Consider the following 144,179-nt stretch of genomic DNA (forward strand, 5'->3'; position numbering starts at 1 on the left):
CATTGGGGGTGCAGGTAGGGTTATTGTGTCGATCGCCCAGTGAAGCTAGGCTGTTTCAACTGGCGTTTTCGTTGGCATTTTTTAGAGCGCTCCGTCTGGGGGAGCTGGTTAGCCCATCGGTCCGGATGCCAGGCGGTTTGTGTGGGGAGGACGTGGAGATGTTTGGGGATAGGGTGGAGTTTAGGATTCACCGCTCAAAAACAGACCAAAGGGGTAGGGGCAAGAGAGTGGTGCTTTTTGCAGTCCAGGGGTCTCGGGTGTGCCCGGTAGCATGTATGAGGGCGTATGGGCTGGGGCCCGGAGGGGAGGGGCCGTTGCTCCGACATGACGACGGCTTCTTATTGTCCCGGTTCCAATTAATAGCGGTATTCAGAAAATGCTTAGGGGTGGCAGGATTAAGTTTGGGGGAGTATTGCGGGCATTCATTCCGGATTGGTGCAGCAACGGAGGCTGCGAGGTGGGGCCTGAGTGAGGAAGTAGTTCGACACATTGGGCGATGGGAATCGGAGCGCTTTCGTTCCTACATCCGTATAGGGCGGCTGGAGGGAACAGGTAGTTAAAGTGGGTGACTGGAAGCGGTGGGAGCTGATTGTTTTTGGTTGAGGGGAGTTGTGCACGTTGATGGTTATTTGTTTGTTTCCTCCTCAGGTCCCGAGCCGTGTTTGGTGTGGATACTAGGACATATCTTTGTCTACTGGGGAGCGTTGTGAGCGGTGCGGCCGGCCGGCAATTGGGCATTTGGCGTGCAGAGGCGGTGGTTCAATGGTTGGGGGAGAGAGGCATGACGTGGAGGAGAGTGCTTCCGGAATTCCATCGATATGTAAGGTTGGATAGGGCGCCAGATGTGCTACTACATCATGTCGGGGGGAATGATTTAGGGGCCTGACTGATCCGGGAGCTGCTGGCCGACTATGGTCCCAGTTTCCGAAACTAGTGACGATCTGGTCGGACATAGTACTGCGCAAGCAGTGGCGGGGGGCGCGCTCTGTGGCGCGGGTTAACAATGCGCGCGTGAAAGTGAACAGGTCCATGGGGAGGTTTATGGTGCGTAATGGGGCGGTGGCTATCCGGCATATGGACTTGGTTGTGGAGGCACCTGATTTGGATCTGTTCACCGATGCAGCAGGGGTCGGGGGTTTCGGGGCGTTTTTTGCAGGGGATTTGGGGTTGGGGTTTGGCCACAGTAATGACTGGAGGCGAGGCTGGTAAGGAACCTGACGTTGCTCAAACTGTTCCCCATAGTGGTAGCGGTTACCATTTGGGGGAACAGGTTCAGTGCGATTTCACTGTGATAACATGAGCGTGGTTTCAGCAATTAACGGGTTGTCGGCATCATCCCCCCCCCCGGTGTTGCGGTTGCTTCAGCATTTGGTATTACAGTGTTTGTCGCTGAATGCTTGGGTGACCGCGGTGCATGTGCCCGGCGTTTCTAACTCCATTGCTGATTCTCTCTCTCGTTCACAGTGGGATCGTTTCCGGTCACTGGTTCCGGACGCGAACGAGAGGGGGATCTGTTTCCGGAGGAGTTGTGGAGGCTGCCCTTCGGTCAGCTGAGTGCCTGATTAGAGGGTAACGCAGAATACATGGAAAGGATACGAGGCAGCTTGGTCACGTTGGGTGGATTGGCAGGATACCTGGGGGAGGGGGAATTGGGGTTTTTGTTGTTGATCGGTAATTGTCGGGAGGAGGGCTGGTCGGTGCCAAGGCTGAATAGGATGGTAGCGGGGGTAGCGTTTGGCAGGTCAGGGAAACTCTGTGATGCTGCCAGCTCCTATGCTAGGACAAGATGTTTTCCACCAGCCATGACTACTTACCCTCTGAGGACTGCCCCGATGCCTACATAGGTATCATTTAAAAAGTGTTTGTTTGTTTTTTTGGTCGTGTTTGAAGTAACACTAATAGCAATTACTTAATTACTTATATGGTTAGGAATAGTGCTACAGGTTATATAGCACTGTATTTAGAGCTGCTGACAAAATGTTATGGTGATTGGTTCCCTTTAAAGTGAAGTGGTGTAAGAAGTTTATGTTTAGATGGCGTTGATGCTTTGTGTTGGGGTTTGTTTGGTGTTCCAGTATTACCATGCATACCTGTCACTTAGAATAACTTCAGCGCAGTTTTTTTTTCGTGTGTATGACAGGGGGAGTAAGTCCTGGCACTTGCAGGCTGCTGTTGCAGTTTTCTGTTTTTGTATGTCATCAAACATGTCAAAAGTTATTGATCACAGTGGGTCTCACTGCTGAGAACCGCTCTGATGAGTACATATAGCCGTGGAGAGATTGAGGCAGCGCAGTCCGCCAATGATTTCAATGTAAGTCTATGAGAAAATATTGATGGAACGAGCAGCCTACTGGAGAGAGGATCATGATGCAGCGATCTCTCCTTAGCTATATCTCCTTATCAGCAGTGAGACCTGCTGTAGTCAATAATTTTTGACATGTCTGATGACATAATAAAAAAAACAAAAATGTCCCACACTTCAACAGCACTATTCACACTGTGCAGGTTGCATGCTGCTGTGGCTAATACACAGAAGGCTTAATTCAAGCCCAAGAGAGGCCATTGTTAGTGTAGGACCATCTCTATTCTGAGGTCACCTTAATGTGGTGAGATGGTGTGTATGACGGGGGAGTATATATACGGTAAGTCCTGGCACTTCTAGGTTGCTGTTGCATTTTTCTTTTTTGTTTATATCTGATGACATGTCTAAAGTTTTTTTTTTTGTGACAGTGCTCATTTAAGGACTATTTTCCATTTACAGTGAAGTCAAAAGTCGATGAGACTGTTCCACCGAATCATTGACCCTTATACTCACTTTATAATCATTGTACTTTATACAAATGTTTGCATTTTTGAAGGTTATTGCACTATTAATGTCTTGTTAAAGGGGACCTGTCACCCCGGCAGTCATTCTCTATGGGCGTCTGACTCATCTCTAGTAAGCACGAGCACAGCTTCCGATTTCTCGTCGGCGGGATGGGGTCTGAGACCGGGACTTCGAGGATGGGGTAAGTATAAGGGGCTCCACCGGGGGGTTGGGCGGGCTTTTCCCCAGCAGCCAGGGTGACAGGCTTCCTTTAAATAATTATCTCTGTAAGAGGTGCTGTTCTACACCTTTTTTTTTTTTAACGTGGATGGGTTATCTTAAAGAAGAGGAATATGTAGTGACAATGATAATGTCTGTACTTAGATGTTACATATATTGTTCATGTTTAATTTAGTTTATACCTTTTTATGCATCTACATACTGTGATTTATGGTATTGAGGAGTGTCGCATCTCTTTCTGAGAAAGTGATAAGCAAAAGTACAGTAGGGCTGATTCCCTTTAATTTTAGAAATTTGTGGGGTCTCAACATCTGGACACCCACCTGTCAAAGCCACTGACATGTCAGATTTTTTTTTTTTTTTTTTTTTTTAAGCAGTACCCTTTACGAGGGATATAAAAAGAAATTCCAAAAGGCACAGGTTACATAGACAATTTCTGACTTCATCACTTATTTATCTACAACTGATCTGAATATTTTGGTGAACAATAGGTATGCTTTAATAGATATTTCATATGCCGAGAATACAACCTACTACAGTATACAGAACTCTCATCTGAAACTTTAGAATTCACATTGGCAGCAGATGGGAATTGTAGTATTCACATGTCAATCCCACATTTTTTAATGGTTCCTGTCTGTGCTGCCAAGTTCCGCTTCATCTGTTATGTCAACACAACAAAGGTTTTCAGCATAAAATAATAGATAGCTCATTGAAAGCTATCAGTGCTAGTCAATCAGTAATTGTTCATTATTATTCTGATTATTTATGTTTAATTCAGTTATATAGCACTACTCTAGTCAGTAGTGCGGTACATTGTAAGTAATTTAAAGGGGTTATGCCAGTATCAAAAGTTACCATCTATCCTGGTGGGTAATAACTAGTTAGATGGTGGGGAGGGAGTCCCTCTGCTGAGACCCCTATCTATTATGAGAACAGAGGTCAATTAGTGTATGGAGCACTTTGGTAACAATTGACCTTTGACCTTGGTTAATATTTCTATATGTATCTATGTATATAAGAACCATCATCTTCTTTGGACTGTTCATTTGGTTGATTAAAAAAAAAGGCAAAAAGCAGTACCACCTTTCGCATTTTGGTATAGGGTGATCAATCCTCCCCAACCCCACAAGCCATACAAAATGCAAATGGACAGGGTCTTTTCTAGCATCGGCATAGGGATGGGCAGGGGGTCGGCATAGGGATGGGTAGGGAGTGTAGTATGTTAAAATTGTTACAAGCTGATCTTGTAATATACACAGAGATCCCCCCCATAGGATTTGCTTGCAGTTAAAAGCTGATAGGAGTATCACTTCTTCCGCTACCATAGAGGTGCGAGCAAGAAAGGAAGGAAGGAATCCGAGTACTGTGCTGGAGACAGGTGAGTATAATGTTTTCTTTTTTGTTTGTTTTTAATCTCAGTGAGGAGGGTCATTATTACTGTTAGGGGCACTATAGTTGGGGAAAGGTGAGGAGAGTGCTGGAAGAATGCGGAGCCTAAGGCCTTAGTCTTGGGCTCCATAATCCACAGAGGTTAAGGAGCATGATGCAGCACAGTGGACTCGCAGCCCTACGCAGTTTCACGCTCCGTAACCTCTGTGGATTACAGAGCATGATAAAAAGGCCTCAGGGTCCATGGCCTGATATGGGGCCGTGGTGATGAGTGGCGATTAGCGAGAAGGCACAATTGATCAAGTGACCGGGCAGCACAAACGATCACTGTATTCGTGCGACTAAATGTTTTGCTATTGGCTACACATCCTCTGTTTACACAGAGAGATGTATGGCAGATAGTCATAAATTTTACCACCTGCACAAAAAATGTGATTAGCTGAGTATCGGGCATTTTCCCACTCCTCACTGATCTCTGATACTTATACATAGGCCGATTATTGGCCTAAGGAGTGCTAATAGCAATGATTCTTGCCGATAAACTGCCCGTGTAAAAAAGGCCTTAGATGTTTGTCTGTCAGGTTCTGCAGAGATGACTTATGGCTGGAAGAAATTGTCCCAGTGGATGTAGAAGAAAAAGGGAAGTGAATTTCACCTATGAGTCCCTGGTTATAACTGCACTGTAATCTTTTATAGGATCTATATGCTCTGTAGTGGTACTGACAGTGGTCATGATGTGGCAGGATTATTTATGCATTATCTACATTATAATTGATAATATCTATTTGTGTGTGCTTATTTAGTAGCAGTATGGAGGTCATACTTCATCGCTTAATCGCTTGTTTAGCGAACAAGTGATGATTTTTTCTTCTTAGAAGATAAATCGCTATGAAAAGTCGTTGATGCATCTGTACTTCGTATATATTCTGTGAATATTCGGAATTGCATTGGTATCTATACACTGTGAACGATTAACGTTGAGAACGTTGAGAACGATTAACAATGATTTTGAGGTCAGCCTAATAGATGAGACCAATGAGATAGTTTGATTGTTGCTTCGTTTACACCAGAAGATGATCGCTTAAATTAGAATAATTCAACAATTTTTCGCACAATAATCAGCCTGTTTAAAAGGTCATTAATACAAGAGACGGTGCCAGACTACGGGGGTACTTTTCACTCAATCCATCAGATGTCTGGGTGCACTGAGTCTACTGTGTGTGCTGATGGTGCCTGAGGTAAAGGAATTACAAGGCTGCAAGGGTGATAGATCTTGGGATGCAACAGAAGTCATATGCTGCTCCCTTCACTAATGCCTAGACCTGCTTCCACCTCCTTCTTCCAGTCTGAGCAAAGCATTGTGTACTCTGCAGTACAGACTGTCCTTTCTATCTAGAACTGTAATTTCTGGCTTCATTCATACAACATGTACCGCCCTCCTTTCCAGAAATTCCTCTCCTGACACTATTTAATAAGATTGTGAGGTCACATAATTTGGTGACATCATAATTATCAGTTGCTGCTTACATAGATAAAGGTGGTAATTTCCAGGCACAAATCATGTAATTCTAAGATCTCAATATTAGCAACAATAGGCTGAACAGTCTGTACAAAAATATACAGAAATATATACAGAAATGATAAAATGGTGAGATAAAAACTGTATCCAGCCATCATACATTGTCATACAGAATCAACCTACACAAAATATAACCAAGGAGTCTGGTGTCCAAGAGTAAAAGGTGATACTATTTCTTCTTGTAGAGATTGCTATCTGACATAGGGAGTTTTTCTGGATACAAAAGTTAAACGTTTTGAACAAAGAGGTTCCGACCCTCGGAATAGGCCGTAAATTTCTGATTGGCAGAGTGCCAACACTTGCCACCTCTGCAAATCATCTGTTCATCACAGCTACAGCTCTGGGATATACACAATGAAGGGGACTGGTAGCAGATGAATATGTTCCATAAGAAGTGGTAGCACAGGATCAGCACAGGGGCAGCACAGTCCACATTGCAGCAAACATCAGACATTATCCAGCGGTACAAAAACATGGCCACTTTCCCCCTACTGTTGTCTCCAGTTTGGGTGGGGTTTTGAAACTCAGTTCCATTGAAGTAAATAGAGCTTAATTGCAAACTGCACCTGAACTGGAGACAACAGTAGGGGGAAAAGTGGCCATGTTTTTGTAGCACTGGATAACCCCTTTAAGTATAGGCCATCAATGAAAAATGCCCAGAAACTGCTCAAGCCTGATTTACACCACAGGGGTATGTGCAAACTATGGAACCAGTGCGAATCACCCGCTGCTGATTCTGCAGCTCACCCCTGCTCACGGCCATATCGGGTTCATTCTTCGGGCGGACAGCGGAATTTGCCTGTGCAGAGAATGGAGTCTATAGCACAGGCGGAGATGCACGCGGCCACAAGCGGAGGTGAGCTGTGTAGGTCCGAACCTGCCGAGGTTCGGGTTCGTATGAACCCGAACGCTTGGCATCAGATTCCCGGCGGAAAGTGCCGATTTGCAAATATTTTATTTGCAAATCGGCCATTTGCGAATAAAATAATGCGCAAATGGCCACTTTCCGCCGAAAATCATCTGTACGCCGGATGATACATGTCCCCCGATGTGTTTGTAAGGTGTTGGCTGGTCAGGGCTACTTTAGTACCCTACTCAATGCAAATACTATTGCTATAACAAAGGTAGTTATTATGTTGGTGTTTTGTGGGAGAGCATATCTGTACTCCAGCGCTACCCTACAGTCCTGGCATTATTGCACATCTCTGCTAACTGATCCATTGCTCAGTGAGCCCCTACAATTTGCAGGGCCTGGCAATGAATACCATGGTGCTATGTTTTACTTCTCCTCTTAGTTTAATGTTATCTACAAAGGGCTTTGTTTTCCCACACAAGTGCAGAACAATCTTGTACTCTGCTCTATTACTGGAGTATTTGTCATGCTGCGGTGTAAATCTCTTAGCTTGTCACACACACTGGCACAGAGTCTACAGTACAGATTTCTTTCCTCTTCAAAGGACTGGAAAATTACCAGACCTTTAAACATGCTTTATTTTAGCTCAATAAAAATGAATTGAACTAGTTAGTTTTACGGCTTTCACTCTCAATTACCTTTAGGTGGACTAAATTCATAAATTAAAGAAATTCACTTAAGGTGTCTCGACACTTGACAGTTACGAACTTTTTTTTTTTTTTACCCAAATATTCACTAAATCGTGGAAGCTCCCATGGAAGTGTGGTATGTGAAAGATGTTGCCTCTAGACCAGGCAATGTGGAAATGATAGAGCTAAGAATTCTGATCCCTGTGAATGAACCACTTAAAAGTTTTTTTTTCACCTAACCCAATGGGACCACCACTGATTTCTGGAACAGGAGACCATAGTCTCCGAATTCCCTGGCTAAAAAACATGAGCCTTTACCCTCTATACATTGGAAAAATAGCTAATGGGGTATGGATAGGTTAATGATGAAACGGTCACATGTCCACAAGTTGTGCCGTGTAGGTAGGTCAAGACCACACAAAGGGGAACATTTATCAAGATGCGCCCCAGGTGTACGCAATGGAAAAGGCACAGATCTTTGCCTTTTCCGTGATGTACCCCTGCTTGTCTGGCGGGCAGACAGGGGGGCGTGGCTCAGAGCAGATGTAGATGTCTGCACCCATTGTGCAGCACGAGCAGGTCCCGCCAGACTGGGAATGTGGATTATGGGGGTGGATGAGGGCAGTATGGATGATGGGAGTGTCATTCACTCCATGCAACCACACTCCCATCATCCACTGCATGCATGCACACTCCCATCATACACTACATGCACCCACACTCCCATCATCCACAGCATAAACAATCTCTCGACAGGGACACACTGAAAAGACGAACACTTACTGATGTCCGTGACCTCGGCGATGAAAACAGCTTGGCCGCAGAGGAGGCAATTAGTGTATTTTGGAGGAATGCGAAAGAGGAGGAAAACGTTATAAACGGCAATCTGCTGCTAAGGTAAGCAGCTTCTAAGGCATATCAGCAGGTTCTCTGGGCAGAACCTGCTGATAGTGCCGCTTTAAAAGGGTTGTCAAGTGGAAAATTGACATGTCAATTCTTTGGGCGGACGACGGAATCTGCCTGACCATATAATGGAGTCTAAGGAGCTGGCAGAGATGGAAGCAGGAGTGCGGGGACAAGCGCCGGATTCCGCACGGAGTATTCCGCCATAATTACTCAATGTGCATATACCCTAAGGGGGAAATTTATCAAACCTATAGCAACCAATCACACTCCAGCTTTTATTTTTCAGAGGCCTTTCAAAAATGAAAGCTGGAATGTGATTGGTCGCTATGAGCAACTGCTTCACTGCTGTTCTCCCCATAAAATCATAAAAGATTTATCAAAACTGCAGAATGAAAGTGGATCTGTGATTGGTCGCTATGGGCAAAACCAGACAGGTTGACTGATAAATCTGAGCCTAGTCATTTTCGGATCATACATTGCCTATAAACATCCTCTGCAAATATATATTATCGGACGGATAACGTCTGTACGCCAGGCTGGGAGAGCTCTGCTCACTGCTGCATTCTTCTGGCACAGATCCCATTTATTCAGCCATTCATTCAAGCTGTTGAACCTGGTCAAGGTCACCTAGCTAAGTGTGTGTATGACTCTGTTATGTCTATTGTATATAAGTAGGTTGTTCTGGATTAGAAAAGGGGGTCTAAATGTGCCAGTCGTGTCATTGAGTCTAGTATTGCTGCTCATTCACTTTAATAATAATAGACAAATGCTAAGAAAGACCATGGTCAGTACTTTTGTGGTTTAAAAAAAAAATAAAACCCTTTTTTTGCTAACGCAACAGACCTTTTTTTGCTCATGCATGTAAATCGGAGGTTATTTATTGAGCTTGTTACAGGGCTCGACTATTATGCCAGAAGGGCCACATGAACAAGTAGCCGAAGAACGAGTGCTTGTTTGTTCTTAGGTTGATCAGTGACCCTACACGGGCGATTTTGTCCTGTTTGACTGATAATCACTTTGTTTAATAAGTCCCTAATTCAATGGTGGTGGTGATGATGCTGCTAAAAATATGTTTTTCCATGTAGAAAAAGAAGCCCCATAGAGAACGAAAAAAGGGTTGGTTGTGTATTAATAATGCCCTCTGTTCATTCAGATGGACGTTAAAAGTCCATGGTCATAATTGTTGTGGATCCCAGTGGTTGGTAGAGCCAGCATATAGCAGATACTCACTTGTCGTCATATTGTGGTCTATAAACATGTCAAAAAATTATCCGCAGTCAGCCACACATCTCTCCGCATAATCAGAGATGCGTGGGTGACAGCTAATTAAATGGAAGGGCTGCACGAACATCGCTAGAGATGTTAATGCAGGTCTGGCTTCAAGATTATCTAGCCGTGTAATAGGCTCTGTAGGCCTGTGCTGATCTAGAAGATTACACGGTGGGTTAGGCCGCCATGCAATACGGTTTCTAGTTTATTAAAACTTCTCTGGCCATAAACCTCCCATTCATTTCAGTTGTCATAAGACACATACCGCACTGCACTGACTATAGAGACAATGAACGAGAAAACATTTAGAAACAAAAGAGACAGAAAATGTAAAAAAGAATTATATATATACAGTATGTGTGTGTGTGTGTGTGTGTGTAATATATCCACCATTAAAACACATTATTATAGAAGACATTATGCTCTAATTCTAGATATATGTTCTGTTCAAGAGGAAAGACCAGAAGCCAGTGCAGTTTTAAGGAATGCTTTATTTTCTACACTCTAAAAATACAAAGCAAATATAGAAACAAACTCACATTAAACATAAGGGCTTTTAGAAACACAAATACCAGTATCTGAAAGGGAGCGAGATAAAACTCCTAACAGTCAACACTTTCAGAAGAAAAATAAGGCATATCAAATTTCCCCATTTCTTGTGTGCATTTTGTTCTTAAGATATAAGCTCACATTTCAAGTTTATGGATAAAAATAAAATTCTCATCAGTAGTGTTTATGAAATGGTTGCAGAGCGAACAAACTACGTCTTTAACCAAATTCAGTAAAGCATCAGAATGACGGAGCTTATGGTGGATAGTATTCTAGCACGTTTAGTCAAGTTCATTATGGAGAATAATGGCAAACCATCTTTTTCCAAGCCCATGACTTTAAAGAGAAGAGCCTGGCATATCCAATAGCAGGCTGCTTACACCAGTGTATATGATGTAATGCAAGGTCAGATTCATCTATAGGCAGAATAAGCCTGTGCCTATAGGCAGGGAGGGGCGCCTTGTAAAGGGTAATTTACATATAAAATGTAAATAATGGGTACTTATGCTTCCTTCTCTCACTCCGACACATATTAAAGCCTTAAATAACTAACTGTGGCCTACTTGATGGACACAGTGTAAGGCACCAACTACTCTTGTCCCCAGTTTGGATTTGGTTTCACAGTTCAGTTCCATTGAATTCAATAGAGCTAAATGGAGTGAATATCACACTCAACCTGGGGAAAGGGTTGGTGCTCTTTTTCCAAAAAATAGTTGTGTGTCTTCTAACCTTGGTTAACCCCTTTAAATGAAAAAAAGGAAAAGAAAAAAAAAACAACAACATCAGTTTGCCCCTCTAATTCTGTATCTTAATAACATGGTTACTGCAGACTGGCTCAACAGTGCACAGGTTCTCCTTAGCTGTAATATCTCATTGAACACATTAGTGGTTATGTCTCAAGTGTCGTTCAAATCAATAGTAAAAACAATGGTATAAACATCATAGAAAATGGACGTTCAGACGCCATATTTACTAACATGATACTTTAACCCCAAATACTGGATTATAACAATGGTATATGCCAACATATGCAGTAGTTTCTTCCTACAGCAGTTTCTTCCTACAGTGTATATTTTCAGGTGTACAGAAAAATAGGATGAAATGTCCTACAACTTTGTCAGCACAGTTATAACTAAAGTGTCAAACACTACTATCGCCCTCATACAACAACATATCTGCATTACCTACTTCCTTACACAGTTTTTGTATTAAAGGACGTACACTGACTTAAAATATTCAAAAAGGTGCAAGAAAGCATACTGCAGCCTGGGTAATGAGTGCTTTGTGTTTTTCCAATAATAATAATAACAGCAATAATATGAAACATTTCACTGAATTTTCTAATGTGTTGGCGATTTTACTGCTCCCATTTTCTCAAATAAAGCAAAGGGAATCCTGTATTAAATATGCTTAAAGGGGTTATCCAGCCTTAGGAAAAAAACATAGTCGCTTTATTTTATAAACAGCACACTGCTTGGATTAAGCGTAGTTTACAGCTCCATTCCATTAAAGAAAATGGAACCGAGTTATAATACCACATACAACTTAAAGACAGGTGTCGTGCTGTTTAGCATGTAAGAAGCCAATTTTTTCTAATCCAAAATAGCCCCTTTAAAGTCCCTGGCCACCCTTAAACACAGTTTTTCACACACTGTTTATATACTGAACTCAATATTACATGGGTTGTCCAGTGGCTGCTGTTTCAGTGTGTGGAGACAAGGAACATTTATATATGGAGGCCCAGTCTGCCCTTTTCCCCATTTTATCCTGCCAAACAACCCATTTTATCAGCACATAGTAAGCTTCTAAGATGCCCCTATTGGTAACAACTGGCAGCCAGACTCTTAGCATTTAATTTTATGTCTATGGAGAAGATTTTAATGTATGTATCAGAAAATAGATCTCTGACTGTGATAAACTTATGTTAAGACATTAATCAGCAGATTTCTGGACCTAGAAAAGACATGGGGGCAGCCATATAATTGCAAAATTGGCTTACATGACTTGTGCCACATTCATTATGTGTTTTACATGCTATTCAGAAGATTTAGGATAAATGTTGCCACATCTAGTCCATATCCATCCTCTCTTTGTAGGAATCGTTGACACTTTTTCTGTATGCAATGTTTGCATCCAACTTGGAAATGTCATGAAGAATCCATTGTTCTATGCTATCTGCAGCGGTCATCAAAATAATGCAGCAATGGTGAATATTACAGTGGCCGCACAGATATCTGGGGTAAAAGGTTTTTTTTTTACAAGTGGTAAAACATGTGACATTTATGGCCGTGTGCTACAGCAGCAAAAACATTCAGGAAAGAGCTAACTTGTGGAAAACAAATAAATAAACATAAAAAAGGATATTTAATAAATTCTGTTTGTAAATTCAAAGCAGCATTATGGCACAATAGGATATGTTAACCTAAACTAAAGAAAATGCTGCATTAACTTAAATATTGTTCTAAAAGCCTTTAAACAGGCTGTAAAAAAAATAAAATAAAACAAAAAAAACACTGCAATAATATATTCACTAACAGAAAAGGACTAAAATGTTTCTAAATAAAAAAAAAATGGCAAAAAACACATCATGCTATCTGAAATACATACTAGCCAGTTTCCAGCTTGACAAACACAGCAACCCTAATGCTCAGCAATGAGGCGCTGATGCCACCCATTATGGTAGGTAAAAAGGTCATATAGTTTATCTAAAAGCCACCAATAGCTCACCCATAGAATGCAAGCGTGTAAATAAGAAACACAATATAAAAAAGGGACTACATAATCCAACCAATCCAGTTTTTAGAGCTCCCAGGACTTAACTGCTTGCAGCGCAGCAGATAAAAGTTGAAATATATAAAATGTTTGCTACACCTAGGATATCATAGTTGGTATGGTGGCCTACAAAGGTCAGCAATTCCTGAGTTGTATGCTTCATAGTAAATGCTAGTAGGTACTATAGACAAGGCACTTATAAGTAGTTCATACACAAAGAATACAGATGGCACAATGCGGTTTCTTCCAAAAATGGGTGCCTGGTGCTCATCATCTGCATTGAGTTACAGGTACTGTGCCAGCAGCTATCAGACCTTACAGGGGCCTCAACAATGGAACAAGCAAATCCTCAAATTAAAAAAAAAAATCCTCAAAAGACCTACAGACCTAATCCAATAAATATCTATTTTACATCTCTTCCAAATACATTCTTGCAAAATGAATCCCCGCCTATTAACATCATGTCCTGATTCATTATTTCATGTTTCTGTATAGAGGGCAGAGCGCTATTTTTTTCAGGATTTTCCTAAATAGCTATAAACTTATAAGGGTTTTCTGTGGCTCTCTTCTTGTCTATCCTGAGGCCATCTGAACTGTGGGGGACCTAGACTTGGCACTGCCAACAATCAACTGTTTGCTGGAGCCCAAACAACCACACCACACAGGAAAGCCTATATCTGCACTCTAAGGCTATGTTCACACAACGTTACTTTTAAAATAATCATGGCCGTTGTTGCAGCATTTGCAACAACGGCTGTGATTAATTCAAAACTTGTGTGCACCGCAGGCTGAGGGAATCCCGATTTATCCCAATTTATGAAAGGGTGTAAATTTACACCTGGTGTAAACTGCAACCAATCACAGCTCAGCTTTCACCTCTGGTAAAATATAAGAGGAGCTGTGATTGGTTGCTGTGGTCGGTTTACACCAGGTGTATATTTACACCGTTTCATAAATCTCCCCCATAGTATACAATCCGTCCGGGAAACCTAGCGGACGCACGAAAAACTGACATGTCAGTTTTGTGTGGTTGCTATTCATTAAATAGCGTCCGCACAAGCCTGACAAGTCACACAATGGAGTGTGCGGCTCCGGCCTCATGCTCCATTGTCTGGTTTGGTGAATTGGAATGCGGGCACACACAGATGCGCCCGTATCCCTATTCAGCACAAATGAGGATCATCCGGCTGGTACTGCAGTACTGGCTGGGATGATCTTCACAGACACCAGCCGTTCTGTGACACAGCCAGGTCACAGAGTGGCCGTTGTCTGAACATAGCCTAACACTGCAACTATAACGTCAAAAACACCCTGTGGATAGGTGCGGTGTTGTTTTTGTAATAATACAATCAGATTTTTCTTATTCTGCACAACCTCATTTGTCTTCCATTCAGCATGCATGTTTTCATAAGGATATAGGGGGAAGATTTATCAAACATGGTGTAAAGTGAAACTGGCTCAGTTGCCCCTAGCAACCAATCAGATTCCACCTTTCATTCCTCACAGACTCTTTGGAAAATGAAAGGTGGAATCTGATTGGTTGCTAGGGGCAACTGAGCCAGTTTCACTTTACACCATGTTTGATAAATCTCCCCCAGTGTTTTGATGGACAGGCCTATATAAGCTGTTACCAAGAGATTTATGCTGCTAGAATGTGGCTGTCTATCATGTGTTGCACCTACTGTGATAAGACTAGTTAAGAGAGTTATTGTTTGCACCTTGCTTGTATATTTCATCTGAATATCATTTGTGGCTGAACATTGTGAGAGTTGTAGTTCTTCTGAAGTGCTTTTAGGGGCACACTACCAGAGGCATCACATGCCTGTTACAGTAGCCCAGCCTGCGTGTCATTTTGCCCTCTGTTGCCATCTGTCCATTTCCCTGCACTTTTAAGGAATGTTTAAATAAGGGGCGTGGGATCCCTCTGGCCATAGGGCCTTGAGGCACAGCCCTAATGCCCGAATGGTGAGTCTATGCTAGATGCTAACATATCCAACCTGTTAATGGAGTCCTTATAACCCTGGTGGCATCAGGTCCATTGGCACTAACATTAGCAATATGACATGGCTGCTGTTCTCATTCCAAAGAGATGAATAGTTTAGGAATTATGGCACCATATGTTCCTAGTTGTTCCCAAGATCTTCCAGTAAATCTTTATAAATTAAAGGGGTTGTCCGGCGAAAAAAATTATTCACAGAATAACACACATTACAAAGTTATACAACTTTGTAATGTATGTTATGTCTGTGAATGGCCCCCTTCCCCGTGTCCCACCACCCCCACCCGTGTACCCGGAAGTGTGGTGCGCTATACATTACCTGTCACGTGCCGACCACGGTCTCCGATCTTCAGTAGTGACGTCTTCTTCGGGAGGCCAGCGGATCTTCCCGAGTGCTGGCCGCCCTCTGCAGCGTCATCCGAAGCTCAGCCGCGATTGGCTGAGCATAACTGTGCTCAGCCAATCGCGGCTGAGCAGCTGATGACGTGGCCGCGTCATCAGCCGCTCAGCCGCGATTGGCTGAGCATCACTGTGCTCAGCCAATCGCGGCTGAGCGGCTGATGACGCGGCCACGTCATCAGCTGCTCAGCCGCGATTGGCTGAGCACAGTTATGCTCAGCCAATCGCGGCTGAGCTTCGGATGACGCTGCAGAGGGCGGCCGGCACTCGGGAAGATCCGCCGAACTTACGAAGAAGACGTCACTGCTGACGATCGGAGACCGTGGACGACACGACATGCGGTGAGTATAATGCACCACACTTCCGGGTCTAGCGTGGGTGGGGGGAAACACGGGGAAGGGGGCCATTCACAGACATAACATACATTACAAAGTTGTATAACTTTTTAATGTGTGTTATTCTGTGAATAATTTTTTTCGCCGGACAACCCCTTTAAGTACCTTCCAAAAATCTATATATTCTCTCTCTATATATATTTCTTAAATATGGAATATTTACTCTCTCTGCTATAGCTGCTCATGTACTTTTACAGACATATACACTTAAGATGCAATATTATTTAATGTACTACATGATACAGATATATTTATATATTTATAGCTCTAGTGCACAATGTACTATAATTATATATATATAAAAAAACAAGAACAAACCTTCATACCAGATATGTTGCCTATGTATATACTGTTAAAAACCTAAGCAACCAAACCACATAATATAAAACTATATGGTTAAAGCATAACAACTCAAAAGAGAAATGTATGAACAAATGTATCTTAAAAACCAACTTTTGCAGAAAAAAAAATTCACATATATAAAATATTCTTCTAAGGATATATTTTTTTCTTCATAAATATTTTAGAGTTCCTTCAGTCCCCTGTCCCCTTCCTTGAGATGACAGTCTTAGTAGGTTTGATAGATGTCATGTAATGGAACCTGGATGGCTGCAGCAGGAAAAGCTTGAGGTATATAACCAGCATATCCTCCATAGACTGCTGCTGCGGCAGCGGCGTTCTTCTGTAGTGTGGCTAATGTGGCTGTGGCAGGAGCTGCAATGGGGACATAGCTTGCACCATAAATGCCTGCGGCAGGAATCCTTTGCATATTTGGAGCCATGGTATACACTGGAGTTATTGGACGACCCTACAAAAAATAATTTGACAAGTTTAACAAAAATATATGTATCCTGGTTCTATATCTTTCCAGTTGTGGGCAATGATATTACAGAAATATGTTTTATTCTGGTCCTAACCTATGGAATTTCATTTGTGTTTTGCCATATAAACATAGAAGATTGTTGGAAGAAAAAGACCACCTGATTCATCTCGGCCACCCTTATATTTTTTTTCTTAATATCTTAGGATAAATATATGTTTATCCCAGGCATGTTTACAAGGCATGATCAATTGAGCTGGGGCAGGGGCAACAACTATGCAGGAGAGCTGGATAGCAAAATGCCAGATCACAAGTAACACAGAAGGTAAGTATGTGCTGCTTGTGATCCGCAAACTAACAGCACGGATATATTCTTTTTTCATGGCTGCACAAACGATACATGGATCGTTCGTGCAGCCTGGCAGTTCGATTAGTTGTGCCATGTAAAGGCACAGCAAATGAGCCAAGCTTTGACTTTTGACCACAGCAACTTCTGTTTGCAGATATTTTGCTGGTCTTTTCTTAATAAAATGTGATAAAGGACACGGTAAACAACACCGTGGGCGGCAGGTACGGGCAACAAAAGTATAAGGTATATGGGGCTCTCCTGACCGTCCACGGACACATGATGTTGGTAAAGAGTCTCTGAGAGATAAGCTGCAGTCAGAGCAGTCTTGGTTGTGCTGAATATTCCTGTGTAGATAGAGTTTTGGCCATCAGTTATTGAAGTTGCATGGCCACCTTACACAGTCCTATGGATATGGCTAACTTCACACTTGACAACTATTTTGCATCTACAGAGGCTTTACACACCGTTGTAATGCTCACCTGGAGACAGCCCTGTCCTACTGCATTCATAATCTTCCAACTTTGCCCTTTGTTCATAATAAATTCCATTAAATCAGTGCCTTATCACTTGACATTGACACGTTTATTGAACTGTGTGTACTGTGTGCTCGTTCCATACCTCACCTTGCACAGATTTAGTAGTAAGATTCAGATTTGAATCCGTTTACATATATTGAAAATGTTAAAACTAGAGATGAGCGAACCGGGTTCGGGTTCGAGTCCATCTGAACCCAAACGTTCAGCATTTGATTAGCGGTGGCTGCTGAACTTGGATAAAGCTCTAAAGTTGTCTGGAAAACATGGATACAGCCAATGACTATATCCATGTTTTTCACATAGCCTTAGGGCTTTATCCAACTTCAGCAGCCACCGCTAATCAAATGCCGAAAGTTCGGGTTCGGATCGATTAGAGCATGCTCCAGGTTCGCTCATCTCTAGTTGAAACTCAAAATCCATGAATATGTTGTGTCTTGATATCTAGCCTGCTATGGCGCTGCTGATAACATTTTATTTAGTAAGACTAGAAATACCATGGCAATGTGTAATATCAATTCATGTTCTAGCAAGCTTCACACTATGCTGTAGGTTTGCGTAAAAGGAAACATAGATTGCAAAACGGCAGCAGTGGTCTGTGACTGACATCATACTGTATGGATCTCTAATATGCCACTAATGTTATCTGAATGGGTTTCTGTTTCCTCTGGGTGACACTGTAAATACTGAAAAATGAGAGAAAAAAGCTCCACATTGCTTCACATGCCGTATTACAGAGGTATTCTCACCCTCAAACATTGCATCTAGAGGACAATCAGGGGCCATATGTGTGGCGATACACATAGAGCACTATGGTCCCTTAAAGGAATTGGCTACTTTATAGTAAAAAAGTTCAGTATACAGTATTAGTAGGTGTACTCACTGTATATACTGACAGCAGCTACCTGTGTACCTCATAGAAAAATCAGGCTACCCTCCTCCAGGCTGTGGTGCCCTGCTATGTGGTGAGTCTGTCTATGTGACCATGTCCCGCCCTCTGTGTCCTACGTGGGCTTATACAGACTCATTGGTGGACACTCGGGGGGTGAGGTGGGATGGCCACAAGCTCCTCCATGTCAGCCATCTTATGGACAGACTCACCACAGAGCAGGGCAGCTCAGCCGGAAGGAGGGAACCTAATTTTAGCTTTATGAGGTACACAGGGAGCTGCTGTCAGTATATACAGTGAGTACACTTACTTATACTGTATACTGAACAATATTATAAGGTGGCCAATCCTCTCAACATAGAAACTGCACTGCACTGCAGCTAGGATAAGTAAATAGGGTCATACTGCAACCCAAAAGTGATAGCAATCCATCTGTCATTGCTTTCTTGTGACATTTGGGCGCAGTCACTGTCATTTGAGGGTAACACCATGACCCCATTTAATAACCTTGGGTGCAATGCAGTGCGACACAGCGATTATAAGTTGCAAAACCCCTATGATGTGTTTCTGTAGCTTTCTTCTAAAGTGTATTTCAAAAGTTTAGAATTTGAAGTTTGTGATACTGCTGCCCTAAATGGGACCCTTTTAGCCGCTTACATATGTTAACATAGAACAGAGACCTACAATATATTACATAACACAAACATTTTCACAACATGTGAAACTTTCCTTTGAAACTACACATCCTTGCTGCTGATATATTTCTATATATTGCATATGTTACCAACCTGAAATGGTGGAGGAGTGGACACTGACGGCAGAACCGCTGCAGCCGCGGCAGCAGCAGCACTGGCGGGATCTGCCTGCACTGTGATTGGATTGATCATGTGCTCTATCCCATGGATTTTACCTTCTTCTATCAGCTTGGCAGCTGATGCAGCCTGAAATACGGAGTACTGGGTGCCGATAGTTGGGATGGCCACTGAAACATATAGCAAGGAGTCAGTAATGCAGTCTTCCTGTTATTGTTACACTTTTAAATAAGGCAGCAATATAAAACTGATTTTAAACATTAAGGGTAGCTTCACACGTACTGTATCGCTGCGTTTTTAACACTGCGTGTTTGGTGCGATTTTTACATGTGAGTTTTGATTTTCACATGAAAAGTGATTTCACGAGTAGTGATTATAAAATAAAAAAGGGGATTGTTTTATCCGTGCTGCTCTCACCCTGTCAGGGTATGTTTACACTGAGAAATCTGCACAGAGAAGTTCTGCTCACATATCCGCCCATGCCATTTTATGCATAGGTGGATTCCGCCGTCCGTCCAAAGAACAAACAGGTTTGTTCTTTGGACAGAAATCCGACCGACCATAGAATGGAGTCTATGGCACAGGCGGAGATGCGTGCGGCCCTTTGCAGGGGTGAGTTGCGGAATCCATGGCGGGTGATCCGCTGGGATTCCGTAGTGTGGCCATACCCTTAAACAGTAGACATTGCCAAAGGCAGCCATGTTGTGTTGGCAGGTGAAATTCAGATCAATCCATGTGGTAAAAGGACATCTTAAAGGGGTTGTCCGGCGAAAAAAATTATTCACAGAATAACACACATTACAAAGTTATACAACTTTGTAATGTATGTTATGTCTGTGAATGGCCCCCTTCCCCGTGTCCCACCACCCCCACCCGTGTACCCGGAAGTGTGGTGCGCTATACATTACCTGTCACGTGCCGACCACGGTCTCCGATCTTCAGTAGTGACGTCTTCTTCGGGAGGCCAGCGGATCTTCCCGAGTGCTGGCCGCCCTCTGCAGCGTCATCCGAAGCTCAGCCGCGATTGGCTGAGCATAACTGTGCTCAGCCAATCGCGGCTGAGCAGCTGATGACGTGGCCGCGTCATCAGCCGCTCAGCCGCGATTGGCTGAGCATAACTGTGCTCAGCCAATCGCGGCTGAGCGGCTGATGACGCGGCCACGTCATCAGCTGCTCAGCCGCGATTGGCTGAGCACAGTTATGCTCAGCCAATCGCGGCTGAGCTTCGGATGACGCTGCAGAGGGCGGCCGGCACTCGGGAAGATCCGCCGAACTTACGAAGAAGACGTCACTGCTGACGATCGGAGACCGTGGACGACACGACATGCGGTGAGTATAATGCACCACACTTCCGGGTCTAGCGTGGGTGGGGGGAAACACGGGGAAGGGGGCCATTCACAGACATAACATACATTACAAAGTTGTATAACTTTTTAATGTGTGTTATTCTGTGAATAATTTTTTTCGCCGGACAACCCCTTTAAGTCCACCTCTACAACATTCATATACTCTAAAGAAGAGGTCAATCTTCATGAGACAAGTCCTTGCAGCGTTCTATTATCAGCTGTAGTCGGTTAGGTTCCTCTATGTATAATAATTACAAGTCACTATCTAGTAGTTAAGAATGATAACGATACATGTTTCTCTTTTTACCATGCAGATAAGGAAGTTTGCATATATGAATAACTTTTCTCTGCCGCACTATAGACAGTGTACATTAAACAAGTATTCTATGGCCTGTAAGAGCTTTTGATCCCATAGTTACAGTATGTTAGTCTAGCAGATAAAGAAGGCATGAATGAGTGATTGGGGGAATATGATCAAGGAAAACAAAATGATTGATCAATCTCAGATACCAGGAACAGATCCTCATAGTGAAGGCTGATTTATGAGCAGGATATTTGTGTTAGGAAGTACGGATTGTGGAGTCATTTGTAACAAACACATCTACTTGTAGCCAGTCCCTTTTATCCCTACAATATATATAAGAGGAATAGGGTTAAAACTATTTAATTGTATGGACCATATTAAAGGTGTTTTATGAGATTAGAAAAACATGGCTTACTTTCTTAAACAGCGCCCCTCCTTGCCATAGCCTGTGTGTGGTATTACACCTCAAGTGCTGTAAATGGGGCTGAGCAGCAATACTGGAAACAACCTACATAACGCAGATTAGTGGCGCCTTTCTTGGACGAAAGCAGCCATGTTTTTCTAATCTCATACAGTACCTTTAAAGGAACACTAAACCTAGAGTATAAAGTATAGAAAACAGTACAGAACAGATAAAGCTATGCAAGACAAAGTAGTGATCATGGGGCTGGGATTTTCCTGGACTTCCGGTTAGTAATCCCTTTTAAAGAACACTACAGCTACTGCACAGGGAATCTAGATAGTTTAGACTTTAGGTTTAGTGTCTCTTTAAGTTCTATATTTGGTTGGTAATTTTAAAGGAGATGTCCAGCATTTAAAAATTGTTAGTCTTCCTACCTATATTAGATTGGTAGGACGTGCTGATCAGCTGTTAAAAGAGACCACAGCGCTTGTGCAAGTGCAGCAATATTGGAAGATATTACGGCAGTGCCCTATTCCGATGAATATGCTAATGCTGAAATCCCTTGCACTAAAGATATAAGAGCATGGCTATAGCAAATACAAGCTTCCTCTTCAATCAGCTGAATAGCAGAGGTATCAGGAGCGGGAGCTCCACCGATCTAGTATGGATGGTCTACCCTAAGGATAGGCTATAAATCCTAAAAGGGAATCTATCACTTCCATATTCTGCTCAGAACTGCAGACAGGGGCAGATAGCTAATAGGGAGATAAAGCAATTCTAATCTGTCTCTTAGCTGATGGCCATTTGCAAAGTTATAAAATTATGTATTGCTTATAAGCTTAAGTGTCATAAAGGTTGGGTTGAGCTGCACATGTATGACCTTATCCCTCCCCCACCCCTCCCTGCTATGAATGATTGATGTGCAGCGTTTGGTTGAGACTTGTACATCAATTATGCAATGCAGGATGGGGTGGAAGAGAGAGAGGAAGCATGCATGCTGCAGCTCAGCCTGGGCTCTACTACTCATGAGCTTAGAAGAAAAATATATTTTTATAACTTCAGCTATATGCTGTATGCGCATTGCTGAGCTCCCTATATAACGTGGACAGATTCACTTTAAAGGCTGGATATCCCCTTTAGCTCCACTTTATAGTTTTTCCAAGCCCTACTTCCATTAACACCATCCTTTTTCCACTACTGAAGCAATAAATTGACTTATTAGGGATCAGTGTAAAATGTTAGATGTTAAGACTAACCTGCACCGGGTTTAAGAGCAACTGGATTGACCGCAGGTAACTCCAGGTTGGGTACAAGTTCAAAGCTTTTTTCTTGCTGTTTACCCTTCCCTTCATGATATCTGCTATAAATGCCACGGCCAGCCGAATATCCCCCCAGGTACGTGCCCCTGGGACCGGGGGCTCTGTTGCCAGCCGCACCTCGCCCTCTGCCTCTTATGCTGCCTGCTTGTAATACCAACATAACACAATCAGAAATCACAGGAGATCACAACTAAAGCCTCCATAAGCATATGCTGAGCAATATATAGATGTTTCTATTTTGGCCAATGACACGCATTGAGGAGCAAATACTATGGTAGATTGTGCACAATCACTCTTTCTAAACTAGCCTGGAAAAAGATTCCCAGCATTCCTTCTTAAGTCAAACCTGCCAATGAGCTTTCCATGTGTATGGAAAACTTTACTTTTTCTTTGTTCTAACTCCTCCCAAGATTGCCCATAGTGAAATGAAGGATCTTGGTGCAATGTCATCTTCAAAATGGAAACACGCGTTAAGCAAAATGCAGTTATGGGAAAGAGACGCTAAAATACAAGTATACTTATAACATTACTGGAGACGTTTGACATATATGCTTACTCTTGACAGAATGCAAAACTTAGTTTGGGTGGATTTTGTTTTAAAGTGAATGGAGCCGAATTGTAATACCAGACTAAACCTGAGGACAGGGATGGTGTTGTTTTTACAAGTAGCTGTGTTTTTCACTAATTGGCGATAACCCCTTTAATACAGAGGCATCTTGCAGGAACATATACTATGTGTTATATGTTCTTTGAAATGGGGGCCCTTGGGTGACTGTTTTGGTGCTGGCCCACATTAAAAATTCCTATGCCAGGATTTAAGCAGGTGTAGCTTTGGTACGCTGTTGGCAGGGTTGGGCACATGGCCTGACAGATTCAGTAAGAGGCGTGCACCTCTTAGTGAACCCGGCCAGGGAAAAAGGGGTGTCTTGATAAATCCCCCCTAAGAATGTAAAAAAAATGATAGATCTGATGCAAGAAAAACTCTAAACACAACCCACTGAGTTTAATGGAGTCCAGCAGGTTTCTGGAATGGTGACTATTATTTTACTGGACAAAAACCACTGCTTGCTATGTTTTTTTATTTCCTGGCATGCGCACAGAGTCAGTGTGGTACTAACTGGTGCTAGTAGCTATAAGCAGGGACATATTTACCATTAGGCACCAGTGGTCCGGTGCCTAGGGCAGCACCTTGCAGGGGGGCAGCACCAGGGAGCAGGGGGACAGAAAAAACAATTTTTTTTTGTTTTTATTTTTTTAGTTTCCCTTCTCTTGTTCAGACTTGCCAGTTAATCTGGTGTCTTTTCCAGGGGGGTGGGGGGTATGGTGGTATTGGTCAGCTCTGGTATTGCCAATAGGTGCGTGAAGATGGGGCGTCTTCAGGTTTAGTGCCTAGGGCAGCAGCAGCTATTAATAATAATTAATACAGCCCTGGCTATAAGGAACTCCTCCTTGTTGTGTGTACTAACGAAGATCTGTGTAGTTGATATATTTTGCATTCTGAAAAGAAAGAACCATCACTACCCGTGTCTGGGTTCATATAGCAAGGTACGTTTGGACATTGGGAAATCTTGTATTTTAGCAAAGAAAGAATTCATGGCTTTAGTATGAAAGGGGCATAAAATATACGGCAGGCATAAGAAAATAAATCATGGTTGCTTCATGACATGTCAGAGGTAGAACTACCAGGAAATCAGGTGACAAACAAGGATTTACTGATAACAGAGACATGAGGTGCACTGTGACCATGGGCAGAGAGAAGTAATGTATACATGTGACCTTGGGAATAATGGTCTCTTATCTGCCCTGCTCACACATTACAAGGGTAGGGTACATTTATATAGGCCTCCTGTCCACATTATGGAGAGCACTATACAGAAAGACTGAAAGTAGAGATATTCATATCTGCCTACCATATGAGTACAAGACCTTCAAAGGCATATAAATGTCACCAGATCTAAGCAAATCAAGTAGGTCACCAGCTTGTGACTTTCACATGTAGGAAATAGAATTTTAAAAGGACATGAAAGCCATAGGCCTATTTATGGCCCCCCTGGATGCAGTGAATGCAGTCACTAGCTTAGAAAACCAATACAACGCATCATAAGTCACACTTTTAAGGGAATAAAACAATAGATGAAAAGAAAAGGTGTATAATTAAGTAAAATAGTTGGTATGTTACGACTATATGGAAAAGCGGTGACACAGAGCCTGAAATACCCTGCTGGTCACTAAAAGTATAATCCATAGCTCCAGTGCCCCAGTGCAAAGTGTGAAGCAAACATGTAGCTCATTGACTGTAATGTAAATCCTGTAATAGTGCCCCCTGTAGACCATGTGGCATTTTTAGTATCAATATCATCTTTGGCCCTAGGACCTAATGTGTCTGGTACCTCTACAACCCATATAGCCACCTGTCATCACTTTTATGTTGCCCATTAGGGTGGTCCCTAGCAACTTCACTATATCTTACCAACGTGAGACAACCACAGACAATAGAAGTACCAATTTCACTATAATAGACAACCAGGGTTGTCCGGCGTTAGACAACTTAACATATTGCTGCTGGTATTTAGAAAACATCTCTATGCTTGCATGGTATTCTCCTATGGGTCTTCCGTGTCCCCTGCCTGCACTTCCGAAACAAGCTCATGTCGGAAGTGACAGTCTGCTCAGCCAATCATTGATGGAGATGGGACAGCGCTGTGGACACTGATTGGCTTAGCAAGTTGTCACTCCTGAAATGAGTTTCTCGGTTGTCTTGGAAGTGGTGGCAACTGCGATCAGCAGGGGCTACCAAATACCCATAGGAGGACACTAGGGGAGTGCAGAGAGGTAAGCATAGTCTGTTTTTTATTTTATATATAACAGCAGTGAAATATTTAAAGTTATCTAACGCTGGACAAGCCCTTTAAAGCCTAAGCCACCATCTGGGATATTCCTAGGAATACTATGATTAACAAGCGTACAACAGAACTTGTAGTGTGCATCATGTAGTAAGTTGGAGTAGTGGTAACAGTGGAGAACATTTAGCTACTTCTACATGGAAACCACCCATTTATAATCCCATGTTTTTGCCTGGAGATGAAGACTGCTATAACTATGGCTATGGCTTTGCTCCTCTGATTCTACTTTTCTTTTCGTAACACGGTTCTAGCCAGACATTAAGTGAAACAACTAAGATTTCCGAGACTGGTTGCATGTACCTAATATTTTATTTATTGAAAGCCCTAAATCCTTCCCAATGCCCTGAGCCAGAAGACCCTGCAATGACCACCAGTAGCTAAAGCTTAGAACGACCTGTTTGTGTAGGTTTTAGGATGTGAGGAACCTAAAGGTTACACACCTTAGACCATAAGGAGTGACAAACCATAAGGCCACTGCACCCATCTTCTATATCCTTTATCACATAAAATTAGAAAAACAGACTGGACAGAATAGGACAGAGGGCCACTGACCCTCATACCAGTTATCTAGTATCCAGAGTAAGCACTAGAATGTGTTTTGCAATTTTATGTAGACATTTACATTTTCAGCATAGTCATCAAATAATGACTGTTTGCTGCTTATTGGCTTTACAGCCGAGTCAGTCCTGTTTGGATTGTCTTAACTTCCACTAGGTCACAGTGCACCACACTACTGAAGTCAGCAATCATGGAGATGGCAGAACAATGAAACATCAGGTCACATAATGAAGTGCTTGCTAATGATATTCAAGACTATACAAACATTTTGGAGAATTTTGCTCTTCATAAAAATTTGAGTTGATCTTTGCAAATTTGCAGGAAGAAAGACAGAAGGATTTGTTAGATAAAGGATACAACAGCCACATCAGGTATTGCCAATAAACAACAGAAATCAATTACTGATACACTTTTCCCGTAGTGCAGATCTACTGGCTAGAGTTGCTTAGTGAGGGAAATTAAAATCTGACAAGTTTAAAAACCCTGATCTTATTCAGTTTAAAAAAAAAATGAATTTCTAAAATAAAATATCACATCCTAATCTTAATCACATCATAATACATTCAGGATATATGTTGACATCCTATTAAAACTAGATGCAGTCATGTACTGTGGCTTACCGTCAACTGGTATGTTATGTTTATGGGGTTTCTGTTATTTCAGAAAGTATTCCCTAATCACAGAAGTCAGACCCCATCTGATCCCATGAATGGAGTACATGTGGCCGGCGTTCCATTTACTCTCTGTGGAGAGAATGAGTAAAGGACTGGCCATGCACGTGCAGTGTGCTCCATTTATTCTGTGGCACAATTTTCTGGTGTTCCCTCAGCCTTCAGACCCCCTCTGACCTGCAAGTTATCCCCTATACTATACATAGGAACTTACTTTTTCTGGAATTAGAATATACCTTTGGGGTATAAACCCACACACCGTATATGCAGCGTATTTACTGCTGTGATACGCAGCAAACTCGCAGCAAACTCGCAGCAGATTAGATCTAAATAACTGAACACAGCATCAAATCTGTACCAACAAATCTGCTGCGTATTTGTTGCATATCTGCTGCATATACGGTGTGTGGGTTTATACCCTTAGGGTACGTTCACACTTACCGGATCCGCAGCCTATTTTCTGCTGTGGATCCGCAGCAGATCCGCAGCAGATTTCATTTAAATAAGTGAACACAGCATCAAATCTGCACCATCAAATCTGCTGCAGATCTGCTGCGGATCCTGTAGGTGTGAACGCACCCTGAGGTAGCTTCAAACGTACCGTATTGCAGCTGATTTTCTGCTGCGGATCCGCAGCAGATTAGACTAAATGAATGCACACAGCCTTAAATCCGCACTGTAAAATCTGCTGCGGATCCGCAGCAGATTTGATGGTGCAGATTTGATGCTGTGTTCATTCATTTAGTCAAATCCACAGCAGAAACTGATCAAAAGACTGATGGATATACTATGTGTGAATATAGCCTTAATGGACTAAACACAGTCAACTAATAACTCTATTGAGGCCATTTCCCACACGCACATGCAGCAGACCACACCCTCGAGGGCTGCTAAATAAATATATACTTGCGGGAAATGGCTGGGACATAGTCAGTAGTTAAATATGCTCAGTCCATTACATTTGAAGTATGCCTCTATACCAGGATACTGACGTATACTCTGAATGTATTAAATTGTGATGTGTGCAGCTTTTTACTTGGCACTAGTTTCCATATGTGGACCTATTGGAGCTATATACTGTACATACATTTGAAAAATTAAACAAAATTGTGAAAGACTAAATGAATCTGTCACAGTTACCAACCTTTCACGAAGTAATCTCTGTTTGGCCCAATCAATGCATTATATGGGTATCCATAGTAGGCTAGTGTGTAGGGGTCGCAGGAGTAAACATAATTTGGCTGGGTAACTTCAGTAGCTGTGGTAACTGTGGCCGGTGCTCCTCCTTTAGCAGCTTTCTGGTAACGTGTGTACTGTTCTTTATCAACTGGTTTGGCTAAAGTCACCTCTATACAAGATCCTTCCAGTTCTGTCCCATTGAGGTTCCTCATAGCCTGGACTGCATCATCTCGGCTGGTAAAATGCACAAATGCATAATCACGAATTTTCTTGACGCGCTCAACACACCCTGGGTTGTACTGGCCAAAAATCTTTTTAATGGCTTCCTCAGATGTTTCAATCATCAGGTTCCTTACATAAAGAATTTTTACAGTCTCCATCACATCTTCATCTACATCAATCTCTGGTTCTGCCCAGTCAACAGCAATCTGATGGCCCCAAAGTTGGATTCTCCCAGGCATCAGTTTTCTTCTTGCCATAGCAGCAGCTCTGTGGCTCTCATATTCGACGAATGCAAAGCCTCGGTTTTTCATCTTATCAGCAGCACTGGCATAGACAATGACATCTAAAACCCCTTCTGTGACTTTAGAAATTTCTTCTAAGATCTCCTCCCTCTTCTTCATCTTTGGAATGCCCCCAATAAAAAGTCGACAATTGTCTACACTACAGCAAACGCCTAAAAGTCTACCGGGCCTTATTTCATAGTTGTTTAGTTCTCTCACGGCCCTCTTGGCCTCATGCTTTTGCGTATACATGACAAAGGCGTAGCCTCTGTTCTTCCCATCAAAGTCCATCATTAGACGCATTTCATAGATTCTACCTACACTTTCAAAAACTGGAACCAGTTCATCTTCATATACATCACGGGGTATCTTTCCCACAAACACTTCACAGCCACGTGGGGGATGGAATCCTTCCCAACCTGGTGGTGGCCCTCCATATTTCCTCTGTCCATTCTCTTGGACCATTGTATAACCTGTACGTTCCATAAGTGCAATGAGTGCAGCTTCATTTGGTGCTCCGGCAACTCCCTCTGTGATCTTTGATGTTGTCATATTAGTGGAATCGTTACTCATTATGGCAATAGAATCCTCTGCTGTCATTATGCCAAAGTCATGCAGTACTTGCTGAAACCTATTGGAGAAAAAACATGAGAACCATTAATATATGTGCCGGTGATATGGAGTAAACAAGATAATAGCATTTAGAATAAATCTTCTCTCTCTTTGTCTAAAACTGCTTCCCAGAGCAAATTAGTCATGAAAAAATACTTGGCGAAAGCAGAACCAAGGGAAAAATATATGAAGAAACAGCAGCTACTCTGGTAGTAAGAGACACTCCTTATCGTGCAGCGACTTGCTCAACACAAGGCAGAAAACCCTTCACCCAAAAGCTATGCAGTTAATATATAGCTCTAATACTAAGGCATGGATGATACATTATATGTTTGCTCTCCTGTTTTTTTTTTAGATCATGACATTAATATGTGTAATTATACCTCATCACAAATTGCCATAGATGCAAATATGTGGCCAAGATCAAATTTTTACTATTACAATTCATACTTACTTGCCAAAATCTTAATGCTCCCCCCCCCCCATTTATTTGTTATGATGGATGCTAATTGTTCTGTGTAAATAGGCAAAACTATTAAATGTCAAACACTAAAGAATTTTTTTTTTTTTTATAAAAGATTTTTTTTCCTTGTAAAAAGTGTCTTTGTAGACCTGATTGATCCAGTATTACATAGACCAGATGTAAAGGATTCTAAAAGTCGAAACATAATGCAACTTTAATTAGGGCCTGCACACACGTCCACTGATCTGCAATTTATCCGGATGGAAACGCCATATTTAGCAAGCAGACTTTGACATCCAATGTCTCACCCATTGCTTTATAAGCCATAAGGATCTATGAACCATGCGGTATAGTTGTGATTTGGCACGGGTTTGGCGCACAGGTAGTACATCTGGACTATACATTTGGCATACATGCTGCTGCATACACACAAAAAATTGTGTACACCGAGTCTTATTGCCAGGGAGATTTAGCATTTTAATCTATTACTAATATAGAAGGTGAAGTGGCTACATATGTACATTACTCCATAAAAGGAAAGAATGTTGAAAAAAAAAAAAAAACAATAAGGGTGAACGCACACACTCACATGCTCCCAAACCATTAGACAGAAGTGGGCTGATGGTAGAGTAACCAGGGAACAATTGACTGTCCGGTTAGTGATCATTTTGCAGGCATGCTTTTAGACATACATACAGTACATATACTAAAGTAAAGGCCCAATTAATTACACCAAGCGATTGTTGCCCGTATTCAGCTGGTAACCGCTTGGTATAATAGCTCGATGATGTCTTTCAACATGTTCAAAGTTTTTAAACAATAACAATGCTCTGCTGGCCATCGCTCTGTGTAATAGGAGTGGCGGCAGCTGCCCCTTCCGCAGCTTCCCACGCCCCCCCCCCGCTCTGACCTGCTCACATGTAATAGCGCTGGCAGAGAGCGGGGAACAAGGAGCAAGCGATTGCTGATCTGACAGGTAGGCGCTTGCTTGCTCCTCACCATCTCCCCATGTAATAGGGGCTTAAGAGGAATCTCCCTCCTGACTCTCCACGAATAACGTCAGTCGAGAGAAGAGCCAAGTGTGTCGGATTTTATCTGCCTGACCCCATTGTTCTGGGAGGGATAGGTGGCTGCCAGAGCAGTCTAGCTGTGGTTTAAGGCCCTACTACACGGGTCGATCTGAAGGAGCAAACGAGTGCCAACCTGTCAGGTCAGCGCTTGCTTGCTCCTTGTTCCCCGCCCGCTGACGACGCTATTACATGCACAAACAGTGAATGGGTCTGCAAGGGGACTGGGGAGAGCTGCGGGAGAGGCTGCCCGGATGATCTTTAGATCGTCCAGGGAGCCCATAGCTATCAGACCATTACTATCGTTCTAGTTTTTTTCAATATGTTGAAAGACAAGGATCAGACGACATTGTGCACGTGGGCTGATCGTTGACTTTTAACAGGAGCTTTTACACCAATCGCTTATTCCTCTCTCCCCATAGAGGACACATCTAAGGGGAGGCCAAGAGAAATAACTATCAGCCAACACTTATTGAAAATATATCGGCCGTTACAATTATTCCACCTGATGACCAATAGTTTTCATTGAAATTGCTCATTTTTATCAAATTTAGAGTAATGTGCCTGGCCTCCTGACGCCACTATAATGATGTCCTATATACTTAATAGATACTGTATGTTCTACATTTGATACATTTTGTAATGATGACTCAAGAGTGTAACTGAGGTAAATAGGGTTGTCACAACAGTAGGGAAAGAATGCGTTTACTCCGTCCTATGTATGTCATATGGCTGTAATAACCCGTCTTTGCCAGCTGTCATCTATACCACTTACCAGCGTTACCAGCAGTCACTCCTTTGTTAGGTTAAATGCAAGGTACAGACAGACTTGAGCATCTGACCAGCAACATTCTCATCGTAAACTGCATGGCTTCCCTATACTCATGTGAACATGACAAATCAGTTTGTAGGAAAACTAGGTCATGGACCTATAATAATAGTAATAATAAAAATAATGCTGCCAAGGCATTCAGAATGATGACCATAGACGTGAGCTGGAAATGATTATAGTGATAATCCAGACAGAGCCACAACACTGAAGAAAACACATGGGATTACAAGGATTAGATAATTGTTCTTCATTCTGAGAAAATACATTGTAATCCTGAACTCTCTGGAATATATACTGGCATATAAGAATCCATGGGTAATGGGGTAATATTGGCCTTATAATGGCCATAAGAACCAGAAATTGTACATTCTGACATCTTATAATTCTGCTTGGAGTTTCTGTTTCTACTGCTATGCTTCTTCCTCCCAGGAATTTGCTCTTCTTGGGGATTCTCTAATCTCCTTGATCTAGATTCCTCCATAAATGCATGTAGATGATGTGGATCACAAGCAGCCGGCTGATATACTGGTTCTACGAGCTTGAGGGCACAATTACACTTAAATTTGTTTATTCGAGTGACGTTGTCATGGTGAATGCCACATCACCTAAGTGCCAGGGAAAAAACTCAATGGAGCTACTAAAGTTTGGACTCTCAATTGCAGCAAATATATGGTCAGGAGACATTATACCAATAACCTAGGACTAACCAATGACACCCTGCCCCAATATAACTGCTTTGTCAGAAGCTATTACGTGTGCCCAGTGTTTGGCTTCAATTACTTAGCAGTATCCATGGAGGGAAGACATTTTTCTGGACTTCCTGTTGCAAGGAATAAGTCGAGAGATTTAAAAAAAAAAAAATCAACTGGTGTCAGAAAGTTATACAGATTTGTAAACTACTTTTATTTAAAAATAAAGTCTTCCAGTGCTTATCAGCTGCTGCATGCCTTGTAGTAAATGGTTAATTATCTCCAGTCTGACACAGTGCTCTCTGCCGCCACTTCTGTCCGTTTCAGGATTCGATGGGGATTTGCTACGGCTCTGGACAGTTCCTGACACAGACAGAGGAGGCAGCAGAGAGCACTGTGTCAGACTGGAAAGAATATACCACTTCCTGCAGGGTATACAATAGCTAAAAAGTACAGATAGAATGAAGAGTTAAACAAGTCATTTACAAGGCTGTATAACTTTCCACCACCAGTTGATTTAAAAACGTTTTTCTTCTCCGGAGTACCCCTTTATTATAATAATCAGCAATATTGATGCACATTAAAATACCGTCCAGTCTACAGGAAGCATAGTATACAGCTAAACTTTCTGCTCTAAAGTGGGCAGTCCTATCAATAATTGATAGCTTTTTTGCACACATACGTTAGGACCGCCCACTTGACTACTTAGCCTAAATATGCAAAGGTTTGCATGAATAAATAGCAAATTATCCTAGAATTTATTCACAAAACTACAAATCGATCTGCTCAGCTCCTGTTCTGTAACACGATGCCTGCAGATTGCTCTGCGTTTTTTAAGTGACAGGTTCCCTTTAAGTTTAGCATTCCTTTTTATTTTATATATTTCATACTCTGTATGAAATATGGCCAATATCGGCTGTTGTGAACAGTTTGGTAAATGACAACAGGAACTGATAAGTACAACTGAGCTTCCTCCTTCCTATGATAAAAGGAATACCCTACAGTATGCTGAACATGTACACATGATAAGGGCTTTTTGCTATCAATATTTCCTGTAAATCTCGAAACCTCAATATAAAAAACAGCAACGCAAAGCAAATCTAATGGGTTCTCTTTTAGACTGGGTAACTAAAGAAGCCACACATGGCCTAAAGTTTCTGCCTGACTCATGGATTGGGCTATGTAGCAGAGAAGGGGGATTTGGGGGATGCTTCTTATCATTCCAAAGAGATATAGAACATGATGTGATTCTCTGGGCAATGTACATATACTTTCATTTTCATACGGTTTAATAAGAAAACTCTACTATTGTTAGTTTTATAGGGAGAACTAAGATACAGTCCAGCGATTAGCAGAATTCTGATTGATATATATATATATATATATATATATATATATATATATATATATATATACTGCTAAACCATACCAAAACTGGGAAAAAGAGTGGTGCTGCAGTCATGTTTTTCTAAGCCTGCATAACCAACAAAATACCCCATAAATTGAACACAGATCAGCTGGACAAAGGGGAATAAGATTTTTTCCCTAGGGAGTACGAAAAGGCCAGGCATTCAAATTAAAGGGGTGCTCCTGCAAAAATATTTTTCATTCAAATTAACTGGTTTCAGAATTTTATATAGATTTGTAATTTACTTCTATTTAAAAATCTCCAGTACTTATCAGCTGCTGTATGTCCTGAAGGAAGTGGTGTATTCTTTCCAGTCTAAAACAAAGCTCTCTGCTGCCACCTCTGTTCATGCCAGGAACTTTCCAGAGCAGTAGAGTTTTTTTTTAATGGGGATTTGCTTTGCTTTGGACAGTCTCAGTCACAGCCAGAGATGTCAGCAGAGAGCACTTTGTCAGAATGGAAAGAAAACATTATTTCCTGCATGACATATAGCAGCTAATAAAAATGGGAAGACTTGAGATTTTTAAATATAAGTAAATTACAAATCTATATAACTTTCTGAAACTCATTTAAAAGAAAAAGATTGTTCCTGAAGTACCCCTTTAAAAATGCAGATCCTTCTTTCCCCTATCATCACCTGTAAGAGGCCCCATACTCAGTAAATAGTGTTTTCTTGTTTTCTGACCTCCCTCTTATGTGTATACTCAAAGTAGGGCTTTTTTTTTAGTGCTGGCTATTATCTAAGTAGGGAATTGTGTTCCTTACATGCATATATACAATACATACAGTATGTTTTTTTGTTTTTTTTTACTATTGCTCTCCAAAGAGGTCACGGTGGACTATAATTGTACCTTGGTTTGTTTTCAACTGGAATTAACTTTGTTGCCAAAAACAGTTGAGTTGCCTATGTACACAGCAGTCTGCATTGTCCATAAGAGTAATGCATTTATGGCTTTTACTCCTGTGTTCTTGCCCATAAAGTGACCTCATTTATTTTAGAACCAGAGGCCCACAATCACGTTCACTATTAAGAGGGAAATTTCTCAACCTCTTCACCCTCAGGCAAAACGTACCAGGTCAGACTGGATTTTCCTAATTTACCCTGATTGAAATCTTGCATTACAGTGCCTTCTCATAGTAATGCACATTTTCTAATTAGGAGGGACCAACTTTAGATTTTTCTATTAGTAAAACCATTGTATTACAACAGCAAATTACACATGAACACAGTGAGCGCCCTTAATCTGGTATCCAGTTATCCAGAAAGTCTAGTGGTCTGGCACTTGTTTCCAGTAAAGAACTGTGATTTAATAATATATACTGAAATATTGGAGATCTACTATTAACATATATCTGTATGGTTTGGCAAACTTCCATCTGCCAAAATTTTATCCACACCTCAACTACCAAGTGCAGTCCAAACTACCAATATTTTTCCAATGAACAAATGTGATATTTAATAATGACCGATCATCTGTGAATTTTATAACTATAATCTTCTTAGTCAATTGCCCGATAATAGTGCAGACAGTGTTTTCTCATTCACTCACTGTGTACGTACAATGACTCAGCACAGCAGCTGGTGCCAAATATGAGCAGCATGGAAAGTGCATGAATAATATGCCGGATGGCTCATAGGTAATAAATATAGTGGGTATTTTTATAGTGCTTTTGCACCAGTATCCACCAACATTGTAATACAGACACTTAAAGCCGCCATATAGGGCCTATGCACGTGGGTGTAGGTTAAGGTAGTGATTCCCCAGCATGCATTAAAAAAAAAACAACTTTAGAAAATATGGCATCAGCCAAGTATTTAACTTAAAGGACAACTCCAGTGATTTTTTTTTTCTTTCAAATCAACTGGTGCCAGAAAGTGAAAGAGATTTGTAATGTACTTCTATTACAAAATCTCAAGTCTTCCAGTACTTATCAACTGCTATTTGTCATAGGCATAGACAAAGATATACAGGACATACAGCAGCTGATAAGTGCTAAAAGACTGGAGATTTTTAATAGATGTAAATTACAAATCTTTGGCACTTTCTGGCAACTACTGATTTGAAGGAAAAAAAATTTGCTGGAGTTGCCCTTTAACATTTTATGCTGTGAAATATATTAAGTTTTGGTGCTGTTTTCTTGGCCTGGCCTTATCCCTCGCTGTAAATGCTCTCGGATCTGACCTTTTCTGCCTATGTGTTGCTTTGCAGAAAGCTCGGCTGCTTTTGAAGTTACTTATTAATCCCAGGTCCCAATGACTGACTTGTACAAATCCAGCGTTTTCCCGGCTGCTGATTTCAGGGTAAGGGGTAGAGGCAGGGCCAATCTTGATATCTGTATTTCTGTCAGATCGGCAGAATAAGGCTGCAAAGTGCAGCAATTTGAAAGTGACCTCTGATCTGAAATGTTTGTATAACCCTTTTATAGGAATTGTGAAATAAAGGTTTACAGTGATTGTTAAGGATTACATGAACCATCACCAACTTCTGCGCAGGGTTAATGTCATAAAAATATTCTAATGTTTAACTAGGGTTTAGGGCGAAGCAAGGAGATCTTTGCACCTCGCATGATTTGGGTGAATTTATAACATGCAATCATATGTACAATAATAGCTAAGGTGACGGCAATAGGATTTGTTGGACACTTCAGCAAAAATAGCTTGAGGTTAAATCGCTTTACTTCCTCCTGTACAATTCTACAAACTGATTTTAGATTGGTGTTATACAGCTGCACCTTAACATCTGTATTATGTCTACAAGACCCCGGCCCAGGCCCTTCTACTAAGTTTAGCTCACCATAGGGTGTTATACCAATCTAACATTGGTTCAGTAGAAGTGTGAGAGGTTCAGGTGTTATGTCTATAAGCGGAAATGGATTCAAATGATACCCTAACATGTATAGACAGCCATCCTGGTAGTAAGACAAGCTTCTCTCTAAGCTTAGGCTAAAGACCCCCTTATTAGACATGGATTGGCCAAACACACTCATTTGGACAACCAGCCATGTAATATGTAGGATCAGGCATGTTGGTGTTTAACTACTCTACCCCTTTGTTCTTAAAGAGATAGACTAATGCCAGAGAAGTCTAGCAGTAGCTTATCCTCCTCTCGCCAAGCTGAGTATCAGGAGAAATAGCTAATGGCCGAATGAGAATGTGTCCACCAGCTATCGTAAGTTTATGACCACCTGTACTTGGCATCTAATAATCCCATACAATGGAAACTACCACAGTTGTAATAAATCATATGGACAGGGGTTGTCTACTTAGACCTTTCACTTTGTTACACACACAATGCACCAAAATATTACCCCTTCCTGTGGCCATTGTGAACCTGCATAGGACTTCACCTATATACCAAAGAGGAGAACACTAAACAAGCTTGGCAGATAACATTTACAACATTGTATCCTATGGATTAAACCTTTTCATCTTAAAGGATAACTATAGTATTAACAAACAATGTTCATGTATTCTCTCCCCCAACCTCATCTGTTGGGTATCAGGAGCCCCCCCCCCCCATACACATTAGACAGTGGGCTAGTTTCACCTGACTAAAAAGTATATGAGGGCCCTTAGATAATGTTAGTAAATATAGGCCACTAATTCTAGTTAAAATGGGTTATTTGCTTTTGGCAACTCATTTTTTATGAAGACCCACCAATTTTAAGCTTATCGTAGGGTGCAAGGACCCCCAGTAATTCATAGGCAAATTCAGCAAAGGGTGTTCAATCCCTTTACAGTACCACCATAGGCGAACTGGAGTTACACAGTGCCCATGTGCTATAAGACGTTCTTTACCGTCCTGGAATATAATATTTTTATGACCATAATGTTTTCATGGTTGTAATGTAGTACTTGCATTGCTTCTGCAGAATCGTAGGTCAGCCATGAACAAGTGCCTGCAACCTGCTGTGAGGCTCAAAGAGAGTGAGACAGACAACAAACAACTACAGTCTGAAATGACAGAGTCAAGGGAGCCATATAATAGGATTAGACCAAGAAAGAATGCATACATTGTCCTGCTTAACCCTTTCAATGAAAAGACAGGTAAGGGAACTCAGTACTGCTGAAACCATTGTTCATCCTTTCAATTCATCCAACTGAAAAGAAAACCCCAAACCTATTTACCACTGAATGGATTTGGCTGAATTAAAGCAGAATTGAAACTAATTACAAGATTAGAAAGTTTACTCCACCTTAGATTAGACTCACCTCCTATCAGCTACATTATCTTATCTGGTGTTAAGTGCTACACCATGTAACAACAACGCCATAGACAAACACGTCTTGTGGATTTCATGTACCAGTCACTCCCCAAGAACGGTTACGTATTCAGCGTCTTCTATCCAACTGCTTTATACTTTCATATCTATCCTGTGTGACTGAAGCAACTGTATTGGATCTATGGCAGAAGTATAGATAGGCATTCCCCATTTATGTAGGCAGCCATGTACAGACCATATCACCACTATTTACTAGACATTTTACTTAGAAAAGTAAATTCATTCAGTTCCCACCCATATGTTCATGACTTACTCATCTGCTACATCTCTAGTTGTCTCTTATATTTGTATTGCTTCTTATAGTATAAGGGTATTAATTGTGAGGCCCAACCACAATTGTTAAGATTTTTTTCTTGAGGAAATAAACTATTAACGTAATCTTTTTCAGTGATTGTTTTGTATTTTTATGTTCTGAAAATTAATTAAAAAAAAAATTAAGGTCTTAAAATATATATATGTTATTGCAGACCAATGTAAAGAACTCATAATCATCATCTGCTAGGGACCAAATTGCTGCACCTATCTCCACCCCAGCTGAATGGGGACGTTCCCGGAATCAACCAATATAGAAATCAGCTGCATATCTAATTCCTTAAGTATTTGCTCATATACAATTCAAAGGAAAATAGTCCATTCATAGTTGGCAAATTCCAAAACGCCCACCTTTGTTCCCAATAGCATTAACATTTTACCTGCTAAGCAAGTTTCGTAGGGTAACCTATGAGTAATATGGGGCCCAGGCATTTGATCAAGCTCATGTCATTTGTTGCATTATAGTTATGACATCTTTAAAGTATCTCGTCTCGTCTAGAAATCTACTTGACAGCCATGTATATGTATATACGACAGCACCCATTGATATACTTAATAACTATTACAATTACTCCTAAATAATTTCCTAAAGGTCACGTCAGATTCTCAGGTAGTCATCAGCCTCTGTGTTCTTGGCAATGTACCACTAGAATAATTACACTATGGTAGACGTGAACTTCAGTACAAATCTCAAAAGAAAAAAAAGTCTGTACGTTTTACATAAAATCTCATAAAATCTCAAATATAACTACACAAAGAATACAGAACTAGACTCAGTCTCAAATAGCACAATAGCGTATTACATCTTTAGAATCCCTATAACTATGCATTAATAGAACTGCCTACTATCACACATTACACAATCCCATTCTACTCAATACAATACAAAGAGGGTTATAGTTTGAAAGAAAATAGCATAACTTACAGTATACAAGCTTTTCCATACCTCTCAAGCCTTGCTGACAGGTCAGTAATACAAAAAAGCCTCTTCTGGAGGAGTCCCTCTCAGTCACACGGTTTTCAGCTCATGCATATGTTTATTGGTCAGCAGCAAAGGGCCATTTACATTCCTTGGAAGGTATTTGCTCAGGGCACCTGAAATGAGTTTAGGTAGGTGTGGTTGACTAGGAGAAGGCGTATCTTACATCTCCCAGATGCTGGACAGCCTTAAAGCACCTTACCAGTGAATCTGTAGCTCACACTGACTATGTTTATTTTTTATTTTTGGCATAACAAGAAATGGAGGCATAACCGTAAAGTTTCCCAAAGAGCTCGGAATTTAGTATAAATATACCCTTTCAAGGTATAATGGCTGTCAGCAGGGAAGTGATTTAAGTACAAACAACTTTACCCTAGCACAAGGCGTTGTGCAAACAGTGTTACCTAGCAGATAAGATAAAGCGTCCAATGAGCTGGCAGTGCGGTGATCTAAGATACTGTATGTGCAGCTTTAATATAGACAAAAACCCAGAGGTCGAGCAGTGGGCATGATGCTCATGATGCACCAAGCTGTATGTGAAAACTCACCTGAGTGTCACATTAACTATGGGACTTGTTCATGTCCAGTTGGTTTAAAATGGGAGAAAAATACAACTACAACAACCATATAATTTCTCATATAGTACCCAAACAGGTTGTACTCAAGGGGGAGGTTGGTGGAAACTAGTGATGAGCGAACATGTCCGCTCATTTTTCGGCTGTACAACGCCTGGGGTTATGAGGGCAGATGCGCAGCCGACAAACAACACAATTAAATGGCCACACAAACAGCTCTCATCAGGCCTATGTCTGCCTGTATAATAATAATCTAAGTAGTATGCTGTAAAAACAAAAAGAAAAAACCTACATCTACTGGGTTGGTCATACATCACCCATTAACTTTCCCTAGACGTCATTTCTTTATTTTTACATTGTAGTCTACTAGAAAATGTTGACATTACTAGAAATAATTAGCTTTATTCTCACTTATATACTTACAGGATTAAAAAATGTCTGCCTAACAGTACATACAAGTTATTGGATGGCTCTATGACCCTGCATGTGACTACTCTCCTCGCCACCCTTGGTACAAAATACAATAACAGGTTCATGAAGATCTTGCCCAGCAACATAACCCCATAGAATCATGTAAATATCCCTTTGTGAAATATGTCATTGACTTTCCCAAGCGCTATTTAAATGTGTTTTGTATATTGGTCATACACACTGCTGATCTCTATTAAGAGAGATATTTGTAGAGGACCAGATCACTACCTTAGCTGGGAAAATTCTTCTGTAGTAAAAGCTTATTAGTACATAACAACCATAAGATCTATGGACACACTTAGGCAAAGTAAACAGCACACCTACAAGAGACTACAAGAAAACAACATAAAGGATCTCCAACTGAAACTCTGCCTGTGTACCAACAATTTGTCAGTTCAGCGGGCACAGCCAGCGGGAGACAGGGATGGGGGTGTGATCGGCCCTATGATTAATAGTTGGCAGTCGTGCAGAGAGCACACACAAATAAACAAAAATGACACTAGGAAAACTCCGGCAGATGGGGGAACTGTTTTTAATTTAGAATTGAGCTTTTAGTTGGTTGTTATGTCTTGGAGGAGGTCAAGTAACCACAGACAGAACTATCTGTACACAATATAATTTTTAATTGTTACAAATAAGATAAAAGCAGGCGTACAATTAATCGAAAGCCATAGTAAGGGTGCGTTCACACCTACAGGATCTGCAGCTGATTTTCTGCAGCAGATTTCAGTTAAATAACTGAACACCGCATCAAATCTGATGCTGTGTTCAGTTATTTAACTGAAATCTGCTGCAGAAAATCAGCTGCAGATCCTGTAGGTGTGAACGCACCATAAATGTGTTTATGGTCCCATACACTCTAGTGAAAACTGTCTCATCCTCCGATTTAGGCAGGACCAGCTAACACTCTGTGTATGGGCACCACCCGACAGATCATGCCGGGGGAGAGAAGTGTCAGGCATATTCTGTCAGGAGGTGGCCTGAACCGGAGGATCAGACCATTTCCACTAAAGTGTATGGGGACCCCTAATGCATTTTATATGGCTTTTGAATAATTATACACCTTGTTCTTGTACCATATTTGTAACAATGAAACATTATATTCTGTGTAGATTGTTCTGTCTGTGGTCACTTGACCTCCTCCAAGACATAACAACCAACTAAAAGCTCAATTCTAAACTTTCTCAGAGAAAAGTTTTGGATTTCAACTGGTCCACTCTTTTGTTTCTCTGGGAGATAAGCCACCTCCAGAAGTTGTTGACACATGATATAAACAATATGAGATACAACCAATGATTAGAACTTCTAATTATATTCATTTCACCCACATGAAATTCTTTCAATCATTAGGAAAATTTATTGAACCTGTTTATAGTTTTTATTGCTTGTTAGTAGTACACATGCAATTGGAACTTGGTTGTTAACTTTACTCATGACCAATAATTCACGGTGAGGCATGTTGAACATACTGGTTGCACATTAGTAGTAAATGATCAGGTATGTAAATGTTCTAGGGCCTCATGCACATGGAATTATTATAAATCCACATTTCACCAGTCCATAATATATCCTTATGGAAATCAATGGGCCCATACTGTCAACATGAAAAAAATAAACTGTTGTGTATCTTCTAACCCAAAGCTTTGCTCTGAGCTTGACACCTACCTAGAGGTCCTTCTAAAAAAAAGTTATAATATTGGGCAAATGAAAATTTAGTCCAGACAGAAAGGTGAAGGCTAGACAGCATGGCAATACAGAAAAGCTAGTGAGGCTATGATACTTTGCCCCGACAACACCTGGGCTTCTTGCTGGGGCAGAGAGGCAAACCTGCAGGATTTCCACTAAAGGGTACTCTCCCACTTAGGAAAACAAGTGGAAATTCCGAGCAGAATCCCGGCAGCAGACTCCGTTAGGAATCCCGCCTGCCTCAGTGTCTTAATGTAATCTGGTGCGCACCGCCGCTCTCCGCCACTCTCTGCTCAAAGACGTGACATGTCAATTCTTTCAGCGGAAAGAGGTGGAGCACAACAGATTACATTAAGACACTGAGGCAAGCAGAGTCTGCTGCGAGGGTTCCGCTCGGAATTTCCGCCTGTTTTCCTCAGTGTGATGGTACCCTAATAGTCTAAATGGAATACAGTGAAACCTCTTCGAAAAGAAAAATATGGCCATAATGCATCTATGGTAGACCGATAATTGGTCAGACCAAATCATCTGGTCTAGATAAGGGGGTGGTCTTTTAGAGAGGTTTCATTGTCTATTATTTGCTTCAAACACAATGATAAAATCATATTTGTTCATACTGGTGTACAGCTAAGCGGCATGCACTATACATACTCAACATGATGGAAATGATCTTTTGGAATACAGCACAACTATGCTGCATTTTACCTGCATGGAGAAGTGGTAAATAAGCTGCGAAATGTGCGACATGAAAGTGAACCGAACTTCCTCAGATACTTCTATGAATATCCTAAGACATAACTGCACTGATAAATATTCCCGTGTTTTGATGGATGCTATGGGTATCCTCAATTTGTCACCATAGTTCCATGAAGAGTTTTCATACAATAACTACAGTACACTCCAAGTGACCCAGTTGGTGATCGGAGCATTTACAGCTTAATAGAATTATTCCAAGTGACCCAGTTGGTGATCGGAGCATTTACAGCTTAATAGAATTATTCCAGGCACACAATAAAGCGTCAGTCTCATTTTAAGATTCACATGTAATGCTCAAACTGTGAGGTACTTTCTTATAATTATAGTTGATTTATGGCTCCGTGGTTTGGTGCAATGATCCCGACACAATGGTGAGATATGACAACTACAAATTGAAGACACGCAAAAAATAATTTTTTGGAGGCAATATACTGTAGATGCTGCGTACTTTCAGATTCTTAAAGTATGCGCATGGCACAGTATTAAGAACAGATCTAATATAACACAGGAGAATGCCCTATTTGTTTAGGGTGCTTTTACTTTATACAATCTCTGTTTGTCCATGAACCCATATCAGTACTGATCAGTGCTTGTTTGCATTGCTTTTAGACATCACGCTTAATCATGAGGCCGGGCTGCATGCACTGCATTGTTCCTGCAACCATTTAATTATGTTGCTTTCAGCCGCAAGCGATAAATTTTGAGACCTGCACAAAAGATGCATTCAGCCAATGCAACACTGGTTGACAATCAGGTCATCAGCTGATTGTTGCCACTTTTACACCGGCCGAATATCGCCAAAATTAGTGTTTCTACGAACGGTCATTGACGATAATCTACCCCCCCCCCCCACGAGTGTGATAGCTCCTTTAATGTTTCTATACGCTCTGTTCCTGAACTTGAGTTCTTTAAGCACCCACTCAACTGGACCTTGCTGATCTAACATCAGTTCTGAACAGGTGAACAGGTAAATAACCCCTTTAATCATGTTCAGAACGCAATTTTAAGTAAATGCACACTTTAATTCTAGAGGGAGAAGTATATCCATAAAGCATCATAGCTATCTTTATAGAGAGGTACTGAAAGTGCCATATGAAGCTGAGAGCATGAAAAGGTGTACTATAATAGTAATGATGTGGAGCTATAATACAATACATAAAAAAAAATATATATATTGTACGGACATGCTCCCCTATTTATATACTGTGCCCTACCCCCTGCCTTTGGACCTGCTGCATTACTTCCCTTCAGCCAAGGATCTAAACTTTCTTACTTCCCGATTCCTGTTCCAGGGTGGAGACGACATAGGAATTTATATAATGGGAATACATGTGAATGCTATTTCAGACCTCAAAGGAAAATAGATTAGCATCATGCTACTTAATCATAATTATTGATTATTTCAATGGAAGAAAACAATTAATCATTCATATTTATAAATGCCTCCTGATCAAGGTCTCAGAAGATCTGCCCTTTGACGTTCCCATTCATTAAATGGGTAGTTCAGCAAAAAAAAAAAAAAATTCAAATTGACTGGTGCTAAAAAAGGGCTAGCGATTTGTAATTCATTTAAATTTAAAGAGAATGCACCACCAGGTACATCTTCTTTAATCTGACACAGGGATAGAACGGCGCCGTCACGGGCATGCTGATGCCGCGGTCTGTTTTTCGATCCGTGGCCCGGTTTCCGTGTACGGCGCCGTTGTATCCACGGATCCGCGGCATCGGCTTGCCCGTGACGACGCCATTCTATTCCTGTGTCAGATTAAAGAGGATGTACCTGATGGTGCATCCTCTTTAAAAATCTTCAGTCTTCCAGTACTTATCAGTAGTGATGATCAAACAGCGCCGAGGTTCAGGTTCTTACGAACCCGAACCATCGGCATTTGACTCCAGCTGTCTTCACGTTCCGTGGGGAAGGTGTGGACAGCCCGAGTCCCGTCTGGAAAACAGGGATACAGCCTAGGTCATAGGCTGTATCTCTGTTTTCCAGGAGGTACTCAGGCTGTCCACACCTTCCCCACAGCATGGGAAGACAGCTGGAGTCAAATGCCGATAGTTCGGGTTCATACGAACCTGAACCTCGGCGCTGTTTGATCATCTCTACTTATCAGCTGCCGTATGTCCTGCAGGAAGTCGTAATATTTCTAGTCTGGAGAGCAAGATAGGTTTTCTATGGGGATTTGCTACTGTTCAGGACAGTTCCTGTCGCAGACAGAGAGCTTGAAAGAATACACCACTTCCTGCAGGACATGCATCAGCTGATAAGTACTGGAAGGCTTGAAATTCTTTAACACAAGTCTCTAGCACTTTCTGGTACCAGTTGATTTGAAAGATTATTTTATTTTTTTGCTGAACTACCCCTTTAACAAGATCTAGAGCACTTTTTACATATGGTTAATGCTTATTTTTATCTATGGCTCACACATCTACTCTAATCCCACTCTAACGGGTGTCCTTTAGGTATACATTGTGTATTTTAGAATCCTGCAGTTCCTACTGTATTGAAGGTATATTGGCAGTCAACTGCAGATGCATGTAACCGTGTATGAACAGCTGTGTATTCCTGTCATATGACAGCCAGGATGGTTAATGGGCATGACTGGCACACACCTCATCTAGCTGGCAGGTTGATTTAGGCTAGGTTCACACTGCGTTTTCAGCATCCGTTTAACGCATCCGTTTTTTGCAAAAAACGCATGAAAAACGGATTGCAAAAAACGGATTCATTTGTGTGCATCCGTTTTTCCATTGACTTCCATAATAAAAAAAAACGGATCCGTTTATTTTGGCGGACCAAAACGGACCAAAAAACGTTGCTGACCCTATTTTTCTGGACGTTAAAAAAAACGGATCCGTTAAACGGATGCTGAAAACGCAGTGTGAACCTAGCCTTACATGCATATTTGTTGTCACGACTATTATGTAATGTATTTAAAAAGCCCTCTTACAACTAGATAATAAATAAAGCCATAAATAAACTATTCAGGTCTATTCTATAGAAACATGAACTTGTACGTAACCAAATACTGACCCGTTAGACAATGGGAAGGAAACAACTTGTGCAGTCAAAAAGATCTGTTTCCTAAATGTGGCTGCTAAGTCACCATATAATATGATTTACTGTAAAGCGATGAAAAGAATTACTGTATGTATTGAGTAAGTGTGGCTTTTCAGCATAGCTAAGGCCAGACATACGCCTCACTGTTATGTGAAGCATGTCACTTCTTTTATTTCTGTAACGTCAGTTTTGTGTTCTGCTAATTTTATGATTATTTGGTTACAGGTATTATCTAGTAACTACTAGTTACATGATTTATGTCCAAATAATATATAGCAATTATTTAGCAATTTTACGTGCAGGTTCTGCATAGAAACTGGGTCCTTATAATAATCTTTTTCTAATGGGCCCAGGGATCCTTACTAGAGGGAAAACTACACACCAGAGAGAAAGTCTGGAGCAGAAGACACCACTGACTACTGTATATCTTGTTGGGCCACCCGTGAAGCCGAGGGGCTATAAATAATTTTATGACTAGTGATTTTCGGTCATATCTATATCCTTTAGTGTTTGGTGTGTATTTCCCATATAATGCAGCGGTTTATGAGTTGAAAACAATTCTTGTTTCACAGGTAGCAATATTTCCAAGATTATTATTAGGTTTGAGGGAAAACAAGGTCAGAAGATGACAGATGACCGTGAGAAAAGATGAACAGCCCAATTTGGCCATTAAAATAGCTGGCCAAATTAATAATTTATTCTGTCAGTCACTCCTGGGTGTGTGGTAAGAGATGGTTCTGCAAGTTGGCTTTCAACATATCAACTTCTGCTAGTTTTTCCTACATTTGTCAGCATCCCTGCATGACTATTTATATGCAGCGGATTTGTTGCAATAATTTTTAAAATAATACCTGCTTGTCGTCTGATCCTGCTATCAGAGTTATTTCTGGTCAACCAGCATATTTATTGCCCCATGTTCAGCCAGTAAACACATTTGTTTAACAGCCAATTACATAGATGATACAGGCCTAAAAATTACTCTTTGTAGGCACCACATATCCCCCTGTAAATAGGGAATGTAGTTCCCCCCGATAGCAGTAATGAATGCTCAAACAGTACAGTGATCGCTCATTAGGCTTTCATTCCCAATCGCTCAGCCATTTATTGATCACAGACTGTATCACCAGTTACCTGCTCGTGTAAAAGAAGCCTATAACCCCTACCACATGGCCTGACAAGTGGTTTCAGAATGATCTGATCTTTTTTTGATCTGCACTTGTTTAAAGAGTCTAGTACAAGGCTCCCGTAAAAAGAGGAAGATGTGTAGCCATCACAAGATGGTTGTTAGCAGGTTAAGACTATGTGATTAACTGATGAATTAGGGTTTTCTTGTTCATCTAACATGTCCCTAAAGACCCTTTTCCATAGGCTTGTGTAAAAGTGGCATCAGTCAATCAATGAGCGCTTGTTGGCCGACTAGATCTTTTGGGCATCGGTAAAATATCTCTGTGTAAATGGGACATGTGCAACTGATAACTATGAATGTTAATGGCCATATGAACGATGCAGCGATTGTTTGTGCAGCCCGGCCTTGCGATTTATCGTGCCCTGTAAGAGGCACTAGAGGCGAGTGCTGATCTCACTTATCCACACGAACAAATTCCCGGCACTCGACCAGCACTTCAATTGCAAGGTGATTTATTCATAATACGAGGTGCACATACATACACAAAGTTAGGACGCGTTTCGGCGTTACCGCCTTTCTCAACTGCCTGTAACGCCGAAACGTGTCCTGACTTTGTGTATGTATGTGCACCTTGTATTATGAATAAATCACCTTGCAATTGAAGTGCTGGTCGAGTCCCGGGAATTAGTTCGTGTGGAATCGTATTGACATCCACGAGCACCAAGCCACAGAGTGCCGACAGCTTGGTAAGGAGTACGCTGATCTCACTTATCGGCACTCATTTGCATCCACACATGGCCTCATATCAAGCCATGTACAAGGACCCTTAGGGCCCTATTCCACCAGACGATTATCGTTCGCATAATCATTAACGATTAACGATCTCAAACGACCGCTATTGCGAAAGACCTGAAAACGTTCACTTATTTCCATGGAACGATAATCGTTACTTATGATCGTATTTGCGATTGTTTTTTCTTTGCTATTTCTTCTCTATTGCGTTCGTATCTACTGCGAACGACCGAACGACGTCTTATTCAATGCGAACGATTTGCGAACGTTTTGCGAACGAACAACGATAAAAATAGGTCCAGCGATCAACGATTTCTCGTTCGGTCGTTAATCGTTAACTGCATTTCAACCAAACGATTATCGTTTAGATTTTAACGATTTAACGATAATCTGAAAGATAATCGTCCGGTGGAATAGGGCCCTTACTGTCTTCCACCTACCCCTTTCCTGCTGTCTGTAAGTCAGTAAGAAGAAGGGGATAAACAGATCAGATAATACTGAGTTTGTAACCTTTGAGACACATATGCCTGAAGAGGCGGTGTATACACTGAACAGTAGGGTGTTTTTAGTAAAGTCTATAAGTAAATTTTCTTTATTTTTCAATTTGGAAGCAGTGAAAATGGTTCTTGTTAACCAAGACATATAGAAACCACTTTTGCCCTCTGAGTCTCAGAAGTGCAAAACACACCTGAATCAAGAAAAGCAAAAAATAAAAGAGATCCTCTACATATGTAGGATATGTTCCGTAAATATAGCAATAAATGTAGCCACTCCCCTGACATATGTCCCATTGACAGTCCTTAAAGAGCTCACAAACCTAAAAAGGTATTGCCACATGTTACAGGGGACCCCTGCTAGTACCATAGAACCACTATAGCCCCCTCTTTTTGGGAAGCGACAGACTCTTTGGATGTCATAATAACAAGAGAGGCGTTGTGTTTAATGGCAAACCTCCGAGACTACAGAGACTGTACATTTCAGTAGAGTTTTAAAGAGGCCTGGGCAATTAACTCTCAACAATGCAAAGGGATGATATATTAGGAAAGGAGGACAGATATGTTCTCCTTTCCCCACATGTTCTAAATACCAGGACTGGACAAAATCTTGACCGAGTTCTGACTCTCTTTTACATAACATGTCACCTCAGTTTCCCCTAATAGTTGAGATGAATGGAGCATGCATGAAACACCTTACACATATTCTGTGGTCCAAGCCTTGGAATCAACAAGCTGTTTGACAGACCTCAATGTGTTTTTTGACCCAACTCTTCAAGAGCACTATACTTCGAGGGGAACAAAACCAAAACTCACTGCTCCGACACCTGATGCGCTGTCAGCACTCGTTTGCTCCCCGTTCCCCGCTCGCTGCCACCGCTATTACACGCAACGGTAGCAAGCAGGTGAGTGTGGGAGGGGCCATGGGGAAGCTGCGTCCGGGCAGCTCATAGAGGATAGTGGCTGCCTGCTGCGGCCGCTCCTATTCCGCGGATCGCTGCTATCACAGTCGCTTGTTTTTCAACATGAACGATGTCGGCTGATCTTTACCTTCTATTTCACGAGACGATTATTAGCCATATTGGCCGATATCGGTCAATAATCGTTCCCTGGAATAGGGCCTTAAAGTAGATGCAGAAGCTTAGCATTCATTAAAAATAGTATATCAGAGATAATATAGAGTACAGAAAAGTTAGTTTGATTGATCCTGAGTCATGTAATATTTTTTGTATCCACAGTGCAGATCTTTTCCCTCTACCACCATCCCTCCCCATATTTGTTTGTAATTTGTTTGCAATTTTTTTGCAATTTCTTTTGTAAAATGGTTGGTTTATTATGGGTGGTGTTGGTCTTTGTTACAAAAAATAAAACAATATTGTAAAACTTCCTAGTGGTTACAACCAGTGATGTAATTCCAGCTTACAGGCTATGCTGAAATTATACTGTATCAACCTATATTAGGATCACACCACTGTTGTTGGTTAATGAATAAAAAGAAATAATGAATTAAAAAAATAGATTTTTTTTAAATCTACTAATTACGGTTATTACCCACTGACTTTGTGAAGATGTTTTCCATCTGTTTTCAGTGCAGGCTGGAAACAGAAAATGTTGTAGATCATTGCATCTGTTTATATTACGCCACTTAGGCTGTATGTACAACTCATGAATCACAATGGGCTCTTTCTATGTACCTGCTCCCTGGACAAACAGAGAATCAGTGCTCTGGAAAGTGCCAGGTGACAAGCAGGACGTCTGTGCCGGGGGTGGGGTACAGAAGGTGAGGGTACTGGAAAAAAACAGGAAGATGAATAGAATGAGAGTAAATCATGAAGCGGTAGAATAATAATGACACTATAAATGGCAACTAGAACAGTCAATATTTAGGAGGATTTGTATCATTATACTTATGGACATAGCTAAAAGAAGGTAAAGAAGTAGCATTTGTATCCCTGTCCCAGGGCCTGAGGAGACACAAGTCCCCTCTGCCGCTTAAGAAGACCCCAGTATTATAAATGACACATTGTAGATGGGGGTCCTGTTACAGTTTTTAGATTTTTCAGACGGTACTGTATATGCCCCTGTTCATCCATATCATGGCTCAGTGTTACTATGAGATATATTCTCATCTTGAAAAGTCATCCTCTATCGAAGTATAGGAAAAACTAGCACATGGGTGGGGTTCTGACCACTGGAACCCCTGCAGATCCTAAGGAAAATGACAACTGGAAGGACAAATGTCCATTGAATATATGGCATCTTTCTCTCCCGAACACTCATTACACATGAATGTTCAACTTGGATGAATGTACATGAATTGGGATGAAGGGACTATGGCCTCTTCCAGACACCTCTGGCAGCAGCTTATCTCCCTAAGGGTGCAGTCTAAATCCAACATGCCGGATTCTTCCCTTCCCTGATATCAACTGACAGGGGAAGTTAGGAGGTCTCCATGTGCATTACACGATTGACTTTCCACTAATGTGTATGGGGGTCGTTAACTATAGGAAAATAAATATCTGATGTGGGCAGAAACACTATCTTTAGCTCCTAGACATCTTTACAACCTAGGAAATTCATTGTGGTGACAGAACTGAGGTTCTATTTCGTATAAAGCATGTAAAGAAATAGTCGCTGTAAGTAGACTTTCCAACAACCATCTTGTTAAACATGTTTTCTCCTCTATACCAGTACCATATAACACAATGCATAGCCAGCATCAAAGAATAGCATATTTGCACCATAAAATGTAGAGGTGCAATAAGGCCATATGACTACAATATACTGTTTAATGGATTTGGAGAATACTTGTTTCTATTTGGAGCTATTATAGGTAAAAATAAAAAATAAAAAGGGACTACATAAACTAATAATTATAGACTGCCATAAATCTCCGTCCAGGAGGCACATTACACCATAAAATGAGTTGATTTATTAGGGATCTATTTTAAAGACATTGCGCAATCTAAATCATTAGAGAACAATTTGAGGTTGAGCAAAGAAGCAGTTTCAGGGGTGGGGTTCTAGTGTTTGACAGGTGGTACGGTATATGCTATAGATTAGCCAATAGTTTTTGCCAACATTTAGAGCAGTACTGCATTTACGAAAAGTGACTCTGGGCCATCCAGTGCCCTCATACTTTTCTGGATGCAATACTGGCCATAGTTTGTGACCAGGACACTATGCTGTACTACAGTAGACTGGAGGAGTATATTGTGCAAATGCTGTCTATGGTCTATTAACAGGGACCTCCCCTGGCATGTGCTCTTTACAGTACTGGTGTTCAAACAAATAACAGGTTCTACTGTTACCCCCACACCTCTGATGCAACCAACCTTTAAAGGGAACCAATCACACTTAAATTGGGCATAAAGGTAAGGAAACGTGCTGGTACATCAGCCAGCACGCTTCCTAACCATACACCTGTCCCCCCCGTCCCATGAACATTCAGCCCACAAAGTTAGTTTAATTGTGTCCCGTGCTCTATAGTGTAGTCACGGTGGGCGGGGTCTTCTTCAAGTAGTCACTGGGTCCTGGGCCGGCCCCTGCGCTGTAATCACGCCCCTCCGGGCGTGTTGTAAAGCGGCGCCTGGTGACGTCACTCGGGGGGCGGCACTGCACGTCGGCCACGCCGACGTCTTTACTAAGCTGCGCATGCGCAGTACAGTGGGTGAAGCTGCTGCTGTACTACACCGCGCAATCGCAGTACAGCAGCGTCTTCTCAGGCTGCACTGCGCATGCGCAGCTTAGTAAAGACGTCGGCGTGGCCGACGTGCAGTGCCGCCCCCCGAGTGACGTCACCAGGCACCGCTTTACAACACACCCGGAGGGGCGTGATTACAGCGCAGGAGCTGGCCCAGGACCCAGTGACTACTTAACATGCACTAATGTTCTCTATCAATTCTATAGCTAAACATTACACAACATCTGCTATACCAATCTACACTATCTATCTATCTATCTATCTATCTATCTATCCAAACACACACACACACACACACACACACACATACATACATATATATATATACATAAAATAGAAATGTTGCTACCTCCACGACTCTGTAATGCCTCTATATATCCAAAGCAAAAGTTATATACAAGATATGCAGCAATTTAGAGGAAGGCATCACGGGAACTGTTGGCTGGAGTTCTGTATTAGAGGAAATGAGAATGTGTCAGGTGGCCGATCAGCTGACAAATAATTGCAACACAGGACCCAAAACTACTTCTCATGACCTCTAAAGTGACTTGTAGAGAACACTGTCATTTGTAGCTGTCAGGAGAGCTGAGTGTGCACTCTTGCATTACAGGACTGGTTGCTGGAGCAAAGCTTTGCTCCAGCAAATCTACACTGCATTTTCCTTTCAATTTTCCAGTTAATTCCAAAAATGATTCACCCACTGGAAAAAGGAAATACATGGGGTAACAGATTCCACAATCACCGGCTGTACTTTAATGGGAAACAACTGTATATAAAATAAAGCTTTAACAACAAACACATAGAAGGTAACAAACCTAACCTGAATTGTGTAGTTTATTGCAGAGAAGCAGCCTGTAACTTTATTTGTATATTGCCTCCTGAGACTCTTTTAGTATACAGCCATCCATCCTAGTCTATGGGCATTTTAACATGCATGCACACGATGCAGCACAGATGTGAGGTGAATTTAGTCTTAGAGATACTTAAAAAGGGGGTTTCCAGGACTTTTTTGTTTTATTGATGGCTTACCTGCAGGATACCTTGGTTTAAGAGTTAGGGCCCTATTTCACCGGATGATTATCGTTCGCATAATCGTTAACGATTAACGATCTCAAATGACCGCTATTGCGAAAGACCTGAGAACATTCACTTATTTCAATGGAACGATAATCGTTACTTATGATCGTATTTGCGATCGTTTTGTCTTCGCTATTTCTTCGCTATTGCATTCGTATCTACTGCAAACGACCGACCGACAGCTTATTCAATGCGAACGATTTGCGAACGAGCAACGATAAAAATAGGTCCAGGTCTTATAAAGCGATTAACGATTACTCGTTCGGTCGTTAATCATTAAAACTGCATTTCAACCGAACGATTATCGTTTAGATTCGAACGATTTAATGATAATCTGAACGATAATCGTCTGGTGGAATAGGGCCCTAACTTGGATTGAGAGCGTTTTGCAAGAAGAGCTCACAATTTTTCATAATTGTAACTTGGTTTAAGAGCTCCCTATACTGGGTAGGAGGAGGAGTGAGGGATAGAGTACTGCAGTACCGGCCGGGATGATCTTTTCAGAGACCGGCCGTTCCGTTACCCGGCCGGGTCACGGAACGGCCGGTCTCGTACTGTGTATAAACATGGCCTTATACAGTATTAAAATCAAAGGACTGTCCATGTATTACAGGAAATGTTAGGTCCTCTTAAAAGACAGGTTTTTGTTCCTAGACAGAGTATCACTCAGAGCTGTAGCTCTTTGGATGTTGTGTTCTAACTCCCCATTATTCTGTAGTCCGTAGGTTATTTATGGCTTCACACAAGCAGACAGCCCTTCAAGGGTATGTGTTTGCTAAAGTAAGATCCCAGCTTTTCTTAGGCACACCCCATCATCTTACATTACCTTTGATCAGTGAAGTGATCAGTTGAAAGGGCAACTAAATTTACTCAAAAATTAGTGAGAGATAACAAATCAGACCAATTCATTCTAAAGGCTGGAAGGGTAGAAACATATAATGAATATAAATGTATGTATGTGTGAGTGTGTGTATACATATATATATAATATATATATATATATATATATATATATATATATGCAAGGGTAAAAAAATCTGTGTTGAAGTTTTTAAAAGTAACAACCACGCCTTCTAAAATACCCAAACATATCTGTGGAGACATATTTGTGGAATTAAAAAAAGAGTCTAAATTTTTACAAAAATGGCAATTTTTTAAAATTTTCTGTCAGTCTTATTTTGGTATTTAGGTATTCTAGGTATAGCCTAAAAATAATTTACCAGTTTACTATGGATGTAGGTAAGAGTTTGGTAGCTTAAGATAAAACAACCATGACCCCAATAGGGGTACTCTGACTGGACTGGTGTATAATTTACTGGTTTGGAGTTAAGTAGATATAAAATATTACTGGTGGTTTTTTTTAGATTACTTCCTGCAATTTTGACCTTCATTTTGAACATGCTATTAGAGGAGCATTCCAGCAGTAAAGAAAGCTATTATTTAAGCAATTTCCTAAATATTCCAGTAAATGCACATGAGGATTTTCCATATAGATTAAAGAATGAAAAATCTGCAGCTGATGACAGTATCAGCCAGTGTATCTTAATTGCTTGTGGTGGGTTTTGTCATCGGTCTAAGGCATGGGTCTCCAAACTGCGACCCTCCAGCTGTTGCGAAACCACAACTCCCATCATGCCTGGACAGCTAAAGCTTACGATTTGGCTGTCCAGGCATGATGGGAAATGTATTTCTGCAACAGCCGGAGGGCCGCAGTTTGGGGGTTGCCATATTGCCTGCGCTGTTCTTAACAGCATTTAGTGACATGCTTTACAGCAAGACAACAATAGACAGACTCGGTCCCCTTGAGATGAATGTGAAACATTACTGAGTGCGTTCTGTGACCTTTAAAAAGGTCATTCCACAGGGATCTGCTATTGTCTCTTATTGCAATGCTGTACAGATCACTTTACAGCAGCCTCCCCTTATCACTACAGACAGAACAGGAAGTGTCAGCTTAACCCCCTACAACACAAAGCGATTATCCGCCATATCCGGCTGATAGCGAATTTTACGGTCAATTATCGCTTTGTGTAATAGAAGATAACAATCAGCCAAAATGCACGATGAATTAGAAAATTAGAAAAAATGTCACCAAAAATTCTTAAAAAATATGTTTATATGTTTAACAAACAATAAATCGTTTTCTGATGACCCATTCCCTACATTATTTTTCAATTACATAAATAGAAAAAGTCCCTTTATTACTTAGCAAAGATGTAAGAATCCACTTCCTTGTTTTTAGATTCACTTCTATATAACAACAAGCATTGTCACACGTCTTCCCCTTTGGTGTCAGGTTATGTCTCCAAGCTTTACCTTCTTTATGTCATAGTCAACTTAAAATGGGCTTGTCACTTATCCTGATTCTTTTTATAAAACAACAACTTGTATTTCCCATAAAATAGCAATTTTAGAACATCTTTTCTGTACTGTTAAGCTGTTTCTCTATTGAGAACCTGCATTGTTCCACAAAAATAAGATATACTTTATTCTCAGGATATGGCATAATTAAATGATCATTGGGGGTCTGACTGCTGAGACCCCCACAATCTCATGAACAGGGATCTGACTCTCCCAGCTAAATGGAGCTGTGGTGACCTCCTCTGCATTAATTCTACATGGGAGCTGCCAAATTGCTGTGCATTGTACATGGCTAATTACAGCATAACTTATATATAACCCTTTTAAAAGACACCCAAACACCTCCAATAGTTATTGGCCAAACACTATTTCCCAATACACATTTATACTCCTATCTTTTCAATGGGAATAGGGGAATAAGCTACTGCCAGACACCTATAGTAATGGCTTAGGCTGGGTTCACACTACATTTTTGCAAAAAAACGGATGGAAAAACGGATGCATTTGTGTGCTGACCATAGCTGACTTTATTTTTGTGTATGTTTAAAAAAAAAAAAAAAAAAAAAATGGTAAATGCGTTTTAATAATGTAAGTCAATGGAAAAACGGGTCAAAACGGATGCACACAAATGCTTAATTCTTATTTGCCCCATCATCGTCTTTAAGGAGAAAGGCGACAAGATCCCATGCACATAAAGTAAGCTTTAACACATTCTAGGGACGGACTCTATTTAGAAGGCAGGTAGGAGTTTTAGGTGTCAGTCAAATATTATCAGCAGTCTGTAGTACGTCATTCTATTTTCAAATGTTGCAAGCAGCAAATGACAAATGATGGACGTAACTCCACGCTATGTATTGGTGTGTGTGTGTGTGCACTTCCTGGTTTAAAGAGATTGAATACAGGTAATAAGGAAATAATTAGAAGAAGGAGTGAAAACAGTACTAAAAATACAATAATTATAATATAGCATGCCATATTTTCCCATATAAACTAGAACACTACATATACTGATTCAGGCTACTTACACTACACTGTGGTCCATGCCTTCTCAGGAGGCAACTCTTTTGTACAGTCATGTATACGAGATATGGAATTCCAGTCTTCCGAGTACAGCCACTGGGAAATCCACTATACAACATGCGAGAAAACTCCCATAAATGACTTGTATTATTCCAGGAGACGATATCAGCTCCGGCTAAGACCAGGAGGTTCTAACCCTATAGAGGAGGACTTCACTAAACATACCTGTAGCTGCTCCGTGCTTAGGTCTTCATTTGTATTGTTCTCATGCAAACAAGAGGACAATGTGTCTGCAGTTGGAGAAAGGGGAAGCTGTCCGGGCTTCTCTGTATTGTTTCCAAAATCAGGAATTGTTGAATTGAAACTAGCCCCGAGGCCAATAGGGCAAGTATGTTTTGTACATGGCCTTGAACAGAAGATTTTACTCAGTGGGAGATACAGACAAAAAGTATCGAGCTGGCGGGTTTCACAACAGCACATCTTTAACCCTTCATAGTTACAGTATGTACAATAACAGGAATGCAGGAAAAAGTCAGCAAATAACTCTGACTGATGATTTGACTGTGATGATTCCCAGAACATCTGCATGTAGGCAGGATATATATGTTAACCTACTTTCTACCAGTTTAGTAATTTTCATATATATATATTGGTGTAGCTTTGTGGTATATGACAATTAATATATCATTTGATGTGATATCATCAGACAGCACAAGTAATCTGGTCATTCAGCCCTGTTAGCTAATATGGCTCGATCTCTGTCAAAAGATTTAGCAAAAATCTAGTCTTAATGGGGTATTCCAGGCTTATGCCTTGATGGCATATCACTAGTGTACACCATTATATTATAATCAGCGAGGGTCCATCCTCTGTGATGCCCACCAGTTGTGAGAGTAAATGGGTGTAAACCTGGTGTAGTGCCATATCCCCTAACTGTTTTTTCCCCTGCACAGTGGTCCTTGGCCACTCGGTTGTGAAGACTTCCGCACAGTCCCATTCAAGTGAATGGGGCCAGCTTCTGTGTTGTGTACAGCTGGGTGATTGGAAGCACAGCTGTACTATCATTTTATGATCACTAGGCTGTGTAAAAGCAAAAGCGATCATCCAAAAAATGAATGCTTGTCAGCTGATGTGTGCTTTCCCTGTGCTTAAAGCAACTTGGTACGGCACCTTGCTGCCCCCGAACTGTCGGGTTGTAGAGCTCCCGGATTGGAGGTCGGCCTTTCTATCAGTGCTAGTATTTAGCATCAGTGCCCTAGGTCTGCAGCACCTCTCTTCCCGCCTCTATCCAGCTCAGGGGCATTCTGAAAGTGAAGGAGGCAGGGAGAGAGGTGCCACAGACCTAAGGCACTGCATTGATATGAGTTGTTTTTCTTCTAAATACCTGCACTGGGATACACGCTGACCCCCGAACTGGCCACAGCGTGAGCAGATCTACAAGGTGATAGCGGTTCGGAGGCGACAAGGTGCTGGTACAGAGTGGCTTTAAAAATTCTCATTCTTTAGCCACACAATGTATGGCAGATGAATGATGGCAGCAAAGGGCCTTGTGAACAATCCAGAAATCTTTCGCGAGACCCTTCGGGTACGCTAGTCAGGCCTTGTAATAGGGGCCAATCTGTTGCGCCTTGTAATAGTGCCCTTATTGAGAGCCTATAAAGTTTGTGTAGATGACAGTGAGCAGAATCAATGTAGAAATTCTTTTACAACGCAGTTGCAAGAACATGGAACGTTAAGATCTGAAAACAGCATGGCAGGAAACCAACATAATGGACAAACAGGGGCGCCGGGACAACAAGATGGATATGTTTAAAGAATTGAGGAGTTTGAGAAAATAATATTATCATCCCTTAGCAGAAAGAGGACGTAAATATCTTAATGACTATCAGACAGAGTGGTCTTATTTCTTCAGAGAATATGTTTTGTCCAAATAAATAATCCAATCCAGCTTTTCTTCCAGAATCAGGGCGCTAACCTGCTCTTCGAAAAAAAATGTGCATGTTTTCAGTGTTTCAGTGAGGAGAAGGCAATGAGCTGCTGCCAGACACATCTAGCAAACATATGATTGATATTTAACATGCTAGATCCTTCTCTCCCACATAGATGATGTTGGTACATACCTACACATATTATATGATCATATAGGGTTTAGCCCAAGACTGGAAGTTAAAAGAAAAAAAATTCACAGGATAGATGATAGATTATGGACATTTCTTCCATAAAAATTATGCTTCCCTGAAAAATTATGGACACTCCCATAGACTTCTATGAGTGAATCTGTGCCACAATTACGACCTGTACTAGGAACATGTGAATTAGGCCTTATGGTGGTATTACACTGGACAATTTTTCAGAGATAAAAGATAAACGATCTCAAACAATCGCTATGGCAAGCGATCTTAAATCGTTCACTCAATTACACAAGATGATGATTGTCACTTACGGTCGTTCTTGCGCTCGTCCTTTCCTGGCTGATAGACCAGGGAATGACCGAACGATTGAAGCCAAAGCCAGGAATGGATTTTAAAAGAGGAAAAAGTCTCAGGCTTTCCTTTATGACCTGACCTCTGTTTATAGTCTGCTTCTGGCTTTGGCTTCAAATCTTTGGCAGATAATCTGTCACATAATCTTTCTGTGTAAATGAACCCTTACACAAAACAATTATCATTTAAATTCGAACAATCTTACGATTTTTCGATCGATAATCGTCCTGTGTGATACAGCCCTTAGTGTGTATATTCGCAGTAGACTCTAATATGGTGTAGGAGCCGAGTCAGTGCTTATCCCATAATTTTATCTTTGGTCTGCAAAATTAGCTAGTCTGCAAGCTAATATATATATACTATATAATATATATATATATATATATATATATATTAGATGTGAAAATCTAGTTGATGGCTCTTAGTTGTGTTGTGTTTCGGAGCCTTGGGGTAGCCCTTGTAGATCAAGGACTCTGTGATGTATAGCCTAGAACACTTATGCCAGCAGTTCTGTTCTCAAAAAAAGATTGATGACATCTATTTTTGTATATATAGATAAAGATAAACTGAATTGAAATAATAATCATGAACAACATGAAATAATAATCATGTTACAGTGACAATGTTATATACATTTGCTCCAAGTTGAAGGACGCACAAACAAAATGTTCCTAGTGAGACGTGTTGTACTAGCTACGTGTCACTCCTGGCCTTTCTGCCTTTTTATTCTGTATTTTCTAACCCGATTGTCCCTCTCACCCTGTTACTTCAGAGAACAAGTCTGGCAATGGAATGCCCTTCAAACTCATGGTCGATTGCTTCTAGTAAATGTTTCACTAGACACTAAACAACCCCTGTGTTCCACCCTCAGTGCAAACATTGTACGAAGGATGAAAAATAATATTCAGGAACAGTCACACAGAACCTTCAAGGTGCTAAAGATTCAGCTTGTGAGAATGTTTATCACATCAGTTTTGTTATTGCCTTCATTCTAGTATTACAGAACATTACAGCCAAAAGAAAAATGCCAACTTTTTTTTTTTTTTTTTATTAAAAAAGAGTTCTTTTTGTCAAAGACCTGACAGGCATACACTAATGTGCAGTGTGAGCTTAAAGGGGTTGGAAATTCCAAGTTGCTGGAGGTGGCTCCAGGATCCTTATCTCTTGGTTATTGACTGTAAAGCCCCTATTACACGAGGCGACCAGAAGAGCAAATGAGCGCTGTCAGCGATATTACAAGCGGTGGCAGCAAGCGGGTGAGCACAGAGGGGACCGCAGGGTGGGGGGCTGCCCGGGTGATCACTAGATCGTCCGGACGGCCCATAGCAGATACTAGCGGTCTGCTGTCACTGCACCTGTTCCACGGAGTGACAGCAGCAGATCGTTGCTATCTAAGTCGCTTGTCTTTCAACACGTTGAAAGACAAACGACTGCAACGATCAGCCGACATTGTTCATGTTGGCTGATTGTTGCCTTCTATTACACAAGACGACTATCGGCCGTAATGGCCGATATCGGCCAATAATCGTTTCCTGTAATAGGGCATTTAGAAAGAGCATCTCTTGCACCGGAGGACCTGTCTTGTCCTGGCTATGTACACTACATTTGGATGGGATTGGAATCACCTAATGTATATGGGGAATCCCAACTCTTCCCTTGAATGTTTGGCAGACAGGCATCTAAAATGTATGTACAGCTTTATTGAGACAACCTAATAATTTGCATAAGGAATATATGTAATACTTAACTACACCTCTGGTGGCAGCACTGCAGGGAAACTTAAAGGGGAACTCCTGCAAACATGTTTTTCTTTCAAATCAACTGGTGTCAGAAATTGCCAGAGATTTGTAAATTACTTCTATGAAAATATCTCAAGTCTTCCAGTACTTATCAGCTGTTGTATTTCCTACATATCTATGTATACTGTATCTCTATGACATACAGCAGCTGATAAGTACTGGAAGACTGGAGATTTTTAAATTTTTTTTCTGGAGTTGCCCTTTAACTCTTAAATGGGAACTATCAGCGGGTATATCCCTACTGCATAGGGGGCACTAAGGAGGAAGGAGAAAGGTTCTCCAGATGATCACTGGCCCTTTAACACGGGATGACTTTTTCTTATAGCTACTCTTTGCTACAAAAGTAATAGTTTTTATTAGACAACCTCTTTTGACTTGGTTTGGCTCAATGTATTTTATTCTGGTCTTCACTGAAGATCCCTAATAGACCTGGCGACTTCTTGCATATATTTTGGTCATCATTTAAGTAAATTTTTATACGTAGTCACTCTAACTTTGTTAAACCAACAATTCGTAAGACTACTAAACCAAGACCAACACAGGTGGACTATGAAGTGAATTCATTCATTAATATGCTATTAAGACTAGAGAATATAAGGCCTTTTGCATACAATCCGTGTTTCACAAACGTGCTATCCATGGAAGGCCTGATGTTGAGTTCTCTCCCGCACTGCATCATCTGTCAATATGCTGCTGGCAGCAGGGAATATGATTGAATATTCGCGGCACAGTAATGAAGCAGCCACGATACATGTGTATAAGGCATAAGGCACTGTTCACACCACTTTTTGCATTCTGTGGATAGGCATTGTTCTTCTTTCAAGATTAGTAAAAAAAAAAAAAAAGATAAGTATCCTATTGCACCTTATTTCTATTGACTTCTATAACAGAAAACAGGAACCTAGATCATTTTTTGTCCTGTTGCATCCTGTTTTAATGGTAAATTAAAAACAATAAATAATTCCAGCAGGGTCCAAAAACATAACATAAATGTAGCCTCATCTTCAGAAGTTCCATAAAAAGTGAATTGGGCAGTGGGTGTTGCTCCATTCACATAAGAAACAATTCAGCTATGATCTTATGATCGGTGGTTGTGGTGGTGGGGGGTTCCAGTGGTCAGAGCCTCACTGACCAGCTAGTGATTCTGTACCATGTGGACCGGGGAGAGCTTTAAATCTTGGAATAAACTTTTAAGGCCCCATTACTCTCTCAATGACTAACAGCTGGATGATATCTACCACCCAATGCCGTCATCCCTCTACATGAGAACAGTAAGCGTGGTCAAGCGTTTTCGTGTCCTCTACGGGGAAGGGTAAGCTCTAGCTGCGGCTTATCTCTCTCTGAACAAAGGGGTTGGTGGTTATTCAGGAAAGACCCATACATACTAGATTGGCGGCCAAACCCACCACGAGCGGTGGGTACAGCCGACAATAGATTAAAGTCTATGGGGATCTTTTATTTGCGCCTCTACTACAGTATGTATTTATGGGAATTTTAAGAACAGATTAGTCACTTTAACCTTTGCTGCCATTCTTAAGCGATAAGGGAAAGGTGTGTCTAGCAGTAAAGAAAACTAAAGACTGGCAAAAGGAAGGAATGTCACATTTTACACTGTCAAAGGCAAATCACCTCCACCTAGAATGACAAGTCATACACCTACACAAAGACACACCACAAGTAGTTAAATAGCTAATAGGGGTAGCTCTCCAAATTCTTTACTAAATTTATCAAAGTTCAGGCCACACATTCCAGGATGAAATGAACAGAATCTAACTCAGATTACCTAAAAGAAACACAGGCAAAAGCTAAAGGTTAAACCACTCTAACTTTACTTTTAGATACATGTTGGTTAAGACGAGAAAAGAACGAGTAGACTATGTGCTCTTCAGCTAGGTAACTTGTTAGGTAAGTAAATTGTTAATCCCTCGCTCTAAGGAGGCAGTTCATGAGTAATAAAAGGAAGCAAAGTTCAGAGGTCCAGAGTGCCAACTTATAGAAAGATTCTGCCTGTTCAGCATACCTGTTAGCTGGCGGAGAACACGAGAGGGCTGCAATGGGCTGGTGTGCTTTCTGAATGATTTTCTCAAGTCTACTGAGTTTCAGTGCTCAAACAGCTCAAGGGCATCAGAGGACTCCAGTGTTTACTTAATACTAGTCGAGGAGGTGCTGTCACCACACCGCTCTACCTGACAGACCTTTGGACTGCCTGTTCATCTGTGATACCTGAAATATAAAAAAAATAAAAACCTTAAAACAATGCGGCCTGCAGATAATAGGAAACATTATGGGGCAGGTTTTTTTCACCCAGGACTGGTGTCTATTCCCCCCCACCCCCACCACATTGTTCACATTAACATTTTCATTTTCCTACTCACTAACAATGCTGTTTGGTGTGCAGAGCTTATTGTCACCCAGTGTCATCTTAAAAAAAAAAAAAAAAAACTTTCAACAAATCTGGGTGTTCAGACTTGATTCCACAGTCAGGTACTATAGTAATGGTGCATTTACACAGGAAGATTAATCTGACAGATTTTTGAAGCCAAAGCCAGGAATGGATTTGAACAGAGGTGAAATCTCAGTCTAAGCACACCCTATGGCTGGGTTCACACTGTGTATGACAGCAGCTGTTTTGTGAGACGGCTGTGTCACAGAACGTCCACGGTCTGTGAAGTTCACACCGGCAGGTACTGCAGTCCAGGCTAGATGAACTTTGCTTCTTTTGATTTGTGCCCGCATTCCAAATCACCATAGCAGACAATGTAAAGTCCGTCGGGAGCCACGCTTTACATTGTCTGCACTGTCAGTTTATGTAACTGCATGGAATCGCAGCTGGACTCTATACAGAGTTTATACACTCCGGCTGGGATTTCGTAGGACACAATTTTATTTTTATTTTGAATAAATAATGTTATTTATTGAAAATTTATGTTGTGTGAACTTAACCTTAGTCTATAGAGCTTAACACCTGCAATAAGATGGGTAGGGCAGTGGCTCAATAGGAGACTAAACACCTAGATTTATCAAACACAGTTTAAAGTGAAACTGGCTTGATTGTCCCTAACAACTAATCAGATTTCACCTTTCATTTTCCAAATAGTCTGTAAGGAATGAAAAGTGGACTCTGATTGGTTGCTAGGGGTAACTGAGCCAGTTTCACTTTACACCATGTTTGATAAATTTCCCCCTAGATAGAGCCTGATAAATCATAACGTTTGATATGTCTGTGTGACAAACAACACTTAAACTACTGGTAAACTGTTCAGTTTATTATAGGATCATCACATCCTATTATAGCCAAATCCCCCCGGCAAGGGGAACAGTTGCATGCTACAGCCAATACAAGTTGTTCCACCCATCAGGCAACATCACATGATGACCCTTTCCCATCTGCTGGGTCCTAATCCTATTGCAAGGGTAAGGTGTTTTTTTATGGTTTAAAGGATTTATTTTTATCTGGTTGTTAAACTGCATGATGGTACAAGTGAAGCCCCTATAGGATGCCAATCATAGGGCTGCATAGCAGCACATATATACATGTATAAACTTTCTGTTGTCTTAGGTCACATGATGCTTTGCTTCTAACGTGTCAATCTTTGCAACCTAGCAAGAGCTTAGCTATCACATGACTGTCTGCACCTGTGAACTTGTACCTGCTTGGGAAAGGTAGACACACCTTTCCTATGTTGGGAATGATGTTATACAGAGAAAACAGCCACAAGCAACTGCAACAGTAAATTTCAATGCACAGTTATAGGACACTTTGTGACAGGTAGGTGTGCACTGCTGACTGCAGTCTTCCAGCATGTCGGCTGATCTATGCAGTCGTTTGTTTTTCAAACATGTTGAAAAACAAGCGACTGTGATAGCAGCGATCTGCTGCCATTGCCCCATGGAACAGGAGCGTCGGCAGCAGACCACCACTATCCTCTATGGGCTGCCCGGAACGATCTAGCGATCATCCCCACGCGCAGCTCCCCGCGGCCTCCCCTGCACTTACCCGCTCGCTGCCGTGTAATAGCGGTGGCAAAGAGCGGGCAACAAGGAGCAAATGAGCGCTGACAGCGCCACCTGTGACTAGTGAAAGCTCTCTGTCTGTCAGCATGCCCTGCGGAGACGACTGACAGGCAGAGAAGCCACTGATGGGTCTCTCTGACTGTCAATTATCCCTGCACTGCAAGCTGACAGGCAGAGAGCCGTGGCTAGTCATGGGCGGCTCCCTGCTCAGATGACTAGTTGCCGCCCCTCTCCCATCCTCACACAGCATAATAAAACATCTTTTTTTCCCCTTTGTAAAGCTACTGCTATGCTATGCTATGCTCCGCAAGCTGCACAGTAGCTCTATACTCTGCTGCTGGGAACCATATCAGCACAATCATGCTGACTGGTTCCCTTTAAAGCAGATGTCATGTGACAAAATATTTTTTTTAAAAAGGGTAAAAAAAAAAAAGTAGGGCAAAAACAGGATTTGCAAGCATATCAATTTGAAGGGCTACCAGTCCCAGTCCAAAGGTTACCCCCTATGCAGAAACCCCTGCAGCTTATAATGAGTGCATACACAATCTAGCTTGGTGAGGACAAGACAGAAAAAGTTTCAAAGTTTCCAATTCCATGAGTAAGTAAACAATTTGTCAATCTCTATTGCTTCTCCAAGAATAAAAGCACCTGACATATACAAGAGTTAATGCATTGTTAGTACTCATGGTGATCTTATTCATGGTCATACTACTATTACACCCTGTGCTCCATTTAAAGGGGCAGTGATCAACCTTTAGCTCGGTGGATTTAGATTAGGAGGTTTTACCCCTATAGGAAGTGGCGTCATATTTGTATTATCTCTTCCTTATTGGTGAGAGTCAAACTACCTGGACACCCAAGGCCTTTACAATGATGAGTGCACTAGGCGAGTGCTATGGCAGTAAGTACAGAGGGCGGCTAGTGGTATTACTATGCACTAGAAAAGTGCAGACTGTATAAGGTTTATGCATATCTCAGACATATGATATAGCAGTGTAAATTGGGAATAATAACCTGCATAACGTAATGGATAGTCATGATATCTCTGTTTTATAAACCATCCTATGCCCGTGTACAATTGAATTTAATTAAAAGGTTTAGTGGTGATCAGAAAACTGTGAGCTCCTGCTGTGGTTTTGCTGATGTCGCCATTGTCTCTGGTTGTTTATTTAAAGTTAGGAAATATTTGATGGTAATATTTCTTTGTCACATTGTGTGGTTCTATGTAAAACTCATGGATATGAGTCAGCTCAGGCCAGCGGGTTTTTTTTAAAAGTAAAAATAGTTCTTTGATAGTATGTGTGCTGATTCTTCACTTTATTTTCCTGGCTTTTATCAGTCCTGGGTCGGGTGCTTTCCTTTTGTTGATTACATTTTGTTAAGATTGAGGAAAAACAAGTGTGATGTTTTTAATAACCTATTGCTTTATATCCAAGACAAATATACACAATAATAATCTAGAAAGCAATGAGGACAGCAGCAACCTGAGAGGTTACGCTCGGGTCACACACAGTAAAAGAAGGAAAGTAGGACTGTATTTTGAATTTAATAATGTGCTACATTAAAGGGACCTGTCACCCTGGGAGAGTGGGCCAAACCTATCCCACGCCTAAATAGATCCCCCCATACTTACCCCCTTCTGCCTGGTCCCGCTCCCGATGCCGTCCTGTCCCTGGGAAATTGTTGTCACTCCTCTGCACGCTCAATATGCAAAGCAGAGAAGAGTCTGATACCCATAGGAAATCACTAGAGCAGTGATTTCCTAAGGGCATCTGACTGTTTTCTGCTCCTTTGCATAATGAGCGCACAGAGGAGCGGCAATGTTTTGCCCTGGATGGGATCGGCATCGGGAGCGGGACCAGGCAGGAGGGGGTAAGTATAGGGGGGATCTATCCAGGGGTGGGATAGGTTTGGTCAGCTCTCCCAGGGTGACAGGTTCCCTTTAAAGTCTATTGAAAAACAGCAGTCTGAGCACACATTGTAAAATAATGCTTTTTTTTTTTTTACAAATTGTGCAAAAACTGACATTTTGTAAATAGACTTTAAAGGGAACTAATCAGCATGATTGTGCTGATATGGCTTCTAGCTGCAACCTATAGATCTACTATGCAGCTCCTCTAGCATACCAGCCGCGTCTGACGGGTTATCATTACATGGGGGGAAAGCGTGTTTTATTGTGGTGCGTGAGGCCGGCAACTAGTCATCTAGGCAGAGAGCCACCCATAACTAGTCATGGCTCTCTGCCTGAGCGGGCCTACCACATAACGTCCCAGGTCCCAACTAAGAAGCGGCCAGGACAGGGGGACCGGAGCTGAGGGGTACCGGCACCAGCTCTGGAGCAGGGAGGTAAAAGCATGTTACTTCTTTCATCTTCCCCCTCCCCAGCACTCTGCCGAAAATCCCCCCCGCCTGGAGTACTCCTTTAATAAAACTGTCAGAGATTTATTTGATGAGATTTTTTGTATGTAGTTTTTAATACCTGTAGACTGTACATGCACCACTACAAGAATTCTTTTGTAAAGATTCATTGGTGTAATGCTAGACTGATCCCTATAATAGGCTATTACATCTCACAATCCTGATAAGAAGATATTGTCTGATGGTTTATCTGACATTCTTTTTGTAAAAACAAGATTGTGTGACGTCAGTGCAAGGACCTTTACCAGGTTGTTAAACGAGACTTTTACCCAGAGGGTCAAACTCACAGCACAGAGAGGGGGTTGTCATTTACTTACAATACAACACTTACATTGCCAAGTCCAACAGTATATAAGAAATTAGAAGACTGCAGACATTAAAATCCTTTAAAAAAGACCACTCTCCTCTGCCTTGTTCACCCGTATTACATAAACAGACAAGTGCCGAGGAGGAGCCTGGTGAGGAAGTAGTCATTCATTCATTCATTCATTCAGGCACGTCTCCTAAATGGCTGCTATATAATGCATAAGGGATCCAGAAGTGCCGATAAAGCATTCTTTAATATTTCTTTATGTCTTAAACATATGATTAGGGTGAATATAGTTCTATTTGTCATCAGTTGTATTGTTCTTTCATGTTTCTAAATGGGTGACATATGATGAATGACATTTTTCAGTCAATGGCCCATATTTTCTTCCCGAGTGAAGCCAACTATGTGTCAAGGAGTGCTGCAGCCCTATTATTTAAGTGATTAGTAGAGTCTTAGGGGTCATTTACGTATTTTTTGCACAGTCCCTAATTACGGATGATTGGAACTCCCAGCATCATTATTCATAATGATGCTGTGAGCTCTGAAACTGTTTAAATCTTTGCGCTGCTGTACTGACACACGTGCTGGGAATGTGTGAATGTAGCCTTAGCTTTAAAAGGTCCCCATACACTTTATACTTATGTCAGCCAAACCCAATGCTAGCAGCAGATCTCCATCAACAGATAATGTCAGAGGAGATAGGGCTTGGGCGTGATGGAATATCACTATCTGACTCCTTTGTGCTCAGAGAAATAAGCTGCCGCCAGAGCAGTCTGGCTGAGGCTTACCCCTCCCTATAGAGAACAAAGGAACGTTCTGCCATACCAAACTTTCAAGTCTATGGGAAAGATGGGAAAGGTAAGGTCCATACACAGACGGTATTCTGCAGACCTTTGGAGCTCTCAGCATCATGATTAATTATGATGTTCCGAGCTGCAATACTGTGTCAGTACACTAGCGCAACCTTTGAAACAGTATTGAAGCTCCTGACATTTTCATTAATCATAAAGCTGGGAGCTCCAAAGGTCCAGTCCACAGAACACTACTGACGTGTGCATTAGTCCTTAAAGCTGGTGGGGTGGTGGTGGTGGGGGAAGCTGCCGGGGATCACCCCATTGATGGTTCAGGCAGAACGGTTAACTTTATATGTACCACCAGAGTTTAGGTTAGATAGTTTTTAATGACAATCTACTTTTGGCTACTAGTTATGAATCTATAACTTAAATAACTTGTGATAAACACAAAACACACTTTTTCTTTCATTAATTACCTTCATTATATTGATGTTATGTAGTTTACACATGTTCACACATAGTATTTCCATCAGTCTTTTTTCAACCAAAACCAGGAGTGGGTTAAAAACAATTAAATTGTGTAAATCTTTCCATTATAATTTTTCCCTGTCAGTTCCACGCCTGATTTTGGTTGAAAAAAAGATGTAAATACTATGTGTGAACATGGCTTTTCAACTGTACTAAAACCAATGTGTGAACACAGCCAAAAGCTGAGTCAGCCAGTACAACATTGCCCTCTGTTGCATGCACGTATTAACAGTATGACCTTATTAGCAGCATAGACCTTTTACTGATTATAACGGGATCTTACAATAATGAAAAAATGTCAGGGTTTATAGGATCAGGGTAAATTCTTTGTTTGCATGTCTTGCTTAATTCGTGTTTTAATTGTAAGACTATCCAGGGGTGTAACTAGTAACCATAGGATCCCATAACAAAACTTGGAATGGGGCCTACTCCATCACAATTACATTCAGCAGCAAGGAAATTCAGACACTCTGCTAAGCACCTCACTTCTATCTATCTCCATAAAACAGACTCCATAGACATTCAATAGAGTAAGGCTACATTCACATGTTCCTGAAATTTTCAGGACCGTATATTATGTCTGCAGTCGTCCGCAATCCACAAAAGTGGAAACTTGCTTGTTAAAATGGCTGCCAATTGGAGCTGCACCTTTCATAATATCCGTTATTTCACATATCTGTAAAATTACAGACATGTAAATAGACCAATAGGAATGAAAAGTTTCTTTACAAACAAAAGTACAGAATGTGTAAATGTAGCCTTAAAGGGGTTGTCCAGCGAAAATCTTCATATCAGCTGATATCAGAAAGTTATATAGATTTGTAATTTACTTCTATTAAAAAATCTCAAGTCTTCCCATACTTATCAGCTACTATATGTCCTGCAGGAAATGTTGTTTTATTTTCCATCTGACACAGCGCTCTCAGAAATCTCAGGAACTGTCCAGAGCAGGAGAGGGGATTCTGTGGGGATTCATAGAAAACCGAGACAAAGTTCCTGTCTCGGCCAGAGATGTCAGCAGAGAGCACTGTGTCAGACTGAAAATAAAACATTTCCAGCATGACATATAGTAGCTGATAAGTATGGGAAGACTTGAGATTTTTTACTCAGAAAAGTTTTTATTAAAGAGTCACTGTCGTATTTTTTTTTTTTTGCAGAAATCAATAGTCCAGGCGATTTTAAGAAACTTTGTAATTGGGTTTATTAGCCAAATCTGCCATTATCTGCATGTAAAAAGCCTTTTCCCAGGTCCCCCCCTCCTTCCTCTTTTTCATCCACTCTGAAAAATCTGAAAATTGTGACTTGTTGCAGGAGACGTACCCTGTCTGTTCTAGGGAGAGGGGAGGGGGGAGGAGGAAGGAGGGAGTTAGCCGGCAGCAGAAAGCAGATAACAGAGGATTACAGGCACGGAGCTGGGTGACAGCTGTAATCCGAGCTCAGACAGGTCACTGGTGATGGTCAGAACAGATAACGAGTGAGGGATTTGTAGATTAACTCTTTGTTGTCCTGTTTTGGTCTTTTCTTTAGCTCTCTCCATAGGAGAACAATGAAGACAGGGGGGAGAGCTTCAAACTGCTTTTTCATGATAAAAATGCATTTTTCGGATAATAAACCCAATTACAAAGTTTCTTAAAATCGCCTGGACTATTGATTTCTGCAAAAAAAAAATTCACGACAGTGACACTTTAAGTATTTTAAATAAATGACAATACAAACAATATGATGTTGAGTATGACTTGAGATTTTTTAATAGAAGTAACTTACAATTCTTTATACATAGATTTCTTTTTAGTTTGCTCCGATAAAGGCCCTGTTATTTACAGCAAGGGACTAGCCTTGCTGCTGGTGCTAAACTGTATGTGTAATATGAGCAGAATGTGCCATATTGTGGTTAAGTAAGATTTTTTTCAAGTCTTATTGCATGTGACTGTATTAAATTCTTCCCCAAACAAACCATTGTTTGTAAAAGCATAAAAGTAAGAGGATTACAAATCACAGCTTGCATAACCTGTTAGCTCCTAGTGAGAACATATGGAAAATAGAAAAGGTTCAGAACACACTACATGCTCACACTGGGGTTCCAGGTTGTTGGGGTAACACTAGCTAAACAGTCTACCATACTCAAAACAGGTATGTAGGTTACTTAGCCTGGTATATTTTTCTCCTTTGATTTTTGTTGTGATTACAACGGGGAGGCCCTATACAGGTTTACATTATTATATGGAGAAAGCAAGGAACCACTCATGAACCACTCAGTTATAAACTCTATCAACTTATATGCATCCAAATCTATTTTAGGGTCTAAAATAAACATATAAGCAAAACCAGAATGTGTTTTCCCAGCCACTACTATCTGATCAGTCAGTGTGCAACTACTGGGACCATCACTTATTATGAGAAAAAAAATGATGAGATCCCTTCTGCATTTCTGCTATGTAGTGGCACTCTTTGAAGGACCAACTATAAATGTTTTTCTGTGTCAAGCGGTGTTTCCAAACATTGGTTGTTGGAGGGACTGCAGTATAGTCTCAGTTTCTAGATCCTATGCAGGGGTTATCCCGGCTTAGAAAAAGCACAGCTACTTTCTTGCCAGTCTGATTTTTTGTAATGATAGTGAATGAAATGGGCCAGCCAGGGGCGGTCTGGATCGGCGCTATGGGGTGCTCACCCACGACTAATGTGCGCCGAGGAGGAAGGCAAGAGAAATACCTTCCTCCTCGGCATCTCCTGCGCAGTAGGAACATATCAGCAGGTTGTCCTATACAGTGAGTGAAGGCAAATCAGAGAGGATAATAATTTTACTAACAATAATAATAGCAATAATAATTTATATTATTATTTCTAATGCAATGGAAATAATGACTTGCTAAACTAGGCTGGGGTCACAATATCTTTCGGATTAGTAAATACTTTGTAATGAAACACACCTTTTATGATGCATGTTCTAAAATTAAAAACTATGCACAATAAAATAACAAACCAATTATGTAGCATTAAAAACCGCCAAATAACTTTAATAAAGTCATATGCAAATGAAGACAGAGTTAATGATTAATTCAATATCCATTATTGGCAGGCACAGCATTTATAGTTTGACAGCAGAGACTGTCATAAGTTGCATGCCATTATAGTTATTACATAGTACTACCTGCAGTTGAAAGCCAACATGTCCGATCTTTTAGGACACCCATATAAAGTGGACATTCATGTGGTGATGGATGTTTTTTTTCTTTTTTTTTTAATTAGACTAGGGCTGAATGGGGATTTTGGCTGAAAGAGGTTGTGTGACCGATGATCACAGTGTCATACTATGTGGATTGCACATACTATGTGGGCTGCACTTCAACTCAATAACCTTGCAGTTACAAGTCATCCACTGTGTAGCCAAAGCAAAGAGTGGTTATAGTCACCCTACAGTCTGCTAAATCGATGCTCCCTCACAGAGCCCGTTACACGGCTCGATATTTGTGCGTCCGGGACTGCACAGACATCTGTAGATTGTAACTATAGCCCCTTAATTTAATCTTATTACACAGAGAGATGTGCGGCCAGTGGAAGATTATTTTTCAACAGGTTAAGGTTCCCACACCATCAAAATGACAGCTTTTTTTTTTTAGACGGCCACCATTCAACGGCAAAAGACATCCATCCTCTGCCAACGACGTCCGTCACGCTCATGCTCACTATTTGCAGCTGTCTTTTTAATGGCTATCTGGAAAAATCGATGCAAAGTCCTGTTGTGGAAACATAGCCTTAAAGTGAGCGATCACTATGGATGATATGTGCCTGATCGGAATGATATGTGCCTGATCGGGATGATATATACCTGATCGGGATGATATGTGCCTGATCGGAATGATATGTGCCTGATCGGGATGATATATACCTGATCGGGATGATATGTGCGTGATCGGAATGATATGTGCCTGATCGGGATGATATATACCTGATCGGGATGATATATACCTGATCGGGATGATATGTGCCTGATCGGGATGATATGTGCCTGATCGGGATGATATGTTCGTGATCGGGATGATATGTGCGTGATCGGGATGATATATACCTGATCGGGATGATATGTGCCTGATCGGAATGATATGTGCCTGATCGGGATGATATGTGCCTGATCGGGATGATATATACCTGATCGGGATGATATGTGCGTGATCGGGATGATATGTGCCTGATCGGAATGATATGTGCCTGATCGGGATGATATATACCTGATCGGGATGATATGTGCGTGATCGGGATGATATGTGCCTGATCGGGATGATATATACCTGATCGGGATGATATATACCTGACCGGGATGATATGTGTCTGATCGGAATGATATGTGCCTGATCGGGATGATATGTGCCTGATCGGGATATGTGCCTGATCGGAATGATATGTGCCTGATCGGGATGATATGTGCCTGATCGGAATGATATATACCTGATCGGGATGATATGTGCCTGATCGGGATGATATATACCTGATCGGGATGATATGTGCGTGATCGGGATGATATGTGCCTGATCGGGATGATATATACCTGACCGGGATGATATGTGTCTGATCGGAATGATATGTGCCTGATCGGGATGATATGTGCCTGATCGGGATATGTGCCTGATCGGAATGATATGTGCCTGATCGGGATGATATGTGCCTGATCGGGATGATATATACCTGATCTGATGATGACAGCGTCTTGTGGTCTCAGGATTAGTTTATTTACTAAAAATAAGAAATTCCATTACCCTGTCATCTATGCAGAAATATCTACATGTAACAATTCTGTTTACTTCCCTTTTATATAAAAAGTATATATTTCTTTTTTTTCTTTATGCAGTAGCACGGAACAAAAAAAAAGCATGCTGTTCCAATGCAACGTGTCCTTATGGGTGCAGAGATATTGTGCAATGTATAATACACTTGGCAAACACATAAACCTTACCAACAGTCTGAAAAACCTGTTTCTTTTGTAAGCGTGTATTAATTTCCACTGAAAAAAACACTCCCTCCTTCCTGCTTTATACAAGAGCTTCAACTTTGCACTGGTTGAAACTATTTTACTGCATTCTCCTTAACAGATAGTGACAAAGATTATGTGATAACTAAGACCACATATTGTCCTACCTGCAATTTTCTAAGATACGGGGGGAAAAAAACATATGATGAATTGGTCACAAGGGACAAGTAAGTTTCTAGTATAAAGGTTGACATACACTTTAGATGGAAGGAGATTAACCATTGAGTAGTCTAGTGTACAATGGATTTACCAGTAGTGTCATACGCACATTAAGAGGCCTATACACCCTTAATATGGGTAAGCCAATGCCAAACTACTCTGGTTGTTACTTATCTCTCCAAGAACAAAGGGGTCGGTGGTGAAATTCCATCATGCCCAAGCACTATCTTCACCAATATCTGTCGGTGGAGACTCAGTAAGCCCCCATACACCACACCAGGTTTAAAGGGGTAGTGCGGCGCTAAACATTTATTCACAAAATAACACACATTACAAAGTTATACAACTTTGTAATGTGTGTTATGTATGTGAATGGCCCCCTTCCCCGTGTTCCCCTCCACCCCGGAAGTGTGGTGCATTATACTCACCGCATTCGTGTTGATCCCCGGCCGCCATCTTGGGACAATGACAACATCTTCGGGAGGCCGGTCGAACCGCTCCAGCCGTCCCTCATGAGGCCCCCCCCCGCCACGTCATCCGCTGCTCAGCCGCGATTGGCTAAGCACAGTTAGGCTTAGCCAATCTCGGCTGAGCAGCTGATAACGCGGCAAGGGGGGGGGGCGGCATGAGGGACGGCTGGAGCGGTCGACACGAATGAGGTGAGTATAATGCATCACACTTCCGGGGTGGGGGGGAACACGGGGAACGGGGTCATTCACATACATAACACACATTACAAAGTTGTATAACTTTGTAATGTGTGTTCTTTTAGGAATAAATGTTTAGTGCCGCACTACCCCTTTAAATGACATTAATATAAAGTCTTTGGGGACCTTGAGTCTATATTGGATTCTGACAGGGCATACAAACGTTCCTGAAAATGTTCTGAGAACATTGTACATGCTTTACGACTGCTGGTGGTCCAGTCTGCATGCGTGTCTGTACACTGTCATGCATATAATCATGTTACATACAGTATATCAGTGATTTTCAACCTTTTTTGAGCCGTGGCACACTTTTTATACTTAAAAAATCCCGGGGCACACCACCAACCAAAATGGCACAAAATGACACTAAAACAGTACATATTATACATATAGTTAATAATATACATTCTAAATGTATTTATACTCACTCAGTGTGAAACCTGGGCCTGTTTTCTTCTTCCCCCTACTTCTCTCCTGTGCTTCTCTCCACCATACTTCTCTCCCCTACTTCTCTCCTGTGCTTCTCTCCACCGTACTTCTCCATCCTACTTCTCACCTGTGCTTCTCTCCACCATACTTCTCCCCCCTACTTCTCTCCTGTGCTTCTCTCCACCGTACTTCTCCATCCTACTTCTCACCTGTGCTTCTCTCCACCATACTTCTCCCCCCTACTTCTCTCCTGTGCTTCTCTCCACCATACTTCTCCCCCCTACTTCTCTCCTGTGCTTCTCTCCACCATACTTCTCCCCCCTGCTTCTCTCCTGTGCTTCTCTTCACCATACTTCTCCCGCCTGCTTTTCTCCTGTGCTTCTCTCCCCCATAGTTCTCCCGCCTGCTTCTCTCCCCCGTGCTTCTCTCCACCATACTTCTCTCCCCTGTGCTTCTTTCCACCATACTTCTCTCCCCCCAGCGTTTCTCCGCTGTTTCTCTCCCCCATCCACATGTTTCTCTCCGCCTTGTTTCTCTCCCCTGTTTCTCCCCCATCCCCAGGTTTCTCTCCCCCATTGTTTTCTCCTGTTTCACCGGGACACCATAGTTTGGGGAACTTTCCCCGCGGCACACCCGACCATGTGTCGCGGCACACTAGTGTGCCACGGCACACTGGTTGAAAATCACTGCAGTATATGCTTTACAATACGCTATTTCTGTCACCATGAACTTCTTTGAAAGATTGTGACCAATAAAACTACCTATATTTATAACAAATGCTGTGAACTTTATAATTGTTGCTCAGTGAAAGTTACTGCGTTACTTTATGGCTGATAGAAACTTAGAACAAAAACTGCTTGGTATGTAACATAATTCTCCTATATTGTTATGCAGCAGCCCCCTTCAGGCTGTTTCCCTATCCATGGCCCTTTAAATGAATACTTGTGTGACAATAGGTGGCTGAACAGCCGTCTGTACTTTGTAAAACACCAGACTCCAACCTGTGACTCTCCATTTGTTGTAAAAGAAATCCCAGCATTCCTTTCAATGGAACGTTTTCTGGCTTGGCCAAAATTCCCAGTAATGTTCTAAGGATTCTAATGGAAGTCAAACACTGATATTTAATAATGGCAAGAAAAGATTTATTAGGAAGAGGCAGCACACCAATGGTACATGTCATTCATGTCATTTTCTATTTTTTCCCCCTAACTAAAAGTGACAAAAGTTCTCTCCCCTTCCACATTCAAATTCAATATGGTGAAAGTACAGCAAAGTGCCCTCGTGCTATGGGCTAATGCTATGTGCTAATGCTGTGCTGTGAAATTCACTAGCTCTGTCTTTTACATACACTCTCATAGGTAGTCTCTTAAGATGACAGTGCACAAGTGTACAATAATTTCCATACAATCACCCCCTTACCCACATGCTACCTTAGGTTAAATTTCCTCTGTATACACTAAATGGATGATAATAAATCAGATCCAAGGTGTGTCCATACGTATGACCAGCACTATTCTGTACTGTTCTGTGTCATCCCCTATGTAATCATCCTGCAGGCCTGATGAAGGACTACTTCTTTCCCAACACATTGCCAAACTCAGATTGTATTCCTTCACTCGATATGGATTTAGACTCGTGGACGTGTACCTTTGGGGTGTAACTTCTTGCCTATCCTCTTCCTTCTTTGTCAGAGTGCTGCCATTCAACAACATGAGAAGTCTTCCAGTCTGTAGCTGTCAGTCTGGTTTTCCTTGCACTTCAAGCTGGCTAAAACCTTGATAAGCGGGATCTGCCTGGATAATATTGAATGGGTCCTGATACTTTACAAAACATTTTATCATATGTCCAAAGACTGCAAGACTCAAAAAGGACTGTGCAAGGCCGTGCCATATATAGGATTTAGGCCAAATGGGTTTGGGAGGACCTATGTTCTTTTTATGTCAAAATCATACTAAGGTGGAGTTCCTATAAATATTGCACTCCATTTTTAGAGCAGAAATTGTATTTGTATACTATGTAGAATAAACCTTTTTGTTTATATAAAACCACATACATAAAAGTATACATATGAGAACATAAAGCGAGAGTCTTCTAAAATGCTAGCAAACCACACTCATAGTATCATGTGCCTGTAGCCAGAGCAGGAAATAAAATGTATTATATAAGGCTAGTCATCCCTATGAAAACTCAATTTATATATACATATTCATTCATTCAGATGGTCAAGATAGTGGTTACTTTTCTTTCTAACAGTAGCAATAAAGTGTGCCAAGAGTCCCATTGCTGTGCAGCCCTGAAATAACAAGCTGGCGAATAGCACAAGTGGAATTGACATCAGCATTAGAAATCATGAGAATATACAGTATATATGGTGCAATTTTAGTTCAATGCCACAACCAGTCCAAGAAAAACAGAGAATGACACCCTATGGAATAAGCATAGTGTATAAAAGTGCAGGTTGTCAGAGTAGGAGATTTTTGCAATCACTTCTTTTCGAGATATCTCTAAAGATGGAAAATGGGAGATATGTCTGTTAATGGGAATGGATATAACCACACCTGAATAGATCCTGCCTCTCAATATAACAATCAGGAGATTTAGTACTTTGAGGATGGGCGTTATGGTTGTCATTGTTCCAGCTTGGTGTGCAGTTAGAAAAGAAACCAGAGTTGATGTGGATGATGTGGCGCTGTGCTTTCCCAACACGGTTGATAAAGGCAGTGGCCGAAACGCGTTCTGCTGTTCACACTTCATATAGTTTATGGATACCGAATTTACCGAATAAATTTGGATGATTATGAAATCGGTGAGTGCTGGATTTTCCTACTGAATTATTCCCAACACAGTTGTGACTTCTTTCCAGCATTCAGTAGAAGCCACCTTAGTTGATTGTATATTGATAGCATATCCTAGCTATATGGATGGGTGTCGTGGATGAGACCCTCTTTTTAGGATGTGCATCCCAAATCTATGTAACTGCAAGAACGTAGGGGCTGACAGCTGTCACAGTCGTACATCTAGTGTATTCCCTGATTTTTATCAAGGATATATGGACTTGCAGGAGGGTTCCCAGGTGGTCATCTCCTCAATAGTCATGGACTGGTAGTGGTGGCATTAATAAAGCAATGGTGTGGTGAGGAACAGATCCCAGGGTTGTCACTAGACAATCAGTGGACTACCTCTGTGTAATAAGCACAATTATTGCCTCTTTATGATTACAGCGTTCAGCTTGATAGGACAGGGGGATATCTCGCTGACCATTGTGTGAATGGGGCATTGGACTGTCTATGGCCGCATCACAATTTACCTTGTTAAACAATGCAACGCAACAGATCAGATATGTTACAATATAGACACGCTGCAGACCACCCAGGCAGCGAAGAAGTTAAGTCCCTAAACATTACTTTCAGAAAATTCCTCAGTGTATTACCGCATAGCACTCGAGTGGTGTGACAAGGATCAAAAGATTAAAAATCATTTCATTTAACTCTCTTTGTCAATCTCTTCCTAAGAGATTTCACTTTCTGTACCAGGGATCCCGCTGCTACAATAAACCACTGGTACAGTCATATAATGTAGCCCTTCTACTCTAGGTGAATAGTACTTTATCCATCTGAGAATCCAACTGTGTTAAAAAAAAAATATTTTCTGTGCCCTCCCACATTTTCATGAACTGATGTACACATGACAAAGTGTAAAGGTCCCCATACAATTTACCCTTTTTGCTGGCCAAACCCGCTGCTGGTGTGACAGATGATGTTGGAGGAGATAGAGGTCAGAGTGACTGAGGAGGACGTCATCCATGCCAGCACCTATCCACCTCATGTATCAGGTGGCTTTTCTGCATCCACTTCTCTTCTGGCCTCCTAATAGGCTGATCAGGCTGATTATTTTTGTACCTCTCATCCACTTAAATAGGGCATTCACCCTGAAACATTGCTACTAGAGATGAGTGAACCTCAAGCATGCTCGAGTCCATCCGAACCCGAACTTTTGGCATTTGATTAGCGGTGGCTGCTGAAGTTGGATAAAGCCCTAAGGCTATGTGGAAAACATGGATATAGTCATTGGCTGTATCCATGTTTTCCAGACAACCTTAGGGCTTTATTCAAGTTCAGCAGCCCCAGCTAATCAAATGCCGAACGTTCGGGTTCGGATCGACTCGAACCCGAACCTGGCTCGCTCATCTCTAATTGCTACAACTTCACTACAGCTGCATCTTTATCATATATACACTTAGGGGGACATTTATTCAAAGGCTTAAATGCTTTTTTAAAGGCGCAGATGGGCCCGATTGGCGTAAAAATATTCGCAAATGGTCTATTTGCCGCAGAGGGGGCGCAGCCCCTGCATGCGCAGAGTTTATAATTTTTCTAGAGGAAAAAATTACAGTGAAACCTACGCCAGCTCTGAACTTTGTTCACATGGACGGGCTCCGTGCACACAGGATTTATGTAGAGGCAGTGCGCCTCTACATAAATCCTCAGAGCTCCGGCACTGCTGGGACATTTGTAAGCCTTGGGTAAAAAGCGCCAGACTAAATAAATGTACCCCTTAATCACTTATGGTGTCTGGATTAATAAGACTGAGAACTCATGAATTTAAATGCACTACTTGCTTTGGGACTTATTACTACTATGGAAATCCTGCAGTAAGAGCACTCTTATTATGGCGCTCAGTAACTCTTACTGTGTATTCATGGTATTTGGTTGGGGTTTATCAGGCTGATTCCTTACAGATTCAACGGGGAAAAAAAAAATCTCCCCATTTCATATTATGATCTATTGCCCCCTGAATGTATAATTTTTCTATTAGAAAAATCCATATTGAAGTCCAAAGACAGAAATCCAAGGCATGGATTCTGCCATGGATTTTCTCCTGCAATGCCTCAAAATTAAAAGGGCTTGTCGAACGTTCGCCATTTTTTAACATATTGCTGCTGGAGCGTATAAAACAGTAACCATCCTATGCTTACCTTTTCAAACTCCCTCGGTGTCCTGTTGTGGTGTTGCTGGTGTACCTCACTGACTGCAGAGTCTCTACTTCTGAACTTGTCTCGGGAGTGACAGCCCGCTCAGCCAATCGCTGACTGAGATAGGACAGCCTCCCAGCCAGTAATTGGCCGAGTGGGCTGTCACTCCGAGATGAGTTCACCTTGGAAGAGGAGACTCTGCAGTCAGCGGCACACAGCAACAGGAGTGCAGACAGGTAAGTATAACACGTTTATTGTTTTATATGCACCGCCAGCAGTATATATAAAAATGCTGAATGCCAGACAACCCCTTTAACATTGGTTTTGGATGCATTTTAATTTAATGGAGTTAATCAGCATTCTCAATACCTGTGATAATTCCACATGAAAGGATGTAAATTACGGCATGGATTCTGACTGAAAACAATAGGATGCCAATTCTACACAGATTATTTGCCTGAAAAAACAAACAAACAAACAAACAAACAAAAACCTCTGTATGAACATGCTCTTTAATATATAATAAGGTGCTGTATAAAGCCACCATGTGGTGGGCAAAAGTTGCGAACTGCTTCTCCGTATAGTTCCCAATGGCCCCTACACATTAGGTATATGTCAGATGAACCTGCTGATATCTGCAGCACTGGCCAACAATCAACTGTGTATAGGAGTCCCTCCCCTGACAGATGACTTTTATGGGATTATATTCATTCAATCATATTTTATATATAGAAGGATTGGGAGAGACAGCCATCAGCTGACTGACAGGTACCATATGTGCACGATCAACTTTACACAGCAGAGAAGGAAGTGATCAGGGAGAACTTATTGGATGTTATACAACATAATAGGTGTATGGTACTTGAAAAAAAAAGTATAAATAAAAAGAACTCTATTATTTATGATCCATAGTACCCTAACAAAAAAATAGCATTAGATTAACTTTTATGCATAAATGCTTAAATCCTTAGGATCTTTTATTGTGCAAATAGAAGGGACTGTAAAGTGATAGAGAACCAGAAAATTATCCTTTTATTTGTTTATTTTCTCACGGGTCATTAAAATATACATTACAGCGTGACAAAGGGGACAATGAAGGGAACACCTATATTTTACATGTTCTATGTAAAAGACAGTGAAAGCTCTGAATGGTGGGTGGATCTGATAACAAAGTGTGACATCAAGCCTCCAATTCTTTAAAGGGAATCTATGCTGGAATTTGGTTTCTTGGGGAAAGCAGTTTCATGTAATCCAGTGTATTAGGGATTACAAGTGTCAATGTGAGGTGTTATTTTGCTTGTCAGATGTTGCACCATGGTGAAAGCATGCCCGATTTAGCTGGGAGTGCATAAAAGCACCAATGTCAAGTTGCAAACTACAAAGTTTAGGCATAGTTGTAGTTCACGATATCTTTTGTATGGCGCCCCAGGGTCTGTTTCTAATATACTAGAACTTTTTTTCTTAAATAAAACATGCTCCAAATGCTCATGCATATTCCAGATTATCACATACACAGCATGCCCTATGTTAAAATGTTGTCGATATTTTTTTCTGGTGTGGGAGGGGGGGTTGGTATTTGTTTGTTTGTTTTGCAGGTTGCTCCAAATCAAAGACATACTTTAGAAATACTTTATTTTGTACTGTGTGAAAACGGCCTAAGGCTAGGTTCACACTATGCACAAACATATTATTATTATTATTGTTTGAGAAATAACGGACATTGTTTGCACAACAACAGCCGTTGTTATAAAATATGGCAGTGGTTTTTACATAGTATGAACCTAGCCTAAAACTGGCAATTTATTTCAGATAGCTGCTTGCAAATGAAAAGAGGGGAGAAAATCACTGCTAGACTCCTTTAGTAATGACTTATGTGCCAGAGAACAAAATGGATCCAGCATGTCGAAATCTAACATGCTCGTCCCTTAAAAAGCCAACATATACATTACATGGTAGGTTGATCTAACTGAAAATGGTGGTTTTGGACGAGTTTTCTCTAATTTCAATGGATAGCTTTAGTCTGAGCAGCTCAGGAAATGCAAAAAATGCAGCGTTGGAAAGCTGGGTGTGACCTGCTCCACTTTTTAGCTTCTGTTGGAATTGGTATTTGCTGGACTCTGGTAAGGCTAGGCCCCATTAATCTATCTATTCAGGTCCAACCCTATTTAACTGTGCTCCATATTCGAAGCCACATTTGGAGAGATAATACAATAGGGTATTGTATTCATTTTAATTAAGTTGAACTTTAACCAAAGAATTTAGTGTCTCTTACATAAAAAAAAATCCTCAGTCCCCCAACAATCACTAGGACGAAATGGGAGAAGCATGTGGCTAAGCGCTTCTCTCCTGGTCTCACTTAGGGGATGGATTCTCTATTAAGTCTAGGAAGCACGTCTTGTGCGGCAAGATGAGGAGATCTGCAAGGTAAGGGGCTTGCTTGAGAGATTTATCTGACAGATTTTTAAAGCCAAAGCCAGGAACAGACTATAAACAGAGAACAGGTCATAAAGGAAAGACTGAGATTTCTCCTTTTCTCAAATCCATTCCTGGCTTTGGCTTCAAAAATCTGTCAGATAATTCTCTCTGTGTAAACACACCCTTAGGCCATGTTCACATGGCGTAAGACTCTGGCCAGATAATTTTCACTTCTGATAAATTCATATGCAGGCGCATCCGTGTGCACCCACATCCCAATTCGCCGCTGCACGCTCCATTGTGTGAACTGACAGGTACAGGTTCTCTGCGGCCGCTATTCAAATTCAGGTTTTTGCAGCGCCGCTCGGGATCCCGGCCAGAGTGTATACTGTGTGTATACACTCTGGCTGGGATTTCTTCAGCTGCAGCACATTGTAGGTAAAGTATTAATCACGGCCGTAACGGCTGTGATTAATACTTTACTTACGTTGTGTTACCATAGCCTTAGGAGAGAAGCATTCTTAGGCATGCTTCTCTTAGCCTGTTGTAGTGTTTGGTGGGGGCCTGAACACTAAGACTCTGATCAATCAAGACCTTTGACTTATCTCCTTTGACTTTTTTTTTAATGACAGGGGCGCTTTAAATAAATTTTCTAGGAACTCTGGCAGTTCATCCTTAAAATGGCTTATCAATTTAATGGGACTGAGATGCAGTACCAGGCAGAGCCACTACTGTACATATGGCACTGTGCCTGTGTGAACAAAGAAGGTGATGCTGTACTCTTCTCCCACTAATAAATATTGATGGCCAACATCCAAAGACTAAATCATCAATATTTAAGTCTCATAAAACCCCTTTTAGTCACTTTTCATATTCTAAGTACTGTAATTACGTTTACCATATATATTATTACAGTAATTAAACTGCACGATATATGAATTATCACTATAATTAAATTGCACCATATATACATTATGACTATGATTACAGTACAGTAATCCATAACTTTCCTAGTCGTTCCATATGCCATAGATGCCTTCTGTATATTTCATTCCTGAAATAGCATATTTGCTTACTTGTTGTTTGTTTTTTTACTTTTCTTTTTGGTTGTTGCCGTGACTTTCACTCACAGATGTTACTAAGCAGTCGTTGTTTCATTTATTCTAACCACATTTTCTCAATGAAATATCTCAGTGTTGAAACATTGCTTTATATTGGATGTACTCATCGCTCGAGAAGGGCTTCTAAGTGCACATTCCTGGGCTCTTATGGGTGGTACACGATGAGGAAAGACATTGGCCAGCTTCTCGGAAATCATGCAAGCTTCAGGTCGAGCAGTGATGGGTTAAATAGTAGATCTTAGTGCTCCATTGACTTCTCTGTGTCACTGAACCCTCCTGTCTTAAGAACACAAAGCTTGCATTGTATGCAGTAGGATACTGAGAAGATGCCCCTGATCTTGGCAAGGTCTAGGTGTACTCAGAAGCTAGCTATTAAAGAAATACCAAAACAAAAAGAGATTCATGCTGCCTGATAATTGTCAAGTGGGCTTTCCCACAGCAAACATTTCACTTCTGCAGAGTCCATTACTCCTTCCTCACTCTTTTAAAGGGACATTATCCCTTGAAGAATAGATTTGATTAACCGGACGCATGAGCAACACAACATTCTCAAGTTCTGAGCGAGCTTCTTTTTCTTGCAATGCTATAGGATTACTAGTCCTTTATATTCTATTACAGTAGACGAGTCATGGTTCAATGTCACTTCTCATAAAACCTGTGGATGCTGTCAGAATATACATGACGTGGTTTTCTATTTTAGGCTTACAGTTTATCCAGCTTTTATATGGCTAAATGTTCCAGTTAAAGGAAAAGTCTGGCGAAATTTTTTTATTAAAATATTGTATTGCCCCCCAAAAGTTATTCAAATTACCAATATACACTTTTTACGGGAAATGCTTATAAAGTGCTTTTCTCCCTGCACTTACTACTGCATCAAGGCTTCACTTCCTGGATAAAATGGTGATGTCACTTCCTGGATAACATGGTGATATCACGACCTGACTCCCAGAGCTGTGCGGGCTGTGGCTGCTGGAGAGGATGATGGCAGGGGGATGCTCAGTGTCCCTTCGGTGCCCTGTGTCCCTCAGTGTCCCCCTGCCACCATCCTCTCCAGCAGCCACAGCCCGCACAGCTCTGGGAGTCGGGTCGTGATATCACCATGTTATCCAGGAAGTGACATCACCATTATATCCAGGAAGTGAAGCCTTGATGCAGAAGTAAGTGCAGGGAAAAAATAGCACTTTTTAAGCATTTCCCATAATAAGTGTATATTGGTAATTTGTATAACTTTTGGGGGGCAATACAATACTTTAATAAAAAAAATTTCTCCAGATTTCTCCTTTAACTGGTATCCTATAAAATTGGTCTTGGAACTTAGGTGGGCCAGGGACTAGGGGGTTAGGGACTAGGATTAGTGTTGTACTGTGATACAGGATGTGTTGCCACTAGAAAATAAGTATATTGTGGGCAGGTTCTAAGAAGCATTAATTAATAATGGCTTGCCAAGCTTTACCCAGTGCAAGCCTTTAGGGCAGCCATATACGTGATATAATAGGCTGGGAAGTCTATAGGCTTAGGAAAACCCAAGCTTTTGCAGTATGTTGCCAGATAATGTTGCAATGATCATTGGCAATGTACCCAATCAGTAGAAAGCACAGGTGCAAGAGAAAAATGAAGTATTTTCCATAACAGCTAATACGAGAAATCACTAAAGGGGAGAAGAAAGGGGTTTTATGAAAACTATAAAGGAAGAATTCCTTACAGTGGAGGTCCCTAGAAGAAAGAGAAACTGAAATGCAATGTTAAATCTGTTCTTTTTGTTATGTCTTCAACAGAGATAAAAATCAATGTTGCAGGTCATGTGTACGGAAGGAGGACCGCCCACATATATTGGTGGTAATTGCTTGTGTGTGTCACTATAGCCACTATTTCCATAAATACACCACAATGGGATTAAAACAAGGCCACCATGTGATATCAGCTTTAATGTGAAAAGATTGCATTACCCATTTCAGAATCTCAGCCATATTTTTATTCCGTTAGACACATATACACCAATCTAGCTCACCCCAAAGATACCTAACTTCAGCAGGACAGGCCTAGACAGGGAAAAATATCTGCAAAAAATGAAACTATCATTGATTTAAGATTTTTTTTTTATTCAGTCCCTTTATTTTCACTGACTTTTTTTTTCATATTAAATATAGCAGAAACTATTTATTCTTTCCAGTCTGATACAGTACTCCCAGCTGCCACCTCTGTCCATGTCAGGAACGGTCCTGATCAGTAGCAAATCCCCATAGAAAACTTCTCCTGCTCTCTAGACTGGAAAGAATACACCACTTCCTGCTGGACATAAAGCAGCTGATAAATACTGGAAGACTTGAGATTTTTTAATAGGAGTAAATTACAAATATCTGGCACTTTCTCACCAGTTGATTTGAAAGATTTTTTTTTATGCCATACAAACGTTAACAAGAAAAAGAAAATTTTGTGATTCTTAAACACTTGTTGAAGACAAGTCTGATTTGACTGTTTTAATGTACCCCCCCTCCCTTCACACTATGACTATGGGCCACTTAGGGACAATGTTTTCATGAGATTGTTGATCTCTAATAACAGTCATGTACTGTGAAACAATATATCTGAATATAGAATGATATCGCGGTATGGACAACTGGTGTCTTGAGACCTGTGTGTTTGGAGTGGAGCTAATGAGTAACTAACACAGGAGAGAAGAAATTAAACCAATAAAACCTCCCAGAAAACAAACACATTGTAAAATAATATAAGCCTAAGACTCCAGGGGTGACTGTGATGGCACTAGCACCAAGCACTACAATACGAGAGGACACTAACTTCTAAGCACTTGAACTATTGCCAATCTAGAACTTCAACCACATGGATATAAAGAGGAAATCCAGTCAACGTGACTTTCCAATACATTATGGGCCCTATTGACATCCTGTTTCAGGGTGTCAATCATGTTGTACTTCAGGAGAAATACCGGCGTATAGCAGTCTTTGCCGAGCCCATTAACATAGACTAAATACAGTGTGAGGCTGGGTTCACACTATATATATTTGAGGCTGTATTTGGTCCTCATGTCAGGTCCTCATAGCAACCAAAACCAGGAGTGGATTGAAAACACAGAAAGGATTTGTTCACATAATGTTGAAATTGAGTGGATGGCCGCTATATAACAGTAAATAACTTCCATTATTTCAATACAACAGCCATTGTTTTAAAATAACAGCAAATATTTGCCATTAAATGACGGCCATCCACTCAATTACAACATTATGTGAAGAGATCCTTTCTGTGTTTTCAATCCACTCCTTGTTTTGGTTGCTATACAGCCTCAAATATACAGCCTCAAATATATGTAGTGTGAACATAGCCTAACATTCTTTTTAAAATGATGTCAGTTATTGCTGCATTTTAATTCACCTTTAATTGACCAACGGACATTATTTTTTACATCGTCCTTTCACTGTCTTTACTGTTAAATTTAATGGACTTTTTATTTAAAGACACCCCCAAAGGGCAATAAATCCACCTGAACTAGAATAATGTACCAGCAGCTGTCATTATAATGATGAGCGTCCAAAACTCGAAATGACTGATGTCATTTAAAAAAATAAACAAAAAGGAAAAAATGTTATGCAAACATAGCCATACACGGTCTCCGCAGGACCCAAATACTTGGTTGACAAGGAGAAAGAATATATTGGGGGAATTTGTTTACAGGCATGTACAGCATATTGGATGCCTTGAAACACTATGGGGGAGATTTATCAAAGGGTGTAAAATTTAGACTGGTGCAAACTACCCACAGCAACCAATCACAGCTCAGCTTTAGCCAGTGCTGAAAGGAAAGCTGAGCTGTGATTGGTTGCTGTGGGCAGTTTGCACCAGTCTAAATTTTATACCCTTTGATAAATCTTCCCCTATGTGAATAGGGCCATGGAGAGATGTTACATGATGTCGATAAGCTCTGAGATCTTAGATGACAACTGCTTCCTCTAATAAGAGATCTCTACAGAGCGCTCACATCCTTTTGCCACTGCTTAAAGATTTCTGAGTTAGAAGCTTTTTTTGGTTCGATTTTCCCTTTAACTATCACAGTACAATCTTCTTGTATTTTCACTACTCCTATAACTTTGTCATGTGTGATAAATAGTACTTTCTATGAATGAGTTTTTGGACAGCTTTGGTTTTAACTAAATGAACAGTCTACCTCTGGTCCAAAAAAGAAACTGTATTTTTATGACACATGCATATTTGTAAGTGAAAAAAATGGGATAGAGGACAAATGTTGCAAAACTAAATATAATAAAGTGCACTGCCAGCAGCATTGTTCCTCACAAGGTGCCCTTGACACAGAGACCTTAACTCCTCTCCTGCCGGTAGCAACAGACAAGCATTACAGAGGAGAGAAACAAAACTTATGGAAAGCAATCAAATGTTACGCAACATGTAAGACCAACTCTGAACAAGAGCAGATGTGTTAGAATTAGAGATGAGCGAACCGGGTTTGAGTCAATCCGAACCCGAACGTTCAGCATTTGATTAGCTGGGGCTGCTGAAGTTGGATAAAGCTCTAAGGTTGTCTGGAAAACATGGATACAGCCAATGACTATATCCATGATTTCCACATAGCCTTAATGCTTTATCCAACTTCAGCAGCCACCGCTAATCAAATGCCGAAAGTTCGGGTTCGGATTGACTCGAGCATGCTCAAGGTTCGCTCATCTCTAGTTAGAATGTATGTTTCCTGTTGCATACAGTATAAAGCTCCAATTCATTCTGCACAAGGAGGGGCTGAGATGTTTCCGGCTTTTCCCCCTCCCAGTTGGAAATTAAAAATGAATTTGGTACCATATGAAAGCTTGTTATCTTATTATGTAACAGTGCAAATATCAGATGGTTATGATTCTTATACCTTTTTTTAAATTTTGGGTAGAACTTGAGATGGCAGAGGCTCAAGTAACTTTCACGCCTGTGAAGTTACGGGTCGCCATGAAGTTTTTGTTTTTGCAGGTAAAGTGTGCAAAAGGAAATTTACCACAAACACTAGCGGAGAAGTCTCCTCACTACAGCACTGTCAAAATATTGTCCCTGGCAGATTGGGAATTCTTAAACCATGAAATGTTGAGGTGCTCAAGGCCCAGAGTCGAGGAAACCAGAAAAGAGGAAGAAGGACCACAAAATATAAAAGGGACAACACTAACCTGAATGAACTTCTATGCTGTACATTTTTTCCCCCACTGAGTGTGTCGTAGCTTTATGCCTTTGAAGGTTACCAAGATAACTGTTCTGCTGTCAACTTTCAGCCTGACTTCTCTAAAACCAGTAACACTTGGATCTTCCAAGCAGAACTATGTATGTTTATTCAATTGGGCCAGAAGGATAAGTGGCTGCCAGACACATCTGGTGGTGCATATCTTCCAGAGGAACAAAGGACCTTTCTTTTGCACCAATGGGCCATTACCATGGTCATGAGATTTGATCCGATTTTAATTTGGACACATGGGCTGTTACCATTGAGTGGAAATTTCTAGCTGATGTCTCACATGACATCTATCGGACTTTATGAGTCTATGCTATAGGGACACATTAAATGTCATATTCCCTGCCACATTGGAGTTGTTTGTCTTGTTTAAAGTTTAAAATATGACAGGATTGGTGGCGAGTGAGAACAGACAAAAGTCAAGTATGTCATTATGTCTAACATCACATATACTGTAACTAGGATTTCTGATGATGAACTGCAAGAAGACACGTAAATAGGTGTTAGCAGAACTAGATATAGTATTTTAGCTATGTTCCCTGAACTTTTATGAATGTAAGCATTTTGCTTGGCCCCTGGGCATTCTGTGTATTGCATATTTAAGAATAAAAAGAACAAAGGTAAAAATAGCCTGGAAATCCCATAGCATCAGGGCAGTCGCACCTCCATAACAGACATTACTTTCACATAAATTCTCTTGGTGCACAAGGCAATCATTATGTCATATTGGGACTGATTGTACCAATAAAATGTACACTTGGCCCGAGTCAATGTATGAAGCATTATTTTGATACCAAAGCATTATTTTGATGCCAAAAACAGATAAGGTAAAGGGTCAGCTGCAGAGGGGTAAGAGGCAGGGTTGTCCTCTGTCCCCCTTACTCTTCGTAGTAGTGGTGGAGCCATTGGCTCAAAAGATTAGGAGTAATCCTCTCATAGAGGGTGAAGCAAGAGATAGACCAGAACAGCAAGAGTTCCTTCTAGGAAAGAAGTCTTCACTGGTATGTAAAGAGTGGTACCATATATACAACCAAGTGAAACTGCAAAAAATGAGTTACAGCAAGTTAGACATCAGGGTTATCCATGCTTTAGAGGTGACAGCTGTTTCGCGCTTACAGTGCTTCTCCAGGTCTGGAGCAGCACTGTAAGTGCAAAACAGGAAGTAGAGGTAAAATAATAATGTCAATATCTTGGCATACAAAATTTTAGTAGACCTAAGCAAATTTATGAAGTTTAACATCTCCCAAAACCGGATAAAATAGGTACACAAGTGAGAGTCTGGAATAAACTACCTTTGGCAGACAAGCTAGAAATGGATAGGAAAAGAGATTTTAAAGAGGATAGTCCCTAGTATGTCCATTATTGTTATTATTATTATTATTATTATTATCATTTATCAAGAGGGAATTTGGAGTTGGTGGAGGAAATTGGGGGGGGGGGGGTTGGGAATATGAATACAAAAGGATTATTAGGTAGAGAACTGAAGGAACTTATAAATATTGAAATTCTAATATTGGTAATAAAAAAGGGGGGGATGTACACTTGGCTCTCCTGAACATGCAGTTCATGTCTGTGCACATAAGAAAAAGTTCACATATTATTTGCTGGGTACTTCCAATGTTAGGGGCTTACTAAGGGGGTGCACAGTTGAATGGCGACATCCCTTTGGCGTTGTGCACATGTGGCTTCATAGCTTCTAAACTCAATTCATAGCTTCTAAACTCCGTTCATTCAGCATAAATTATGGCCTGTGCATGAAGGAAACATATCCCATCTCTACTGCAGAAGCACATAGGCATAATATAGGCTTCAAGCTCTGAATATATGCTATTACAGGAAGGATGTTCCCTCCACACTGAATGAGTGACCACTGCTACCAATGAAAGTATGGACATAAGGTTCAGGGAGCAAAGAGTATGAGAGAGAGGGAGAATGATGGGGAGGTATTAAGAGCCACTAAGGGCCCTAGGCATGATTAAGAAAAAATGCATTTACTTTTAAAGCAAATGCCCCCGGTTTTGCACAATAATGTAAAAAGTACAAAGCCAATACCCACACCCAGAATCTCAGCATTTCACACGTTTTTTTCTCTGCATTACAGAATTGATTAAAAAGACAAAAAAGAGTCCTTTTTCTCTTATGTTTTCATAGTAGTATGTTTACTATTAAAGTTGAATTGTTACCCAATTAAAAAAAGCTGCCATTATTGCTCTGACCCCTTATGGGAGATGACATTTGCAGCTACTTTACTGCAGGTAACTTTATTGTTGTTACAACACAGCTTTAAAAGCAAACATGCCCCTATGAAACGACAAACCGATTATTAAGGCACAGAACATCCCCATGCTTTCCTATAACATAGTATAAAGCCCCTATTACACAGGGTGACATAGAGGAGCAAACGAGCAGTGTTAGCACTTGTTTGCTCCTTGTTCTCTGCTCACTGCCACCGCTACCACACACGGCAGCAGTGAGCGGGTACAGTAAGTGCAGGGGAGGGCTGCCCAGGTGATCACTGCCCATGGGGGATAGCGGCGGTCTTCTGCTGCTGCCACTCCTATTCCTGGGAGTGACCACAGCAGATCGCTGCTATCACAGTCGTTTGTCTTTCAACATGTTGAAAGACAAACGACGGCAATGATCAGCCGAAATCATTCACGTCGGCTGATCCTTGCCTTCCATTTCACAGGACGATTATCAGCCGAATTCGGCCAATAATCGTTCCGTGTAATAGGGCCTTAACCCTATTTAATTATTTTTTCCTGTTTTGCATGGTCTGGTGTATTGCAACACAAAGGAAAAAAAGAGGGACCAGATGCTGTGGTCGATACTGACTTTTGGGATCAGAGTTTTCTCTGATCGCGGCCATTAGAGCAGAGGGACAGCTATTGATCACTATGACATAGACTCATACACTGATATATACTGGCCGGTGTAAACAGTCCCTGAAATGTGTGATCTAGAGGTGGTCAACATGAAAATGCAACCATTGTTCACCCCAGCACAGAGCTATACAGGTACGGCTATGTCATATAGTTCTGCTCAGTCCCTTTCACTTTAGCTGCGGACTAAGCAGCATTACTAGACACAGACACATCTGAATGTATGGTACCTGTCGTGGTAGGGTTAACAATAAAAAGGGGTGAGATGCTTGTTGCCTTTACTCAGCTGGATATTACTATTACTTAAAATAATCAATATTAACGTTTTGGAAAACCCCTTAAAGGGCCAATTGCACTTGTGTGACATCAGTTTAATGTTACAAGGGATTTTCCGAGATCACAAAAAAAATTAACCAAAGTGAGGAAATGTTATAAAAAACGTAAGACCCTCACACTGCTCTGCTGATCCCCATCCATCTATGTTTATCCATATAAAACTCAAGTCTATGTATTCCTGCATTGCTGCTTTTCATAGGAAAGTTTACAATGTACACAATGAGCACACTGCTGTGTAGTAAGAGAAAACATCTGACCAATGTTTTTCCTGTAATTTTGGACATCATCCACAACAAGACCTTATCTGTCATGTCTCCGCAGTGCAGTTTTTACTTTATTTCCCACTAATACCAGTCCGTGCATGATACGAGCAATGACTTTCCTTGTTTTTTTTTTCTATTTTAGGGGGTGATACATTTACATTTTAATAATACCAATGCTGAAGGGAAAATATGTGGATTATCATCATTCAATGTAGTAGTAAGAGCTAAGCAACTGCAGGATAAGACTACACAGGGTTGTTTACAGTCTGTAACCATGGAGACACATAGAAGCTGTGGAGATTAAACCGTTTGATATTTTTAATTGAGATAAATTTGATAATTTCATTTAAAAAAAAAAAAATAGTGATGTTGGAATTTGATCTCGGTAACACCCTTATATCTTACATTGTTTAACAAGTCATTTTACTGTATATATTTGAATATATTGTGTAGCAGATGACAGGTTATTGCAGTGCAGCTCCCATTCACTTTATTGTAGTAATTTGGTAATCCATTCCCTTCTGTAGTAATCTGGTGCCATCACTGCACAGCTTCTGGCTCTGTACACAGTATTCACATCCAGCCCATGGCAGTGTTGAAAAAGCTCATAGGCAGGGGTGTCTGGTAATGGCACCCCACCCAGAAGTGGATTATAAGAGGTCCTTTACGGGTGTCAGCCTGGGGCCCTGAGCTCCTGGGGGGCCCATGGCCACCCAAAAAGACATACTTTCAACGGTGTATTGTCTCCTGGCTACAGTTCTGCCATGATTTGCAAAAAATTGCAGCTTTTTGCCGCAACTTTGCACAAATGAGGGCATCACGACATTATCTATCCTATACTATGAATGCCACGCTAGTGCTGCCATAGTTACAGTGGGGGGCAGGCTTGGCGAACAGCCCGGGGCCTATGGTAAAGTTAATTTGCCCCTGACCCCACCAATCAACTATTGATGGCCTATGCTGTAAATAGACCATAAGTGACTTGTTAATTAAAAAAAACACACTTTGTTAAATTGCTATCCACGCTTACAATTGTCCGTAATGGCCAATAATCGCTTGGTGTAATAGGGCCTTTAGTCTTGTATGATCTTACTGTCTAGGCTGCCAATCAGCTGTAATTAAGGCTGGGACTCTTGTATACAGTTGTATTCAAACAAGGATTTAGCTATATTTTTTTAAATTAAAGCTTTATAAAGCAATGCAGAACACTAACTGAATTCAATGAGTGTTCTCACCAGACATGTGTAGTCCTTTAGATCTTGTGTGCTGCTTTGGGTTTAAGATAATAGTAAGGGATTTAAATCATTGGACAATTGCCTCAAAATGGACACTTAAAGGGAATATGTCAGCTATATCAGGCTAAGCACTGCTGATAAAAAGGGAGATAAACAAATGATACCCATCTCTTAGCTGATTGCTGTTTGCAAAGATGTAAAATCATATTTTACAACCCATTCCCACCATTTTGATTATGATGCCAGCCTCTACTAGTGGTGTCTTATCTTACAAAAGGATTGGGCAGTGGAAATCCAACATGCCTGATCCTTCCCTCCTCTCCTTACATCAGCAGTCTGGGGAGAGTCAGGAGACCTCCATACAGTGGGAAGGGAGCATGAAAATATGAACAAACAGAGAAGAATATGGGGATCACAAAAAAGGATAATCAATTACTACATACCATATACAATTTGGTTAATCTGGTACCCAAATGCAAATCTCAGAGATGCCATAGCCACCCAAAAAATATATATATATTTTATTTTAATACAGAGGAAACCAAATATTCCGGATTTGTCTGTTTACAAGAGCTGACATTTAAGTCAAAGCCATAAGAAGCACTTGTCTGCTTAAAATGCCTGATCCTGTGATATATAGAACAATGACTTACTGTTAGACTTTATTATTTGATCTGCTGTGAACCTGTTAAACAGTACATAGAGTGGTATGATATACACTATATACCCATCAGCAATAGCACTGACGCTACCACAGCTGTAGTGAACAATATTGAGAGAATAGCTCCTGACAAGACATAGGATATATTAGGCACTGAGTGCATAGTCAGTTCATAAAGTCGATGTATTGTAAGCTGGAAAATGGGCAATTGTAAGGATCTAAGGGGCCTGCATAGGGACCAAATTGTGTTTCCTAGATGACTGGGTAAGAAGGTCTTGTAGGTGTTCCAAATGTGTGGTGGTCAGTAACTACCAAAAATGCTCTAGCAAAGGACACCCGATGAACAAGACTTGTTGATACTCATAAGGAGCAAAGGCGAGCCTGTCAGCTCCAGTCCAACAGAAGAGCTACTGGAACACAAATTGCTGCATGTGTTACTGTCAGTCATGATAGAAAGGTGGCAGACCACACACTGCATCACAGCTTGCTGGGTAGTCACAAACTGGTCCTGTCTATCACTGAAGGTAAATACAATGGGCATGTGAGCATCAAAAGTGGTGGGAAAAGGTGGTCTGGTCAGTCATGTAGATAGCCAACTGATTTGCAAAAAAGTCCACATGACTGATAAAGCAATGTCGAGGCAGTCTTTAAATCTGTTCACACACTGTATTGTTGATCCATTTTGCCATGATTTTGTAGCAAAGTCACATGAAACACGCATCAAATATGCCACATGTGCCATAGCCTTAACATGTGCCACCTATCTAGACATTGTTGCAGGCCAAGTAAACCCTTTCATGGTAATAGTATTTCTTCCTTATGGCAGGATAAAGCCCCTTACTGCAAAAATTGTTCAGAAATGGAACATCACTAGAACCTTAAGGTATTGACTTATCCTGCAAATTCCCTAGATTTAAATCTAAGGGAGCATCTGTGGAATGTGCTGGAAAAAGTATGAGGTTTTGTGGTCCATGTCAAGATGGGTCAGGGATACTAGGCAGGTGGTTTGGTGTATAATGTACCACATATTAAAAAATCAAAAACCTCAACTAGGGGCCCTATTCCACCGGACGATTATCGTTTGCATAATCGTTAACGATTAACGATCTCAAACGACCGCTATTGCGAAAGACCTGAAAACGTTCACTCATTTCCATGGAACGATAATCGTTACTTATGATCGTAATTGCGATCAATTTTTTTTCGCTTTTTATTTGCTATTGCGTTCGTACCTATTACGAACGACCGAACAATGTCTTATTAAATGCGAACGATTTTTCGAACGTTTTGTAAACGAGCAATGATAAAAATAGGTCCAGGTCTTATAAAGCGATCAACGATTTCTCGTTCGGTCGTTAATCGTTAACTGCATTTCAACCGAACGATTGTTTAGATTCGAGCGATTTAACGATAATCTGAACGATAATCGTCTGGTGGAATAGGGCCCTAACACTTGTATTAAGGACCCTTCCACACATCAGTAGTGCTTTTCTGTCCAGGTCCGTTGTCAAGAATTCCTTTTTGTCTACGTTCCGCCAAATAACATCTGCAATACATCTGTATTGTCTCTGTATTTTCACATCCGTAAATAAGACTAAAGACAAGCAATAAATCTGCTAATTGTGGATGCCTATAGATGTCCGGCCATAAGCTGTCTGCAATTTGTACACATCCATTGATTTCCATGGGCTCCAGCATGGATCTGTAACATATACAGGAGGTGTGCACGGGGCCACGGAAATCAATAGGTACAATACTGTCCTTAGTTATGGTTCTGATACTGATGTGTGAAAGGGTCCTACAGAACAGAGAACTGAACATTACTCCATCCCATGGCTCTCAGGATAAGCTGTGCTCAGGAAAGTCTGCTGATCTTACCAGTAATCCTGTAACCTTCCATTATCAATGTATTATTCAACAAGAAACAAGTGCTATAAAGTACAAGTCTGGCATTATAATTGTAAGCTCACTGTTCCAGGTTAGAATCACTCATAACATGTCACTTTCCCTTTCATTGGTCACAATGAGACGATGATGTGGCATACAAGGGATTTACCTGTAAACTACAGGAAGTACGGATACAGATAACACACAGCATAAGTAACAGATGGAAAACTCTTTTTTAAAGCCATGTCCACACACAGAGAAAATCTTCCACCTCTGATTCTGCAACAAATATGCACGTTACCTGCATAGTCTGCTAATTTTTCCTTCGCTACATTAAAACTTATGAAATCTGTGATAATTCCCTAAAATTGGAGAAAGAGATAAATTCACTATTATCTACTAGCTTGGTTACTCCATGGTAACAGGTGAATCAAATGAGGAGACCTAAGACTATTTTGCCAGCATGTAAAAAAATAGCCTTACATCACCAGCACAAGATAACAACTGGAGAAAGTAGTTATAATGGCATCTAAATGATATATCAACAGGTCACCCTTAACCGAACGGTAACCATGTACTGGCCGTAACCCACCTAATACAGTATACACAATAAAAGTTATGTGGATACAATGAAAATCGGATCAATACAATTCTCTAATATTAAATATATTAGTTTTGCATTTCAGAATGCATATTAACCCATCATAGAAAAATATTATTTGTAAGGGTAAGAACACATGCTGAAGATTTTCTGTAGTGGAAAATGAGCCAGAGGCAGAATTGGATGTATAAAGGAAGGCGTTATCATTGCCCCATCCAGCTGGACCTGTTGCAGAAAATCTACAGCATATCTGCAGTGTGTGTTCCTGCCTTTAGGCTAAGTTCACACTTAGAATTTCTGTTGCCTTTATGTTTTCTTTTGGTTGATGAGTAACATGGGAATTCACCAGCCAAAGCTAATAATGCATGCTAAAATGTACAGTGCCTATATGTTGTATTGCTTGTGAACCCCTAGACTGACCTGGTTCCATTCAGTAGTTCTTGTGTCCTGTATTTTATACATTGCAACAAATTTAATCAAACCCCAAAACAGAAATTTTTTGGTCATGATGGGAACCTGTGTGACATCTTCAGTACCAACTTGTACTTGGAACTAGTAGTAATAATACACCTGATCATGTACAAACATAAGCGCTAGAAGTTTCCAGAAATGTATATATAAAACACTAGGTCCATGTATTTAACTATAACATAATGGATCCTAATTTGTAAAGCTGATTTGTTGCTAGCTGTCACTATAGTAGCCTTCAAACATATGGCAACAAGTGTTCACCTGCTATATACATAATCAAGAAACAGGCTCAAATCAAAGCAAAAAAATTCTTATGATTAGTTTGTTCCAATTGTAAACCCACCTCCTCTTCTCCATTCACAAATCCATAGTCAAAAAGTAATATTTAACTTTGCAAGCAGATTATGATGGGGCGAGCGCTGCCTGCCACCTTGCTCCTTAGTGGTTATATTCTCTTATGTTCTGCAATAAACACGTTTACCCAGGTTTAACACTTACCTGGTTTGATGTGTTTCTGCAGGCCAGGTCGCTTCCCCGTGCTGTGCTGTAAACCTGCGCTCTGGAGACGTCTCTGTGTGACTCAAAACCTACTGCATCTCCTGCTTTCCTTTCCACTGGCAGGAGAAGGAGCTCTGAGCACCTCCTGTCGTTGATAGCAACCAAACCTCCTAGCCTGAACGCTCACTTCAGTCTTCACCCTCTATTAATTTTTTTTTTTCCTTCCGTCTGAGAGCTGGAAAAATGCACAGCAGAAAAAAAAAATCTCAATTAGCAGGTTCCTACTAATCTCCAATCCTCAAGTGCTGCACATTCCAATAATTTAAAAGAATCTCAGAAGGAAATTTTAATAACAAAAAAAAAAACTACACCTGACTAGCCGGAAATCATTAGAAGTATGTGATCCCTCCTAAGGCATACCGAATGCCCCCTGTGCTTTACTTAGGGAAAAGTGGATAAAGTTGTATTCAGAGTCAAGCTCTGGAGGTTGGCTGGGGCAGCCTTATCAGTTTCACTCTGTTCAGTCACAGTGAAAAGCCTGTCTCTTGCTGGTATACTCCCTACCCTCAAACTCACCAAACCAGAATCTAACTCCCAACTAACACAAGCAACTTCCCGCACATCCAAACTGAAATTTTATCCTGCTCAGTGAGCCCTTACTGGCCATGGGCCAGTACAGCATTCCTCTCCAGATACCTTTACTACAAAGGAGAAACTGCTCCCAGTACGTTCTCTTGCGTCCGTCTTACTGACACACACAGAGGCATGTCAACGCTTCATACGAAAGACAGTTTTGTTTAGCTTTACTTTTTTTTCTCTCTCTCTCTCTCTCTCACAAGGCACCTGTTTCATTTCTGCTTTCTTATAACATTAAGCAAACTTCCACAATCTATAGGAACTAACACTGTGCCGTGCTTACAAATCAGAAGCCATGTGGATGATGCCTACTACTGACAATAAAATGGGGTGTAACACCCTATCACGCAATCAGTTCCGTACGCAAGCTGTCAAAGAAACAGCGGTTTTCATTGTATAGAATATACAAAATGGAAGCGAGGGAGAGAATACAGGAGGCCAAACCTGTTCTACCACTGCCAAGCCTACTTTTAACCATGCCCAGATCTACTGAGTGAAACACTGTTTTTACTTCCCCTACAACAATAAGGGCACAAGGATATCTCTCAAGGGTTAAGGATTTGTCAAGTGACAAATCCCATTGCATGCATAGCTAAAACACACAGAGACAGTTTATAGTAAACACAGTCAGTTAACCGTAAGGGAACAGATAAGAACACAGAAAATAAAAATTACTCGATGAACAAAATTTCTGATAACGGGGTATGTCTGAGCCGAACCCTGGCCTCACATCACTCTACTGTCTATGTTTTCATTCACAGAATGATAAACATGGCTGATATAGACATAATAAAGACATAAGGAAAGGACACAAATAATAGAAAATCTGGCCTTAAAGACAAGGAGAATTCCGACACATAACCTCATCGCTTGCCAATCACCATGACAAAAAGGCAGAACTCTTCTGAAGTCATAGCAAAGCCATTCAGCCCTGAGGTCCTTTGGATAATGTGCAATTCATCTGACAAAATGATGGTACACCGCTGGATTAGATGTTCCAGTGGCCACACCTGCTGCCGACCTGGCAATAGGAAGCATACAAAAATCATCATGTAATACATGCTCAAATCCGAGGTTTTAGCCATTGCACTGGTGACTAAAACCTGTAGTGCTCCCCAGTCCTGGTCTATGTCACGCTGGTCACAATGGCTTGAGTGCTTCCACATGGTTGTCCTACACTTTCAGGGCTGTCACAATGAAAGGTGGTCTTCTTAACAGCTGATAGTGATTATAGCTACCTCAGGGGAATACCCTGTATACTGTCTATTCTGGTCATGGTGAAGCGCCAGACAGAAGGCCAGACATCATGGTAAGTGAATAAGACAAAAGTCTTAACTGAGCAAAACTATTTATTCTTCAGGAGTAGAAAAAAAACACAGCTACTTTCTTTCCACCTATGTTGTATTGCAATTCAGATCCATTTACTTCAATGGAATTTGGCTGCCAATCCCCAACCACACTCAGGAAAGAGGTGCTTTTTCTGGGAGAAAGCTACTGTATAACTACAGGCTCTCTGGTTGAACTTAGGCCCATGGTCCATGTTTTCCAGGCAAGCGAATCCAAACCCAGGCAAGATTGCTCATCTCTAATATATATATATATATATATATATATATATATATATATATATATATACAGTGGTACCTTGGTTTAAGAGTAACTTGGTTTAAGAGCATTTTGGTTTAAGAGCTGACAGTTTTTCAAAATTGTGACTTGGTTTAAGAGCATTGCTTTGGTTTAAGAGCTCCCTGTACTGGGCTGGAGGGGAAGTGGGGGAGGGGCATGGTCTGCATAGCGGGGTCTACAGCACTATACTCTGACCCCGGAAGTCTCCTTCACTTTAAAAATCATAGCAGATCCACTTCAGGCTGGGACTTGCATCAGGGGACAGGACTGTGGAGGTAATCTCTTCATAGCTGTAACCCTTCTCTCCCCGGACAGAGAGTGCTGCATGTATGTGCCCACATCTGTCCTGCTCATTCCTTCATACTCCCTGCAGTCTCTGTCCGCCCTTGTGTTTCCCATCCTCTCCATTACTGTACAACAACTTATATTATAACATATTCTGCTGTTTCTGAATGTTTGTTTCATTTGTTTTACATGTTATTCAGAATAATAAATCATTATTTTTGCGGTATGGAACCAATCGTCTGCATTTCTATGATTCCTTATGGGAAAATTTGCTTTGCTTTGAGTGGATTTGGATTACAAGCACTGTCCCGGAACGAATTATGCTCGTAACCCAAGGCACCACTATATAAATATATATATATATATATATATATATACTGTATATATATAATTTTTCATAGCTTATCTTTCTATAACAGTAATAGAATCCCCTAACATGTACATATAAAGCATAAATCTGCTTGTGTACGTTACGTTTATTGTACCACAGCCAATGACTTTAATAAAGCAAACATACTGTACTAGTGATGATGTGGTTTGTTTCCAGGGCATATATGTTTTGTTTGCAGGACAGAAAGGTGCGATAGTCTGCACTTCCTGTGTCCTGCAAACAAAACATATAAATTCACAAAACAGACTGCATAGTCACTAATAGACTAATTTTAGTGTATTAAAGCCAAAGACTGCACTATGGTATATGCCAGAATACCTTTTGGATGATACCCTAACATATACAGTGACAGAAACCAGAAATGTGATGTATATGAGGCCTACTGCTTGTAGTGAAGAGACCATATATGTAATGAATGCAGTGCAGAGGGGCATATGTGTGACCGCATAGAGTGCACCACCCCATCAATCAAAGGGGGTGCCAGCACCTGGCAAACCTGGAAAGTGCTGGGGCCGCCACCAGGTGCTGCACCACCACCTTTAACTATAAGCATGTCTAATAACATGATTATAGTTAAAGTGTACCTGTCTTTATAACTTTCAAAATCTAAATCAACAGTAGATGTAATATAAAGCAAGTTTGCAATTCACGTTCATTTAAAAAAAAATGTTTTTATGTATGTTGTCCTGTACTAAACAAAGGAATTCCGGCCAATACAAAGAGTCACGGCTCAATGTTTCCGTCAATCACATGACTGCCTTCTCTCTGTAAGCGCTTAGATGGCCTGAGATAGACAGCACTTCCTGTTTTCTGACTGTTTCCTGTTCTTTGAGAAAAAAGTGTCAGAAAACAGGAAGAGACGTGTTTTCCATGAAAACTAAAAAAAAAAAAAAAATAATGAATGTAAATTGCAAACTTGCTTTTTTTACTGTTGATTTAGATTTTGAAAGTTATAATGACATTGGCACTTTAAATAGGGTGCCTTGATTGACAGCATGAAAAGCCATTGGCTCCTCGCACTGTCAGTCATGCTTGTGACCATAGGCAACATTATGCCTGCAGCCGCAAGAGGCAGTTCTGCTCCACAGACCAGGTAGAAGATACTGGAGGAGCCAGCAGCCAGGGGAAGCTAGGTGAGGATGAGTGCTTTTTAGTTTTTTGTCTTTTTTTGCACAGTAGGAGAACCTATACTAAATGGTGGCTGCATGGTTGGGTAATACTAAATGGTGACTGTGGGGGACTGCTTAGCTATAGGAGAGCTGAAGGGGGGAGTGATACTGAATGGGGGCTACAGGAAGGGAATTATACTTAATGGTGACTGCAGGGGGAAATGGATACTATATGGAGGCTGCAGGAGGAGCATGATATTATATGGGGCTTTCGGGGGATCTGATACTATATGGGGACTGATTCAATATTGGGGCTGCAGGGGAGATGATATTCGATGCAATACTATGTGTGGCCTGGAGAAAAGGTGGGGCTGATAATATATGAGGTCTGCAAGGGTGGAGCTGCACAGGGTGGAAGGGCTAAAACTATATGGGGGATGTACAGGAAGGGGTCTAAAATCACACGGGAGATGCACAGGGGAAGCCAAGTAATATATGAGGGCTACAGAGGGGGAGCCTGCTACTATATAGGGACTGCACAGCGGGGTCTATACTGTTTTAGGGCAGCAGAAAGGGCTCTCTTACCTTATGGGGGTGCACAGAGATGCCTGATATTATATGGGGACTACACATAGGAGCCTAACTCCTATCTAGGGGCACAGGGGACCTAACTACTATATGTGCAAGGAGCCTAAAATATTTCTCTGGCAGATTCTGGAGAAAGGATTCCTGTTATCTAACCCGCCTAGTGGTTGTTCGATGGGATCCCCCCATGTTTTGCACTTTTGCACATTACACAAAGTGTATGAATAATTGTCTTGTTGTACTAAAAATGTTGCTGTCACATAGTGGTTATTTTATATAACGACCTGGAGCAACTGAGCTATTCACACTAGCAACAGATTTATAATGGCAGAAAGCACTAGAAAGTGGGGGGTTCTTCTGCCTTATGCTCTCTCAAAAATAAAAGAGGCGTTGAAGAGCAGCCAGACTCCCTCGTTTCTAGGTCTCAAGACACCTGGGCACACATTATGTTATAGCCCCTGCAAAATATTCTGAAGTGCCCAGATAATCTAGCCACATATTAAAGCCACTCTGTACCCACAATCTGGCCTCCCCAAACCACTTGTACCTTTGGATAGCTGCTTTTAATCCAAGATCTGTCCTGGGGTCCGTTTGGCAGGTGATGCAGTTATTGTCCTTAAAAACAACTCTTAAACTTGCAGTCCTGTGTCAAATTGGCGTAGCCTAGAGTACCCATGCCCTAGGATTGCGACACCCATCTGTCCCTGCTCCCCGCTCTCTTCATCATTAGGAATGCCCCTTAGACAATTTCTCCTATTCATCATCTGCTTGAACACTGCACATGAGCTGGATTGTTAAACGGCTAATGCGGCGCTAAACAATTATTCACTAAATAACACATATTACAAAGTTATACAATCTTGTAATGTATGTTATGTTAGTGAATTGCCCCCTTCCCCGTGTTTCCCCCCACCCACGCTAGACCCGAAAGTGTAGTGTTCTATACATACCTGCCTCTAGCCGACCCCCGTCCGCCATCTTGTGCCATGATGTCATCTTCGGATGGACGGCCGAACCGCTCTGACCGTGCCTAGTGCCGGACGACCTCTGCCGCGTCATCAGCTACTCAGCTGCGATTGGCTGAGCATAACTGTGCTCAGCCAATCGCGGGGAGGAAACACGGAGAAGGGGGCGATTCACTAACATAACATACATTACAAGGTTGTATAACTTTGTAATGTGTTTTATTTAGTGAATAATTGTTTAGCGCCGCACTACCCCTTTAAGGCACCTGTGCAGTGTTCAGACAGGTGATGAATAGGACAAATCCTGCCCGGGGGCATTCCTAGTGATGTGAAGGGTGGGGAGGACGGATGGAGGGGTGTTGCAATCCTAGGGCACACACATTTGATTTGACAATTGCCCGGGCAGCCTCCTGCGCCCCCACCTGCTCACTGTCGGCACGTATAATAGTGCCGGCAGCAAGTGGGGAACGAGGAGCAAGCAATCGATGACCTAACAGGTCGGTGCTCGCTTGCTCCTGCTGATCGTGCCATGTAATAGAGGCTTTAGAGATCAAGAAGAGGAAGAATGATGAGGAAAGAGAAAGGGGCATGTATCTTTTTACACCATTAATACCTTACGTTATTATTTTGGTAAAAAAAAAAAAAAAAAATGTTTTTGCATATGCAGTATATTTTTTTGCAATATTTATCAATACTGCTCTGTTTTTGAGCAGTTTACGCCAGCTGTGCCTTTATTCAAATTTTTCATTCGGAGGGGGTGTAGTTGGGGCAGGGTTTATATTGGCTACTTTTTTAGCCAGATTTATCATGTGTAAATTTTTTTATTTTGCACCAAAAAAATTGCACCACAGCAGTACTACTCCAGTCAAACACTTGCATAGTATGTTAGCTTTTTTTTAGCAAAAAAAAAAAAAAAAAGAAGCAAAAACTGAACAATATTTATCAAGGCCTGTGCTTTTCTTGATAACTTTTGTGAAGCACGTGAAACGTGCTAGTGAGGTTAAGTTGCACAAGTGGCTAATTGTATTTTAGGACCTATTGGGCTTCAGGCAAGACCAACTCATTCATATAACTAAAGGCGCTATGTTTTTAACAGGCTGCAAATCACACATTTTGGGCATTGCAGACCATCAGTGGGCACTAGATGAGTCAGAAAATTAATCAGCACTTGTACTGTCAGATAATCTGTTGGACCCCCCCTAAAGCCCTTCTGACCATGACCAGTTGTGACACTACTTGACCCATCCAGCGTGCAAGTTCTGTTCCCCAATCAAAAGGTGTTTCTTTAGGCTGCGTAACCCATGTTGCATCTGGACACCTACTGAGGGCTCCTGGTTCTACTGGGGATCTGACCATGGTAAAGAAGATGGTATTAGAGCCAGGTTCTGCTCCTCTTGAAGCTTCCTCTGTAGCATTGTATTTCAGTACTATTGTTACATTAGTTGAAGACACACAAGATGACCATCTATCTAGTCATTTTACTATGATCTGCCAGGGATTGTAGCTTTTCTCCAAATGCTGCCCCCCCCCCTTCTGTCAGGGCCCAAACTGTGTTTTTTTTCCACCTTGCATGACTCCTCAGTATCTGCAGGGTATTGTTGCAGGACCTGTTTGCAAGGTCCCTCACCTAGTAGTCTGATAAGAATATTTTACAGTTAGGGTTGCAATTGTCTTTCCAGTTTGTCTAACCTGCTGTTACATCAGGCTTTGTTTTTTTCTGTATGTGCTATAGAGAATCTAACACAGTAAAGGTGAGTGTCTCCTGTCAAAGTATTGAAATTCACATGAGAGTCCCAGCAAGAGTGAGAAATTATCCACATTAGCAGTGCTCAGTGTGCCTGGCTCTATCTATTGGAGTTTTTTCCCATGTGGTTGGTGGTGTGCCTCCAGTCAGTTGTTGGCTGGGATCTTACCACCAGGACCCCCACTGATCTGTAGAATGGGGATGTTCTATTCACTTCGTGGCTGCTGAAGTACTGAAATAAGAATTGTGTGGTCCCCCCATAAGGAATCAATGCAGTGCAGGCCACGAAAGCCACATAGTCACATTGAGCCTTCCATTTAAAGCAGGGAAGTTAGAATTCCCATCCTCAGGATCAGTAGGGGTCCTGGCAGTCTTGGCCCCCAGCAATCAACTTGTTATTTCCTATTCATAACAACCTGACATGGGAATACCCCTTTAAATGTTCCCAGTATTTATTAGGCCAGTTTGGACAGTTCATAGGGACATTATAGAAACTTTAGCTCTGAAACCACCACTTTGAGTCAGGTTCATTTTAAGAGTTTCCCTATTGGTTTCATTAAACTCCACATTGGACAAAGACTGCTGTGATGTCTCCCATACACTCTGAGAAAAGGGGATCCTGCTTTCCCAATTCTCCCTCACTTTAAAATAATTGGTGTGTTTGAAGGATGTTGTTTTAAAAGACATGGTCACACGTGAAAATGACATATTGCCCATCAATCTTTGCCCTGCTCAGTTATAACCCGTTCACACAAAGCAAAAGCAGTGGAATTCCGCCGTGGAACTGTCCATCGTGGAATCCCGCCTGCCTCAGTCTCCCACAGTGTGTCAATGGGAGGGCTTATGCACCTTCACTTCCATCTCTCACTGCTCAAAGAATTGACATGTCCTTTCTGCCACTTTTGCTCCATGTAAACTGGCCCTTATTATGTCTGGACTTCTACTAATAAGTACAGATCTGTCATTTGGTATAAACAACTTTGCAACCTGCCTTTATGACAAGTTTTTCCACTCCACAGGTTCCATCTCTAGTGTAAGGAAAATTGTATTGGGTCAACCTGACCTATCAAAAACAAACAGTTTGCAAACCAAATCTGCACCTTTCTAGCAAGTATTAGGTCTTGCCAGAATAAATCTGATTAGATTTATAACAAGCCTAGCCTCTAGCAACTGACTAGATTATTGATAAAATTGAAACAAAAGCATAAACCTAGTTGCTATGTGTAACGCATCCATATTGAAATGACTTAAGGTACTAATACTTTCAATATTGTAATAATATTGTACTTGAACAAGTAACAAATCTACTAAATCTACTAACAAAGTCTACTGCACTAAACCAGAAGCAAAACCACAAAAACAACATTATTCTCATTTTCTCTAAATGTTGCCAGACCAGTTTGTCAGGAGACTATTCTCAGACACAAGGGGGTTTACACAAAGAGAAAGGAAGACCTGGATGAAAAGAACCATCTGGTTACTACTGATCAAGTTCTCCATCACACAATACATGGTGTACAGTCTGTTTAAACGGGAAATGTGAGTTAAAAATAATTTATTTTTGTTTGGAAAAAAAAATAGTTTTCCTGTATGACTGTATTACTACTTCGTTTTCCACCAAACTTTGGTCCATTTTTTTCCGGCTTTGTATCAGAAAATGATCTAATGTTAAAAGGGGTTGTCCAAGTGGGTGTGCGTGAGGGTATAACTAAAAATCAATAATCTGCCCTCACCTCCCTGGCTCCAGCATTACCGCTGCTATCGTACTGATCTGTAGTCACTAGGCAGCTGCTTCCGGGTTTGAGGATAGTGAAGTTCTAGACCGTTTAGTCAGTTAGCTTAGGGGACATCCAATGATATGGCCCCGGAACCCAAAAGTGGCCAAACAGTGGGGAAGGAGCAGTACGATACCAGCACTGGAGCGAGGAGGTGAGTGCAGATTATTGTTTCTAAAGGGATAATCCCATTTTGACAAGTTATGTCTATCCACAGTATCCATAGGGTAAGACATAGCTAAGAGATTGCAGGGGGTCCAACTGCTGGACCACACATGTGTGCCATCAATCCATTCATAATCTACAGAGCCTCTGAAAGCTGCATTCTCCAATCTTCGGTGGCTCCATAGAGAAAGAATAGGATAGCTGGGAGCATCTAGAGTATACTTTTCACTCCCTCCCTCTCTCCCACTGAGCTTACACGCATCTTATCTTGAATGTCCCTGAAGACATATGTAAGTTCAGTGCGAGAGACAGTCATGCCAAGCTGATTCAGCAATATATTTTCTGAGTATTTGGTGTGAGATGTTTGTAGGTATATATTATGGTAATACGAATACTCTTTTCTATTTATGTGCTCATATATTGGGGAAATAAGCTTTATCCAGCCACTACATTTCTTGCATATAACTATGCTGTATTTATAGCCATTTAGCGTTTTATATAAAACTATACCAACTATGCTATGATGCCGTATAGATGGTGTTATCTGGTTCCAGCTTACAGGACCTATTGGCCCTCGCTAACAATATGTATACAGCCCTTGCTGCCCAATTGTCAAGCCATGTAATAGGCTCAGGAAACGAGTGCCAATCTAGCAGATCATTTATATTACTAATCAGGCTCTGTAATATGGCCCTATGTCTATGAATGCAGTGGTTTTGTTACTACTACCCATGAAGTTAGAGGGCATGAGTCTGGAATAAATATAGCCTATGTCCTCAAAGAGATATGTCCAAAGCAGCATATCCAAATAAAGTGTTGTCTTTGTTCATTTCACACCTTGCAAGTCTTCAGTATTGCAACCTTTCTCATGTCATGATGTTTTCCCATAGGCTTCTCTACATAACTTGAAAAACAGAAGAAAAAAAGGTTACAAATAAAATAAAATGAATAGAAAAAATGCAACCATAAATAATTAAAAAAAAAATTACACATGTAACATTAAAAAAATCGTATGCTTTTAGATACCCTTCTTACAAGAGTAAAACTCTCTATGCAATGTGCCAAAGTGCAGTGTCCTGATATTCGTATTCTAGCCTATAATAGTCATGTGGCTGAGTCTCAAAGTGTGTCTGAATATCAAATGTTTTTAGTATGTAATGTTATTTTATTTAACACTGCTTGACTGTGTAAAGGTTAATAGTGTTGTGAATTGGTCACATGTAAGAAAGTATATTTGGTCACATGACACTTCCTCAAGCAACTTCCTTGTCGAGTGAGCTCTGATGGAGGAGTTTCCCAGGTCCACCTCTTTCAGGGTGAGATCCAATCCTTGCAAACCTAAGTCTAACCTCTCTCCTCGAGGAAGTAAAATAGTCCTGGCTTGACCAGGAGAATGAGAACCCCTCAACTCCAGTTTTGGTGTTAGGTCTCACACCAAGCCCAAGGTCTAGACAGTTCACAGTTTCCAAAGACCCGAAAGCTGGACATGGAAAGGGACAGGGGTAGGGCAAAGGGAGGCATAGTGGGCCAGGGCAGGAGAACCGTAGGCCCACCTCCAGGGCACTGTTGACTGTTGAACATAAAAGTATTTTTTTATCGACTATAAGAAATGAACTCACTTTTCCTAAGTATAGCAGCACTGCTTTTTATAGCACCTATCCAATGCTACCAATAGCTTACCATGACTTATGGGGAGTAACTGATCTGTCTTAAGAAAGATTTAAAATTAATCACGGCATGTAGAGGAAGGATATATCAATGCGATGTTGAGGAAGTAAACAATGAGTCATAAAGCTGACAAAATACAATAAGACTAAATATATATATATATATATATATATATATATATATATATATATACATATATATATATATATACACACACACACACACAGTTGTGCTCAAAAGTTTTCATACCCCAGCAGAATGTTTGCTTTCTTGTCTTTTTTTCCAGAGTATTTCTAATTTTTCTCTTTTTAAATTATAATGACAACCAAAAACATCTAAATGACCTTGGTCAAAAGTTTACACACCCCAGTTCTTAATACCGTGTATTACCCTCTCTAACACCAATGACAGCTTGAAGTCTTTTGTGGTAGTTGTGGATGAGGCTCTTTATTTTCTTAGATGGTATAGCCGCCCTTTCTTCTGGGCTAAAAGCCTCCAGTTCCTATAAATTCATGGGCTGTTTTGCATGAACTGCGCGCTTGAGATCTTCCCAGAGTGGTTCAATGATATTGAGGTCAGAAGACTGAGATTAACAAATGGAAAATCGGGGGCCCTGTAAAGACCAAACCACGGTCAGGTAGGCCAATAAAAATTTCTGCTACAACGGCCAGGAAAATAGTTTGGGATGCAAACAAAAACCAACAAATAACATCAGCTGAAATACAGGACTCTCTGAAAACTGTCGGTGTGGTTGTTTCAAGATGCACAATAAGGAGGCAATTGGGCTGTATGGTCGAGTCACAAAAAAAAAAGCCATTACTGTGCAAATTCCACAAAGTATCTCACCTACAATACGTCAAACAGCATAGAGACAAGCCTCAAGACTTCTGGAACAACGTCATTTGGAGTGAGGAGACAAAAATGTAACATTTTGGCCACAACCATAAACATTACATTTGCAAAGGTGCAAAGGCCTATGATGAAAGGAACATTATTCCTACTGTAAAGCATGGAGCTGGATCACTTATTTTTTTGGGGATGTGTGAACTACAAAGATACAGGAAACTTGGATAAATTTGAAGGAAAGATTAATGAAGCACGTTATCAGCAAGTACTGGAAGCAAATTTTCACTCATCAGCCCAGAAGCCGCGCATAGGATGCATCTAAAACACAAGGCCAAGTCGACCTGTCATTGGCTAATGCAAAACAAAGTGAAGGTTCTGGAGTGGCCATCTGAGTCTCCTGACCTCAATATTAGTGAGCCACTCTGCGGAAATCTCAGTTGCCCAAAAATGCTGTGGCATGCTACCATATCAAACAAAATGGTGCATTTATTGAGCCAAAGAAAGCAGTGACGTTTCAGTATACAACATGTAGACTTTTTTCAAGCAGAGTGAACACACTTCCCCTTCCCCTATAAAATATCAAGTGTCAATTACCAGTCACCAGTTTACAATCAGTGTATCTTTACAATCAAATCAAGTGATAACAAAGTGTCATCTTCATAATGCAGTGAACGTAGCGGGATTCGAGTCCCAAAAATTCTGTGATTAGTGTTAGTAGCCCATGTATACATAATTACAGTGTTAATTACAGTGTTAATTAAGTCCACATTATTGATACATCTATAAGAGATGTCCGCAACAGTGCTCACTAGAGATGAGCGAACCGGGTTTGGGTTCGAGTCCATCCGAACCCAATCGTTCGGTATTTGATTAGCTGGGGCTGCTGAACTTGGATAAAGCCCTAAGGTTGTCTGGAAAACATGGATACAGCCAATGACTATATTCATGATTTCCACATAGCCTTAGGGCTTTATCCAAGTTCAGCAGCCACCTCTAATCAAATGCCAAAAGTTCGGGTTCGGATGAACTCGAGCATGCTCGAGGTTCGCTCATCTCTAGTGCTCACCGATTATTGGTCCAAAGCTGTAACTGGTCCACAGCATGTTAAAATATGTGCAGATAAGGCAGAATGTGAATAGGAAATTATTTAAAAACAAATCTTTATGGAGAATACCAAAATAGCAGCCTCCGCTTCATTGCAAAATACATGCTATTGAGAAAGAAAATTATGAGGAAGTTAGGAGCCTGACTTAGACTGGGGTCTAAAATCTGGTTTAACGTCCATGAGCATATGGGAAGTGAAAATGATTAATGCAGCGCATGAGCTGCAAAAGAATTTCACAAAGGATGACATTATTAAAGATAATATAATGCCTTTGTTAACATTTTTAAATTGTTTTGCTGGATAGGGTCAATGAAAGAGGTTATCCAGCGTTAGAAAAACATGTCCACTTTCTTCTAGAGACAGCTCCACCCTTGTCTCCAATTCAGGTGTGATTTGCAATTAAGCTCCATTTACTTCAATGGGAGTTGCAAAACCTGCATCCAAACTGGTGGCAGGAATCGTGCTGTCTATGCAAGAAAGTGGCCATGTTTTTCTAATGCTGAATAACCCCTTTAACAATGTTATTTTTCAATAAAACTTTTTAAACCTGCACATTTTAAAAGCCATAAACTTTTTTGTCACAAATTAGTTGGTTGGCCAACAACAAAGGCGTAACTTCAAACTGTTGGGCCCCAGTGCAAAATCTGCCACAGGGCACTCACCTATAATTCATATATGGAAAAGAAACTTTATGGGCCCCCTCAGGCTCCTGGTCCCAGGTGCAACTGCAGTCCCTGTAGCTAGGCTCCTGGACAACAGTATACTAATGTGTACGATCAGCCTAAGGGTGCTTTCACACGTACAGGATCTGCAGCAGATTTGATGGCGCAGATTTGAAGCTGCAGATTCAAATCAAATCAATTTTAGGCCATCAAATCGGCAGCGGATCTGCTGCAGATCTGCTCAGATCTGCTGTAGATTCAAATCTGCGCCATCAAATCTGCTGCAGATCTTCTGCAGATCCAGTACGTGTGAAGGCAACCTAAAGGGTCATTGTCATTTTCATCCATGTAATAGCCTATGTGATTTCTAACATATTTGTAAATCACTTCAGTTGGCAAAAATATCTCCTTACACCTGAAAAGGCTGTAGTGTTTTGAACACTAGGGGAAACTTCTACCTGACAATGGCGATTGCTTCAGCCTGTCTGCAGTAGGCTGAAGCAATCATGTGCGGAAATAATGGATCAATGCAGTACACTGCATTGATCTCTATGAGCAATCAGTGTCTTGCTCATAGAAGTTCCCCAGGAGGGCTACAAAAGTCCGTAAAAAAAAAAAAAAAATATATATATATATATTATACAAAAAAGTGGTACCACTGCGTGCAGAATCACCATGCTATTAACCCATAGCTGCACCAAGACGTTACTGAACGTCCTGGTGCACCTATGGGAGTTCAGAGGGGGTAGCGCGGCAAACCCCCTCTGAACTGCCGCGATCCCGGGTGCTACATGCAGCCCGGGAACACAGCTATTAGCGGACACGGTCCGATCACCGTGTCCACTAATTAAATATTTAGATGCAGCTGTCAAAGTAGACAGCTGCTTCTAAATACTTATTGTAGCCCTTCCCTGGTGGTCTAGTAGCATCTGAAGCCAGCCGGGGTCTGCGCCGTAATGGCACTGATTCCGGCTCAGCACTCTATTGCTTTCGGCTGCAACAGCCGAAAGCAATAAAACCCAGATCTCATTCATCTATTCAGTATAACTATGCAGTGTATATAGATATCAATGAGAAATCAAAGCAGTCGTACTAGAAGTCCCCCAGAGACGTCTAAAAAACATTTTTTTTATTAATACAAAATCCCCTCTCCTAATAACAGTAAGAATCACTCCACTGTACCCATTTAATAAATAAAAAAAAAAAAAAAAAAACATGTTTGGTATCGCTACGTGAGTAATCGCCTGAACTATTAAATTATCACATTCCCGATCTCACACGGTAAACGGCAAAAAAGTGTAATCTAGAAAAATTGTAATAAAAAGCGATCAAAAAGTCGCATATACGCAAAATACAGATAGAAAGTACAGATCATGGTGCAAAAAATGAGACCTCACACAGCCCCATACACCAAAGGATAAAAGCGCTATAAGCATGGGAATAGAGCAATTTTAAGGAACGTATACTTTTTAAAAAGGTTTTAATTTTTTAAAAGCCATCAATTAAATAAAAGTTATACACATTACATATCGTTGTAATCGTAACAACTTGAGATACACGGACAAGTCAGTTTTACCCCAGGGCGAATGGTGTAAAAACAACCCCCCCCCCCCCCCCCCCCCCCAAATAAAAAAAATTGCGTTTTTTTTTTTTCAATTTCACCACACATATAATTATTTTCTGGTTTCACAGCATATTTTAGGCAAAAATTACATCTGCCATTGCAAAGTACAAATAGTGGCGCAATGTTAATAGTGGCGCAAAGGGTTAATGTGGGTCTCTAGGTGGAAATGCGCTATGGCCTTATATACACAAGGAGGAAAAAACAAAAGCGCAAAAATGAAAACTGGCTGTGTCCCCTAAAGGTTCAATTTTCACATTTATTTTACTTATTTTACTACCAGCAGTAAAATAAAATAAAAGTTACATAAATTTAGTAATCAGCTGTAATCATACTGACATGAGGAATATAGATAACATTGTTGCTACATCGTTGCAACATGGCAAGCAATGAAAACAGGAAACCAATCTGAAATTAGAAAAATGCCTTTTTTTCATTTCACCTCCCAAATTATTATTTTTTTTTTCGCAGCGTATTCTTTGGAAAAATGAACAAACTCATTAAAAAATACAATTGGTGCTGCAAAAAAGACCTTTAAGGTCTTTAGGTGAAAACTAAAAGCCTTATGTCTTTTTAAACACGTGGAGGGATAACAAAAATTGGCTGTGACATGAAGGGGTTAATACAAAATTAATATTGTGTACTTTGCTGCCAGCTAGTGGTCAGTTCATTGCATAGATAGAGCAATACCCTTGAACTTGATGCTCCTCACACAGGGAAGGTTAGAGGTTCCTGGTCAGTCATCTAGTCACCTAAGACTTGCTGGGGAAGATAGGTTATATATAAGTGATAGAAAAGAGAGGAGATCGATCGTTCAGCATTTAAACACAAGTTCTGAACGATCGCATTTTTGAGTTGCGCTCATCTCTAATAAGTGACATGGGAGAAGGTTTGGTATGTAAGGTTTGTCTGTTGATGACACAAAAGTGTGAAATAGGGAAAATTATTTAATTTTATTATATTAGGGGTCAAAACAATGGAAATGTTTCCAAATAGAAAATATTGCACTTTGGAAAAAGGAATCCTCCATCTGAGCATCATGTCAGCAGTTTTGTGTTGGTAAAGACTTCAGAAGAGAAGGATTTAGAGGTACAGATTGCTGACAGCATTAAAGGGGTATAGCGGCGCTCAGAAATTATTCACAGAATAACACACATTACAAAGTTATACCACTTTGTAATGTATGTTATGTCTGTGAATCGCCCCGTTCCCCGTGTCCCACCACCCCCACCCGTGTACCCGGAAGTGTTGGTGCATTATACATTACCTGATCCGTGTCGAGGGCCGTCCGCCATCTTGTGCCAAACGTCATCTTCGGACGGACGGACGAGTCGCTGCCGCCCATCCCCCCTCCGCCGCGTCACAACTGTGCTCAGCCGCAATTGGCTGAGCACAGTTATGCTCAGCCAATCGCAGCTGAGCATCAGATGACGCTGCAGAGGGCGGCCGGCATTCGGGACAGTCGGAGCTGTTCGCCGTCCGCCCGAAGAAGACGTCACTTGCTGAAGATCGGAGACGGGTGTCGGCACGTGACAGGTGAGTATAGCGCACCACACTTCTGGGTACACGGGCGGGGGTGGTGGGACACGGGGAAGGGGGCCATTCACAGACATAGCATACATTACAAAGTTGTATAACTTTGTAATGTGTGTTAGTCTGTGAATAATTTTTTACCGCCGCACTACCACTTTAAAATAAGTCACATGTGCAACCAGGCGGTATTGAAATCTAATAGAGATGAGCTAACCTCGAGCACACTTGGGTTCGTCTCAACCCGAGCATGCAGCATTTTATAACTAGTGGCTGCTGAAGTTGGATGCAGCCCTAGGGAGTCCTGGAAAACATAGATACAGCCTATGGTCATGTTCACACAACATATATTTTTGTAAAAGTATGGCCGTTGTTGACGATTGCAACAACGGCCGTGATTAATACGAAAATATATGTTACCTGGCCTCTATGGAATCCTGACTAGAGCATATACACAGTTACACATCGTATACGCTTCGGCCGGAATCCCTCACAGCGCTGTAGAAAACGGACATGTCAGAGAACCCATGTCAGTGCACACTATGGAGCGAGCAGCATCAGAACTCTGCGGCCTTAAAGATCATCCAGACGGTACTGCAGTACCGGCCAGGATGATCTTTTCAGAGACTGGCCGTTCCATGACCCGACAGGGTCATGGAACAGCCAGTCGCTTACAGTGTGTGAACAAAGCCTATGGGTGCATCCCTGATTTTAAAGCAGCCTAAGGGCCTCATCCAACTTCTTCATCCACCGGTAATCAAATGCTGCACGCTCATTCATGATTCCTGCACCCTCTGTCAGTGCAGAAATGGGTAAGAGATAAAAATAAAAACGCAGGGGTATATATTACCAGCGCTGCCAAAATTATCCAAAGATAGCCGGATGTAGTAAGACAATAGGTTTATTCTTAAAAGCACAACGACGCGTTTCGGAGACTATTAGGTTTCCTTTCTCAAAAATAAAGTATGCACTTTATTTTTGAGAAAGGAGACCTAATAGTCTCCGAAACGCGTCGTTGTGCTTTTAAGAATAAACCTATTGTCTTACTACATCCGGCTATCTTTGGATAATTTTGGCAGCGCTGGTAATATATACCCCTGCGTTTTTATTTTTATCTCTTACCTATACTTGTCCTCACGGGCCCCTCCACTTGGGAGTAACCCGTTTTTGGGTATCATCAGCTTCAGCAGCCATTATCCTAGCCACCACATACCTCGGACCTTTCACAGGACCCCCAGTACCCCCACGGACAGTGAGGGGTGATACGCACAAAGCCCAAGGGGCAACAAGGTGAGCAACCTTCTATCTCTCAATCATCCTATATATTTGTCAGTATTACACGAGGCGCCGGGCCTTTTTTCCTTTTCTTTTATTCCATTAGTGCAGAAATGGAAGATGGAGGAGTGCTACATGGTAGCTGAGGGGTTATGTGGGTGAATACCTACAGGGGGGGTCTGGCTTCTGGAGGAGACCTGACAATTGGGGGTTCTACCTACATAAAGGTGGGGTTTGGCTAATGGGGAAGATTAGCCACAGAAGTATCTGTCTGTTTACTGGAATGACTTCATGATTGGAAGCGGGGGCTACCTCTCCCTCCAAACCACTTACGTACATACTTTACTGTGTGAGAAACCAAGGGGGTATAATTACCATTAGGCCACTTTATGTAAGGAATGGTATGAAAGGTTTAGGGAAGATGTGGAACAAAGCTTTTTGCCTGGCATCTAAGCTAAATGTAGAAGAAAAGGGAAAGTGAACAACTCTGATCAGAGAAAACAGCCCCCCGGAGAGGGCAGTGGGATCTGTGTGCTGGCCCTGGGTGCTGATGGGCTTCCAGTTAAAGGGGTATTCTGGCAAAAATATTTTTCTTTCAAATCAACTGGTTTCAAAAAGTTATATAGATTTGTAATTTATTCCTATTTAAAAATCTTACTTATCAGCTGCTGTATGTCCTGCAGGGAGTGGCGAATACTTTCCAGTCTGACACAGTGCTCTCTGCTGCCACCTTTGTCCATGTAAGGAACTGTCCAAAGCAGTAGCAAATCCCCATAGAAAACCTCTCCTGCTCTAGACAGTTCCTGTCACAGACAGAGGAAGCATCAGAGAGCACTGTGTCAGAATGGAAAGAATACACCACTTCCTGCAGGACATACAAGGACAGAAGTAAATTACAAATCTATAATGCTTTTTGAAACAAGTTGATTTCAAAGAAAAAGATTTTTACCGGAGTTCCCCTTTAAATGTAAAACAACAAGCAATCTTGTATCCTTAACATTTATAGGTTTTCAACAATCATTTACACTAGATTAAGGAAAAGACAATCAAGAATGAAATTAGATATTCTGTACTGCAGAGGACAGACTATTGAGCTCTACCAATCCCCCAGCTATATATATATATATATTTTTTTTTTTTTTTTGCATAACCTTGTTCTACTAGAATTTGCCAAGTTAAAGAGCAAAGTCAACCATTGTCAAACCTTAATTCCTTCCAGCAGTGGCAGTAACAGTATCACCTTCCCACTATATGTACTATATTGGTTTAATAACAACTACAGGGCAGAAAACAGGTACAGCTTTCCTATCTGAATACCCAGAGAATTACCATTTACTTAACACTGAAGATATTAGACCAATATTTACTTACCAGCATTTGAATTTTTTAGAATTGGTCCATAATGTTCCTTAGTAAAAGAGTAACAGAATGTCGCAGTTATATATTCTTCACACGATACATAAAGCAGCTTTGTTTCAGCAACAAATACAGTTTAGAGCAGACTCTAAATGCTTGAGATGCCAGTGGAGCCTGCAGACCGTATACATATGTTATGGGACTGCTGTGTACTGCACAGATATTGATCACCTGTCTTTGGATTTATTAAAGTAGTAGTGCGGCGCTAAGAAATTATTCACAAAATAACACACATTACAAAGTTATACAACTTTGTAATGTATGTTATGTATTTGAATCGCCCCCTTCCCCGTGTTCCCCCACCCCAGCACGTAGACCCGGAAGTGTAGTGTACCATACATACCTGACGCTAGTCGTCCCCGACCCGATCTTCTGTCAACGACGTAATCTTCGGTAGGCCGGCCGATTCGCTGCAGCTGGCCCTAATACCTTGTTGTCTTTATTAATACTTTATACTCTACATAGTTAACCAAAGCTAGAATATACGTCCCTTATGATATGCAGACATGTTGGGTGGAAAAATTGCTCCCTCTATCAATACTGTATACTGTAGAGAGAACTGCACAGTTAGGCCATATTCCCACTACGTAAGCTTTGTAATAATCCTTGATTACTACAGAACTTACGCAGGGGTACCTTCTAAAGGAATCCCGGCCGGAGTTTATTCACATAGGGGGACATGTATGAAAAGGCGTAAATGCCTTTTTTAGGCGCAGATGGGGCAGATTGGCGTAAAAATATTCGCAAATGGTATTTTTGCAAATATTTTTTCGCATCTGCCCCATCTGCGCCACTTTCGCCAGTGGGGTGGAGAGGGGGGTGCGGCAGCACACAGAGAGGGGAAGCAGCCTCTGGGTGCGCTGAATTTATCATTTTTCCAGAGAAAAAATGATATTGAAACCTATGCCAGCTCTGAGCTGTCGTAGGTTTCAAAATTTTCACACAGACGGGCTCCGTGCGATCAGGATTTATGTAGAGGAAATGCGCCTTTACATAAATCCCCTGAGCTCTGGAGCTGCGGGGACATTTGTAAGCCCGGTGTAAAAAACGCATTCATAAATGTCTCCATAGTATACACTCCGGCCAGGATCCCTAGCGGCGTTGCAATAAACTGACATGTCAGTTTTCTGCGGCCGCTATTTAGTGAAAACAGCCTCAGAAAATGGCTGCATGATCCATTGTGTGCAGTGAGGAATTATGATGCGCAACGATGCGCCCGCATCCTAATTCAGTGGCAGTAACAATCTTCTGGCTGGTACTGCGATACCGTCTGGAAAGATCTTTTCTGACACCGGCCGTTGCTTACAACATGTGAACATAGCTTAGGGTGCGTTCACACGTACAGGATCCGCAGCAGATTTGAAGGTGCAGATTTGATGCTGTGTTCAGTTATTTAGATCAAATCTGCTGCAGATATGCTGCGGATCTGCATGAATGGATTGCTGATCCGGAATCAGCATCAGTGCAATGCTGAGCCCTGTCCCAGTAAGCAGAAGGGATCTCCCCTCCGCGATCACATCACGGGGGGGGGGGGGGGGGGGGAGATCCCCACACTAGACACCAGGGAGAGGGGGAAGTGATAAAATTGACAGCGGCATTTAAATTATCAGCTACATTTAAATGTATCATTAGCGGGCGTGGCGATTAGACCGCACCCGGTAATAGCCGGGGTCCCGGGCTGCATATAGTACCCAAGATCGTGATGGTTCAGAGCGGGATCACCGCGCAGTCCTCTTCTGAACCTCCCCTCTTGCATCAGGACGTACAGTTACGCCCTGATGCGGTAAGGGGTTGAGGGTACAAACACACACCGGATCCGCAGCGGATTTCAAGCTGAAAATTCACAGTGAAATACGCTGCGGATCCATTGCTGCTCATTTTCAATGAGAAGACATTTTCAATGGAGCATACATTACATGCTCCATGCTCCGGCTTGCTTCGGGGGTTTACGGCTGGACGTCCCACTCAGCCAATCAGTGCACTGCGCCGCCGCAGCCACTGCTTGGCTAAGCAGAACGTCCAGACACCGGGAGCCCCCAAAGCAAGCCAGAGTGTGGAGCAGGTAATGTATGCTCCGGCCTGCAGGGGTTAAGGGGGCTGTCACTTGCATACTCGCAGCGGAGTGTTAATCCCGCTGCGAGTATGTAATCTCATTGAAAATCCAAGGCAATTGATCTGCAGTGGATTTTGCTGCAAATTCGCAGCGTGAAAGTGTGTATTCTTTTCCTTAGTCTAACACCTGCTGTATTCGCCTGTATTCTGGAATGGGGTGGGTGTTAGGAGACAGGGTCTTGGAAAGGGAATTTGCTTCGTTTTTACCATCTTTATTTAAAATTCAATAATAATTATCTGCTTTAAAAAAAAACATGATACTTATAACCACTGTGAGAAATAAATATGTCTTCTAATCACATGAGATTCCCAGCAAAACCATACTTCAGCATTCAGATGAGCTGTGGTTACTAGAATGCTGAGTAAAGTACTGGTCACTCTCAGCAGAGACACCATATGATGAACTTTGTATGATACAAAATGTCACAGGAGAGGACGCACAAACAAGGCAGAAATCCATCACCCACTTACTGTAGTTCTACAGTATGACATGTGATTTTTTATCACAATGCAGCCAGACACTGCAAAAGCACAATGTGACAACCGCCCAATTGAAAGGTATTGTTGTTTTGTTAGATGAAGCCTTCTGAGTGGTGACAAGGCTACTGTTACTGAGCTCCTGAGAGTCCCCTCCATGGTGCACAGCTATTTCTCTTACTTTTCCATTTCAGAGGGTGAAACCAGAGTTTGGCTGTTTGCCAGCAGTACTTACACCTGGACTTCCTTCCCTGTACTTCTCAGGATGGCACCTACATCTCTGTTATGGGATGACATAGTGCACAGGACTAATAGCCCTATTTCACGGAACGATTATCGTTAATAGACTCTCTCCAACGACCGCTTGTTAATGAGCATTTTAAGCGAACGATAACACATAATACGTGTGGGAACGTGAACGATATCTGTAGTGTAACGATTTTTTTGTGGTCGTTACATCATTACATGGTCGTTTAAAACCTTCGACGGGCTAAGCATGTAGGTAGACATTTCAACAAAGACTGAAAGATTTTTTATTCAACCAAAAGATTAGCGAATTATTGTTGAAAGACCAACGATTTTTTTCCACATGTTGAAAAAAATAGTGAACGACTCAACGATTATTTCGTAGTTGTCGTTTGCTCTTTTACAGCTATTCCACAGAACGAATATCGTTAACGAGCGGTCGTTTGAGTGATTTTATGAACGATAATCGATCAAAAACGTTCCGTGGAATAGGGCCTTTAGTTGGCTGCACTGGGCTGGAGGAAGATTTACACTATAGATGGCATGTGGTAGAAGGAAGAGGGTTATGAACATACTGGCTTTGTAAGATGCTATGTCAGCAGAAGGGAAAACAGCAACAGCATCACAAAGCAGCCCTGGTCTAAGCAGTGAGTAAGCCATGAATAAGCCATGATTTGACTTTCATGTACAGGGTGCACCCTCTGAAGCAGGCAGAAAGGCTCAGTCCTCACTTTCTGTGATCTGTCTTGGTCTCTCTGCTGCTAGAGATAAAATTCCCCTAACAAAACACAGTGGAGAGAAGTTTGCTGGGAAGTGAGACACCTAGTGGCAAAAAAACTAGTGGCAGATTGCAAAGGCTTCTAAATGGAGAGAATGGCAGTTACCATCTCAGACATTACCATTGTACAGTTCAGTAACTTCTTTATTTTCACCTATTCAATGAAATGAAATTTATGTTGAATGTCCTCAGTCCATTTGATCTACATCAGACCATCTGATTACAACAATGTAGCAGTGCTTGTGGAAATGCAAGTACCTTGCTTGTGTAAGGTGGAATAGATTGAAAACGCTCATTATAAACCTTATACAGATAATATAGGTATAACACACAAGAGAAGTTTTAAGGCTGTAACTTCAAAATGTTTGTGCACTCTTTTGACTGTAGATTATTTCATCAGCAACTACTTGTGTTTCACATCCCCATAACTGCCCTTTTTCTGTCTTATTGGTAATGGAATATATCATCAATCCTATTCTGAAGATGGAGGAGGAAGTTACTTAGGACATAATGGGGGATTTTTTCAGTTGATGAACTTTCTTATCTCACAAGGAGAGGCATAGCAAGTTTATTTACCTAAGAATGTGATGCTGTCCCTGTTTGTGTGGGCTTAAAGAAAGTTATTGTTCCTGCTGGTGTATTATGTTACGTTGGCACTGCTACATGAAGTGACTGTTGTGATAATGTTGGGACATGATGTTCATTAGAATGATTACCATAAAGCAGAATAAAAACTAATGCTTACATTTGATAAATACAGTAGTTCTTTCTGGAACCTGGAATGAAGAAAAAAATAATAATAAAAAGCTAAAAGTTTTGCAGCAAAAACAATCTGCATCTTCTAATGCATCTTCTAAGGGCCATATTACATGGAGCTATAATCTATTGCTCCTTGTAATAAAGACAACGACCAGCAGATGACAACAATTATCGGCTGATCGTGTCTTTTGGTCCTGACCTAAAATTATTGGATGTGTAATAGGAATGCGCGGGCGACGGCTGATGACTGTGTAAAGGAAAAATCATAATACATACATACCTGTCCGCGCTTCCTGATGTCCTGCTAGCTTCAGCCAAACTTCCAATGGAATTACGCTGCCCTCTGGGGGAAAGAAAGATGGACTTGGGAGTTCTCCCACACAATTTTCTAGAGCCTTCTCTAGGATACCATGTGGGAAGGTCATGTGACCTGAATCTCATGCTTACAAATTATTCACCTGAGATTTTACCACAAAGAATGTAAGCTATTGTCTTTTACTACACCGTATGTACAACTTTTGGACATATTGAGTAGGTGAGCAACAAATCCAACAGATTTTTATAGCAAGAAAAAATGGTCCAGAAACAGCTGATGCACACACACACAGGACAGATGGTACAGTGTGAAAGTCAGGGATGTATGTGCTGTGAGACACACTATTTTTAATATATATATATATATATATATATATATATATATATATATATTTTTTTTTTTTTTTTTTTTTTTTTTACGTTAACACATTTTTCTGTAAAGAAATTAAATTTTTCCTTAATTTTTTTTCTGGTGCAACTAATGAGCCCTGGAGGATTGTGCTTAACCCCAGTGACTGACTGCCTCTTGCTGCTAGAATGTTAATCTGTCTAAACCCATTCAACTCAAGTTGCCAGCAAGTCAATTACCCAAAGTTCTATTTCAAAGCAAGGCCAGCTGACATGGTGTACAAAGGAGCCGGTCTGCCCCACCTAATATAATAAAATGAAGAAATAGCGGCTTTACTGCTGTGACTGAAATGCAAATAAAGTCAAAGGAAGAACAGTCTAGAAGGCAAATGTTATGGATCAACAATGATAGAACAGTTCAACAGCAATCCTACATTGACCATTCAAAAAGCTTACATGGGAAGAACCGTAAAGTTTGTTTTTTACATAGCAAAGGGGTCATCCAGTTAACAAATCCAGTTTTCATATACCCAATTATGAAATTCTGCGTTTGTATGGATGGTGGGTCCCCTTTTCAGAATCTTCATCTGTTGGCCCATTGACTTTGTATATTTGTCCATCATGTAGGCATAGCTGGGAGAGAAGAGGGCTTAGTGCACCCTTCTCACAGCTATCTCTAGTAATAGGGGGGTCTTAGCATTAAGAAAACTTTTTTTTTCTTTGGCTTTGTCCATTTCAGATTATTGGAATGCAGGGGATGTTGAAGGTCAATGCAGTTGAATCAAACTGGGCTGCATTGGCGTGTTTGTAAGATTTGTCACAGTTAATGCAATATGTCTGTGCATGTGTATCTTCACTCACTGTAACTGGACTGCAGCACAGGCGTCTGAGGTGTGCAATGACATATGGACACGTCTCCTGAGCTGGTCTACACAATATGCAAAGGAGAGGTTTGATGTGAAGCCAGGAGATTGTTATTTTTTTCCTTTCTTTAATCATAACCTTTACTAAATAAACAGTGAGGACACGGGTTGCTGTAGTTGGCAGGAAGAAGCAATATGTGAATATGGCTTATACATATTATCCTCTTGAATTGTGTATCTTCATGATGCTTAAAAACGAATCATGGAATTGCCCCCTCACCTCGCATGTTTGGCAACAGGTAATGGATTACATACACACCGAATCGAAAGTCAAACTCCCATTTTATTCCGCCAACTCCCATTCTATTCCCATTCTATTCCGCCAGCCCCGTCCCCCAGATAATTAAGATATGCGTTACACGGCCCAACTGGGACACGTCATGTTATTAGTAGCTTTCCGCTGTCTGTTCTACAAGTGGCTGCCGCCTCCCCTCCCGATATTCCTATGGTGATTGCACCAATAAAGATATATCTAGGGGTAAACAGGGTGAACACAAAACTCCACAAAGACAGCCAAGAAATTGTACCTGAAATGGAGAACCTTTATCGTTACGCGATTTGAGCAGCAATCTATAGCGGACATACTAAGACCATTTCATTACACGGTATGTAAAGCAGACCTGTCAAACTCCCTTGGAGCATTAAGTCTCCCACAGTCAACAAGGATTTTAAACACAAGTAAAGCCTTTCTGCCTTTGGCACCACTTATAAGAACGTAACTGTGTGATTGACAATCATACATTGTTGTCTATTGCAGAACATACTGTCTGTAGATAGTTCCCAGTGTTGTTGTATTTTCTCTTTGGGTTTTTTTAATTATAATTTTGGAAAAAGAAAATAAAGTTTAAAAAAAAATTAATAAATGAAGAGCTTTTTAAGCATTGTCATCTCCATTGTTAACATCAGTCAGCGTTAACAGAGAAGGTGCATTTCCATGATATGTATCTTTGCAACCTTAAAGTTTTACCTACTTCTGAAATGGTTCATGTTCCATTATGTTTTTCTGATTCAGATCTTCCCTTCATACAGGTGATGTGCACACAAACAGCTTTTGGTCTATAGTTTGAGAAAAAAAAATGTAATAAGGGTATCTTCACACAAGGTCTTTTTTGGACATTTCCCCCCAAAATTTTTTGGATGACCATCATTTTGGCACCAAAATGTGACTGTTTTATGTACATGGCAGTGGTAATGTGCATAAACCAGGTGCATTTTGGCACCAAAATGATGGCTATCCAAAAAAATTGTTGAAAAGTGGCCAAAAATATGTGTGAACAAGTGCCTCAAACTGCTAATTTATGTTTCAGAAAACCAGAGAATTCAATGGTTAAACATCTGCCAGACAGCCATAATACAGCCAGTTTTGGCACATATTTTGGGACATAAAGCATCCAAAATAACATTTACTTTGCAAACAGCCTCATAGCTTTTGCAGTGGCCCAAAAAAGCAAAATCTGCCATGTCTGCAGCCGCCACTAGGAGGAGCTTAGTAGACTGTACTGAAAATACTGTATTGAGTAAAATTACTACATGACTCAGCCCAGAATGAGCAGAGGTGTACATGAATAAATGACAATGACTAGTTATCCTGGAATGTTTCTTACAAAACAATATATCAGCGCAGCTCCCCCTGCTCTATAACAGACTGCATTTTTAATGGGACAGGTTCCCTTTAAGGCTATGTTTACACAACAGCTGTTCTATTCATAAAAAGTACATTGTGTGAACATAGCCTAAATTTGTAAACTTTTTTTTTTCTGGATCAAAATGGATGCACACAAATGCAGCAGTTTTTCCATCCGTTTTTGGAAAAAACTTATGAAAAAAAGATTACAAAAGCATAGTGTGAACAAAGCCTTAGCAACCCATTTTTTTTATGTAATTTATCTAACATTTTTTCTTTTTACATCTTATTAAGCAATTTATAAAAGCTAAAGACACACTCACAGCCCAGATTTATATTTTTGAAAGGTCCATTCTCACATTTCTTGCCATGTTAACATTAGTATTTTTATACCTGTTATCTCTACCTGCTTTTTATTTGCACTGTAAAGCCTAAATCGGTTTAAAGCACTCTCATTTACTTTCTATATCCTTCTTGACAATAGCTGTTCCCAGTAAATGTGCAGGAATCGCGAACCATAGAAAGAGGGCTCTTTTAGAAGAAGACCGCTTCTATTGTTATATAAAAATATGTCTCTGTTTTGCATGAATCAGCAGGAAATGTGAATACCTGAAATTCTTTAATATGTATTATAAAGCACAATGGCATCTTCTTTATGTTCCAGCAGCCTATATTTCTGCTTCTTCTGTCTGTAGGCTTATGATTTCTGGGAAGCAATCATCTCAGATTATTACTCATTTACCTTCCTATGCAGTCCTTTCTTCTCCATTATGTTGGCAGTCTAGGAGATATTCTCATGACTTTTTTTTAGTTTTTACATCCCTATGTAACCTCATCAGCATCCTCACAGTTACCATCCACTGTTACCTCTGAATGACTGGCTCTGCAGGCACTTCCATGTGTCAAGTCCTAGACCAGGATGTACTGTGCAGGAGGACTAGGCACTACAGAGAGGGCAGTGGTGGAGGATCAAGTTAGGTGAGTACACATTTTTTTATTATTTTTGCACCAGCCAAAGTGCAGTGTCCCAGAACATGCAGACTACTACTCCTATTATGCCCATTTCTATTTCTGTGTCAATGCCTGTTCTGGTAAGTGTTTGCACTGCAACTGCTGCTGGTTTTCCCCTAGTATTCTCTGGTATTGTGCATTTTCATGTGTATTCTCATGTGTTCCTGTGTATTACAGTGTACAGTGGTATGCAAGGCTGTTGATCACGTGACCTGTAACCATGGTTCCTCCAATGGCCGACTAGCTCTGGCCAGGAGCAACCATGTGACCTCCCACTTCCTGCTGACAAGAGAGTTGAGCCCCGGCTTCCAAGCAAGGAGGTTGTGTGGTTCTATCCTCTCCCACAGAAGAGTGACTAAGTCTGCTGCTATACTCCAGTCTTCGGCTGTTTCTGCCTGCTCAAGTGACCGGATTCTTTTCTCTCATCTGGGTGTCATTCCGTTATTTCTCCTCATCGCTGCAAGGATTCACAGCAAGTATTATTCTCAAGCTAATCCACCCAGCACCGCTATTTCTCTCATACTCCTACTCCCATCATCCGGCACGTATTCTCACAGCCTATGCAGCACCACTCCTGCTTTATTTGTCAAAGCCTGCTATATACCCGGTTGCATCCGGACAGAACTGTTGCTACTAGTTACCTCATCTATAATAAAACCGCTGTTACTGAACCCTGGCATTGGTGTCCACTAACTGGTGCCCTGACTAAGTGCAGCGAAGAATCGCATGCCCATCATCACCCGCAGATTCCACAGACCGGCCCTACAGCTGTGCTGCCCTCAGGCCTATACCGTGACAAGTATAACCCCTGCAGCTGCCCCGGTCATTGCCCGCTCATAACACCAGCACTGCGGAAGTGGCCCCCAGGGGCCAGGGCATCGCATTTGTCCCTGGCCCTAAAGGGGAGAACTCTGCTAAGGCCTTCATATCCCCGGGTCTGTGGCAACCTCCAGGGCGTAATTCGCCGCCCCTGCCGCAATGGATGCTCGGGCCGGGGCCTAAGATTATGCAGCTGATTGAGGACATTCAGCAGGCCCTCGCTGCCCTGTCGCCTGCCACTACAGCTGCCACCGCTATACCTAGCGCTACTTCTGCAGCTTCCACTACAGCGGGCCCGTCTACTACCGCAGTCCCCTCTACTGCCCCCACTGCTGTGGCTAAGGCTGCCTCTTCTACCTCGACCGTCACCTATCATATGCAGTGTCCCAGAACATGCAGACTACTACTCCTATTATGCCCATTTCTATTTCTGTGTCAATGCCTGTTCTGGTAAGTGTTTGCACTGCAACTGCTGCTGGTTTTCCCCTAGTATTCTCTGGTATTGTGCATTTTCATGTGTATTCTCATGTGTTCCTGTGTATTACAGTGTACAGTGGTATGCAAGGCTGTTGATCATGTGACCTGTAACCATGGTTCCTCCAATGGCCGACTAGCTCTGGCCGGGAGCAACCATGTGACCTCCCACTTCCTGCTGACAAGAGAGTTGAGCCCCGGCTTCCAAGCAAGGAGGTTGTGTGGTTCTATCCTCTCCCACAGAAGAGTGACTAAGTCTGCTGCTATATTCCAGTCTTCGGCTGTTTCCCACAGAAGAGTGACTAAGTCTGCTGCTATATTCCAGTCTTCGGCTGTTTCTGCCTGCTCAAGTGACCGGATTCTTTTCTCTCATCTGGGTGTCATTCCGTTATTTCTCCTCATCGCTGCAAGGATTCACAGCAAGTATTATTCTCAAGCTAATCCACCCAGCACCGCTATTTCTCTCATACTCCTACTCCCATCATCCGGCACGTATTCTCACAGCCTATGCAGCACCACTCCTGCTTTATTTGTCAAAGCCTGCTATATACCCGGTTGCATCCGGACAGAACTGTTGCTACTAGTTACCTCATCTATAATAAAACCGCTGTTACTGAACCCTGGCATTGGTGTCCACTAACTGGTGCCCTGACTAGGTGCAGCGAAGAATCGCATGCCCATCATCACCCGCAGATTCCACAGACCGGCCCTACAGCTGTGCTGCCCTCAGGCCTATACCATGACAAGTATAACCCCTGCAGCTGCCCCGGTCATTGCCCGCTCATAACACCAGCACTGCGGAAGTGGCCCCCAGGGGCCAGGGCATCGCATTTTTGGCGTCACGAACAGGATCTACCCGCCACGCGGTGTACCAGATCAACAGTTTAATATCGTCTCCAGAGACTGTGCTAAAATTGCCATGGGAGTTCTGATAACTGAGTCGCTGCACGGCTGGGACTGTACACAAAATGGCCGCTTCTTGCTGTTATTTCTACCTGCGCTATCCCCCAGTGACGAGGGGGTTAATTGCCATGCGGCCGAGAAGCGGGAATTGCTTGGCGCCATTGACAATGACTGTGTCTCCCCTGATTGGCCGGCTGCTGCCACCGACGTCATTGTTGCTGGGCAGACTTTGGAGCCTGATCCTCCAGCCTGGCGCTCCTCCCCTTCCTGCTACAAGTTCCGGACAGTGGAACGCAGGATGGCGGCCTATGAAGAGCACCTGCCTGCAGCCCCAGCGCTTGTGATGCCTACACTGCCTGAGAGTCTGCCTCTGCTCAATCCTGCGTGCCTGCTAATGCCACTACCCTCCGACAGCGATATCAGATGGGGCTCTACACCACTCTCCAACGGTCCGGACGAAGAGCCTGTCTCCATCGCCAGTATCTCACCGGGACCTGGCCGATCCCGCTCCTCTGATTCTGCCTCCTCCGCAGCAGGGTCCACATCACCGGAGGTCGCTGCGATCGTAAGTGGACCGCCACCATTGTTTTCTGTCCCCGACCCTAAGGGGAAGAACTCGGCCAAAGCCTCCATACCTCCGGGCTTGTGGCAGCCTCCCGGGCGTGAGTCGCCGCCCCTTCCACAACGGGTGTTCGGGTGTGAGCCAAAGATCCTGCCGCTGATAGAGGAGATTCAGCAGGCCCTCTCTGCCCTGCCGCCTGCCCCTAAAGCTGCGACTGCCATGCCCACCATTGTTCCCTCAGCTCCCACTACAGCGGGGCAGTCCACAGCAGCTAACACTGCCGCTTCTACAGCCGTGGCTAAAGCTGCCTGCTTCACCACTACGGTTACCTATCATGTGGCCCCCATCATTTCTCCGGTCACCACGGTAACCCCTAGTGTTGTGGTCACTACTGCACCCAGCGATGCTTCTGCTCCAGGCCCTTCACGCTATCGCTATCCGTGGAAGAAGAAAAAGAAGAAGCCTACTAAGGGTCCTCCAGGACATTTCTGCTAAGTATCCACTTCGTTACAGAGACCAGAGCCCTTAAACTGTTTTTGTTGTCTAACTGTTTAATTGTTTCAGGTTCCTGCTATGCAACGTTCAAGGTCCGTGCCTGGTCCTCCTGACCAAGTTCCCTGTACTAACCAGCCATGAGCTGATGGACACTTACAATAACCAAAAAGTTCTCTAGTGCCTGTCCCAGAGCCTTTTACATGGACGATGTCTAATTGCCTAAAAGAGACTCTACCTAACAGAGACACTTAACCCATTCCTTCCTAATGCACTTTCCTGTGATTGTGTGTTCCACACAGGGTATTATTGCACTTATTTCATTATTGTACTTTTTCTACTATTGCATTCCAGTGTTATCAAAGTCTTTGTATTTCCTCCTCTGAGTAAGCACAGAGTTACATAGATTGCCTCAGAGTAGAGCGCCTCTTTTGTAAAACAGTATATTTTCCAGTGTCAAAGTCAGATAGCTCCTCCTCTGAGTAAGAGAAGTCAGTATATATATATACCTCAGAGAAAGTCCAGTTTATGTAGGAGTGTATTTTCTCATCCAGTCTCATTATTGTGTATTATCATATCTATAGCTGGAAAGATTTAGTTGAGCCAGTTCGTATGCAGATTTTTCTCAGATTTTCATTCAGATTTCTCTCAGATTTTCATTCAGATTCATGTGAGCCAGTTCTCCTCAAGACCTCGCAGTATTTGTTGTCCCTTGTGTTTCCTTTCCTTTTTGTTTCCAGTATTTGTTCGCCTCTGTCTTGTCCCAACACAGTAGTTATCACACATAGTCATACCTAACCTTCACACTGGTCCATACATATCGCACCTTGGATATCTTTTCGTGTGTTTGGTCTGTGGAGTGCTTGTGTGTGTGGTTGAGGGGTATGAAAGGGAGCTCCCCATGTATGTTTGCTTTTATTATTTTGTTCTTTTCTCTTCCAGGTATTCAAGACACTACTCAGACACGCCAAGGTAGTACACAGGTCTTCACAGTTCTCTTTTCCAGTAGGGTAACACATTTAACAGAAAACCTACTGTCTAACTGGCTGGAATATTGAGGGTCACCCGCCAGCAGTTAAGTTGTCCTGGCTTACATGTCAGATGGTTCACGCACTAGCTACCTGGTCGCCAGAGTACGTTAGGCACCCCTAGGTGAAGTCCTGCCACTAGGGTTTCTCATTCTCTCTCTCTTTTCACCTGTGCCTTGGGCGTGGGAAACACACACCTCATCACACTCACTCTCATCATTCATTCCTGTTGTTTGATTGTCCAGTCTATTCATGTTTGCTGCCTTCTAGATTCGCCGAGGTCGGCTCAAATTTGCTAGGGAGGTATGCAGTGTCCCAGAACATGCAGACTACTACTCCTATTATGCCCATTTCTATTTCTGTGTCAATGCCTGTTCTGGTAAGTGTTTGCACTGCAACTGCTGCTGGTTTTCCCCTAGTATTCTCTGGTATTGTGCATTTTCATGTGTATTCTCATGTGTTCCTGTGTATTACAGTGTACAGTGGTATGCAAGGCTGTTGATCACGTGACCTGTAACCATGGTTCCTCCAATGGCCGACTAGCTCTGGCCAGGAGCAACCATGTGACCTCCCACTTCCTGCTGACAAGAGAGTTGAGCCCCGGCTTCCAAGCAAGGAGGTTGTGTGGTTCTATCCTCTCCCACAGAAGAGTGACTAAGTCTGCTGCTATACTCCAGTCTTCGGCTGTTTCTGCCTGCTCAAGTGACCGGATTCTTTTCTCTCATCTGGGTGTCATTCCGTTATTTCTCCTCATCGCTGCAAGGATTCACAGCAAGTATTATTCTCAAGCTAATCCACCCAGCACCGCTATTTCTCTCATACTCCTACTCCCATCATCCGGCACGTATTCTCACAGCCTATGCAGCACCACTCCTGCTTTATTTGTCAAAGCCTGCTATATACCCGGTTGCATCCGGACAGAACTGTTGCTACTAGTTACCTCATCTATAATAAAACCGCTGTTACTGAACCCTGGCATTGGTGTCCACTAACTGGTGCCCTGACTAGGTGCAGCGAAGAATCGCATGCCCATCATCACCCGCAGATTCCACAGACCGGCCCTACAGCTGTGCTGCCCTCAGGCCTATACCGTGACAAGTATAACCCCTGCAGCTGCCCCGGTCATTGCCCGCTCATAACACCAGCACTGCGGAAGTGGCCCCCAGGGGCCAGGGCATCGCAAAAGCATATTTAATTATAAAAGGAATTGCCTGGACAATTCAAGCAACCACATGCACTCCTAGTGTTGTAACCATAGGTGTGCAGAGATGGCAGACTAATGGAGCCTAAGAGACCGTTCACACTACATAATTGTCGCCAAAATTCTGAGCAAAATTTTAGTGCTGATTCCGTTGTGTGGATGGGCCCTAAATGCTTGTTAACTACATAGCTAGACACTGGTATTATAAATTGTACATGGTGGGATGGGGCGCTAGTAACGATTAGCAGGTGTGGAAGCATCAAGCTAGAATACATAATTTAGCATGATGGCGATTACCTCAGCTACCTGAGGAACATTAAAATGTAAAGTGTCTCTGTCCTATGGACATTTTGATCTGTTGTGGTGTTTTGATCTGAGTGATCAGGCCCCCAATAATTGTAAGAACAAACCAGGAGGAGTGCAGAGGTATAATTTACTCCCCAGCTCACTAAGATTCTACAATGGAAACCATTACCTGCAGCGAGACAGAAAAGGCAGTGAGCTGGGAGTAAAGTGCTTGCCTGTGTGCACTGTCCCAGAACCAATATGCCATTGCTGTTTTGTTTTAATGTGGGTCGGCACTGAATGAAGCCATAGGCTAGGTGTACTGTGGAAGGTAAAGATGTCTTTTGCAGTCCCACAACTAGGTGTCTCACTGTTAGAGATGAGTGAACCAGCCGAGGTTCGGGTTCGTATGAACCTGAACTCTCGGCTTCTGATTCCCGCTGTCTGCCTGCTCCGTGGAGAGGGTGGATACAACCTGAGGACCGCCTATAAAACTGGGATACAGCCATAGTCATAGGCTGTATCCCAGTTTTCCAGGCGGTCCTCAGGCTGTATCCACCCTCTCCACAGAGCGGGCAGACAGCGGGAATCAGAAGCCGAGAGTTCAGGTTCATACGAACCCGAACCTCGGCTGGTTCACTCATCTCTACTCGCTGTATCTTCTGCTATTGCAAAGCACAGACTAAGGTTTACAATGTAAGGTTTAACTGTGTAAATGCCTAAACTTGTGTTCTTTTCCTATCTGCCACCATCTGAGAGTTGGCGAGGTAACCAATCTTTGGCAAGGTTACCCAACATAAACCCTTCTCTGTCTAGAAAACTTAAAAGAGGTCAGCTCTGCAATGTTCATCAGGAGCTTTAACCAGTCAGCATCTTCGAAAGAGGAACTAAAGCCGACTTACTCTGCTGCAATTCACTAGGCCCTCTGGGGTCACCCCATTGGCTAGCTTACCCCTTAGTGGGGCCTGTGTTCCTGGATCGTGTCACTCGGTACCCTCGACCAGCATTAGGTGGATCGTCATAGCCGTGGATATAGGTATTTCTCTTCAAGTATATCCCCACAATCTCCAAAGTGGTAGTGAACTTTGATATTTGGATAAGTAGCTCACCTAGTCTTCAAGTCACAAGCCTATACTTAACTAAATAATTACCACTAAGGGTATATTCACACGGGCGGGCTCGCAGCGAGAATCTCGCTGCGAGTTCGGCAGGTCCTGTCAGTTCCCATAAACTACATACTTGCTGCGGTCTAAACGACCGCAGCGAGTATGTAATTATACCGCGCTTAACCCCTTCTACTCCCGCCGGCTGTAAGCAGCATACATTACCTGTCCTTGCTGCACGGGTCCGGCGTCCTGCTCTCCCGTCCGGCCAATTAGTGTGTTGCCCAGCCGCAGCCACTGATTGGCCGGGCGGGAGAGCAGGACGCCGGACCCGTGCAGCGAGGACAGGTAATGTATGCTGCTTACAGCGGGGGAGCCGGCGGGAGTAGAAGGGGTTAAGCGCGGTATAATTACATACTCGCTGCGGTCGTTTAGACCGCAGCAAGTATGTAGTTTATGGGAACTGACAGGACCTGCCGGGCTCGCAGCGAGAATCTCGCTGCGAGCCCGTCCGTGTGAATATACCCTAAAGAGACTTTGCTAAACTTTAGATGCTCTTAAACTTAGTATACCTGCTAACAGTAGTGATTTCATTTATTTTAAAAGAATATTGCCAGCCAACTCTCGCTATATTTTTCCACTTTGCTTACAAAAGTACTGTATAACGTGTACTGCACCTTTACTAAACACTTCCGTAAAAGTTTAAACATGTTTTGGTTCATCCTGGGTTCTGTGGTTCCTTTGCACTGCACCATTACACAGGGACTACCTACAACCTTTAACAGGCATGTGTTGGGATCCAAGAAGGGCATATACCATTATTTAAGTAACAGTGCTCACATCCACATTGTGGTTTCCGTTGATAACACCAGCAGCACCCAACTGCCACAGTGACTTCTAATGTGAGCCATCTGGTTTTGCCAACAAGTCATTGATTTCACAATACATATGGAGCTACATAGATAAGATTATACATATAGCGCTATAAGAATAAAAGTATGCACACGAGAACAGTGCTGTATTACAATACAGAAGTCTAAAGACGGCATAAATTTTGAAATGACCTTGTTTTAAAAAATGTCAATCTTGTTCTGATGAGTCCTCAGTTTCAAGTGATCCCAAATAACAGGATTTACTGGTTTACTAATATTTAACGTTTTATAATAGGAAGAATAGAGTGAATAGATCCCTTGGCTAATGTCTACTGTACAGATAGACGAAAACTTTGGATTGTTTCCAGGCTACAAATATACGCTAAACTGTGCAGGAGACTGCTACATCTTTAGAATCCAGAGACGCTTGGTTAGATCTGACCTTGGTTTCTGATGCACTGGGTTTGATGTGTAAGCAGAAAGGAAAGAAACAGCAGCATCACAGCAAGGAGAGTGTTATACTAAGCATCGAGCTTCTACTGTTCAGGGGATGGAGATTGCACTGCAGCACTGTTGACATGCAGCAGTAGGTACACCAGTATTTACACAAAGAACTGCAGTCCTGAGTATTATGGCTGGTGTGAGGTGAGATATGAGGCCTTAATTAACCTTTCAGGAATAACTTTCAGGAATAACCACTAGAGAGCAGTACAGTACATATAGCACCACTAGAGAGCAGTACAGTACATATAGCTGCAGTGTCCCAGAGTAGGTGTGCCTGCTGTGTTTTCTTGCCCACTTATAGTTAAGTATAGGACACTCTGGGCGAATGGTATCTGCACTCTGCCGGTATTTCTTATTAATACCAATGATTTCTATTTCTGCCTGTACTACCTATTTTATGCCACTAGGTGTCACTGTATTTGATGTATTGTATGTACAGCTGAAGTAAAGGGTTAACCACAAACTGTCATTTATGTGTGGGAAGATATTGCCCTAACCAATCAGGGAGCTGGGTACCTCAAGTGTCCAATCAGGGAGGAGTTCATTCCCTGATAAGATTGAGTACTGAGAGGATTTCAGTGAGGGAGCTGCTGTCATGGCTCCCCAGCTAAAGACCCCAAAACAAGGAGTATATTATTTCCCTCAAAATAACCTCATCTTAGCCTTGTTTGGCTAGAGGCATTCTGAGGAGGCTGAGGTGAAAAAGGACTAAGGGGTACCCTACTTACACTGGGCGGCTATTTTTGCTCCTGATAACTAAGGGCTACAAGACAGTGAATAGGTAAAAGCTGAAAGACTTCACTGCAATTTGCTAGGTTCCTCAGGGGTTCCCCCGACGGCTAGCTCTACCTACAAGGTGGGGCCTATGTTCCTGCTCTATGTCACTAGGTGCCCATAGACAGCGACAAGTTGAGGATTCATACCCATGGGTACCTCAGGGTCTAAGTAGAGGCCGCTTAACCCTGTAATAACCCTCAGTACCCTCCTCTCCTAAAGCCAAGCTACAGTATTCAAAGACTTTCCAAATAAATAAAGTATTTAAGCATTACTCTTCCAGTGAGAAGCTGTGTCCAAATCTAAGATACCCAGCTCAAGGATTGGATTCTATATATATGTATTGGACCTTTATTAAAAGAAGAGTCTTACTACCCTGTATTGCGTTCAAGGGATTATAGTAAAAACTGTTTTCTTGTTCAAATTCAAACTGACTGACTTCACACCTACATCCATATTTAAAAAGTGTTTTGTTGGTGTATCCAGGGGTGGGCGCATACCAGTCCTGGCCACCGTGACAAGTGCCTCAGGAGCACCACCATCCAGCCCAGCTACACACCACCTAACTTCCCCTGGTCACCACATAGCACCACTAGAGAGTACAGTACATATAGCACCACTAGAGAGCAGCACAGTACATTTAGCACCACTAGAGAGCAGTACAGTATATATAGCACCACTAGAGAGCAGTACAGTACATATAGCACCACTAGAGAGCAGTACAGTACATATAGCACCACTAGAGAGCAGTACAGTACATATAGCACCACTAGAGAGGAGTACAGTACATCCTTTAAAGGGGTTATCCAGCGCTACAAAAACATGGCCACTTTTCCCCCTACTGTTGTCTCCAGTTCAGGTGTGGTTTGCAATTAAGCTCCATTTACCTAAATGGAACTGAGTTTCAAAACCCCACCCAATCTGGAGACAACAGTAGGGGGAAAGTGGCCATAGTTTTGTAGCGCTGGATAACCCCTTTAACACCACTAGAGAGCAGTACAGTATATATAGCACCACTAGAGAGCAGTACAGTACATAAAGCACCACTAGAGAGCAGTACAGTATATATAGCACCACTAGAGAGCAGTACAGTACATAAAGCACCACTAGAGAGCAGTACAGTATATATAGCACCACTAGAGAGCAGTACAGTACATAAAGCACCACTAGAGAGCAGTACAGTATATATAGCACTACTAGAGAGCAGTACAGTACATCCTATAACACCAGTAGAGAACAGTACAGTATATATAGCACCACTAGAGAGCAGTACAGTACATATAGCGCCACTAGAAAGCAGTATAGTACATTTAGCACCGATAGAGAGCAGTACAGTACATAGAGCACCTCTAGAGAGCAGTACAGTACACATAGCACCACTAGAGAGCAGTACAGTACATTGTATAGCACCACTAGAGAGCAGTACAGTACTTATAGCACCACTAGAGAGCAGTACAGTACATTGTATAGCACCACTAGAGAGCAGTACAGTACTTATAGCACCACTAGAGAGCAGTTTAGTACATATAGCACCACTAGAGAGCAGTACAGTACTTATAACACCACTAGAGAGCAGTACAGTACATTGTATAGCACCACTAGAGAGCAGTACAGTACTTATAGCACCACTAGAGAGCAGTTTAGTACATATAGCACCACTAGAGAGCAGTACAGTACTTATAACACCACTAGAGAGCAGTTTAGTACATATAGCACCACTAGAGAGCGTTTTAGTACATATAGCACCACTAGAGAGCAAAAAAAGAGACAGGGGGCGCTTCCTCGTGTAATAAAAGATAACCAGGTGAATGGTAGCAGGGTCTTACAGGGATCCACTCACCTGGATAGGTTGTGCAAAATTTAGGCACAACTCTATATGCAGCATAAAGGGGTGTACTCCGCAACTGTACTGGGGGACGTCACCACCGACAGTGGGAGAAGCAAATGCAGATGTGTAATCAGCCAAATGATTGTACAGACTAATAATCATTTCTTTGCGTGGATTAACCTCTTCATTTATGTGGAGATATATGGTTGTTTATTTATTTATTGATTTACTGGTAAGAACTGGTTATGAATTCATGGACTTATGATTTATGAACTTTTGAACTTCGGAATCTCATGGACTTATGGGCTGATGAACTTTACATAGGTTATTTGCCCTTTGTTTACATAGTGACAACCTGCCATGTGCCTATATTTGTTTACCTCTGTCTCAGGACTTCCTGAGGTCACCGACCCGGAAGCCCAATATGATGTCATTAAGATGTGCCTATATATTGCTCATGTAGTGTCTGCTCTGTATGCTTGATAAAGGCCCATGTTAGACAATATAGGGCCGAAACGCGTTGCAATAAAGAGTATATGTTTACTATGCCATGTACCTCTGGAGGATCCCTGGTTGCACCGTTGTGTGCAAATTTGAATACTCCTGCGCCAGGGGCGTAGCTAGGATTCATTGGGCCCCATAGCAAACATTTGTAAGGGGCCCCCTCCCCTACACGCTACACAAAGCACTGTGTGTGTGTGTACTGTATATATGTGTACAGTATATATATATATATATATATATATATATATATATATATGCTTTACTGCTCATGCACTAATAACCCCCGACCTCTGCATGGAACGCTGCACATTTTCCTTTCCTACTTGATTGCCAGCTGGAGAACAGAGGTCAGAGGTTATCAGTGCAGTGAAGCAGAGATCTCTGTCTTCTGCTTGTTAACCCTTTTTTTGTGTTGCAGCATGTAAGTAAACATTGGGTCACTTACACACTGCAGTACATAAGGGGGTTATGCAGAAGGACACACGCTCTTACCTTCTCCCCCGGGCCCCCCTTCTGCATGGGCCCCATAGCATCTGCCTACCCTGCCTCTATGGTAGCTACGCCACTGTCCTGCGCTTATTATACCTGGTGTGGATTCGACTCTTGGTCCTGTAATCGGCTGATTACACATCTGCAACCACTAGAGAGCAGTACAGTACATTTAGCACTGCTAAAGAGCAGTACAGTACATAGAGCACCACTAGAGAGCAGCACAGTACACATAGCACCACTAGATAGCAGTACAGTACATTGTATAGCACCACTAGAGAGCAGTACAGTACTTATAGCACCACTAGAGAGCAGTTTAGTACATATAGCACCACTAGAGAGCGTTTTAGTACATATAGCACCACTAGAGAGCAGTACAGTACATTAAGCACTGCTAAAGAGCAGTACAGTACATAGAGAACCACTAGAGAGCAGCACAGTACACATAGCACCACTAGAGAGTAGTACAGTACATGTGGCACCACTACAGAGCAGTACAGTACATGTAGCACCAGTAGAAAACTCAGTATATCTAGAACAGGTAGAGAGCAACATATTATATAGCACAAATACAGAACAATTCACTACATTTAGAGCAGCTAGAGAGAAGTATAGGTAGAAAACTGTACAGTACTCCCATCATCAGCTCCTTCTGGAATAAAGCGATCAACCTTTTAGTCCAGGTCCTCCAGTGTCCTCTGATGATTAAACCCAAGGGGTGTCTTGGGCCTCTTTGACGAGGAGCAGTGGACCCACCACCAGAGTCCTTATTTCTAGCTAGAAAAGCCATTGGATTACGATGGATGGACCCAAGACCTCCCACTATAACACAATGGAAATTGATAGTTAGCACTGCCTTGTCTTATGAAAATCTGGTTTATAAGCACAAAGGGTGTCTGGCAAAACTTCAAAAACTCTGGGACTTGTGGTGCCAACCCACTCTTACTAATTACCTCGCCAATAGGTATCCCAGACTATCTGCCGCCTTGGCCGCCTTATAAGCATGAGAGTGTTTAATATCATCTATTACTGCGTTTAACCCATTCCCATGTGGCACACCCCACCCCACCCCATTTTATATGCTTTCTCCAATTTCCGATTTGAATTTTTGGTGCGATGGCTCTGGGTGCAGGACTCATCACATATATATATATATATATATATATATATATATATATATATATATATATATATACATATAGTCATGTATGTTATTTTATTTCTCTAAATGAATCGCCATTGTTTTATGTTCGATTCAACTTAAAGGGGTTATCCAGCGCTACAAAAACATGGCCACTTTTCCCCCTCTGTTGTCTCCAGTTCAGGTGCGGTTTGCAATTAAGCTCCATTTACTTCAGTGGAACTGAGTTTGAAACCACCCCCAATCTGGAGACAAGAGAGAAGGAAAAGTGGCCATGTTTTTTGTAGCGCTGGATAACACCTTTAAGGCACTCTGGACATCGCTTATACCATTTCCTTTTCCTCAGGTTCTTATGTATACTACTGTTGAATCTCAGTGCCTTAAAGAAATGTTTAATATATATATATATATATATATATATATATATATATATATATATACACACACATCTGTATATATATATATATATATATATATATATACACTTATTATATATTATACTGCTCTCTATCTAAGCCACATGTAATACTATACCTGTACTATAGCTGTACTGCTATCTACCTGTACTACATGTACTCTGCTTCTCTCTACCTCCTGCATGCACTGTACTACTCTTTACCATATACTGTAGTGCTCTCAGCTTGTGCTAGATTTATCTTATTGCGGTGGGCCACACCGCTGAGAGTAGTAGTAGGTGGTAGTACTGGGTAGGGACCCGGTTAGCCACTTGCCTGATGGTATGTCACGGTATGGGCACGAGGGATAGCAGCTGTAGACCGGGAACCTGACCAAGCGGAGGCCGAGCAATTCTTCGTTGTCCTTAGTCAGGGCACCAATAATTACATCAATGCCAAGGTTCAGAAACAACGGTAGTTGTGTATGTATTATAACGGTGGTAACTCGTAGCAACAGTCTCTCCGGGTGCAACCGGGTATAAGGCAGAGTAATGGGTGATGCTGCAATAGGCTGTGAGAGTAACGTGCTGGATGATGGGAGTAGTAGTGATACTAAAGTTGAGATTCTGGGCGGAATGAAACTGAGATGAATACTTGCTGTTGATGATAAGAGAAGATGATGAGAGGAATGACTGAAGAACGGCACCCAGATCTTTAGTATAGATGAGAATCTTGAGACTTGAGAATAAAGACACAGCCAGGTCCCGACTGGACCGGAACACTTCTTGTGACACTGGAGCAGCAGAGCACACGTATCTCTCTCCTGGCAGTGGAGAGAGGTCACACACACCCTATCCCCTCGAAGGTAGGAGATAGGACTCAGGAACAACAGAGCAACACACCCTTCTCCCCTAAAGGTGGAGAGAAGACCCGAGGTAGGACAGGAAGTCACATGGTATTCCTAGCCAAAGCTCGATGGCCATTGGGGTTACCATGGAAGCAGGGGACAGTCACGTGACACCAAGCCATTGCATCATCACACCATTAGGACATATAGGACCAAATATACATGAAAATGAGTGAAACAGCAGACCTGAATACTGAGAGGGGTGACACCATACAGTTTGCAGTGGAACATAGTTTTCCAGAACAGAGGCAATAACATATTGACTGACTCAGATATAAAGATACACTTTGAAGGAAACAACAAGAGAAGGAACTCTGTTCTGGGACACTGCATTATTGCTCTCCATGTGCTCTACTTGCAATATAACACTCCCTACCTGTGCTAATTCTACTGTACTTTTTTTTAACTTAATAGTTGTATTAACCATAAAATTGACATTGCTTCCAAAGAAATTGTACAAAATTGTACAAAAATCGCATATATATATATATATATATATATATATATATATATATATATATATATATTAGATGGAAAACCATGGTATTTTTTTTACAGGTACACAGCAGTGTATATGGCACTATGTATATAGTACAGGTAGAGAGCTGTATCACACATGAAGGACAAATAGTCAAATAGTGAGTAGTATGGTACATCACTATATTACAGGTAGACACTTATTAAATCAGCACATGTATTCTGTAATACACTTCCCAATGGGAAAAGTCTTCATACAGGCATTTTACCAGTGAAATACACATGCTGATCACTATTGCCTGCTGTAGTTTTTCTCTACAGGCTCAGAAAAAGTCAATAATAAAAAAATACACTAATAAAGAGAGCCTAATAGAGAAGGCTGTAGCTTGCACTTCTGCACTGCTGACACAATATATAAGTTACTGCAGACAGGAGGCAGTTGAGGTGAATAAAATCCAATTTTAAGGTACAGTAGATAGCAGCAGAACATTCTGTATGAAGAGGTGTGTGCCCTCTCCAGCTACGTATGATTGCACCTTTAAGTGTGTAAACAGAGGATGTTTGCTGAGTACCAGGAACTAGTACCATGTGACGTGTCAGGATCCATCTCTTACAGGGTATGTGAATGGTGAAGTCTGAAAAGTCATCTCGTACTTCAGATTGAATGGATTCTATTGTTCCCATCATTTACTAAAGTTCTTTTTGCTTTTAAGAACAAGGATTTTACTATGTTGTTTGAGCAAATTATGTGTAACTAGAAATGAGTGCAACTCCAGCATCCAATCGTTTGTCATTTGTATATCTTTGGCTGAAGAAGTTGGATGCAGCCCTAGGGAGACTGGGAAACATGAATACATATAAATAGAAATGACTTTGAGCCATAGGATGTATCCATGTTTTCCCTGACTCCCTAGGGCTGCATCCAACTTCTTATGCCACACGACCGTTGAATCGATTATTGTACATATGTCTAGAAATAGGGGCATGGCTAGTGGGAGGCATAAAATGCACTAGAGACTTAAAGTGTCACTGTCACTTCACAAAACTTTTGACATGTCAAAAGTTTTGATCAGTGCGGGTCTGAGTGTTCAGACCCATACTGATTGGGAGATAGAGCCAGGAGAAGACGTGTTGCAGCGCATTCTCTCCCAGCCCTGTCACGTGATCAATCGGACTGATCCATAGAGCTTCATTATAAGTCCGACTGATCACATGATACAGAGCTGGGAGAGGATGCACTGCAGCACGTTTTCTCACGGCTCTATCTCCTAATTGGTACGGGTTTGAACACTCAGACCCGGACCGATCTAAACTTTTAACGTCTCTGTGACATGTCCAAAGTTTTGTGAAATGACAATGATACTTTAAAGCAAATGTGCCACTAGGTACATTGCTTTTTTGTGTTTTACATGGATAGCTTGGCGCTGGTGACCCGGTCCTTCTTTTGAACTGCAGTCCGTTTTCCGCGCATGGTGCTTGTCTGTCTATTCCTGGACATCGGCCAGACACAAAGCACTGGGGGTGGGCCCGCCGGCCCCCAGTGTGACTATCTCCCCTCCCCTCTGTGATACTGCTCCATTGATTCTAATAGAGCCATGTTACAGAGGGGAAATAGTCCCCAGTGCTTTGTGCCCGGAGGTTCAAAAGAGGGACCGGGCCAACTGGCATCCCAGTGTTCCGCTGGTCTGTTTATGTAAAAACAAAATAAGTGATGTACCTAGTGGTACATTCGCTTTAAAAAATGCATCATAATAAATAGTGATATAAAATATTGTACAATAAAATGCTGATATATATATGGTTTTTATATGGTTTTCCATAATTTTTTGTTAAGCACTTAACATTTAAAAATGGAGATGTAAGCCTAAGCATCAAGGCAGAAAGTCTGCTAATAATCCTGGTGTCTATAGTGCTATTAGCCGTGAAGGAGTTACATAGCATTTCTTCAGGTTCTCCCTCAGTTTTTGGGAGATTATGTTTTAGTGTGAAAGATCCCCTATGGTTACAAAAGAATAAATCCAGGCTTGACCTTTACCCCCTAAAACCACTATATCCAAATTCAGCAAAGTTAGGTATTAGAGGTATTATCCACTTTTCAATTCTGTTAATAATTGTCTTGAACTTGTAGAGATTTTCTTTACCTCTGTATTTTTTCATCAAATGATTACCTATTGTAGTTTGGCGTGGGCTAAATTTCAACTGATGTCTAACCCTGAGTTCTACTTAAGCGGGTGCTCTGGAGAAAAAAAAGGTTTTCAAATCAGATTTGTAAATGACTTTTATGAAGAAAATGTATTCATTTAAATTTTTGTAATATAATGTAATTATGTAAGTCAATAGGAAAGAGGTTCTGCTATGTGGCATACAATAGCCCCAATTTAAAGAGTCACTGTGGCATTTATTTACTTTTTTTTTTTTTTGCAGAAATCAATAGTCCAGACGATTTTAAGAAACTTTCTAATTGGGTTTATTAGCGAAATATGCCTTTATCTGCTTTTAAAAAGCCTTTTCCCAGATCCCCCCTTACTCCTCTTTTCCATCCACTGCAAAAAATCAGGAAATTGTGACTTGTTGCCACCCTCCCTCTTCATCATTAGGAATGCCCCAGGCAGATTGCCTCCTATTCCTCACCTGTGGCTCGTTAAGGACCTGTGCAATGTTCAGCATGGAGAAAATGTTCCAGTGGCATTCCTAATGAGGGTGGGAAGGAGGGACGGAGGGGTGGTGCAAAGTTAGGGCACTGATACTCCCGTTTGGCATGGGCTTCAAGTTTAAAAGTTGTTTTTTAGGACAATAACTGCATCACCTGCCGAACGGACCCAGGACAGATCTTGGATTAAAAGCAGCTATCCAAAGGTACAAGTGGTTTTGGGGGGGCAGATTGTGGGTACAGAGTCGCTTTAAACTGATATTCAGTTATTCCCAAACATTTCCCAAATATTTATGCTGGGTTCACACTAAGTTTGTGTTTATGCTAAACATATATGTTTGTACTCTTGAAAAGGATAGAAATGTGAACAATAAAGTGTCACTGTCGTGAAATTTTTTTTTTTGCAGAAATCAATAGTACTTTGTAATTAGGTTTATTAGCACAATAACTGCATCACCCCAGGACAGATCTTGGATTAAAAGCAGCTATCCGAAGGTACAAGTGGTTTGGGGGTTCAGATTGTGGGTACAGAGTCGCTTTAAGCTGTATTGTTAGAGGGGGGTTTTCAGGCCTAGAAAAGCATGGCCACTTTCTTCCACAAACAGCACCACTGAGTGAAGTGAATGGAGCTGAACTGTAATACAACACACAACCTGAGGACAGGGGTGGGGCTGTTTTTGTAAGAAAGGAGCTGTGTTTTTTCTAATCCTTCATAAACCCTTTAATTGCAGGAGCTGCACCAGGTTTTATTATGCCCAGAAGCTTAGGGTACATTCCAGGGGCTTAGCTAGGGGTTCAGCCTAGGGGGGGGGGGGGGGGGGCGAGCAAGTCTGAGTGGGCCCCCAACCGATTATGTTACTCAAAGGGAACCTCACTTGACAACAATGCTTTCTAAATAATAAAGGGTATATTCTGCTCCATTACTCATAGTGAATTAAGATTAAGAGCAGTGTTAGAGCCTTCTACATTTACATATATAGACTTGTGTGTGTGTGGTATTGAAGCTCAGTTGCTTTCCACATGTCCAGCTCCCCCTGTTCTCCACATGTCCAGCTCCCCGTTTCCACATGTCCCACACTGTTTTCCACATGTCCCACACTGTTTTCCACATGTCCAGCTCCCCCTGTTTCCCACATGTTCAGCTCCCCCTGTTTCCACATTTCCAGCTCCCCCTGTTTCCACATGTCCAGCTCCCCCAGTTTTCCAAATGTTCAGCTCTCCCTGTTTTCCACATTTCCAGCTCCCCATTTTCCACATGTTCAGCTCCCCGTTTTCCACATTTCCAGCTCCCCGTTTTTCACATGTCCAGCTCCCTCTGTTTCCACATGTC

General features: G+C 41.6%; 1 protein-coding gene across 9 annotated transcripts; it reads right to left on the reverse strand.

Annotated features, from left to right (window-relative positions):
• Positions 1 to 15,911: 15,911 nt before the first annotated feature.
• On the reverse strand, positions 15,912 to 98,036 carry RBM47 (RNA binding motif protein 47). Of its 9 annotated transcripts, XM_069977554.1 has the most exons (7): positions 97,816 to 98,036; positions 97,445 to 97,679; positions 62,508 to 62,710; positions 27,900 to 29,068; positions 22,561 to 22,767; positions 19,228 to 19,421; positions 15,912 to 16,656 (listed from the first exon to the last, which is right to left on the reverse strand). In XM_069977554.1, the coding sequence occupies exons 4-7, from the start codon at positions 29,035 to 29,037 to the stop codon at positions 16,417 to 16,419; spliced, it is 1,779 nt and encodes a 592-aa protein (XP_069833655.1). In that variant the 5' UTR covers positions 29,038 to 29,068; positions 62,508 to 62,710; positions 97,445 to 97,679; positions 97,816 to 98,036; the 3' UTR covers positions 15,912 to 16,416. The 9 variants fall into 9 exon arrangements, with proteins under 9 accessions (XP_069833655.1, XP_069833654.1, XP_069833657.1 ...); XM_069977553.1 differs by having other exon boundaries at positions 97,445 to 98,036; XM_069977556.1 differs by lacking the exon at positions 62,508 to 62,710 and having other exon boundaries at positions 97,445 to 98,036.
• Positions 98,037 to 144,179: the final 46,143 nt, after the last annotated feature.

Source organism: Dendropsophus ebraccatus, chromosome 7, assembly GCF_027789765.1.
Source record: "Dendropsophus ebraccatus isolate aDenEbr1 chromosome 7, aDenEbr1.pat, whole genome shotgun sequence".
NCBI classification, from domain to species: Eukaryota; Metazoa; Chordata; class Amphibia; order Anura; family Hylidae; genus Dendropsophus; species Dendropsophus ebraccatus.

Excerpts from the sequence above, each read along its gene's own strand:
- RBM47 (XM_069977549.1), bottom strand. Across the intron at positions 19,422-22,560 it reads TGCTCTTAAACCCGGTGCAG|TGGCCATCCCAACTATCGGC; the intron begins GTTAGTCTTAAC and ends TATATGTTTCAG. Across the intron at positions 16,657-19,227 it reads CCACTCCTCCACCATTTCAG|GGTCGTCCAATAACTCCAGT; the intron begins GTTGGTAACATA and ends TATTTTTTGTAG.